The sequence below is a fragment of the Falco peregrinus genome, chromosome 1 (genome assembly GCF_023634155.1).
Source record: "Falco peregrinus isolate bFalPer1 chromosome 1, bFalPer1.pri, whole genome shotgun sequence".
Taxonomy (NCBI): domain Eukaryota; kingdom Metazoa; phylum Chordata; class Aves; order Falconiformes; family Falconidae; genus Falco; species Falco peregrinus.
In genome coordinates this window covers 75142486-75264381 of record NC_073721.1, presented here as the reverse complement: position 1 = coordinate 75264381, position 121896 = coordinate 75142486, and the positions used below count along the sequence as shown (strand labels likewise).

Genomic DNA, 121896 nt, shown 5'->3' with positions numbered 1-121896 from the left:
TTTACTGGTCATGTTTGGGTTTTTTTTTTTCCTCTCCACCCATCCTCCCACCAAACACCGGGCTTTTTGGTCAGCTTATCTTACCCTGATATGTATTGCTCAAAATTAGAATGCAGAAGAGGTTTTTTGTTGTTGGTTTTTTAAAAAAATAAAAATAAGAGCAGTAAATGCCAAATATGAAATAATTGTTCCTGTGCATTACTTCAAACTGACATAAATAACTGTACGTTGCTAAAACCACATCAGATATAATTTGGTGGGTACTGAGATGTGCCTGGAGTCTGCCAAATCACCACTTAGCTGAAATCACAATTCATCTGAGAAGCTCATTCTGTCAGTCAAAGTCATTATCTTTACAAGTATTCCCAAATTTCTCAAGTCAAGGCATGGATATCTAGAGCTACAAGCTTCTTGAAGAACCAACTTACCTCTTTCTTTTCCTTGTAGGTAGAAACAAATATTACTAGTCATTCACATCACGCAGTACTTGAAGCATAATTTAGTCAGATGCCATTGTGTGTGCATGCACACACTTTCCAACCTGAAGTTAAAGGTATGAAATCTGGGATTAGCTTTTATTCTCATCCATTTACTTGCTATGTCTGTTGCCAAGCTATTCAATTACATTACATAGCTCAGTGCTCCCAAATGATGGAAGTGATGATATAATCCTACAGACTAAAGTCTTTCTGTTCCGGTACAGGAGTGCACAGTGATCCGTGACAAGAAGCCAAAAAGTTCAAGAAACAGCGATACAAAATACTAGGTAATAATTGGGATATTTTTGTGAACTCTCTTTAGAAATTGGCCATAGGTCTGTGGTCTACAGACTATAGTCTCTGGATTAAATTCAGTTTTTAATTTGTAACCCCCAGCAACTGAGTTTGACTTAACCCCCAAAAAACCCACCCCAAAACAACTCCCAAAAAAGAAGAGGCCCCTACCTATCCTTTTTTTTTTTTCCTTGTTCAAAACCAGAAGATCGTGCATTACCCATGATGTTAAGGTGCATTTGTCCAAGATCCAATACTAGGTTTTTAATCTTTATGAAACCTTGTTTAAATGCTAAGTCACTTTCTCATACGCGGTCTTCACACAATCCTATAATATGCTTTATTAACCCCTCACCTTGTTAGCCACTGAATTTCTCGGGTAGAGCTGCATTTTCAAATCCTCAGTTAAAAGCTCAAGTATCAACAGTTAATAGTCCATGTAATGATTACACCAGCAATAAAATTCGTTAGAAACTGATCAGATGAACAAAATTACTCTATTGGTTGTAACCAGTAAGAAACATTGCAAAAGCTAGCGGCAAATACAACTCAGTTGACAATAATCCATCCTAAACCCTGACGACTGAGCTTTCAAATGATAGACTCACAGATTTGTGTTCATCTCCATTTTTCTTCATGGACTGATGCATTTTCCTTCCTTTTCTGGTGTGTATCTTGTTCTTTAACTTGCACAAAGCTTAGAATTATAGTCAGATAAGACACTTTTGTGGTGGGGTTGAGTAGAAACTCAAACATGATTTATATGAAGGAATCTTGACCTCCATCACATGATGTCAAATGATGTCAAGGACAAGTACTGCTGTAGATACAAAGCAAGCTGGTACAGGCACATGTTTGTTTAAAACATCATAGCAACTCTTAAAAATGGTTCTTATGATGCTGGAGCTGAAGCTAATACAATGTTTATTTGACCAGTCCTAAAACCATAAAATGATCTGATTAACATTTTGTTTAACTAGTAAGCAGAATACTTTGGCAAAATGATTACCTGTATTTACACCTTTTTATTCTGTTCTTGAGCTGCAATATTTAATTTCACACATAGTTCTAAGTAATACCAACACAGAATGCAAAAACATGTCAGTTGTTTCATTTCAAGATAGTTTTAATCAGGTAATTACAGGAAAAAACATTTAAACAATTTTAATGGTGTTATACGTCAACTTACAAGGATATGATGTAACAAACCAGTTACAAACTTAAAGGCATATTTACATTGTACACTCAAAGTAACAAGCTATAGTCATATACACAGAGGAAACAGCTATCGGATGAGTTAACTAAATCATACATCATTCAGTAGAAAGAAATAGCAGTTCGGGTTTAATGGAAACAATATACACATGAGGCACTTTGAGGTCATTAGGTGGAAAGCAAACGGCACCACGTGAAAGAAGGAAAACTATGTACAGCTTATTACTGCAGCTTTGAACATGAAGGCTTCTTCTTCACCAAATGCTTTGACTTCTTAAATGAACCACAACTTTCACAGTTATGAAAGAGAAGCTTTCAGGGACAAAATACACCAAAACCAACCCCCCCCAAACCCCTCCAACCCCTCCTTGTATTTATCATTGCACCAAAGGAAATGGAAGTTTTATCCACCCAGCTGCTGGGCTAACAGCACCATAAACCATCTTCTTAAAGTTAACTCTTTTGTGCCAGCCACCACCCTTGATCTTCATTTTAGTAGCACGAATGGATCACTGTACTGGCTGCATACTGTGCCATAAGCTCTGAAAAGATTTAAAGTCTAATTTAAACCTGTGCATTATTTACACAGGAATTCAAACATTATCCTCCAGGTACACGGGAAGAGATCATTCTGAAGAGAACACATCTGAAGTGGGAATGTTATATTCCACCATGCAAAATTAAGACATTCTTCAAAATACCTTTGTTTCTCTACAGGGAACTGGATTGGTCAAGACTGGAACATCCCTTTCCTAAACTCTGGAAAGGCATCCCAGTTTTACACCATCATTTACTATCTACTGAACAGTTACCATAGTAATTGTAGATTCCTATCAGAATATTGCTTTAATCTTGCACACAGCTGTAGGTACACCCCTTGCTACTGATTCACACGTGCAAGCGCACAGACCCACCTGTGCATACTCAAAATTTGACTAGTATCACAAACCAAAAGGCCAGATTCCATCCACATGAACATCAAAACTCCATCACTTTGCTGTGGGAAAGAATTTCAAGAGCAAAAATAAAATTAATTAATTTGGCAGAATCAAAAGAATTTTCATTTCATTCCTAGTTTTTATGCCTCTGTGTAATAAGCCATTGTGGCTATTTTAAACCTAACAAAATATATAGTTAAAGCATTTTTACTTTCAATCAATATTAATAATGAAACTTAAGAAGCATGATGAGATCAAGAATCATAGTAAAAGTCCAAATTACTGTTTTGTAAATTCATAACTAAAGCTTAACATATTTTTTTGCAGCTTAAGTAGTGCACCGACAGACAGTTAAATTATTACATAATCAAATATTGTGCCCGAACGCAGCTGAATGTTTTTCCCCCAGTAGATGGTGCAGGAGTGCTGCTGTCATTTCACTTTTATCCCACTTTCAAGGGGAAATACTTAATTTTCACGGTAACTGAGGCTTTCAACAGGTGAGTGACTTCATATCCAGTGACGGTTTCCCAAGGCTCCAGTCTCCCCTCCCAGCAACACAAAGCTCTGCAACTACATGCCTAACAAACTACAGTTCTGATGTTAAGCTCAAGGGGAGGAGTAAGGATCGGGGAAGAAATTGCTCTTTTCCCAAACGCTTAAGAAAGTGTTTCAAAAGAGATAGAATAAATGTTACGTGCTGTCAAACCCAAAAGATGCATGGATGTAACAGCCTGTTCTGGAATGGGTTTGCTGTATGTCCAACATTCCACTACACATCTCCTAACTGCAACAGCGGTTAAGATCCCTAACCCCAGAAGAAAAAGTACATGTGCATCCTGCTAAAGCCAACCTTATGTAACCATGTATCTTTGCAGCTCTTTTAGTTGCTCTCAAACAGGGCATGCTGGCTGATACTTTCAAGCACAAGAAGAAAAAGTGAACGTACATCAGCTCAGTAACCCTCTTTAGATGGATCAAGCCTTCAAAGAGGAAAGCAAAAGGTGAAAACATTTTAGCAGCAAAATGGTTAAATGCAAGGTGAAAATATTAATGCACACATTCAATAAAAATACTAAAGCATATATGTTTCATATAAAATACAGTACAGGACCAGAAGTTTCACTATGTTGTATAGTGCTCAGAGGAAACTTAAACTTGCTTCTTTCTGAAGTATATACACAATGTGATTCTGTAGCATTTTCTTATACAGCCAGCAAGTTCTTTTCTTAGGTTGTTCGTAACTCTCTTCACCTTGAATTAGGAACCTAGCACTTACAAATATTAATTTCCTCTCAGTTCACTAGAAAAACATCACTATTTTTAAAATCAAATTTGTTATTAAAGTTAACAGTCTATTCTAGGCAACCAAGTTTAGTTGAAAATGTGTGAAGAATGATAATCAACCAAAGCAGCAGCTTTCAAATATATAAACAGTAAAAACTAAAACTGCTGCTACCGTGTCATATTCTTGGACTTAATTCATGCAATCAACTCTTAATACAAAACTAGAAGCTCTTCCGTAACTTCTACAGTTATCAATATATTTGTCTTCTTTTCAATGTGAAATAATACTTTGAGATGATCTATGTACACAAGGTGGTCAGTTCAAGCTGTAATATAAATATAAATGTTTTCTTTTAAAAAGTATTTTACAGACAGTGTTATATACATTTGCTCATTTTACTTCTGGGCTACAAAGGAAAATTAAGGGCACTGACACATGCAGAAAGAAAAATTACACAAAATATACTAAAGAAATGCAAAAGAAGTGAGAAAGGTCGTGCATCTTTTAAATTGTTTGTTTAATAACAAGGGTATACTGAGGACAGTCTGTCCCAACTCCAGCCCGGATATCAAATAGGCACCTTTGTTAATGAATTATGACTGGTTTTAGTGTTTCACTTATCTTTAATGAGAAGGAAATGTTTCTTACTTTATGACAGAGCACCGCATTAAAAAATTAAAAAATTTCTCTATGGGTTAATCAGTTAATTCTTACCTGAAAGTTGAACACTTAGTAAGTACAAAGCCATAGCAAATATCGTACACAATATACCACCACACATACGTACATACACACTCTCTCTCACTCCCTCCCCATTCCTCCCTCCAAATTTCCTCAATTAAGAAGTTCACTCCAGTTTTGCCTGGGCTGTAATTTTTTTCTCAAGCTAAGTCTTTTGTTGTTTTTGAGCAAAACACACAGTACTTTTGTTCTTGCCCGTTCAAGTAAGAAAAAGTTGCAGTTCAAAATAATGAAAACAATTTCACTTTTGTTATTAATCTTTTGTTTTAATCATAGTACTTGATAAACAGCTGAACAGGATCCTAGTTTGACAGAAGGATAAACAAGAACACTGATGACAATTTGTTACAACTGCCTTAATGTACCTTTTGCTTAATGAACATTTGAATATGCAATAAAGTATTTTTGGAGGACACCCCAAAAGAAAACAACTTGCTGGTTGAGCAACAGAAACAACTTCCTTTTTGCTATTATGTTGAAATCAAAGTAATTTATATATAAAAATAAATGTTATGTTCTAACAAGAACATTTTAGACAATTACATCTGTGCTTAACAAAAAAAATATTGGTCACTCAAGACTAGAATAATTAATATTTTAAAGGTTTTTAGATTATCAGAATGTATGGATACAACTCAACACAAACTGTAGCTGAAGGGAAACAGGACTGAAAAATACCAGTTTGTCCATCTGGAATAAAAATGAGACTAAATTAACTAATAAATATTTAAAATACTACCATGGAATGTGACAGTAGATATAGTCCATACCTACTACATCAGAGGGAAGGAAAGTTTAACATGTAATAATTCGTACCTTACACATTTAGTTAAATATAAACATTTGTTATTTATACATAAAGTCGCTTCCAAAAAACTATTAATAAGTGATTTAGTTGCACTTAAAATCAGTTTCATTTCTCATTTGCCGAGTATTAACTTTTCTTAATCTTAAATCAACTGTCGCTAGTGCACTTTTAGTTAAAATCTCCCCTCAGATAAGTTTTAATCCTTTTAAAAGAGCCCCCTCACCTAAACCATGAATGTACAAAGTGGCAAAAGTTAATCCCTTTTAGTATAATCATAGTTTATATACTCATTTTATAGCCAATAATAAGAATAGGCTTTCCTTTGCAAAATCTCCTTCACAACTTGCAACAAACGCCACGCACTCAAAGGAAATAGTTAGGCATGGCTAGCACTTGTAAAATGCCAAGGTCTGACAAGTCTTGTTGCTTCCTCCACATCAAGCATCTCTTACATGAAAGAAGATTCCCTTCAGCTTGCCAAAAAGCTTCCTCAAATCCAAGTTAGATGCTTCCTGGAAACAAAGATTTTTCAGCTCTGTTTGGCACAAGACTGATTCATCCCGCAGCTTTATGCTTTCCTCCACAGCACCCACATACCTCACCGCAGTGATGGCATGCTCTCAAGGGGAGGTAGCAGCACATACATGGAGCAATGAACGAGAGTGCCACCAGTGCTAACCAGCGTAAGCAGAACTTGTCATCATTAGTGTCACATGAGCAAGGATCAGAGAAATCTCCTTCAGAGTCTGACATGCAGTGATACAGCATGCTCTCTGCGCAAAGCATGCAACTAACTTGGTAGATACATCTTTTAATAGGATCTGGCGCATCTTGACATTTTCCTCTGCCATTATCTTCATGATTAAACCTTTCCTGGCAGTAAATACAGCGTGAACGCTCACCATCCTCTTTTCTTCTTTTTGAGTTTTTAAATTTTGATGAGGAAGGCTGAGTTTTAAATACCACAGAACTCTTTGAGTCTTTCAGGGAATTCAACTTAGTTCCATCCCCACATGGGTATAAATAGTCAGATTTTTTACCGTCTGATTTAGAAAATGGTATATTTGAGTCTGCGTCATCCCTCTCGAGGTCGTTCTTCCACATGTCAGGATGCCTGTAGTCTGCATAACGACGTATCAAAATGTCACGAGGGTTTATTCTAACAATTTCATCTTCATCCTGAAAGCTAACGTGCCTGATTGACTTCCGTGGGACCTGAAATGGCAAAGCAAGGTAAGTTTACTATACTGAAGTTCCAAATTTATATCTACCTACAAAGTAAAACTTAGATTAGAAAACTAAAAAACAGGTTTTCTTTTCCTTGTTGCTGGAAGAGAAAAACTGCAGCTTATTTTCTTACCAGTACAATTTACAGACTTCCTCACAATAACGAGCCTTTTGCATGATATTAGGACCATGAGCTTTAGTATTCTCTTCTGACTTTTTAGGATCTCGTAAGAGCTTTGGATGTTTCCGTATCTGCACAGAACTTGATACTATTCTTTGAATTATGCTCAAAATTCAGGTTTTAACATCTTACAGTGGCAACTAATTCCTCAGATCAATTACGCCTTACATGGACCTGCTGATTTCACGTCAGTGATGACACAGTGCTTTAAAATTAACTCCCTGATATATTCACTTTGAGTTACTCATGTTATTTAGGAGAAGCTTCTCTTTATTTCTGCTCTAAGTTTTCAATCTCTCTCCACCTGTGCAACAAGAGTATTGAATACTCATTAGTTATTCTCAAAGCTGTAATCTAGAGCAGGATTTTGCCAGATGAAAAATAATATTCCGTAGCAGGATCAATAAATAACAGGGGCTTCTAAATGCATCTCCCTTTAGCTAACACACAGTACTTAAATCAATTAGCTTAGGACACCAAATGCCCAAGTACTTTTTAAATTCTCGACTTGTAACCAGCTGACCATAATTCAAGACCTTTTGCCTCAAAAGGCAAGTAAGAAGGAACATGCTGAACATACAAAACAAACAGCAGAAAGATAAGATAGTTGTTTATTCTGCCTTACAATGAAAGGGCATGGGGGCATGAAAAAGTTGTTGAAGGTGGCAAATTTGAATCGTCCAAAATGAAATACTGCAGACCTTAGGTAAGTGTAAGATAGGGGACTGCCACTAAACGTTACTGAAATCACATTACAAATGACTTTCAAGAAAAAGTGCAAATAATGACAGGATAAAAATGTAGCACGTGTATGGAAGGACCTCCTGAAAATAGTAGATAGTGCAGCAAAAAATCAAGAGTCTCAGTATGTCCCAGTATTCCTGCCTTACAGACAGGCAATTATTTTCCTACACTGTAGGGCTATTATAATCGGAGCCAGAATATAAGCGAGCTTCAAGTCAAATTCCGCCTTTTTCTCCTGTCAAGTGCACAGCCTGCAAACCATCTCACAGAAAAGACTGAGAAAAAAAAAAAAAAAACTCCATAAACCATCAGCCTTACAAATTCTTCCAGAATCATGAACTATTTGGGAATGCATGTTCAACATCAGTACTGTTGCTTTGAGAGTGTTTTTACCTTATTAGTACTGATCAAATTAATGAGAATTAATGTGTCACCATTCCATAGTCAAGGACAACAGCTGAACGGCATGTTCCTAGTCTGTTGCAGTGTGTAACAACAAACTACCGAAGATCTCGTTTTAGGTTAACACATTTCTATTTCACTTGCACATGCCTATGCTCCTACTGCACTGAGGTCTGCAGGCCCTGGGAAGGCAGAGGGGGGAAGACAGAAGGCAGCTGGGAAAGAGGAAGGGATAGCTTCTTAAAATATGCCAACTTCTGATTATGTAAGAATATCTGTAGCCTGCTCTAACCATCACTTCCCCCCTGCTTAATAATCCTTGTGTGATAAGTACAGAACTGTAATTAGAGCTGCTTTACCCTGGGAGTTTCAACTGGAGTATGCTAACAAAAATAATTTTTTTTCCTTGGCTCTGAGCCACATAGCTGGACTTCCACAAAGTCTGGAGCATACAGGGTGAAGAAAGGTTATATCCCGTTCAGCTAACATCACTGCTCTCCATACTTCCCCAGGCTCCGATGCAAGCAGTTGGGCCTCTCCTTTGCTTATAAAAGCGGAGTGCTTCTCAACACTATTCTGTTTTCAAACAAGAAAAAGAGCCTATTGTTTTAGCATCAATAACTAGCCATGGCTAATTGGCTTTTTTAAACAGTTAACAGCATAAATTTAAGGGAAAAAGCAAAAAAATGCTATTATGATTCTGCATGTTACAAGCATAAAGGATCCTTACCCCACTGTCCACACAGAATATTATGCATACATTTAAGACATTAAATAAAACCCATTGTTTAAAAGAAAAAAAACCCACCCAAAACCTCAAACCAAAAAACCCAACCTCAACCTCCCATTCCTCAGACAGCTAACAGCCATTAAAGATCACTATAAAGACTAATAACTAAAATCTGACCTCTCTTCAAGTCTTTTTTTGTTTTGTTTGAGCAGAACACACACAATACATAGAACTAATTTCTTTTTTCCAAGTTCATAGCCAAACACCTACTAAAGTGCTTAAGGTCTGACATGTTACAAAAAAAGGCAGCATTACATTCTTTATGCAACTGATATTAATAAGTTTCTAAGAAAGCAAGTGGGAAATCCTGAAACACAAGCAAACAGGAGAAACGTTGGAAAAGCTCTATAAATAAAGTGGTTACATATTGGCTGCTTAATGGGACCTATATGAAATCACAAGGTACAGGAAACCTGAAGAATACACAATCCAGACTCAGTTAGGTACAAATAGAAGCAAAATTCAATGACAGTAACACACATAGTCCTCTAGCCATTCAAAACTGTAGCTCAGTACAAGTGCCATCTCTGTGTAACAGCTGAAACATGAAGGGAGCCAATTTTTGTTGTCATGACTGAACTCACTAGTATTACACTTTACTTGAAGGGCTGCACCTCTAAAGAAGGCACAGACACTTGCTTGGTGTTGTAGCCTTCCCTGTCTCCTCAAACGGATATACTTGATTTTGCTCAGCTTGCAATTCCACAATACGAGGACAGCAGCAGCTGAATATATCATTGTCAAGTACTAAATTTAAGATAAGCACATTTCAGTATATCAGAAGCCGAAGAGTTGAGGGACTTTGGTACTTTTTAGTAACAGCCAAAGTATAACAGGTAAAGAACTGAACTGTCATTAATCACTTCTTTAGTTTGAGCATTTTCTTCTTGAGCTATTCAACTTAACGATCTCAGTAAGACTATTCAAACTTAATTTATACAAAATTGAAACAAAATAGGTATTTACCTCAAGATCTGCTCTGCCACACGGTCACACACATGGAGTTCAGCAGGGACAGTGCAGTGTGCACACATACTGAATGTGAGATTTTGCTGACTTGCCTATGTTCTAAATGTGTGCACCACAGGACCATGCAAAAAGCATGGAGTGTCAGATGCAGGTGGTGCTACAATATGAGAAAAGTATTTTAAAGAATATCTACTTAAATTCCCATGGAATCTCCTGTAACTTCAGTCTACAAGACGTGAATTCTAGCATTGTCATTTCAAAGAAATTCTTAGTTCATTTCTATCAGACAGACACTACCCAGTGTACCACAGCTTAAATTATCATTTTCTCAGTATCTAATTATGTATGTGCTCTTAAAACATACAGGTATTTTAGGCTACTGCACTTGTCTTTACAACTCAGTGAAGACAAACAGCACATACATCACTGGCTACTGCAGCTGTTAAGCGTTAGCTCCGATAAGCTAATCACCCATCTATTCTACTTAAGAAATTTTAAAATTATCATTGCAAGTAAATGGGAAGAGGGAAAAATATGTACTGGTGAGGTAACTTACAGAAAGAGATAATTGGTGCATATAAAGGATTAAAAATCTGAAGTTCATGATTTCAAGCTCCTTCTTTTTTCAAGTTACTTCTCCAGATGACACTGTTTGCTTCTTTTGCCCAATAAAACAGAAAGCAGATGATACAAGACTTTAACACAATCCTATCTTGCTTTGCAACAATGACAGAGGGTATTAAAAAGCTTCACTTCTAGGAGCAGAAATATCTTCTGATGAAGTGTTCACAACTAGAACTTGCATTCTGCTTTGACTTCTGTTATTAAGCTTATTCTAAAAATCTTCCCATGTGTTTGCTTTAGGTATAAGACCCTCAAATTAATTATTACCCAAGTTGCTGTTAAGCCTACTTCTACGGTCTACAGAAAATGTGGGTTCTTTTGAGGCTTACAAATAAGCAAAATGTATACTGTTAAAGGAAAAGCTGTAACACTGCCTTTCAGATCTAATGTTATATAAATATGACCACCTTCACAAAAATGCCTGTATATCAGCCTTCCTCACAGTAGTGGTTTTTTTTCTGTTTTAAGAATGTGTTTATCAATAGCTTAATACTTTTTACGCTTAACTAATACACTGTTTTCCTTACTGTATCAAAATAAGAGTATTTTAGTTTAAATAAGCAGTTAGAAAACATAAACAATGTTCCACTAAAAATTTTTAGCACAAGTGCCCCACTGTGTAATGCATCCAAGATACCAATTTAAAAGATACTTTTCAATATTTCTAATTGAAACAGTATTAGTACATGTGTAACCGAGACTGAGCTCATGGCCAATCAACAGTTTCTGAACAAATATAAACAGATTTTCAGGGATGCAGATACAGAAGTCTGTAATACAGAAAACTGACTTCAAAGTGAGATCTATTCATGTTTGCTGCCCTACAAGCATGGGTAAATACCTTCACAAAGCTTTACCTCTGCCATCATAATGCTGGAAACATTTCAGCTGCAAGGCTTATATTCATCATTTCAACAAGTTGAGGGTATAATGCTATATACAGGGATTTAGAATGAAAGTCCTTTCTTGTCAGAAATTACACTGTGTCATTAATGCAGCAAGTAAAGAACCGCTTTTTTTGTTGGTAGCCTTACCTGGTTAGGTTGGCTAGGAAAACAGGCTCTCCTGGTGTTGAAATCCTCAAATGCTGAAGGCCTTAAATTTGTACTGTTGTAAGGTTCACTGGTTACTACAGTTTCGTGTTGGAAAAGGTGATCTTTCATTAATGAACCGGATGTATTTTCTTGAGTAGTCTAGAATACATAAGAACTCCCTTAAAATGATTTTGCATTTATACAAAACCACACCAAAACCACCAAGTTCATACATAAATGCATTAATATTCTACATAATGTGTTAGAGGCATCTATAAACACAAGTATTTTTAAATGCACATTTTTGAAGTACTTATAAGTTGTGTTTTCTTTACTCCAAGTAAGCCTTGGAAAATAAGGGTTCCTTCGCTGCAGAGCATACACAACTTGGACATCAGAGATACATGCCTTTGTAATTCAGTTGCCAAATGAGACCAAGAAACCTCTTCAAGAAAGGATTAACTCAGTCTCTGAGATTATACTTTCTTTAACTACCCACGAGGCTGTCAGTATTGAAAAATATACAACTGGAGGAAAATATTTCTGAGACTAATAAGGCAAAAGCTAGTCAGACCTATTAATAAATTAAAGGCAAGATCCACTGGAAAGGAACAGAAATTAGCTTTAACATATACTGGTTCAATTAAAATAGCTAATTACAGCAAGTGTGTATTAAAAACCCCCTAATAATAACTGTCTTTTTGACATTAAGGTTATTACCAGGCAATTTGATACAAAAATGAGACCACGTGGCAATATATAATGAGATATCTGCAGGACATGTGCCACACAGAATAAGGAGGAAGTATGTTTGGGTGGAAAATTGGCTTGTGAGATGATCCAGTTTCTGGAAAGAATAGAAAAACAAACAGTTCTCATTCTTTAACTAACTGGGATATACTTAGGATACAGTACAGCATATTGATACAGATCCCATTGGGCTGCCAAAAAATGTACTGTACAACGTTTTGTTTGTACTGAGAGATGCCGTGAAGTTAACTGGCTGTCATCATCTGATAGCACTGAGAAAATTCTGGCATCATCCAACTTCCAGCAGTGAGAATGCTTCAGCTTTATTGTAAGGATTTGTATATATCAAGAAAACATTAAGTGGGAAACAATAAGAGTACTGCAGAAAACTACTGAGGCAGAGGCAAGCCTGAAGTTTTGGCAGGTTAAGTACTAACACTGATTCACTAGTTTTCATTTACCAAAACACTTAAGGAACTTATTCTAGGATTACATTAGCACCTCACATACGTTAAAGCCTAACGTATCAAGTTCTCAGACATCTAGATGAAGTGGAAGTAGCTGTTCTGTAGCTGATCTTCAGGAGAAAGGAAATAATCACATCCCTAAGAATTTATATATATTGTTCAGAAGCACTCTGAGTGGAAAAAAATAAAAATTGGGGATTAATTAATACTAAAAAGCATAGGCCCCATGAAAGACAATAGCTCAATCAGATTAAAGTTTCACTGAAAAAATTTCAAGACAGGCAAAACTACAGAAAGAAGTACTTTTTGCAGATCCTTGAGCATGACACCACCGCTAAGCAATTGACCTTGTTGTCAAAATTAAATTTTCTGGTTAACATCGCTGGGAAAGGAGTACAGAAGAAATGTTAAAATGACTGGCAAGAGTTAGGTTTCATGGATGTATACTTATTTTAAGAGCAAAAAGCATCAAATATTAGTGCAATCTCAAACATCTTCCTAGCAGGAGGTACTCCTGCAGGTACATTGCCCAATGACATAAAAAGCTTCCAAAACACTGGTTCAAACCACAGAAGAGCTGCACTCAGAATGAGGAAGAAATGTCTACAACTATTTTTGGTTTGAGCAATGTTAAAAATGCTTATGAGCAGAAATTATTTAAGCTAGGAACACACTGAACAGCTAGAAGCCATTTTACAAAAACCACAGTGATATGCACTATGTAGCCCCCTTACTCTCCCCAGCTATCTTCAACTTGAGTAGTCTAGGGAGAAGGATGAGCACTACAGAAACTACTGCTTCTTCCTTCCCAGGGATAAAAAACATACTACGCACAAGCCAGTCTTTTTCCCTGGGTAAGGTTTGCAACAGCTTGCATTATTTCCTGTCCCTGCAGGTGATTCACACCTTTTTTCTTTGGAAATAAAGTACCTATAATATAGAGCAAAAAGGACACATGCACATGCTCACACAGACAGACACTCTCTCCCCTTGGCAGTCAAGAAGGGCTCCATCTAATAAAGGACGCAAGCACTGCTCATCTATTACAGTGCTAACTAGCAGTGCCAGACACTGATGTATGAAATACAAACCTTAATCTTAAAGCAAGCCTTTGTGCCCTATACACAGCAATTATAAAGGAATGCTTTTATAAAATTCCAGCACAGGCACCACAATTCAAGCTAATTGACTTCAAGGACAAATTTGGGGGTGGCAGGAGACAGAGAAAGGCATCTGACCTTTGTAAGGCAAGAACTCAGTTGAGTTGTTCGGAAAGCACAACACTCAGCCTACCAACCCAGAACTACAGGTAAGGGGACACAGCCTCACTTCTGGTATTTATGAAAAATTAAAAGCCATCAGGTCTGTTACGATCTTATTTAGTGTATGAATTTTCACTATGCAGAGCTACAGAAATGCCAGATGAATATCCTGAACTCCCTATTTTTAAATAACTGATAGTTTAGATACAGCCAAACCACGTTTATTACTATCAAAAAGGCTTCCTTTGGACAACGCTTCCCACTCCAATGGGACATTTTACGACAAGGTCATAAACACCTGAAAACCCACATTTATAATGGAAACACTGACAACCTGAAGGGAGAGGCCCTAGAAACAAAAATTCTATTGTATTGAAAATGCATTTAAGTAAAACCCAAACATGTAAAGTTTTCCACAAGAACTAAGCTTAGTATATTAAATATACAGAATATTAGACACACACACAGATGCACACATTCCCCTTTTATACTGTCCAAAGCAATTACACCGCCCACATTCAATATCTTTAACCACAGTCTGCAAAGTACAGTACTGGCATAGGTTATTCAGTATCATCTGTAAAGTAACCTACGCCAGTTTTTAATGCACAACGGAAATCTGGTTTGCTCCCAGCTGCTGGTATAATAATTACTGTCCTATGGTTGCTAAGAGATACTCTGAATTTTTTTTCCAAGACTACTAAAACATTTCTGTGCGCGCAGGCAAAAGGATGCTGGGTAAAGCAATAAAATGACTCCAGCTGTAGCTCTCCAGCAGAATTCAAAGCCAGATGACAGCTGTAGAGAAAATGAAAACCAGACTGAGCTTCTCTTCTTCAATTTTTCTCTCCTTACTTCTCCCAGTTTGCCAGAGTTAAGTCTGGGAGAGAATTCAACATTGTTCTGCAAACATTGTTTAAAATGTTCTGCTCTAAAGTAAGTTTAATGATTACACAGAAGGATGGAAGAGACCACATTTCCGTTGCATCCCAGTTCTTGTATTTACTTCCCACGAAGCATGAAAATCTGCTGTTTGATGCTAACCAACACAAGTAGTATTTGAAAGTTTTTTCCTTAAATTTTTAATGGTGAATTAATGATACAGGTTTCAAAAATATTTGAGTAACTTCTTCCTGCTTTATCTATTTCTAAGACTGATGGAGCAACTATTTTCATATTTGGCAAAGAAACTGTTATAATCGGGTATTATTTCTGATACTGACTGAAATATTACCTAGATTACTCTGAACATTTCACACAGTTTAAAGTAAAAAATAAGGCATTTGACATGCCTTTTTCTTCCAGGGCTCTTCTACCTGAATGTATAAAGCATACGAGAGGTTTTTAGGGATTCTGAGGAAGGACCTAATAAATTAAACCACAAAACATAACTCCAAGGAAATAAGAGAGATGGAGATGTAAAGAGGCTGTTAGGAATGCTGGTGAGGGGTGGGGTGGGGAGAAACTTCCTCCTCTTTTTTGAATACTACTCCACAAAAAAGCTTAACACACACAAAAAATTTTAGCACCACATATTATTAGATTTATTTTAAATGAATAATATAAATTCATATTACTTTTAGTTCTAGGAACTACACCTAGTCAATTTAGGTGCACTAAATATTGCTAATCTTTAGTGTTCTATCATGTAGTATTTTTTGCTCCATAAAAACAATAGCGTCAAGAGTAAACTATTTCACATTTCCTTACAAGTCATAATGTCAAGTTATTTCTGCAAGTTAAAACCGTGAACCTTTTGTTAACACACAAAATAAATTAAATGGTCACTAAATAGTGCATTTAAAGAGGCATACGAAACATTTTTGTCCTCCTTGACTGCATCAAAACCATGTAAGATGGTGTAAGTTGCAGACCCCTTCATATCGACAAAAAAATAATCCATGTACTCATTTCTGAAAGAACATGACAAACTTATTTTTGTGCTTATAATTTATCGGTCTACAGTCTTCTGCAAGTAGTAAGAAACTCAGAAGTATAAGTGCTCCATTTCTTATTACTTCAAAACTGTTAAGATGTGTTGGTAGCCTATAAATAATGCCAGTATGGCTGAATCAACAAAACCTGAAGGAAATCAAAACTCAACTGCTCAATTTTTCAGTTCTCAAAAGCAATTTCAGCATTCAAAACACACATAAAAGTACTTCTACATGCATGAACTCTAAATTTCATTTAGATTTACTTATAAAAAAAAAAACCCCACCTGATTTTTACATATTTTTTCAGTTAGGCTAGATGAGTTTTAAAGCAACAAGTTTACATTTAGTAGAGGAAAAGAATCTGAGACAAGCTTTGAATAAACAAGCAAACTGACTTAAAGCAAGTTGCTTGCGTACTACATTCAAAATGTCCAAAAAGTCTGGGTTTACACCAAAAAATCCAAACCTCCTACCTATTTGGTTTAATTCCCAGTATGTATTTCCATATAAGTATATATACATTCCCAGGGTCCATTTACAAGCGTTACAGGAAGCCAGATAGGTCCCCATTAACTCATTTGTGCATTTCTATTTGAAATTAATCTAGTAAAACTAAGGCTTATTTAATGATATAAACAATTTGCAAATGATACATTCATTAAACAACTAATAGTAATTGTAATTATTTAAGCAACCTTTACAAGCAAGTATGAACACCCTTAAGTGATTGCTTTTGATACTAAGATTTTAACATTATTTCTGAACAACAGAGCATCTAAACAATCTATAACAAAGCTATTTCTTCTTAAAATGATATATTTTATCTTCAGTAAGAAGAATGCTTTTTCTATGAGATTTTAAAAACTGTACAAAAAAAAGAAAATAAAAATCTAGTAACCCAGGATAAAGCATAGCGAGCAAAATGTTAGCCTAGAAAGCACAAGATAAGAAATGAAAATCCAAACACTAAACTAAGAGTTGCACATGTAAATTTTGGACAGCCCCTATTTCTGCTTGCCACACTTATAAAATGTGATAGTACTTATCACAAGTAAGCATTGGAGCGTAACAGCAGTGTCACTGACTAGATCAGAAGGCTGTCTGTATTGATCTTATTTGGATTGTCTTGTTTGTTCTCTGTACTGTTGAATATAACCAGCCAGCAAAATAACTTATGAAGCATTTTTTGCTTTCTTCATCACTTATCATCTTCCTTTAAAAAAAAAAAACCACTGCCAATGAAATTTATGCACAAACTATATTCATACTACAAATATGCACTAAATATAGGACTCCTGCTGTGTAAGAAGACTAGGACAGCGTAGGCAAAACACCTGGGCAGCAGATGATGTAACTGACAAAGGCCTATTAAAATCAGTATTTTCAAGTGCACCTTGATGACATCCTGGGGACTACCATACCAACTAGTGAAGAAAAAAAATGAAACTGAAGAATACCAATACACGTGTTACTACAGGGCACAGACAAAGATATGTGCATTAACAAACACGCTATGAAAAGTGTGAAATACCCTTTCCTCTTTTTGATATTCTGCTATTTTAGAAACAGCTTATGACTACTTAATATTTTTAATGGAGGGGCTCCACTGCCTGATTTTGTAATACTTCATGAGGTTAAAAGTTACAGTTATGGGGGACTGTTCTGACAAAATAACAAATATCCCATTGCCCTCATATCCATGTGTCAACCTGCTCTTTAGCATTCTATCCACACACTAAAATGCCCTTGCATAGCTAATACTCCAAAACTTACTCAAAAATACTATTAGACACTTGGGAAAACAGCTTATAAAATAAACAGGGGTGGGGGGATCACTAGTCCTTTTAAACTATAGTGGAGTGGGAAGAAGGGGGGACAAGTCAACATGACTTTTCAAATACGTAATGAATTATCTTTAAACAAAATGGTCTGAGCAGGCTTTCAAGTGAAAAAATTCTGGGGTACCAACTTCCACTTACAAGAGTATCAATCTTAAAAGGAGGTAAGAATTAATCATTTGGAGTAGGATGTACACTATTTGGTATATTCTTGATGACTAGACCTGGTGTTTGTAATTAAAATGCTGCAGCCTTCTACACACTGACATTCATAACCCTGCAATTATGGCTTCGGTATTGATACATAAACCTGATTTAGATCAAACTTAACCTAACCAGGGTGGGTTCAGGCTTCCCTGCATTTTTTTTTCTTCCCCACTTCTGGTATTGTTATCAATAGGCAATTCTAGTATCATTTATTTTACTTTGGTATGCAGAGATATGGTAAGAGAAACTAGCTAGCTTTTTTGCCTCTAGAAAACAGTTAATTCTTGCCATCTATCCACAGCACGAATCCATAATTAAGCAAAAGTGTGTTGTGGTGAAGTCATGAAGTATGTTTTCCTGTATGGAATGTAACAGATAATTCTACCAGCCATTTGCACCAAATAGGATTGTCTGTACCTGTAAGTTATAATATATTTTTTAAATAGATATATTTATTTAAAAAATACATAAAGTAAACATACATCATCTATTTACATATCTAAATATATGTAATGTTTACACCTATATAGAATAGATGATGTAAACACACTTTTCTCCACTTTCCCAATAAGAAACTTTGCAAACATAAAGAATCGCAGATATTTGCTTCAATTTTGGCATCCTTATATAGAAACAAAATAACTAGGCTGCATAATCAAGAGGTAATTAGTTTCCTCTAATCTTATTAGGCCTGTAGAAATTGCTCAATTATTAATCCTTGCAACAAAGCATGTTTAAACAAGTCTTTTAAAAGCTGATCAAGGATCGCATTAACTTTGGCACACATCTCCTCTACCTTATCAAAATCTCATTCCTATTTTAAATCCAAAAAATGTAATATTTATAGCAACTTTACTTTAAATTGCCTTAAAATAAAGCACTGCAAATAAAGAACAGGTGATTGCACAGCCAACACTTACACAGAGATACACTTCGACCATAAAATGAAATCAGGAGACTCTTCCACCTGGCCACTGTACAGTATCTTACAGTATCTTTTCTAAATACTTAACTCTCAAGTCTCCTATCATAATTTGATTCTTACCTGTATCTTCAAAGTAGACTGCTAATTTTCTATGGGTGATAGATACACCGCATCTATCTACACCGATAAAGAATTCAATATTGCATAAACGACAAAACTCTTTCCCTCAAGAAACCCCTTAGGAAATACTATCAGTTTTCTGAATTGTCACCAAGACCCATGAGTCAATTTGTTTCTGTACCAGCTTCATATTAACTTAAATACCTACACGCCAAAAAATGAACATGTGAATAGAGCCAAGACTTTCCCTGAAACTGTAAACAGGAAATGACATGACAAACACACACAGACATGAGTAGGTTTTTACTCAGTTATATTACAGCTATTTACTCTATATATGCATCCATAATATTTGTTTATACTGGCTTTTTAATTACATGGATTCTTGGATACTACCAGGCAGTGCTACACATCAGTGTTACAGTACTTGACACAGTATTTGTGTAAAGCACTACAACTCTGAAGCATAGTAGGAGGTAAGTTTTTTACCTCTGGTGCTCCTATGACCTATAGGAATTGAACGATGCAAATAAGGATCAATAAAAATTTGCATCTCAATAAGCGACTGCTTTACCTTCAGTGTGGTTTAAAAAATTACCTGAACTTCCACCCTTGTTTAGATGAGATTCTTGTAACCATTGTCTCAGCATGGTTACAAGCTTTTCAACTCTAACCACATAACGGTAGAAGTGTCTATCACTGCAGACTGAAATCTAGGAAAACAAATAGGATGTGTGTGTAAAAGAAGATTCTTGATCCCCTATTTATTTTTTTTCCCCAGAAGAATACTTCATGTTCCCATGAGTTCAAAGAGGACACATAACCTAGAACAGACATTGTAAACTTAAAAGTTAATCTCAGGATGGTTAATCATCCTATTGATTAAATATTGACTACTTAGGTTAGGATAGACAATATTGTAAGTCTTCCAGATAACTGTTCTGGAATGTATTTCATTAAAATGAATTTTGCTATTGCTCTTATTTTGCTTATTCTCATTAATGAGAACAAAAACTGTTCAATAAATTTCTTCAAAAATAACTGTGCAATTATTAAAAAATTTAAATACTCACTTGAAAGCAGTCTTCTGCCACTTCAACATCATTTTGGGAGGGTGGATAACCTACAGGAAAAGTAAAAAAACCAAAGCAGATAAGCTTAATCTCTTTTTATTTACAGTTTACTGCTTCCAGTAGTTCACATCATCCTTCAATATCCAACTATAACGACACAAATATGCTTTTTTAACTTTTTTTAAACCAGTAGATCACTGTATTTCATTTTTGGTATCATTCATTTCTACATTCTCGATTTTATATAATCAGTGTTCCTAGCCACACTCCTCTCATGTTCACACCTTGTAAAAGCATTTTGAAAGCGTCACCATAACTTAGAAGGAAGGGAGTATATTCTTGTTAATGTAGCATTTTGAAAATTAAAGGCAGATACATTTGGTTGGCATGAATGCATGCTGTGCTTATTTTGCTATAAATCAGCACAAATTGGCACTGTGAGACCCTAAGAGAGAAAAGGACTCACATGTTCTCTAATTATTTCTCTTGCAGGGATATGGATGATATCAGCACAATTCAAAAGAAGTCATTCTAGTATGTCAGAAAGCATTTCCCTTCAGAAACATGTTTCTCCCTTTGCTAATATGGTAACACACATTAAATCCCCAAATTTACAGCACGGCACAGAATTTTTTTTTTTTTTTTAAATTTCTCCCTTTTGAGTTACTTTTTACAAGCTTGAAAGAGATGTTCTTTCCATTCAACAGACACCTGTTCTCTTCCCTCCCTCCCTCTCCTTATCCAGCAATACATTTATCATATTTTCAGCTCAGAATTGAGGCTTGATCATCTTCCGCACTTTGCTCACTACTTTGCATGAGGTCAGTGAAGCACTGGAACCAGTTAAGTCATATTACTGTCCCATATAAACCTGCCCTCAGAACTACTCTGACAGCTGTTAGCAAACAAGTAAAACTATTAAGTGAAAGTATGTTCAGATAAAAAAAAAAGAACTCAAGAGGTCTCAAATCATTGAACTTCATAGCTTATCCTCCAAGAACACAGAAGCTATAACAAGCTTCTGAGAAGATCCAAGTAAGACAATGTAACACACTAGCTTCCTCCATTTCTTCATCTCTAAAAAAAAAAGGCAATGCTTTATTATGTAGGGATGTTTCAGGAAATTACCTTGTTAGTGTTTGTGAAACAATTTAAGACACTTTGATGAATGGCACTTTAAAAACGCCAGAAGTACTATTTAAAAACTGTTAAAATCTCAATATGCTATAGATCAATCCAAATTCTTAATACTGTCAATAGTAACGTTACGCAAAGTTCTTTGACTTATCGCATTTATTAAACACTCAACAACCCCCCCACCTCTGCTAGCCCCTTCACCTGAAATACATACCTTGGGAAATATCCTCTACTGCTCTCCGAATACCTCTGTCAAATGCTCTTGCATCAGCAGGACTCTGAAATGTGAGGCCAAACTTTTTGTCATCAATCTTCCAGTGGTAAAAAGTAGGAGTAACTTTGTTGTAAACGAGGTCCTTCTTTAATGTGCATTCCAAGACCACCTTCCAGAAAGAAGACGGGAGGAAAAGATATCATTGACCAATATATCAAATTTGAGAACAAAATGTAGTTTATGAATTACCTGAAAACATACATCATAAATATCCTCCTGTTACAAGGATGTAATTTTAACTTTGTTTCTATTATGGCAAAATTATTTACTAACAGTTGCTGATAAGTGGGGTATGGGTGAAGGACACTATTTGTATCTTCCCAGCCTCAGAAGTATCTCATACCTGCAGCAAGCACTTCTGTTACTACAGGGTTGCTACATGTTCAGCAAATGAAATAGGCCACACCTTGAAAAAACATTACTGTGCTGATATCAAGTATTACTGCATCACTTGGAATTTTATTTGTACACATATTCCATAAAATTTTTGAGCACTAGAGTAACTTTATGCTGTTTTCAGGCCATACCCATTTTCTCCCAGAAAGGCTATCAGACAAGAAAAAATAATACAGGAGAATTGTTTTAAAAACTGAAATTAACCAAAGCTAAAATATTTTTTTAATGCATTACTGCCTGTACCTAGAGACAAATACATTTATGGCTCATGTTCAACTACAATTAAAACAATAATTAGGAATAGTTAACAGAATTATTTGGCTACAAAACCGTTACAGGTATACAGGCATATTCAGTTATGAAGCAAAGTCTCAGTCTTTACATCATATTCCCACTTTAAATTGGCTGGTTTTTAAAATATATTTGCATATGTAATTTAACTGAAAAAATTATTTTATGCAACACTGTTACACTGAATGTTTCTTGATAAAAAAAAATTCAAGGTGAACAAGACAGTAAGTATGAAGGGACACACAGTGATCTGCTCCTGTAGCACTAGGTATAATAAAATGCACAGCAAGACCACCTGTATCTCTGTATTACTAGATTCTGAAAACCTACACTGAGAGGTTAATGAGGAATTCTAATATTCTATCATTTAAACATTAATGTATTTTCAGAATTTTCATTGTTACATATGCAGCTTTTTGAGAGAAAAATACAACATTTCTTATAGCACGTGGAAAAATGAGGTTAATCATAAACAAAACTGAGAAAAAAAATCTCCAGATTAAAAAAATCTGTCTGTTCTTATGTATCCTTTTTGTTCTTCCACTCTTTTCCCTGTCTAATTATTACATAGGCAAACAGGTTTTTTTCTCCTGTTCTTCATTATTTATTTCTCCTACCCTACATCCCACCGCTAATCATGTCCTCTTGAGTTTTACTGCCTTTTCGATGAAGGATGACATTTTCTTTCTGGACATTTAATGCTGAAAGAGTTTACAAAAATTTTGCTACTCCACTCCAAATTCCCTAAATAGTCAACAATATGTAGATACAGCAGCCTAGAAGAAAGCATAGGAAGGAAACTAATTATTTGCTGTAAATGTGCAAAAAAAGTGCTGCAGAAAAACCAAAAGTATCATTCTGCAGTTCTAAGGTGTATTACATGATCATTCTTTGTTCCTTTTGATGATTTTAAACTTGCTTCCTCCTAAAAAGAGGAGTTAAAAATTAAGATCTCTCATGTCACTGCGTTTTCTAGGTCTGTGAGCACTTTTGGGCCGTCTCTACTATACTAAATACCAACTATTTACACACTGTATTTTGTGTGCAGTTTCACCCAAATATCCACAAAAAGTACCACAGGACTGTTTTTATAGCATCTCAATGAACACCTACTCCCAAAGGACTTAATCCAGATTATACTAAAAATTCATACCTGGATGACAAACATTTTTAAGATAGCAGCACTAGAGATAAACTACTGGATTAAAGCTTTACTGGGCAGAAGATATGATTCTCAAAGAAACCTAAACCAACTCAGAAAAGCCCCAAACCAACACCCCCCAACCCCAAAAGCAACTCTGCTACCACGCATCCCCCCATGTGCAACCCTCAAAACATTTTATAAGACGAGCAATCATTAACAAGCAAATATCCTATCCAACACTGTAACAATTTTCAGCTTAAGGAAACAACAAATTTGACAGGACGATGCTGTTTTTCATGTCTAAAGCTGTACGAAAACAGACCAGTAAACACAGTAGATATAAGCAGTTAAAGGTATCGAAAGGGGAAAAATTAGTTGCATCAAAATTGTACGTGTTATCAGACACAAGAATCTATACAGGTGAGACTTTATGCCTGCGCTACCAGAGAGAAAACTCAAAACCTGTAGGTCAGGTTTAGCAGTGGGACACAAATCTATAAACACCCAGACTTCGATAGTTTTTGTTGCATCCAGAATACTAAAAACCCCAACCAAACAAAAAAAATCCCAAGCATCGCCTAAAGCACATTTTTTCTCCCCCAAAACACTTCTATGTTTTGCAGCAAGAATGTATTTTTTTCCCTGCTAAACATAATGCCGTCAAAGGCTTCTTTATGCTGAAGCATGCAAACTGTCACTGCGGCTGGGGAGGAAGTACCACAACACACATATCTCCAAAGCCTGGAAACGGAAACCAAGCTTTAGGCAATACAGATATTTTTTTTGAGTCTTCAAACATCCAAAACTTCAATTATTTTTTACTACACTTTGATACAGTTCAGAATTCTCCCTATTTATGAAGATGATATCATACTTTCCTACATTGTTACCAAACATCTGCCTTTCAAACCTTTTGAGGTAGACCTTCCCTAAGATCTCCACTGATAAGCACAAAGACATGCAAAATTGTAAATTAAGTGGTCATGGCTTTTTAAAAAAATGCATTTTTTAATAAACATGGGTTACTGGTCTGTTTTCTTCATCTGGAGACAGACTATAAGACTTCCATACCAATATGAAGCAGCCACCTCAGCATGTAATGGAAAATGTTGCAGAGTCATCAGGCTCGAGACAGAAGACCTCCACATACACGTGATCAAGATCTAAATTCTCAGAGCATAAACAGGACTGTATGTCTACTTACTACTATTTACTGAAAAAAATCTTTTAATATCCAGATGTCACAAGTACAACACTAATGAGTTCATAGCTACTCATAAAAATATTTGCTTGCTACAAGTTTCTTTCCTCACCTCTACAACCTACATTCTTTAAAGATATTAGGAACTATTTAGTTTGTATAGACAAGATGAATTGCTGAAGTCAGAAACTTTGAACTTCAACACTTCAAAACCAAGTGTTTTTAAACAAAAATAAGATGACTATTTAAGAGCTTGGCATCATTACTTAGGGCTTGTTTTGGAAATAAATATGAATAGAACCTTACTGCATTTGATATATATTTCTATTTTGATAACAGACCCCATAATTGAATATTTCTAGACACTGGATATTATTTTACTAGTTTCTAGGTGTACTTTCAACAGCTTACAGTATTATATATAGACTTCCACAATTTCCCATTCCCAGCCCAAATCTACAAACACCTAAGTATACAGTTTTTGATTAAACTTTTGAATGCCTTTTCAGCTAAACAGAATGAAAGGCTTTTCTCTAGTGTTGGCACCAAGCAGCACGACCTGAGCCTATGCATACTACAGAGCATGTGGCCCCAGTGCCACCACGACCCTGTGACGTGATTATTATTCTATGCGTCCTTTTTTCTTTTTCCAATTCAAAAAGACAATGTACTACAGCCCATCATAATCAACCTCTTCTCAAACTTTAAAGCCAATTTAAAAACTAAATGATGTACTAAGTTTTTGAACAGAAGATTTTTAGAAAAGAACAGTATTTATATTCAGCTTCAGCTTTTTCTCTCTCCCTTTACACAATTACCTGTTCTTCAAAAGAAAGGTTTTAAACTGATTTGTCACTCCTGACTCACAATCCAAAAGATACTAGTCATATTTTTTTTTTCCTCCTTCAACAAAAACTTGCATGGCAAAGGACTAGAGGACTAGAGAAAAAAAATAAAGAAAACAGAGAAGTCTATTAGACTTTTCATTCAAGAATGTAAAATTCACCAAAGCCTAAAAACCTGTAAGCTTGAGCCTAGTGTGTGTTTAACACTAGTGCTATTAAGATAGAAGACACAGTAAACACAGTAAAAGAGAGCAGCAGACCTGACCAGGTTAGGAGGGAGTGCAATTGTTCCAAGCAGACTGGCTGGAGCCAGATCTAGGAAAGTGAATATAATAAAGCAGGAAACTTGTAATTATGTCAAAGTCTTCACAAAATACCCTTACATTCCAAAGCAGAGCTAAACAACCTGAGCAAACTAGCAGGGAGCATTCCCTCTCCTGAATTACTTCAATGGTGCCATCAACTTTTGATTTTCTTCTCAGATAACTAGGATGCTTTTTGTGAACCACCTAACTTCTCAGGTATATAAAGAAATGATGAGAAATGCCCCCAACAAGGAACTTTGGTATTTTATGTTCAGTCCCGAAGTATTTCGTTTATACAGCTGACTTACAGACTGAATCTATAATCCTAATTAAATGCCTGCATACCCTATAAAATATATAGGGACATCTGGCACATTGGAATGGAATTGCCAATGTAGCGTCAGAAGCGGTACCTGGAAAAGCAGCAAGTAAAGCTAGTTTACAAGAGGTAAAAGTTCTCATTCTTTTTGACTATAACCCTTTAAGAAGCATCTGGAAGATACCTCCAACAAATACCTCACCTATGGATTTCAGGTTGCTTTGGAATAAATTCCACCCTTCTACTGATGCATAAGCTGAAGAATAATACTGGCATCATGATTCCCATGTACCTTCAGCAAAAGCCATAGGTCTGAATTTCACTTGCTCTCTAACCTGAGGTATTTTAAAACCCATACTTCCCTGTGTCCCAGAAAAGTGTTCCAACTTCCATGCTATAGGTTTTCCAGGATAAGGGAATATCTGCACCTTTTCTGCAAGCTGCGCTAGTGCACAAAAGAAAGACTTACTGGCCAGAGGAAATAAAAATATCATTTAGTTATAAAGGTATTTTAACAGTGTGTAATGGGACTTGGAGTGAGGAAGAGACTCTGTTTGTAAGGATTACTTTCATTTTTAATCCAGAGAAGTATTTTTAAAAATGTCTGTGTGTACCCAGCAAAAAAGGTGAGTGATCTGGAAATCGTGGTCCAGCTTCCTGCGCTGTAATGACATCTAAATACTACAATAGTTCACACATTCCTGAAGACACATGTGCTCAATAGCTGAAATGTTTGAAATGGTTTAGGAAGCTTTTTTTAAAACAATATTGCTACTTTCTCTTTGCAGATACAATGGCAGAGCAACTGACTGAACAGTGTACAACTAACTTCAAAGATTATTCACGTATGCAGATCTACACAGCGAGGCCACTCTAAAACGAGATCAGAGCAATGCTGGAGCACAGAAACAGCAGATGCAATGTAAGTCTTACTCAGAATCAGATGATGATCAAATTATTTGGTTCCTACTCAGTAGTAGACATAGTGAACCCATAACAACTTCCACTTTTACTTTATTTTTAAAGGGGGGGAAAAAAAAAGAAAAGCATTTTATGCCACTGAAGTAATCTTCAACAGTCCTTTTCAGGGTTGTCTCTTTGAGAACACAGCCTTCTCCACTCTTTCAGTTGGAATAGACAATTACATTTCAACTTCTTGGTGTTGTTTTTATTACTTTTTTTTATGACATATAATAGTCACCTATCAGTTCAATTTGGACTAAAAAACCCAATTGTTTGGCTTCATTAAAGAAAAGGTCAAAAATTGTGCTTTAGCAGTAGAGAATCCACAGGAATATCCTAAGAACAAATGTAAACCTCATTAACTATATTGAAAGCATAAAGTTCAGAACAGTTTCAGAATCAGTGACTGGATCCCTGTCTGGTGTTTCTCTTCCAGTCCCTGCTACTGTCCTTCTAAAAACTGTCATGACCTAGCAATGTCCTCACGTACCTGACGTAGGATCTTGTTTCTTTTATGCCAACAGGGGTCTTGCTGAATACTGTGCAACTTTGTTGTTAATTCATTACACATTAGCTGTTGCTTGTAAGTGCAATATTTGAAATCCGAGGAAATACATGCATACATAGCTTCCTTTTACTCTTTTACCGAAGTATCACTGGCTCTACAGTATTCCTCCCCACAGCCTAAATCCGTATTTGTTAGTTCCCTGAGCTTTATTCGATATACACTGGATAGATGTTCTTTCCAGCTGCGTTTCTTCCATCTTTTATCCTGTGATTTTGAGGGGCTCACTTCCAACAGCAACTTCCTAAACCTGCAGTAAGATGAAAATCTGCCTTGCAGACTAGTAGGTCACATCTGGGGACAGTAGCAGGGAAGGGGGGGACAGACAGCCCCAGGATGTGACATACAAAAAACCTAACCCAAACAAAACAAAACCTGACTCAAAAAAATCTTTTCAGGACAACCAAAATTCAGAAAACATTCATACTAACGTGAGCTCTCTTTTGGACAGGAAGAGGAGCAAAGACATTTCAAGCCTTCTACCAGAAGTGGAAACAAAACAAGGCTTGCCCAGGGGAAGCAGGAGAGAGAGCACAAACAGATCAGGATGCCGATGGCTGTGACATTTTCATATGCATGCAGGAGAAACACTGAACCAGCCTTCAGTTCTGAGTGTTTTATTACCCTCAGATTCTGAAGGCAAGCTGTGAATGTCGAAAGTATTAAGAGAAAATTGTCAAGTATCTCTAAATGCAATTAAGCTCCTCAAAACCAGCCTCAATAAGGCTAAAAAAAGTTCTGAAGGGAACTACTGCAAAGTGAGGAAGGAACTGCAGGTGCTCATAGCGGTGCAGGAACACAGGGTACTCTGCTAATAGCACTACGCCTCGCTGAAACAACTGAGTCAGCAGAATTTCTATTTATATGCTCTCTTCCTACAACAGCCACATCAAGGCAGAAAACTCAGCAGTCCTGCCTCAAAAGAAAAACTGGTATGCTTGAGAAAGAATCAGCAGCATGGTCTCAGAAGCAATTCTACCTTTTAAGCTTACACAGGAGTCATAAATTATTGGCAGAAAAAAGTTTGTCACAAAAGTCATTAAGATGGAGGTTTTGTGCTTTCCCCACTTCTCTTTGTTTCCACAGTGAGAACTGTCCCCGCTTTCAGAAACCTATTTGGCACACAAGTAACCAAGCAAGCCTTATTAAGCCAACGTCCTCCTCTATAGGTCTGCAGGCAGAAACAGCTGGGTTCCTACACCAGTTTGTCTTTTGTGAGGCTGACTTCTGTGATGCCATTCAAGACAAGTTTATTACTGGTATTTTAGTTAACACAGCTGAAAAATGACTATTGCCTATGTGTTCATCAAACCAGATCAGCTCTTGGACCTGTCAGCTCATGCTTTCTTCCAATATAAAAGTTGTTTTTGTGTAAAATGGCTACTTTTTATCATAGCCAAACTCCAAAATTAACTGAATCATTACTGAGGAATTCCTTCAGATTTTGCATTTCTAACAAGTTATCTCACCTTCCAATAATCCTATTAAACACAGTATCATTATGTATAAACAGGTTAACAAGAAGATTTAACTTCAACCCTCCAGTGGAAAAAAACCTGAATAGCAAAACGTTTCCCCAAATGGATGGAAATCTGCAATGAAAAGAGCATGTTTTCAACTTTCAAAAAGATCAACATGCTTAATTCTAGAAATGCATGGTATTACACTTAAATAATTGGCTCTTTAAGGTATACAATCATTGATAAGAAGAAAAGCTCAGCAACATTAGACTGAGACTATAAATTTACTTTCTAGTCTGAAAGCAACAATAAGCAAACATCTATTCTTAGGTCCTACGTAGTTTTAATGGGAACATTAAACGGATGTAAATTGTTACCGTTTTATCCCTGAGTCGTTCTCCATGGATAAGAAAATCAGCACAGCTATTCTCTTCCTGGGGAATGACTTTGAAGACTGTGACACAGCTTAGTCCACCCCCTCCAAGTGGTAACCATCCACCACTTGAGTCATCCCGGGTCATCACCACAGCTCGCACTCGTGCATAACTATTACTGGAAGAGATGCAAAAGAAGAAATTAGTTTTCCATAAACGCAAATCAGCTAAGTCTAGTTAAAAAACTAAACAAAAACCGAACAACAAACCCACAACCATGAAGATGTTAATTAACATTGTGGAGGTTCAGTCCTTCCTAAGTCACTTAGAAGAAACCAGTCTAAGACCACCCTACAAAATATGCTCCTCTGTACTTCTATACCTTGGTTAATATATGTCGTTAAGACTTCTTGGATCTTACGTGAGATTCCTTGTAAAGAAACTTAACTGGACAATATAGTTCCTCAGAGTCAAAACTGATATTCTTCTGAAAACCTTTACAGTCAGTGATCTAGCTAGAGAGGGCCAGAGGCAGGAAAAGGACAAGAATCAACTCCCGATTTATTTTAGACTAATCATGAAGCCAGTCAGCCACCATGAAATTGCACAGAAAAGAGAACAAGAAAGCAGAAAGAGGTCAGGCCTTCTGCCACTGAAATCTAAACAAGAACAGGCTTCCAGCCAGAAACCCCGCTTCCCTTCGTCCATCCCTCCCTCCTCCCCACGCACATAACCCGTCCTTTGCAAGGGTAGGTCAGGACACACACGTTCTAGGGTTCCACAACAGAACCAGTTATAGCTACTTAAAACCTAATATTTGCAGTGCCTACCAGCTGGTTCTCTCCTGTACTCGCAGTGTGTGGAAAAATTACTTGCATTTTACAATTTAACAGCTTTTTCCATAATTTAGCATTTTTATTAAATAAAAAAATGGTTATCACTTCATTACTTAAAATATAAATTCCTTTTTCAGAGTCTTGGAAAAAAGTTTTTGGTGATCTCTCTCTCAGCTTTTATTTCATTTAAATTAAAAGACATGTTCTAGTTTTGGTTATGAATTTGCTGCTACATGAGTTGGAAAAACCCATGGTTTACCACGGATGTTTTAAGAGCCTACATTCAAAGTATGGTTTACTGCGCGAATTCCATAGTCCATGAATGAACATTCCAACACTTCTAAAGAAATAAATGTCATGGTATCTTTTGCAACGTATTTCTGATTGAGAGTTTAAATACTTATGCCAGTTTGCATTGGTGATGTCAAATTTAAGGACTGAAGAGGACATATTAGAAGAGGACAAAGTTGTTCATTCTGTACAAAATTATTTGTGATATAACCATTCACCAAACTGTTGTATTTTAAAATGATCACTGCTTTATTTCCACACACACACACCCTAAATGTCCCAAAATAACTGAAGGTAGGCTTTTCTGCGTAATTGATATATTATGTTCTCACACACACATATGATTCATGTATATGATTCACTTTTATATATATAAAAAAATTTTGCTGCAAGCATCTAAAGCTTAAATACATAACAGTTTGCAAAATGGGAAATAAAACAAGACTATCCAATTTTAGCTTACAGGCAAGTGAATTTGTTTAGAGGGACTTTGTTTGCCCCCTCCAAGCTAAAAAACAGCCTCCTCCTCCCCCTAAACATCATAGTCAAAATGACAGTTCAGTGAGTGTTTCTCACCATTTCTGTACCAACATCTTTTAGTAACTCCTCCCACACAGCAGACAAATATAATCAAGAAAAATCCATCCTTCACTGTATGCATCTATCAATGCTAATATCTGCAAATAAAAATGGCTGTATCTTGATGCTCAGTAGTATTACTGGAAGTTGAATCATTAACTGGTCTGTATCACTGTATTTCACTCAGAGGTAAATTCAGATTGTAGCTGTACACTTCAGACACAGGTAGTCTTTTGCCTCATTTCTCTCAGGTGAAGAGTCTCTTCTGACAGAAACTGAGGACACTGGGACTTTCCTCTGAAACAGTCAGAAATAAGATGTACCAATTGGTTAAACCTCCACACTCTTTGCTATTCTTCATTCAAGCAAACTACAAATTTATCTTTGAAGTTATTAATTCTGTAAACTTGGTTCCAAATCTGAATATTAGAGCTTTCTTTTGTATACCCATAGACTGCAGCAAGAGTTCAGTCAAGCATCATTTAGGGATATCACAGAACTTCACTTAGGCTACATGAGAAAACTTGAACTACAACAGATAAAGAAAAAAAAGAAAAAAAGAAAAATTAAGTGAAACTTCACACACCACATCAATTTTCTTTTCAAGAATTGCTAAGGAGAAGCAAAGATGGAGGATATATATCATACCTCAGTGGCTTAGTTATACCCATCTGCCAGAAGTTTTCTGTCAGTGTTGGGTTTTTTCACCCCTTCCCTATACAGAGATGCCTAGTCAGGTCTAGTTCACAATCTTCTGTTTTGCTTCCGTATTTTGTAAACTGTTTAAAAAAAAAATTATCCTTTTGAATATTTTAGAAACTGCTGTCAAATCCACTGCATTAGTGCAAGAGCCAAAATAAATTTCCCCAACAGGTAATATTTAATGAATAATCTCTTAAACTGAAACGAAACAGTTTTTCCAGACAACCACTCTGTAAATTAACTAGACAGATACGTAACTGCACTTGCAACAATGCCAAAGACTACAAAGATATTACGCTCAGTTTTGTGTTTTTATTGTTGTTGTTCATTGTACCTTAATTTTTTTAAATATATATTTTAAAGGAACTCACAACTGTTAACAATAGCTATTTTTAGTAACAATGTAAGCTGGTTTGCAATTACCCACAAAGCAGCAGCAGGACTTAAGAGTGACTTCCATTTCCAGAATCCTCTGCAAACAAAACAGCATCTGTCTGTCACACTACTATACTACTGAAACCACCCAGATGTCTTGTATCTCTAAGCACTATAGCCCCATCTACTTCTGGGAATTTTGGAACAAATTGCTAAACTGCTGGTGTAGCTTAGCTGTGGGAAAAAGGGCAGACAAGGCTACAGTGTTTTCCAGCACCACCTCTACAGCCTAACATTTTAACCTACTCTTACATGTTTAGCAGCTCTATCAGGAATAACTGAACAAAATAAAACCAATCAAACAGGGTGATCAGCTGAGCATTGCTCTTAGGAAAATTCTACTAGCTACCACAAACATGTTAAGTATAGCAAGAGCAACAGCATTGCCAACAGCTGGCTCAGACCTATTGCATCGTATCTAACCGTTCCTGAGATGTCCTGATTTCAGTTGTGTCCACTGGAAACTCCTGAGGCAGAGGAAGGTATACAGGAAAAGCCAAATGGGATTCTGTCCATAGGAACATGCTGCTTCACAAGTCAGTGCTGAGCACCAGTGAAAATCGGAGACAACCACTCTGGAATCCAAGATCAATTCCTAACAATTATGGAAACAGATCTCTCTAACAGATGAGTGCCTCAGGTAAGGAGATGAGTACGGCATTCTTATGTGATTACAGTGACTTATAGATTGTGATGAAGCAGGGGAAAAAAACCAAAAGTTATCTACAGTGTTATTTTCCCCTAGTAGTTCAGAGCTACTGAAAAGTACAGCATGTGTCTGAGTGGTATACCTACTAAACTTGAAGTAATTTTAAGATAGAATAGCATATTGTGTAAAGTTTCATTCTAAAAATATTAGCACATGAAGATGACTCCTGTACCAAAACCAAAAGCTGGAGTGGAGTTAACTAAGAAGCCTGAGAAAGCATTAGGGGGCAGAAACAAAGGGCTAGAAACTTTAAGTGGACAGGAAAGATATACGACTTGCAGTCCTTTGCCACTATCAACTTTATTTTAAGAGCATCAAGCATTAAAATCTGACCACAGGTTTTAAAGGTTCTCTCCTCCCTCCAAAAGCTGTGTATTTATATCATTGTAATGCTCTTGGGCCCAAACTGACTTATGACCTGGATGACCAAACTGTTGTTCGAGCCCAGGAAGCACTCCACTGACCTCAGCTGGCTGGGATCTTCAGCTCAGCAACTAATGAACAACATGAACAATCCTGCTTTTGATGGCTGGGTGGAAGAACAACTTTAATTTCAACACTCTAGCTTTTTTTGGTAAAAAATAAGTTACCTTGGTAATATGGGGTATTTCTTACGTGTAATATTAAGCCAATTAAAGACACCAAACGTTATTACAACATTTGTTCTTTCTTCCATTAGTGATCCAAGAGAGTGAAGGTTAAGAATTTTCTGCCAAAGTATTTTTCCCAGAGAAAAATGGGAAGAGATGTTGAAGAAAAAAATTATTGAAAAATTGAAAAAATCATTGAAAAGATGTTAAAAAAAGCAGCTATCTTGTTGCATTATTTATTATTGTTTATTTTAACCCAGTTTCAACAGTATGCAAATCTTCCCTCTCCTAGATTCGTATTAAACATTACAATTCTTTCATTTGTATTGCATCTTGCACATTTCTTTTTTAATACAGGACTGAAAAATAATAAGTGATCTCAGAAACATTAAGACAAGTGAACTGCAACTGCAGATTGTTTCTTAATACTATAAGGCTACTACCATCACTTGGATCTTCAAGCTGAACTATAAACTGAACCATGCCAGAAACTGACCCTCTTAGCTTCAGTAAAAATATTTAGCCTTATGTTTATTTTCAAAGCTGGAAAGTAGATTTGCAGAAAAGGACCTCCAGTTTCACGTGGACACCAAGCTGAATGTGAGCCGGTGACACACCCTTGAGACAAAGGAAGCCAAGTGTCCTGGCCTGCATTAGGGGCAGCGTGGCCAGCAGCAGGTCGAGGGAGGTGATCCTGCCCCTCTGCTCTGCCCTGGGGAGGGCACACCTGGAGTGCTGGGCCCAGTGCTGGGCTCCCCAGTAGAACAGCAATATGGACCTACTGGAGGGAGTCCACTGAAAGCCACTAACATGATTATGGGACTGGAGCATCTGTCATACAAGGGAACACTAAGAGACCTGGGACTGTTCAGCCTGGAGAAGACTGGGGGTATCTTACCAACATACATAAAAAACTGAAAGGAAGGTGCAGAGGATGGAGCCAGGCTCTTTTCAGTGGTACCCAGTGACAGCACCAGAGGCAACAGGCACAAACTGGAACACAGGAGGTTCCATTCGAACATCAAGAACCACTTTTTTTCCACCCAGAGGGTGCCTGAGCACTGGCACAGGTTGCCCAGAGAAGTTGTGCAGTCTCCATCCTTGGAAAAAAAATTCAAAAGCTTCCTGGACATAGTCCTGGGTAACCTGCTTTTGGTGGCCCTCCTTGAGCAGAAGGGTGGAAAAGATGACCTCCAGAAGTCCCTTCCAATCTCAGTTATTCCATGATTCTTTTATTTAATACCTTACTTCAAAGAACAGCAATTTCAATAAAAGACAACTTTATAAATATAACTAATATGGGTTAATTTATGAGAATTCACGATACTCTGAAGTAAGAGTTGTCACTGTGCACAGCTGCCATTTCAAAACTTCTGACAAGGGAATAAGATAAAGGCATTCTGAAAAATCATGACACACTGCTATGAAATTACAGTATCTCTACTGGCACACAAGTAACAGCTCCAGGCTGATCTCCAGATGTGAACTGGTCATGGATCAAGGCTCTTTACCTTTGACTGGCACTTTAGACACATACTTTAACCCCTCCAACTTCTGGTGCAATATACTTATGTGTTTGCAGCCTCACCCAAAGAGCACACATCAACCATACTTGGCTTTTTACAGTTCTTATTATCCAAACAGCTTAGCAGAAGATTTTATGATACCCAGCTAGAGAAATGCAAGCACAAGCATGCCCAGAGTACCAAAAGATAATACCAGACCAGTGAGCTAAAGCCTATTTCAGTTGCAGGTAACATTCGTTGAGTACTGACTCAATTTAGAAAAAAAAAATAATTCACTAGTATCACATGAACATATTGGTACACTGCTGATGATATCAAGCCCTTTATTACTACAGGTTTAGAGAATGACTGCCACTGGCACAAAACCTTAATGACTTACCTACAACAGAAGGAGATGCAAACACTGTACATGAGTACTAAAGACACAACATAATTTACATCAAGAAAATGTGACAGCATACCCCATTAATTTTTATGAAATGTGCTCAATATAATTTTTTTTTGCCATAACAACTACTATATAAGGCTTTGCCTACATGACTGTAACCTTTCTCCTCACAATTATACCAGCAAATCAGAATATACACCAAACTATTATGCTGGCAGAAGGCAAAACTTTGCAGATTTTCTCCTTTAAGAGAGGCAAGAAGTATTCTTCACACTAAAGACAGGAGGTACAGCAACCACGTGCAGCTACTTATGCCTACGAAATTTATTTTTGTGAGGAGTTTAGCAAGAAGACACGTAGATTTCCAGCAGAAACTATAGACAAAGGCTGTTACATTTAGGATACTGCTACCCATACTAATTTACTGATGAGCTTTGGACTTTGCCAAAAAACCTGTATGGGACACTCCTGCCCAAACAATCTACTTACAGAAACCTTAACTACTGAGCAAAATGACTTGAAGGGCAAATGGTGGAAGGAAAAAGCAACATGGGAAATGGTATTATGTAAGGAGGGGATAACTGGTATCCTGAAAGAGCCAAAAATACTTGATTACACAATTATTATTTAGCAGGAGAGGCTTATTAAACAAGGTGCACCTACAATTCAAAAGGGAAAATGAGACACAAATGAACATGTGTCCAGAACAGGAAACAGTCAAAACAGCATATTGCTGTCATGAAGTGTTCTCTTAGACACAACATCAGAAAAAAGTAATTAAAAAATAAGAGCACTAGAACCACATTCCTATTTGAATATGGACAACTTAAGGTATGTGACCGTATAAAGTAACTGATGCTGCAAGGAAGAATAGCTACTACCACAAGAGCTTTTGCAAAGCACAAGAACACATAAAGAATGAAGAAACTATTAAAAGGATTTGAAAACCATGAAAATTACACACAAAGTAGACATTTGACATTTATGTGAATAACATTTTAGCCCTGCTCCCCAGCAGCTCCTCTTGTTTAATAATTGTGACTAGTTCTATTACTTCTGCATGTCGTCCATAAGGACTGAATAAATGAAGTAGTATTTTAGCAGATTAAGGGAGATCACAACACATCCTTGGGTTCCACCTCTTTTAAAAAGCTGCCTTCTGGAGGTCTAAGTTGTCGTAATAGCATGGATTCTGTAACACCATCTAGTCAAGGCATATTACTTAGAAAATTGCATCTGACACCAAATAGACAAGCAAATAAAAAATCCAAACTTTTTTTCTACCCTTCCCCACTGAAGTTAAAAAGAACCAGGGCAACATTCAAAGATGGATCCGCAGGTTTTGGACACGTAGCAGAACTAAAAGAATAGTATGTACTATGTAGTTTCCCCTTTGTAAAAGCTGCTGAGATGAGCCAGATACGGAAGATGTTTTTTAACGACTTCCACAGCTGCCTGCTTAACAACAGGGACTGCTGTTACTCTGCCGGTACCAGGGACTCCTGGATTAAATTCTATCCAATTTTAGGCAGATGAGATAACAGAATTTGAGTGGTCAGATCTTGCTACTCATATATCCCCCCAAACTGAATGGCCCTCCTCCAGAAAACACTAAATTTGCCTCATTTTTACAAGCTGACAGCCATGAACTCCAGAAATATCCACTCTTCAGCCCAGCCCAGCTTCTCCTCTCTATATACGTTCTCATATATTTTTCTTCCTCCTTACCACAGAAATTCTGAAGATCCAGAGGAATCTCTTCACTCCACTTATAGCACAGAACTGTCTGTACCCTCTTCTAATTTTGTAAAATCACCATTTGTATCGTATCAAGTAGCAATCAAGCTATTGGACACTGATGCCATGTATTAATTGTGACTTGCTTACCATGGAACATACAAAGATGAAAAATTCCACAAATAAAACAAGAGAAAGAGTTAATTTTTTAGCTAAGAAAAGTTACCATTTCTTTCCAACCTTGCAAAAACAGAGGAACATCTAAAGAAATGATGGAAGACAAGCTTTTGATTTTCTCCAGCACTTCAGCAAACTTAGGACAAGCACAAGTTTGCAGCCTAAGGCGGATTCCAGTGAAACTAAGACAACTTGACACTTCCAGTCAATGTCATCAGACAGCATCCATCCAGTCTAGAAGGAATTTTTTTTTTATTTTTTAAATGAAGCTTACAGATAGAGTTGTGCCTTTTATTTTCCTTGGAATAGCAATGATTACATAATTTATGGAACATATGATACATAATTTAAGGAAACTTTCAGGTAATAGTTATATCTGAATAAGTCAGAATTCTCTCTTCTCTAAGGGCCATTTTCCTTCAGTCTTACATACTTACATAGTCCCTGAGCTTCACTCAAGTATGCAAGCATGATTAGATCACCCTCGTAGTCTAAGCTATTAGTCATCTAGCCATCAAGATTAAGGATGGCAGGACTCTGGAGACTCTTAACAGGAGATGTGAATGCATTAATCAACAAGTCATTCTGTAATAAAGTTCTTGACCACTAACATAAGATTAAGGTAACTAGTACATGGAAAGAAGACCATAGTAAAATTCCTTAAGAACAATTTTAGCTACTCTAAGAAGTTATGACAAGCTGTACTGAATATGTTTTTTTTCAAACAAGCACCTGTGTACCTTTTATTCCACTGCTCCTTGCATTTATGAATTGTGCTCCACAATGTTCAAAAAAGCTATTATTCTCCTCCTAACAAACCTAAGTACTTATTTAGCAAAAATAAAAGACAAACCAAACAGACCCTGCTATACTTTCTCCAACACACCAGAAAACATTGTCTCAGATTTTAGGTTTACTATGTCTGAATTTCTTTCAGGTTGTTCTGGACTATCCACTCTTTGGGACAGAGACCATCTACAATGAGCGTAATTCAATAAAGACCTGAGTGCATGCCGGTATACAGAGCTTAGCTGCTGAACTGCTACACGCTCTCATCTTTTGGCAATACATTTATGGAAGAAAAAAGCATCAGTCCCACTGAGTTTACACACCTCAAGCAACATTTGGTATTAGGTAGGCAACTACAAAATTAAAATTTTAATCTTGTCACATTAAAACAAATTTATAGAAGGTCCAGATCATTCCTGGCATGCATTTCCCACTCAGCCTGCACAGAAGAACAGAACCTGAAACCAAAAAAAGCATATCCACACTTATAAAAATAATCTTCCTTTAACTGCCTTGCTGAGTTGTGAGATTGCTGATGAATGTTGTATAAGAAATAGTGTTTTAAAACTATGTGAATTAAAACCGTAGTATCATTTGTTGGTATTGTTAAATGAAAAGCTTGACTCAAGGCTTACATTGATGCGGCTTTTCAAGGACTTTAACCTGCCCATATGAAAGTGATCTTACAAAGTAAATTATACTCCAGGAAAATCCCTAAAGCTAAATTGCTCTTTTTAACACAATAAGGAAACAACAAACATCCAAAAGGATGTTTCAAACACAAACAAATGGACAAATCATAAACATCCACACTAACAAAACAGGACTGTAAGCCAAACTGCAAAATGCTTAAAACTAGCACCAAAATCAGGATAAAAAAGAAAATCTGAACAAGCCTTAAGATAGATAGCTTGTGAACTTACAGATCTATTTTAAAGATCTATTTCAGTGACCAAAAGGAAGGTACCATTCCCTTGCTATGTGGCACCACACTTTGTGGTTTAAATCAATCATTTTGTAGTTTTAACAAACTATGAATATTCAGGATAAAAGAAATAAACCGAGACAGACAAGTGAAAGACAAACACAGAGACTTCTATTACAATAATCCACCAAAGGAGAAAATCCCAAATAACAAGATTATACAAAATGTTTAAGTGGTATGCCCTTCATATTTGCAGTATGTCAGCATGACCCATGCAACTTACATAGCCAATATACAACTGTATGATCTATGTTTGATAATCTCAGTAATAACTAGGATCCTAGCCAGCAGTCTCAAGCCTAGAAACAGATGATTCACAAGTCCTAAACTCACATCAAAAAAAGTGTAACTAAGCCTCGTGTAACTACACTCCGTGCTCCAACTACTGCTAAAGTAACACTTTTCACAAGTTTCTACAATAAGCTGTATGTAATGAATACATGGGTCAGGCAGAAACAGAGCATAACGCAAAACACACTGAAAGGCCTCTCAGTTCAAAAGGAAGATTATTTAAGTCATGTTACTTGCTGCTGTTCCAGAAGAAAAGTAGAAACTTGTAACCGACTGCGCAGAAAAAGAGTAAGAAGTATACATGCATTCCCCCCCCAAAAGTAACAAAACAAAATAGCAATACATCCACTTTCAAAAATGATAACTAGTCATGAGAACTTCTACAGTAATCACTGAATCTCTCAGTCTACTCAGTAACTGAAAAGGGATCCACCAGATACTTCTTCTTTGTTTTGGCAATGACAAAGTCCTAAACAAAGGGTTACAACACTGAGATCACGAGATGATGTAGCATTATGATTACATCTTGTAGCTTCCTCTTCGGACTTTTCAAAACCATTAACACCACTGGAAGTTATGGGTCTAGGGTAGGCCTTCACCATAAGCACAAAGTTCTGAAAAGGGCATGGGAGGCAGCGAAGTCAAACTGCACAAAGTATGTGATTAATCAAGGAAGGAAGTGCAATATGACATAATGCAAGCTCAAAACAGTTTTTAGATGTAGAATCCAAGCAAGGAGTAAAAGAAAGGTCTTTCTGCTCCAGTCAATCTGAGACAAAACTGATACGCAGGAACAACTAGGCAGATTTTTTTTTTTGGTGCAGCTCTAATATCTATGTGGCACAGTTTTATTAAACAAAACAGATTGCTATCCACCCTAAAAATGTTTCAACTAGCTATCTGCCTCTTCAATTACACAAAATAGGGTATAATAAAATACTTTATGAAATACAGTATAAAGTACAAAATAAAAAAATCTTACTAAAGTCAATGAGACACACATTAAGTAGTTCCACAAATATTTGTGTTCTTGTCTTTAACAGCACTGAAAATGAATTCTGACTGCATAATTGAAGAAATACAAACAGAAAATTAAGTAGCTCTGCTTAGAGAAATAAAAGACTTTATATACCAAATAAACACAAGGAGAAATTAAACTAGTGGAATGGACAATTAGGTGTAGATGGCAAAGACCAAACTCAAGAAACTGGAATCTCAATTTGGCCATTTCCTTTGTAACCATGTGTTTTGTTACAGACTTTTCCTCTCATTCCAGCAACAGAAGAACTTCCTTTATTCATATCCTGAACACAGGGCCTACTATTAAAACAGTAAGAATTACAAATAATTTTCCCTTACAACAATGAATTTTGAGTACTTTATCTGCAATGAGACTGTTCAAATAATCCAAATAAACCAGAAGTCATTAATTTCTTTACTGGCTAAAGCAAAGCATACAGCATTTTATTATGCATCCTGAAAAGCAAGGTCAAAAGACCAATAACATATCACAAGTAACTTCTTTAGTGATGCTAACAAATAATCTCTAATTTTTGAGCCAAAATATTCAGGAATTAAGCCTAAAGTACTGTTTGTACTGTAAAAGTTCAGCTGACAATTCTATAGACTGCTCACAACCCAACATTGGGAATGCATTCATCACGTATGAGTTTTACGTACAGGATGTCCAATAGTGTTTTTGAGGGTCCTGCTACTTGACTTTGATAGCTTAACCATTTAAGAGGCTACTGTGTTTGAAGGGAAGAAAGAATATTCCCTAGTCATGCAGTAATTCCTAGACAAAATTAATTTGCCTGTAATTTTTATCTATCCCTCCCAGTGTTACTACAGACTTTTTTACTATTATTTTAAAACTTATTGACTAAAAGAAAAATCAAGAGGGAATTGATTGTTTGACTCAAAAGATTCTAGAACCATCACTGCAATTTTAACTACCTGATGACTAAAGTAGCTCATCCTTATTTTCTTCACCCATATGTTGACTGAGAAGTGCTGTGTGACTGGTACTCAACACAATCTACCTGAGGCTTTTTGACAAAAGATGGAGTAAAAAACTGATATTGACTATTCCACATAAAAGCTGATATTTAAAGAAAAACAGCTGACACTATTGTTTCTTTAGGAAGCACACACACACACACACAAAAAACCCACAAAAAAACCCCCAACAGATTACCCAAGAGTTATTTAAGGGGAAGAAAGGGGAGCTAAAAATGCCAGAACTCAAGTAACAACAATTAAGTAATACAAGTTTCAGAAGTCAGTGACATGAAAAGACTGGGGTGGGGGTGGGAGAATACGGCTTACATAAATTCTTCCCTACCAAGCAAATAACATTAAAAAAAAAAAAAAAGGGGGGGGGGGGGTCGGGGTCAGGTAGGAGAGAGAGGAAACACCATCTCCTTCTCCAAAACAAGAAGCAGACACATGAGGAAAAACTGAGTGCTGCTCTTCAATGTTTGCAGCACAAACACAAAACAAGAGAAGCATAATCACAAAGCATATCACTGTTCAGCATGCGATTCTTAGGTTATAGCTTTCTGTGATACACTGGGTTTTTCTGCATTAAAAGGGAAGTATAAAATCTTGCAGCTGAATCTAAACTAGTAAAGATTTGATTAGATAGGTTCCAGTAAAAAAAAAAAACAACAACCAAAGCACAAATACTGAAAATTTTCATTTTTAACTGTATATGGATTAAGTAATTTCCAGCAAACAGAAGCTACTGTATTACAGTCTATACCATATTGATAGTTTTAAGTTACATAAGGAGTGTAAAGAAGTCATGAAGGAGTGGAAAGAAAGGTTCAAAGAAGCACTTCCACAGTGAGTAAGCAGAGACAGATGAAAATGAAATGTATGGCAATCAGATTTCTTATCTTTGCACTGCAGCCTGATTTAAGGCTGTCCTTTAACAAAGGCTGGTGAGAGAATACAACTACTGACAGTTCTACATTATCTTCTACTAACAAGTCCAAGGCAACTTTCATACCTACACTACCATCGCTGTTACAAGCACTTTAAAATAATACAATTTGGCACTATTGCCAGAAGTACTCTCCATCCTTCTCTTGCCCTGCCGGATCTCTGTTCCTGCCATGTGCTTTCTCCACCGCTTCTGCAACTTAAAAGCTATGAACACTGGGAAGCTGATGTGATCTTGTAACTGCTCAAAGCGGTTCTGGGGATTACCATACTTCAACACAAGTTCCAGGGCAGTGGCTGAAAACATGTGTTGAGCGTTTGCTTGGCCATCAGCAAGTGTTGCCAAGCTCTCATTCATGTAAGGGTTAAAGTCACAAAGCTAGCCACATTTGATCTCTTTCTGCAGTATCAACATAACTTAAGTCTTCAATTCCCCCCTCCCCCTTTTTTTTTTTTTTTTTTTGGCTTCATGCATGTGGAATGATGAGCATCAAACATGTAACAAAGTTATGAATAGCTTTCTACCAAGAAACATATATTTTCTTTCTCTAAATTCTTACTGTGAGAGGTTTTGGCCCACTTTGTATTTAGCAAAGCCCAGTTTACGTGCTAACAAAACAAACTGAATTTCCTTATGTAATGACTGAATACACAAAGGGAAAGCCCTCCTGATTCCAGAAGATGCAAGAGGATTAATTCTGACAGAACATAAAACAAATATTCTGAACACTGTAAAAAATTTATCCCACAACACGGTGAAAACAGAGACATAGAGAAACCACAGTTTTCAAGAAGAGATACATCACAATATGAGAATCAATTATGAGCACATGTAACCTGCATGTACCTTTTAATTTTGCTATCACTAATCCATGTAAAACCTACTATTTTCAACACTGAGATAAAATAAATGAGCACTACCTTGCCGCAGATTAAAACACTGATATCGCATATTTGGCCAAACTTTTATATTCATAGTGCAGTAACTTTACAGTAAAGTAACACTAAGGATTGTAGTCCAACTTTATGAATTTAGAAGTCTGAATGCAAACTGTAATGAGACTCTGCAAGGGTTAAGAGTACTCAATCTGGATCTTTTTACTGGAAAGGAGTTATAGCAACCTCTATTTGGAAGTTTAATACATACCAAACAAATGTGATTTGTCTGAAGTGATTCATCAGCTCATTTCCATTGATGCAGAGTCACCAATATTCACGGAAATATCACCCCAAAAAAAGTTTTAAAATAGAAAAGTGGCTTTTAAGAACAACCTAGAAAAATTCCTTTGACAACTGAACACTTTCTGCTAGAAAGCATTTATTCATTTTAAGGAATAACAAAAATCAATGAAATGACTATACTGTTCATTAACTACTTGTAATGGAGACTCTTTAAATTTTAATTGAGACTAGTCAATTTACTGGTACAACACATTTTCCAAGCTGCAGTACTATTGGCATCATGAACCACTGTTGCTTGTTACCATTTTTTTTTTGTTAGTTTGTGCTCCTGCATTATTATGCCAAGCACATAAGGGAGAGGAAATACAAAACTCCCCTCTTCAAAAGAGGAAGAAGAAGAAAAAAAAAAAACCAGAACCATACCACAACATGAAAACCCTTCGAGTTTTGCAGCTATTCATCCTTTAATAAGGATCATTATTTCCAGAAGGTTATTCAGTATTTGTTGAGAATGCAAGGAAATACAAAATTCATGAATTCCAAGCTTTAAACACTGGGTTCCAGTACATTGGCACTCAGAAGAAAAACAGCTTCCAGATCACACTCTTGCAAGCATTTTGACACAGACAGATGATGCATCTCTTTACAAGACAAATTAAAGAGCGATGCTCCATTGAACGGTTATACGATAGTACAGTATACTGTGCATAGCACATAAATGCTACATAGATCTCTCATTTTGTGAGCTTCTTATTAATTGCAAGGTTTTATTCATAGAAGATGTCTAAGCAGTCATACATGTACAGTTCTACTAGTGATTCAGCATCTGTAGGTCTGCAGCAAAAATTACTCAATTTTGTGGGATAATGGGAAGGCAACTAAACCTACTCACCTAAATCCAGCCTGAATGCCTACTGCTTTCTTCTCCCCCAGAACTGGAGCACAATTCTGCTACTTCCTTAACTCAAATCAGTATGCAACTGAAGCAAGCTGGTTGTGCAACCAAAACAGAAAATCCATCAACCCAAAAAGGTTATTCTGACAGATCAGTGCCCTAAATCACCTGCCATCATGTACCCCTTAAATCTAAGGCCAAGGCTGTGTAGATGAATGCAAACTATCCCTTTCAGTAGCAGCCACAAACTGTACTTCATCATCAGAAATGAAGATTTACACAACTACTTAAAGACTTCTCTAAACTACTAATTGAGTCATTGCGGAGGGGTGTGTGGAGGTGTGCACTTATATAGAAATTCATCTTTAATCCAGAGGAAAGCCATCAATGTTGTTCTCTTGTCCATACACAAATTTTAATTCTAAACAGTTTGCTTGTTTGTTTTACTGCTTTAACTCCAGTTTAAATCAGTCTGAAACTGATGCCCAGTAACATAGCTGTTTGTCCAACATAAAAATGCATTTGTTCCTTCTGTATAGTATGGGAAAATATCAGCAAAATTACCCCTTTGTTTTAAGAGACCCAGAAACGAAGAGAAAAATTCTGTTGTATTTGACATATTTCTATCACTGTAGATGCATTATACATACACTTCCATCACCAGGTATGAATCTTGGGAAAGTCTCATTCAGTCAAAATACTGCTACAGTATTGTCTTCCAGATATAGCCAGTAGTGCTTACATTCAGTTCTACATAAAGTTTGGAAAAAAAACCAAACCCCAAAACAAAAAAACCTCAGAAGTTAAAAAAAGTAAATAATCAAGCAACGATTAACCCTCACACAACAAGAGGCTGAGAGCATCACAGCCTTGTTTCAGATATGAAATAAATACATTTATCATTTCAATTTGAAATTAGGCCTACAAGTCTATTTATGCATTTACTCTTGATCCTCATGTCCCAGCTTCCCAAGCAGCAGTTACATGGTTAAAACCCAATGCCTATTAGAATAAACTTCTGGTGGGAAGTGCTAAGAATTCTCCCTGCTGCCTACCAATCTATCCAGAAATCTGTTCTCACTCCTACTTCCTCCTGTCTGTTCCCTTCTAAAACAGCAGTAGGGGGGCTGGGAGTTTGCCTTTCCTCTACCGGATCACAGTTGTGTACATGAACTATACCGGACCATATGGCAATCTCTTTCAATTTGTTAGAGGCAAAACAAGCTCCCTACCAACCCAATCCGAAGAGATCCAGGTAAGTGAGAAAGTCTACAGATACCAGAGTGTTCATACCTCTGTGTCAGCAAAGACCAGTTACTAAATTCTGTCATTAAAGTAACAGGTTGGAACTATAGAAAACGTTGCTTCAAGGGTAAGAGCAGCCATGCCCATACTAACATAAGCATTTACAGCACCCTCCAGCTTCTCTCTCCACCATACACAAAACAGGCAACTTTGAGTGGTCCAAAGGAAAACCAAAGACTCAGATGCATTATTCAGCATGCAGGGAGGCTCTGACATAAATAAAATTACAGTACTGAAGAAAAAGTGCCTGTTTGATGAGCAACGCATGCAGAGAGTAAGCCTGCTTGCAGGAGAGCAAAACTGAAGAGGAGAAAGGTTGAAAGCTAAAAAGAAACCTCCATAGCTGCCTGGAAGGTGCCAGGCGGAGGCAGACCAACCAGAAATGTAGTGGAGATGGATTTTCCTTTTGTGAGGGAAAAACACTGAAGTTTTATTGAACACCAAAGTACAAAAATCCAATAGGAGAACAACCCCCAAGACACAGCACCTCAGGAGGAAATTCCACTACTCCCTCTCAGCAAAGAGTGGGTAAGTTTCTCACAAGGGCCCAACCTTTGGATACACAAAGTCATGTTTAGTTCTTCGGTAAAACTAGGATTGTCTCATCAAATACATTAGAGGAGGATTTTGCTCATTTCCTTTTCTGGAAAACAAACAGATTTTACAGAAACTTCATTTTCAATCTTATAAAATAATCATTGCATTTTACCACAGCTTGTAGCCCACCAAACAAGTTCTCGTCTAAAACGGTATGGAAATGTACACAAAATTTTGTACTAAGTTTTAGGGAACATAATTTGCATGAACATGCAATGAACTGGCTTAACAGAAAATAGCTCCCTCAGCTGGAGCTGCATAATTTTTACATTTTATTTAATTCACCTAGTAGAGTCATTAAGTATATAACTAAATTATATTCGTATAACACCACAGCAATCTAATTTTCTTATTTTAACTTCACTATTCACTACTGTGTTTGGAAGTTCTTTACTACCACATTGATATAGTTGATTCTTGTTCTCCATAAGATACCTGAGGCAGAAAGGACCAAACTGAAAGCAGCATAAGGCGTTGCCTATTACCTGCTCCAAAGAAGCATGAAAAACACATGAGACAGACAACTGCCAACTAGTTGGACATACATCCAGGATCTGCCTATATTAAAACAATTACAATAGAAATCAAGACTAGGCCACAGTTTGCCATTGCATCATTTCCTCTTCAACTTTAATATTGCATGCAGTGTGGAGGCAGATGCAGGCCATACAGGATAAGATTGAGTAATATTCTGCCTTTAATTTATAGTTGTTAAAGCACCTGTAAGCTGCAATCACAGATCCACGACATTTAATATACTAATACCAGAAGTGTTACTGTAAAGTACCATTTGCTCCCCACATTAAGGTTAAATATTCATCCATTAAGAGATCTGAATATTTCTCTCTGTCCACACTTCATAAAAGTATATAAGGAATTAAAGAAATAAGGAGGGAGGTGTCCAAGAGATTTTAACAAAATCTCTAAGCACTGAACTAATCAAAGCACTAAACTAAGAGGAAGCCTGACCACATCTGGATTTGCCTTAGAGAGAGAAAGTCATCCTTTACTGAGACATTGCTCTAGACATGGCTAAAAATTGGCACTTCCAGAATAACAAAAGAAAACCAATTTTCTTTTCATCGATAAGCAGCTATGAAGAGAAGGCACATTTGTATTTTCTTGGTCCTGCTTTATGTCATAATTGCATGTTTATAAAGATTTAACATCCCAAAACCTTAAGAACCTTAAGGGTTCAAAGGTTAGCATGAAAAAGTTGAAGGATTATATAACTCTCCCTCATTTAAACCTTACAATGAACACTGGCAACAGGATCTCAAAGATGCTACCAGCCTATTAGATCTCAACCTTCAGAAGACAGCTATAAAAACATTAAAAAACATACCCCAAATCCCCCAGACCAACCAAAAAACCCACAAAAAAATCCCCAAACCAACCCACCTTTGAAAGAAAGTTTGAAATCCATGTTTAACAGCAATGAGTTAAAATACTAAATAGTCTAGAAGTTAAAATACTAAATCTTAGAAGGGTGATACAGATTTCGGAAAGCGCATGGAACCTCTTTTTGAACAAGGTTCTCTAATTCACACTACAATAATTTAAGGTTCAGTTAGTGTCAAGCACCATTATTTCTTAAGGGCTTTTCTGAGACAGATTATATGTCAAATAGATTTAACCCCAGAGATGTAACATGATCTTATAATAGTTATGACTAAATTACAAGTTTTAAAGTAGACAGTCATCAAAGTAAGAAGAACAGGCAATCATGGATTCAGGAAATGTACATTCCCCCATAGTCAGCTAATGGCAACTTTAATAGGATGTGATGGATTTTTCTCCACCAGGAGAAAATACTGCCTGCATTTCTGCTTCAACAACCCACGCCAGCTGACTAATGGAGTTATATTTTTGTCTCGTATGAGGATGGTTACTTGCCCATCCTCTAGCAGTTGCAGAATGAAACATTAACAGCAGCTGTGGGGCGAACAGAAAAGCTGCTCTATTTAGTAGCCAAGACCCAAAGTCCAGGCCTTTCCCCTCGAACAGTGGAGCCCATTTTCTGTCACAGAGCGATGAAAAGACACAGCACAAAACAAGGCCACTTTTAGGGCTTAAAGTAGCTAACTGAAGATACTTTTAAGGAATAATAAATCTTCATGGGGAGGAAAAGTAAAGGATTCACAGAAATTGTAAATAGGGTTCTTGGACAGATAAGAGCTTTTGGGAGCTTAGAAGTTATTTGAAATATTGGTGGATCAAAACAGGTTTCTTAAAACAACTTTTATTAAATACTATTAAATGTAAAAACTCTTTACCTTGGCATAATAACAATCTTAATTGTAACAGACCAATCTTGTAGAAACACTTCTGCCACACTACTGAATAATCAGCATATGCCTGCAACCAGAAACATCTTTTTATGCAAGCACTTGAGCTTCAGTCCTGCAAAAATTTAAATACATCACTCTGAGTAGACCTACAGATCTCTGTGGAAGCCTGTACAGTTTATCACACACACAAAAGCTAACACATACTTATAACTCTTGCAGGATAATTGCTTTTGGCAGAATATAAATAACATTGCTCTAATGTGTCTCCTGCCTTAAGAACCAGGCATTCTGGTGAAGCCTGTCATTCTTCATATAAAGAGTGGCAGCTGCATAGCCCACAGAGACATTTAAACTTCTCTTTGCATTTTCGTTAAAGTTTCAGAATAGTGTTTGGGCATTCTTTAAAAGTAGCAAGAAAGCTAACAAGTAAAGCCGATAAGAATTGCCTGGAAATGGTTTCTTACTAGTGCTATGGATACCACTGGTAGGACTGGAAGCAATTCTAAACTATCTACAGCTTCCAACACTTCCAAACAGTACATCAAATAGGCTGTGGAGTTTACTAGGTATTTTTCCAGAACCTGATGCACGGGGTGACAGGACAGTAACTCAACATGAGAAGCAGTTTTAATAAAGGACTCTAATATTCACTGCTCTTAATGTTCAATGAAAAAGCTTAACAATCTGCTACAAGAAAAGCTCTTGAATAGCAAGATAGGCATCTGAAATAATTTTAGAAATGTAATGCCAGTACTTTGCCTAATTGACTTTTAAATGCATCACTAAAACTAGGCCTTAGATTTCTCTCATCAGTCTTTATCTTTTCAGCATTGTCTTACTGTCTTACTGCCTTTCATTTTAACTTCTAGCAAGTATAAACTTGAGCAAAGAAAGGGAACTTTGGTAACTGTTGATGTCACTGAGAATTAAAAGAATAGTATATATCACCTCCTGCAGCCACTACTCCTTTTGTGAGCTCCAGCTGGAACAGCAGATCTGTCTTGGCAGAAGGCCCAGATCTAACAAGGGGAAAGGAATTAATATATTTTGTACACACAGGTAGCTCTTACAGTGGGTTTACTTTTGCCCTTCCATTCCCCACCTCCCCTTATTTTCATTTGATACCTTCATCTCTCTAATCCCACCTTGAAAACACAAGAGTTTCACTGATGATACATCATCACAATTTTACAGCTGAGAAAGCATTGTACACAACAAGAACAGCCCTGGTGTAATTTACTTCTAAGAAATTGTCTACAGGAAGCCCAACAACACTAATGCAATGAGGGGAAAAAGTAATTTAAAACACTCAACAGCCCTCTCAAACCCATATGATTTCACATTTACAGTTTACATTGCCCTGGTCCAAATAACCAGTGGGAAATTCCTTGCATTCAGTTGATTTCTATTAAGCACATTTTGTCTTGTGTACAAAAATAACAGATATACCTACAGACAAATGGAACACACAGATAAATTTTGAAGTATTTACCTAACTTTTAATCAAGAAATCAGTCAGATGTACCTAGTGTAAAGCAGCATCTAAAAAAAAAAAAAAAAAAAAAAGCAGTTTCCAAGTATTAATGAGCCAGCCCTGACTGCATGGAGACTGAAGGAAGGTGACACCGGCGATCCCCTCCCCACTTCATGAGGCCCTTTTTCAACGCCAAAGCCCAAGAGCACCAGCAACCCCCAATCCCCTTTCTCCTTCTGCTAAAACACCACTACAGCATCAGAAAGCAAGCAGTTGACACTGATGTGACCATAAATTCAATGCATTTCCTAACAAAACTGAATTGCCAAGTCTTTCCCTAGAACCTCACTCTTCCCATTTTGTCTCATCACCTTATTCACGTGGTTCTTGTGAGACAGTTTCAAGAAAAGAAATACCCATGCAGTACACAATGCTCTGAAACACTCCATTTAGATACCAAGACTCATTTCAAGTTCTACCATGCAAACATGAAGAGCAAACTATACCAGAATACTAAAACCGAATCATCTGGCATAGCAATTTCAGTTCACTTCAACTTATGAATGCCTGAAAACATAACACACGTATTAAGAACAGATAAGCCACTGAAAACTAAACTGCCACTTAAAGCAAAATGAAGTCCTACCGAACAACTGCATGGTAAAGTTTTCTACCAAAGATTCAAGAAACATACTATATTTCAGCTCAAACTTCCTGATGAGGAAACAGATGCATATGGAATTTAACCAAGTATAGCAAGTAGAAAAGTCAAAGAGAGGATGTCAACAAGTTTCTTGAACATTTTCAAAGGGACATTTCCATTTCCAATCTCTCAGAAAGGAGAAACTGTAGCTGACACTTTTGCAGTTTTCAAGTAGTTCTGAACCATCATCTGCCTTATCACAAAAACTTCCCCAAACCATTTCAAACCACAGATCTGTTCTACCATTAAAAAGCAAAACAAGTGAGCAGTTAAGTTCAGTGGATTTTAAATAAATCTACTCCCACTCTCTCTCATTAAATGATCTCAACTGTAAATTTGCTTTAGATGCTTTAAGAGGTGGCTATTAACTACACTGAGAATAAGTTATTTTGTGTATCAAAATGACAGCACCAGTGCTATTTATTTAGTGAAACTGGATTTGTCAGTGTTGGCAAAATGTAGGGCCTTAATGGAATTCTTTTTATTTCTGTTTTAAATGACTTGTGTACTTATGCAACTTTAGCTTATTCTGACATACTTCACAGAAAGGATCTAAAAAAACCCAACCCAAAACCAAAAGCGCAAACCCATTCTGAACAGTTCGGTATTTCACATTATCTAAGTAGTCTATCAAAAACCATTACAACACCCCCCCCCATTGCACACATCAGTTATATCACTTGGGGGAGGGAGCATTTAAAAAGAAGTTCAGATTTACATCTCTTAAAAACACCTACAGAATTAGGAAGATTTGCTTGTGAAGTACCCTTCTTTGCATAGCTGTACAAAGGAGCAAGCATCAACTTCCAGGCTTTCAGAGCTACAGACAGATAATTTCATCCAATCCCAAATAGTATCGGTAATACTGAATGCAACTTACTTCCTGTGGATCCTGGACCCTTACTTGGCAGCAGCCTCAACCACCACACTAAGCAACTGCTGCTGCAAGGTTACATATTAAAATGAATAAACCACACAAAAAACATTTTCCTTCTTGAAGGAAAAGGTATATAATGGAGCTCAAGAGAATGAAGATGAATGAACAGAAGTTTTAAGATTAGGAAAAAACAAACCTTAAAAAAAATAATGAATGAACAGAAGTTTTATCATTAGGAAAAAACAAACCTTAAAAAAAAAATAGTAATATATAATCCTCCCTACTTCTGTTGTCACATATTAGAGCATTTCTGATCATGCTCCCTATGCAAGTTAAAGGCACACCAATACTACCTGGCTATTTAAACCTTGAGAAGTATTGGTCTGTGATTTACTGGAATAATTCACAAAGAAAGAGTTAGACCAAGAGAACTTCTCACTTTTTTTACCAGCTTTGTTATTGCCGAAGGACATATCCCAAAGTCAAACAGAAGCAATTCCTGACAAAATTACTTGCTGAGCTATAATAAGAACTCATTGTGGAGGAAAGCAAAAATACTTCTTTGGAGAATACCATTTTTCAGTGTAAATAAAGACAACAGAAGTTGCATCCTACTGAAAACACAATACAAACTGGTTTTCTTGGTTAATGATAAAAGCTTGAGCAGCATTTTTCAATTTAACTGTTAACACTGCATTTCTCAGCAATCAGATAAACTATTTTATTATATAGACAAAAAAGGGAATAATTATCTCAGCCAAGGAATACCAAAACTGCAAAAAAAAATCTTCTCTCACCAAATACACACTAGATCATAGATACTAATGCTGTAAGCAGGAAATTACAATTATGCCTTCTCCACTGTAAAACTCCTAACTATAAGTTAGACAAGACACAAAAAATGCAGAAAGCAGATCTTTTCTACTGTAGGATACTATAATTTCTGCACACTCTGACTATAATTGCCTTGGAAACAAATTGTGAAGCAACCCCAGAAAAGCTGGTCAAAATCACTCTTGCCCTTGAGAGGTGACACTTGTTCCTTCCTTTGACATGTGAAAGTTAATTAGGATACCTCTTGCATTCTCTACTGAAATGATCTTTTCCTGAAGCACAAGGCAGAGATTTGGATCACCATGCCTTATTTTGGGATGATACATTGATCAAAGTTCATTGTTTGCATGCTGCAGCTGGAAGGAGCATGAGGACTTAAAGCTTACTTAAAGCTTTTACTTCATCCACTGAGCTTCAGTTGTGGGGATCAAGCTTATGGAGCACAGATTTGCCAAAAGAGAGAAAAGCTAATCCCATAGCTCCCAGTAGCTGCTCAGGCCCAAGAAGTCAGCTGAAGTAACAGATTTGGTAAATTTATTTCCAGTTATTCCACAAGTCTAATCCGTACATTTTGATTTTGTTCAGAAAAGAAGCTATACCTACAATTGTTGTTCTACTTCAGGAAGATTTGTTCACAAATGTCAAAGAAGTTGAATTTTCTGCAGTGGATAAGTCACTCAACATTGATTTTCAATATTTCTGTGATGTCTTCTCCTTTCACTGTTGAAAGAAGGATGAACTCATAGCCTGTGGGAAGCATTCTGTCTTTCTACAGCAAAGAAAACACACGTTTTTATTTGGGTTATGTTTTCCTTGTCCCAAAGTGGTAAAAACCTGGCTTCTTGCTAGCATTGCTCAAGGGTAAAACCCTGGTATTAAGACCTGTAAGGGTGCTTAGCAGGCCAGTCAAAATGTCTCAAAGGGACACTAACCAGTGTCATTTTCTGGAGAAGCTTTTCAGTACAAGCTGTACGAGAATGCTAAAACAGAGAACTGCTCAGAAAAATCCTTCCTAAAATGCTAAAGAGAAAACAAAACCTGCAAGGATGGGTCTCTCTAAAAGCCAACACACTTCAAACCACAGAAAGACATGACACCTTCAGCAGTAAAAAAAATAATAACATCTACAAGTAACAAAATATCTAATGCAAGAAAGCTACAGTTTTAAAAAGGTACAGCACAGATGGAAAGAGAGAGGGGAACCTGAAAAGCTCCAACTAATTAGACAACTAAGCTTATCAGTTTTCCCCTAGTTAACCACAGCTTACTTCAGAAGGATAATAAAAGGCCACCACAGGAAATTACACTATACTGAACTACAGCGGTTTAAATTCATGTCGTCTTCTGGAATAGCTTCCTTGAATAGACCTGTTCTTCATCCAGAATTTAAGTAACAGATGAAGAAGAGCTCATGTTTTCTATCTTGCTTCAGGGGAATGAACGTAGACATATTTTCCCTTTGCAGGCAGCTGTAACAGAAATGAAAGGTAGTGAATTCCTGCACTGTCAACCTAGGGAGCTGAAAGAAAAACAAAACTGGTTTTGTATCAGTGTGAAATATACAATGTGCTTCCACAAGCATCTCCTCTAAACTGTGCAGAGCACTTTAAGTATATGGCATAAGGTATGTAGCATGGGATAAGGCAGCACACTACTTCTTCTGAAACCATTTCCAGAAAGTCCTCTTCACCCCCCAAACAACCTGAAAACAGTGAAGTGCCTAACCCCCTAACAAGATTCCCTCAGTCTGTCTGTAGCCAACAGGCTTCGGTGGAGGTATGGTCATGGACTCAATTTTCAGTGCCCCGGGCAAATGCTTAACTGATTTCTGCAAATCCTCCATTACCTAACCAGGGTTGTTAACATGCACGGTTCTTTTCTATCACCATAGTAACAAAGCACGTACATTTTAAGGTGCATATGGGGGCTCTTCTAGAGGATGTGTCAAGTTGAATACAGCTAAGACAATGTAAGATATTTTAAGCTAGACACGTTCAGTACAAATACAGAAAGCATAAAAGTACTGTGCTAGTGATCATCACAGGACTGTTTGAGCAGTGGTTACACATCCCTTAAAAAGTTTTCTAGAGGCTGAAAGAAGTACAAGACAAAGAAGTATTCACTCAGGGCATTTACGGACCTTAATGCATAAACCCAGCTGTGTAATAATAGTCTGATTTTAGACACTCTCTTGAACTTCTTGAGGAACCAGAGCAGAATATAGTAAAAAATTAAGAACAATACACTTTACCTCCCAGTTGCCAAAAAAAAAAAAAGGTAAAAAAAAATCCATCTAACTAGAAAAGCATATTTACTGATTAAAAAATGACAAGCAACTGGCATTTTCATTTCAATGAGAGTTGCAAGTACTTAGATGCCTGAAGCATGACACTTCCTGTAGAACACGCAAGCGACATCACAAAAAAGCCAGGCTTAATGGTAATCCATGCATTAGTTGCCTCCACAGCAAATATGCCCATGCATGCCAACAGCCTAACTGGCATCTGTGACTAGCATGGTAGATGCACATATCCTATAGTGGCATGACAACAGATGTAGTGATCACCTTAAAAAGAACCAAACCAAAAGCAAGTTCAATGTAACAAATGTGTTATTCCCTCAAACAATTTCTCTTAGTACGCTAGAGAGTGCTTCCAAACTGGGGGAAAAAACCCAACACCAAACCCCCAACTTTCAGATATGGATTAGGTAAATCACTCTAGGAGAAAAAGTATAAGGAACAGCACACTACAGGTCTGGATTGAATTACAGCAACATTACCAACATCTGAAATACTCCCAGAGTTGAAATCTGAAGATTAAAGACTAAAACCAGACTAAAATGCAGAAACAAACAAAATTCCCTAAGAAACTTGTTAAAACATTGCTTTACTTGTCAATGTTAGTATTTATAGAATTTTAACACTTATTAAAATGCAGTCCTCAATTACACAGCACCACCTGTGCATGATCAGAAGTTGCAGTCCTCCTCTCCGGCACAGGATGAACAGCAAATGAGGCAAGGGGCTGAAAAAAAGAAAATGGGCATCTCCTAGTATTGAAGGTTTGAGAGCAGAACCCAGGCAATCTGAATATATTCCTGGCTCTGTCTCATTATCAAAATCATCAAAATTCATACCCTCTGGCCACATTGATTATATTTGCACAAACAATCTCAGTTCTTAAGTTTGGAAATTCTCAAACATTTAATTTTACAACTTTGCATTCCCTTGGCACACTCATTACGTACCATTGGTACCAGCAATCGTAATTTCTTCTACAGTTTGGTTGGGTTTTTTTTCCCCCCTAAAATCTTGCAAAATTAAAGTAAGAGAAAGCAACCACAACATTTTTTTGCAGAATATTGACAGCCCAGATCAGTAGCATTAGAACTACAAGTGGAACTTGAGATTATTGCCTCCTGAAGTGTGCAAACATACCTATCTATCCCAAGTCTACCCTACTAGGAAACTTCCAGTCTGTTCTTGGTCCTAAAGGGAGCAAAGACCAGTGATTAGCAACAGTAACTAGTGCTTAAAAACATACAGGTTTAGAACAGCCACTTACATAGATTTAAAAAACAAACATACAAACAGGATTTCCCACTTTAAATCCTGAATTAGCTTCTTCACATCTTTCAAAAACTTGTTCCTTTCTAAGGCTCAAAGTATACTGGCCTCAATCACAGGCTTCAAATTAAGGCATGCTGTACTGGGATCCAAGAGTAAGCATACCACGCACAGAAATACCTAAGGCACAGAGTATTTTATCACATCACAGGCTGAACAGTTCCTAGGAAGCTAAATAAAAATTCCTAAATCAGAACAGGCTCTGCACTCCCATCTTTCACTACCCTTAATCCTTTCAAAAGGTTAGAGAAAGCACTTCTGCCCACATGGTTTATACCACTCCACCAAAACAGCTCTGCACAATTTCCGAAAGAAAAAAACCCAAGCAGGCATCCTCACTGAGAGTTGTATCTTACCATTTCTGGGTTTATTTAAGCAAGGCAGGCAGTCTCAGAAACAGTTTTTAATAAACCTGACAGTAGCTTTCAGTAATTATTTGTTTTATTAATAAAATTCTTTATGTTTCTTGTTGCTATGCTTGTTTATTCACAGCATTTAACATTACTGAAACCAAAATAAATGTTTCATTTTTGCTTTGACAGATTTCAGTTAGTGTTGCAACTCATCGTTACAAGTCAAAGAAAAAGGGTAATTGTCAACAGTTGTCAGATCATCTTGGGGGAGATCTATTTATTCAATACTATTTTTCTGGAGAAAAAAGGACAACTCTTCTGTTGTTATGATGCCTGCTCTCGCAAACCATTCAAGTCAAACATCAGCTCACAGAATTTCTTCAGGGGTTCTGAACAGGTGTTTGACTTGCTGTAGCAGAAGTACGGATTACAAGACTTCTTCACCTAACTAAAACATCACAAACAGCAGTAGTCAAAATTTTCAAACACAAGAATGAATACACGGGGGGTGGGAGAGGCGAGAGATCATTACCACCTCACTGTTAAGATGGTTTAGATGTTTCAGCAGTACACATTTGGTGAATTCTTGTGTAAGGCACACATGAAAAATATTTTCTTCTGAATGGAAGTTTGGTATCAGGCAGCAATGCAGAATGCAGCACAGTCACTGCTCAAGTTTCTATGGCCTATTTTCCCAGTTTCAATTGAAGTATTTACTGTCATGTGACAGTGAGTTCTTAAAAGGAAAAAATGCTTGTGATCTCCTTGCATATACAGATGCATTTATCGTCATTATATTGAGACTTTTTTATTATTATAATTTATTTTCCACACCTCATTTGGAGCACTGGGAATTAGGGCCTGCAACTGTGTGTAGTTAGCCAGTTATTATTTAATCAGAGCCACATTTATAAATAATTTTAGTATTCAAAGCACTTAAATGCACATTTGCTGTCCCTTAGCACAGCTAAAGATTTGTTGGTCTTTTTTTTGTAAAAAAAATCTTTTCTTGATATACATAGGAGAAAAACAGTAACTATAAAGCACTGAATATAAATGAATGAATGTATTTTAACAAACTGATATCACAGATATCAGCGTTAACATTATGTAAAACCTAAGCTTGAAAAGATATGAAAACACATGCACTTAAAATATCTGCTTACTTCCTACCAGTGCTGTTCAATACCACCGTCTTAGAGACCGATTCCTATTACAGATATTTTTCAAGTGAGAGAGATACCATGTTTGCTCTAGTACCATATACCATAAAGTATGTTAATTATATAAAAAATGATACCACCTCACATATAAGAAAACCACAGGGAGTAGTGCCAGCCAACAGATTTTACTAGATTATAGCCTAAGGACTAGTGACAAAACAATTTTTTTTCTCTTACACAGTACAGGAAAAGCAAGCACAACAAAAGTATGTATTTTATTGTCTTAAGCCTAAAAACTTATGTTAATACAGCATACCAAAAGAGCATCCAGTTCCCTTCCCCCCTCAAAAAACAATCATCACTGAAGATTATTTCTGCTGAATATCACGACTGGTTAGAAAACACACCTAACAAAGTATTACAAAGTATAAAAAATGTTGCAAATATGTTTCCATCTTATTCAATTTTAATTTGGAATATTTGTACCACATTAGTCGCCAACAATAAATAAAACACTCCATGACTAGAAGTGCTTTCAAAAGGAGGAAGGAGCATTTTCAAGAGAGAGAAAGGAGGAACAAATTTCCTATTTTCAGAGACCATTTAATTTTTGTTTACAACCAATTTCAGCCATTCAGTAACTGTGCAAACTATGCTAGTTAAAATTTGCTCACTTAATTGTTGTTGCACATTAGAACAGAGCAAAGATAGCTCGTTTTTAATATATCCATAAAGAAATTGGGATCCTCAACAACATGGCAACTCCCAGATTGTCTTGCAAGTTCCTTTAAGGAAACTGCAACACATTCCAACTGAGAGAGAAGAGAGAGAAAGCAGACATTTAAACATTAAAACATCACCATTTAAGACAACATACCTTGTATGCCATACCATAGTTACTTTTTTTGAGTTAGAGAAGTAAAAAACCAAAAAAGACAAAATACTTCATTTGTTTCCTTTATAAACTTGTGTCAATATTCTGAAAAGTATTTTTTGTTTCTGGTGTTTGTCATATTCCATCAGGTCATCACCAATGCATATGATGTCTCCAGATACACACATAAGTGGGTAAATAACAAACAAAAATACCAGTGTTTAGCCTAAAAACCACCAGGAATGCCCTTGGCTTTAATCCTGTGACTTCTGATCCTGTCAAGACAAGTCTCCACTTTTGAAAAATACGCTGACATCCTGATGGTCACTTTAACACTTCAAGAACATTAAACTTTAAATGAACAAACAAGGGAAACATTCTTTAATTTTTAATTCAAATACTAGCGCTGGCTCCAGTTATGCTGAAACATCCAGAAAACTTTTTTTTTTTTCAGTCCCACAGTAATCAAGGAATGTTGCTAAGGTAAACCTGTTTTTAAAAAATAAATAAAAAAATAAACAACACCCTCCCCCCGCCCTGACTCCCAGATTATGTAACACGCAAAATTACATTTAACCTTCAAAACAGTGTCATGTAACATAAAGCCAAAGAGACAGCAAGAAGCAGTTCCTAAGACTGGAAAAGCCTCCCCAGGACTCTGTAAAGAACCATTCCCCCAAAAGGAAATATATCAAATTTGCAATGATTTCATATAATCAACTGCTTTAGAAGCATTGCTTTCCTCAAAATAAATGTCTTGCCTCTTTTTACAAATTCCTTACATTAAAAGATGAAGAATTCTAAAGTCTATATATAACTTCAATAGCAGAAAGAAAACTAGCCTGCTAAAAAGTGTTAAAATCTTCCCATGACTAATAAAAGCAAACTAGTTGGATTTACTTTCTGTGATGATTTTTCATGTTCAACTTTCAGGACTTGGGTTTACAAACCCATTCAAGAGTCACAAGGAGTTCTGAAGCACAAATGAAATATAAACAGTATTTTCATAAACATTGAAGGAAGACATGAACATATCAAGTAAGTATCTTATTTTAAAAATTTAGTTCAGCTTTGCTTTTTCAAATCAACACTTGAAGATGTTTATAACGCCATAATCCAAATGTTGCTAAGCACATTGCATTAGTATACACTCCGTATTTCTTTGATTTATAATCTCTTGAATTAAATTATCTAGGAAAAACAGTATAAGATTACCTATATTTATGTAGACAAAAAATTAGCATGTGCAGTCTGAATCTGTAAAAATACAGTATGTGAAAACAACTCTGAATATAATTGAAGAGCACAAGCATTCCTTGAAAAAGAGGCCACCTGCAATACAGAGGAAAGTAAACAAGCCAATAAAGCAGTGCTCCTACTTTTCAACAGCAGTAACTCAGACTCCATCTTAAGCCTGTCATCATTCATCCCTACTGAATGGGGAATATATAATGTAACAATTATTATGTTTTACCTAACACTGAAATGAGTTGCTTTTCTAGACAGCAATAAAATCTTCCACCAAAACAGGAATTTTGTACAGTGCTTGCTGACCTGTCTGCTTTGACATTATTATGTTGTTGCACGAACAGCGAGTTAACCCATGAGTCCACAAATCCTACTAATTCCTTCATTTAGAAACTGATAGTATTTTTGAACACCACACTGTGTTCATGCTGACCACACTGATTGCAAAACACTGGAGGGAAAAAAAAATAATTAGCTGGAGATACAGAAACACTCTCATTTAACTAACACCTAACTGACAAATACAATAATATAATTACAAGAAAAATGTAAAAATCACCAAGAAAGATTCATCCGTGGCAATTACAATTTTACAAGGCTGTCTTCCATATGTTCATGACCGACAAGAAACCTACTAGTCCTTAATGCAGTTTTTAATTAAACCTTCCCACCACCATTGAGAATTTAACATTATTATCTGAGGTCAAACTCTAGACACCACAAATATTTATATCTTATTCCGTAAAATGAAGTTTTATAATCAAATAATTGAGCTCAATTACCAGAATATTCCCGGTAGCCACAACAACACAAAATGCATTGCAAAGTACCCGTATTTGCCCTTATATGCCAAGAGATTTATTAATGAATTCAAGGCCATTGATGTAATCAATTATACTGATAAAATTAAACACAGTAAACTTCTACAAATTTAAATCCATCATATATTAGATCTGCCCTATTTTCACAAATGGTTCATTTGGAGTTTCAATCATATTTCCTGATCATTTAAAGTGACACGCTTGTGCTATGAGCAAAATCAACCAAAGAGGAACGACGACTCTGGCCTCACCAAAAATGCTGTCCAAAAAAGCAAGTGAAACTGAGAAACATTTTTCTTACATTTCTTCTAATATTCTAATAACCAATGTAAAAAAAAAAAAATCTGTTATTTGAGAAAAAGCACTGTTTATAGTGCTTTGTAAGGTTACACACATGTAGCTTTATAACACTGAATTAACTCAAACCGAATACTGTATGTGAGCTTCCCTTCCTCATCTTAAGTAAGGATTTGTAACCTTTCAGGTATTCTCTTAGGTTGCACTAACAACAAAGCCTCCTCCACTCCACAAATGTATAATTAAGGATCACCTTAGTGCGATTTGTTAAGATAATGAAATAGTGTGCTCATGAGCAGTGAACATCACTATTTTTACACTGGCAACCACAAAACAGTTACATCCAACAAATCCATTGCCTGCTTCAGGGATCCTTCATCACTAAGTTTAATTCGATTTTATTTTTTGAAAATTTTCAAAATATTTAAAATCAAACATAATACACCAACCTCTGCACAGCTTATGCCATATTAGACATTTCTCTCTCTTCAGCCACGGCACAGGGTAAGGAGAAATGATAATAGCTAATGTACTGTAAAATTCTCAAAGTAAACAGACAAAAATGAACTGCATTGCTGATTTCTGTCAATTTAATTGTCCTCACTGCTACCTGTATTTTGTATTAGGCAACGTTTTCAGATGTCTCATTAGGTATGCCTGACTTCCTTCTACACTATGTTGATATACTGCAGATATAGACTAAGTTACCCAGAATGGATTAACATACTGTCTTGAAAACACGTTCATAATAATGAATCGGAATTTCAGTATTTTATTTTTGACTCAGTCTTTCTAGAGGGGAAAATATTTCAGCGTTTCCTGAATAAAACTCTTCCCTATTGAAATGTTAGACGGTACAGTGGAGAAGGTACTTCTGAACTAATGCTGCTTTACACGAAAAAGACAAACACAAACCGTAAAGATAACTCCAACACCCCCCACCCCCCAAGCTTCATGGTAACTTCCCATGCTCGCAACCACAAGCCCTCTTTCTGCAGCCCTCTCTGATAAACCTGCCGGCCTGGCTGCCTCTCCCTTCCCATGCAGGTCTGATCTGCGAGGCTGCTGAATGCAGACACTGTACTGCACTGTGAATGGACAGCCAGGTATTTTATGAATGGAGCGGATCACGTGCTCCCAGCACCTCCCCGAGCTGATATTTCCCACATAACTGTGTCAACAAGCAGCGAGCAGCACATATTAATACAGCAGGTCCCAGAGACCGTCCTCTGCCAGCCGCTGGCTGCAGGCTGCTCCTTCGCGCAGGAGCAGCCGCTTTGGGCACTCCGCAGGGCAGGTTTTGCCGCAGGTCAGCGGTGATGACGGCGATATTTTTTTTTCGCCTTTTTTTTTTTTTTTTTTTATGAATGGAGATTGTGGTATGCAAATGAGAGCGATTCACAAAAAAGGAAACATGGCGGCGGCGGCCCCGGCTCCCGGCCCCGCGGGCGCCGCAGCGGCTCCCGGCCGGCGAGGCCCAGCCCGCTCCGCGGCCGGCAGCGCGGGGCCCTGCTCCGCTGCCCTGCGGGGCTCCGCGCCCCGGCGGGGCTCCGCCTGCGCTGCTCCTCGGGGAGCCGAACGCCGTGCTCTGAGAAGCGCACGGGAGGTGCGCAGGCTTTGCTCAGAGGAAGGCAGCGAAATGGGAAATCCGTCTTTCCGGCCGAGGAGAGCCGCCCGCACCCCGGCAGCTCCTCACCCACCTACCGCTACCTACACATACAATGGGCGCACGCTCCCTCCCCAGCGCCATGGCCGCGGCCGTCACCCGCATCATTCATAAAATCAGCCTGAGCAAACACCGACATCGCAAATCGTAACGCTAAAGCTCGGAGGCTGCAGCGATCAACCTTAAACTTCCCGGTAATAGGAAAAGTTTCAAAATACTTCATATTCGTTTTTCAATGCCATAAAGAACTCGTATGTTTTCTGACAAATATTTATCTCCTCCGACCCAAGACGTATTTCAAAGGCAGATTACACGCAGGGGGATACAGCCGCACACACACATTCTCCTTTGGATTTCCTCCAAACCAGTCACATTAAAAATATTAAGAGATCCTTAAACTGTCCCCTTCCTCTTTTAAAAAAATTAAGTCCCAAGTGCTCATTAAAAGGGAGGTGGAAAAAAAAAAAAAGGCTTTAGGGTAGGTTTAAGCTGTATTTACACTGACTGACTCATCCAATTAAAATTCAGGAGCAGTTTCCTGCAGGATGAAGCTCCCACACACTAGTTTCCATGTGAAATATCTACAAGTAATAGGATATTATCAGAGGTGGTACGTGCCGATACCACTTCGGGCATTCAAACCCCATCCTCCCCTTCCAAGACACCATCGTTACCTGCACCGTTTTCTGCCGAGCTTTAAATACACCACGCTTTTCTGGCCGATGGCTCGCAGCCCTTTTAAACCAAGCTCCTTCACAAAGAGGGAGCTTCTGGGCTTCCATGTACGCGAGCAGAAATGCGCAGTACGCGCACGGGGAGGCCAGGACACGTACGTGCGCGGGCAAAGGCCCCCGCGGGGCGCGGAGCCGGGGGGACGCGCCGAGCCCCAGCCCGATCCCGGGGCGCAGGGGAGAGGCACCGCCGCGGCGAGGGGGGACGGCCGCTTACTCGTTGTTAGAAGTCGCCGTCTCTTCGCTCATTTTCTCCTCACCGCGATCCGACAGGGAGACGGAGCAGCACCGACGCAGCCAGGGCGCAGCCAGAACTCACCAGAAACTTCACCATTGTTACCCCCCCGGCCTGCCGCCCCCGGCCAGGGCACGGGCAGTGCTGCGGAGTGAGGGAGAGGGAGGGGAGAGGGGGCGGGGGGGGGGGGGGGGGGGCGGAGAGCGATCTTTATCCTGGAAACACGAAATCCTGTAGTCCGGCGCCGGAGCGTTATTTCCCCTGTCTTTAGAGATGATGATGGTGAAGGTAGTGGTGGAAACAGCAGCAACAACCTCGGATCTTCCGCTCTTGAGCTGCTCCCAGTTAAAGGGGAACAAAGTGCTGGAGACAAGGGAGGGCTCCCCGCCGCAAAAAGCTGCACCGCACCGTCCTCCCGCTGCAGCTCATCTCCCGCTGCAGCCGCCTTCGCTGCTGCCCTTCTCCTCCTCCTCCTGCTGCTGCCGCCGCCGCTCGGCCGCCTCCCCGCCCGCCCGCCTCCCGCGCCCAGCCGGGGCAGGCGGCGGCGGCAGAAATTCCTCCAGACACCGGAGCCGGCACAGGCCGGGGCAGGCGCGGGGGGAGTTGTGTGGGGGAAAGGGGGGCAGAGAGGCTCGGCCGGGCTCTCCCACCTCCTCCAAAGCGACGCCGAACACTGCGGAGGGAGGACGAGCCGGCCCCAAGGAGAAGGCTGGTGACGGGGGGGAGGGAGGCGTTTTAAACCAGCCTGGGGGTGGGAAGGGGGGGGATGGAGGAGAGAGAGGATGCGTCACGGCTGTTTGTGTGAGAAGAGAAGCGGGGAGGGAGGGGAAGAGGAGCTGCCAGGGCGAGAGAGGAGCCCCCGGCCGCAGGACGAGGGGAGAGGAGGGAGAAGGCCCGCGGGGAAGTTGAGCGGCGGCGCTCCCTCCTCGGCAGCAACTCCATTAGCGGCCGCCGCCGCCTCGGCTCCTCACAGCCGCCTCCGCCTCCTCCTCACAGGAAAACTGGGCGGAAGCGTTGACTTCAAGCTCCTTCCGCCGCCACAGCTTGATCCAAAATAACCACGGGGGAAAGGGAGGAGGGAGAAGAAGGAACCGCGAGGGGAAGAAAGTAATCCCCTTGACCCAGCGCCCGCCGCCGGACGGGCCCGCGCCGCCGCCCTCACCGCGGCGCCCGGCGGCTGCCCTGCGCTCGAGTTTCCTGAAAGTAGTTCCCTCCCCTCCGGCGCTGCCTCACGCGCTTCCCGAGGAGCCGCCGCCGCACACGCACGCACGCACGCCACAGCGCCGCGGAGGGATACGCCAGCTGCCCCAGCGCTGCCCTCCTTCCTGCGTGGGGGACGCGGGGCAGGCGCCGTGCGGGGGGCGGCCGCTGCCGCTGCCGCTCCGGGCACCGCCGGTTCCGGCCCCGGCCCCGGGCGGGCGCGCAAGGGCAGCGCGGCCGGGGGCCCCCGCTCGGCGCGGGGCCGCGCAGACCCCTCGGGGCCGCCGCCGTGCAGCCGGGTCGGTCGGCCCGGGGTGTGGCGGGAGCGGGCCGCTGGCGGATGAGGGGGCCCGGCCCGGCAGCGGCCGCGGGGCGCGGGCGGCTGAGCGTCGGCGGGGGCCGTGCCGGGCGCCTCCGCCAGCGGGCCGGGCTTACGCTCTCAACTACTTGTTGTAAGCCGAAGTGAATGGAACCGCTAAGCGTGGGGCAGCCCGCTGGGAGCCGGTGGCGGGGGGTCCCGCCGCTGCCGGCCCGCTGTGGCCGGCCCGGTGCCTCCCGCCCCGCTGTTGGCCGGCGGGAGCGCGGCGGTGGAGCGGGCGGAGGGCGAGCCGGAGGCGCGGCGGTGTGACCCGGGTCTGCGCTGGAGGGGAGCCGGGAGGGGTCCTGGCCCCGGCCCCGCTGCGGACGGGGTGCGCTCCCTTCGGGAAGGGAGCCGTCCTGTCATTAGCTCCTTCGCTTTGTAAATTGAGTGGCTCGAGGTGAGCGATGGCACGGGAGGGCGTGTGAGAGCCCGGCTTGGCCTCTCCCGAGGCACACCGGAGCGGGGGCGGCTGCAGTTGATGCAGGTGAGCGGTGAAACCCAGCCGCAGCAGCAACCAAACCCAAATCCCTTTTCAGGAACTCGGAAGGTAAATGTGTTGCTTGATCTGATGGGAAAGCGGAGCGGTGTTGCAAACCCCGAGGACTAAAAAATCATGAGTCAGACCATCAAGTAAATTAGATCATAATAAAAGATTATATTGCGGTTTTGTCTGTCGGTTGGATTTTGATTTCTTCCTGCCTGCTCTCTGTGTGCATGCTTGACAACTGATACTTCTCATTGTCCGAAATTTATTGAGTAAAATACTGTGGTGCTACTGTAAGAGGCATCATTTCCCCAATGCACGTTCATTATCCCTGGCTCTTCATGTACTTCCTCGCATTTTGCAGCTGCTCTCCAAGATCCTTCTCCGTCAAGTCTAATCCCACTTTGGTTTTTCCTGCAACTGGGATTTCTTCCCAGCACTGGCGGTGCCATAGGAGCAGCGATGAGCTGTTCTCGCTTCCTGTTTGAAAAAGATGGGGCGAGCTCCCTTGGCAATAGAAATGTGTCCGATTCCCACACTACTGTTGGTTGGCTGCTTTTCCCAAGGAAGGAGGAGACTGGAACATGGGAAATCGGGAGAAGAGAGTTTTCACCCATTTTGAGGGAACCTGCAGAGCTTCACACCATCACAGGCCAGACTACAAACTTCCATCATCTGTTGAATGCACAGAAGCAGGGCAGTATTGCATTTAACAAGGGTATTTGTTAAGAAAATTCTTCCTTTTCACCTGAGGTTCAAAGTACACTTTGTCTATGGGTCTTGATGATACACAAAGATTTTTCTTGAAGACTTTTCTTACGTGATAGAAAACCATAAGAAAATAGGAGTGAGGAAAAAACATACACGGTTTCAGTCAGGTGTTTGTCATGGGGGGTGGTAAGTTAATGTATTTTAAACATAAATCTATTTTTATCTTACATAGCAGGCGAAAAAGGCACATTTTGTTTCTGCATACTTTATGTTCATTGCAGTACTCCTATGGATTGAAATTCCATGTTTCTATAAAAGGGTTCTACCATAAACATAATGGAACAATTATAGTAAACTGCTCTCACGCTCTGATAAAAGCCCTGTAACATGTTTCAAGCAGCACACATCTCAAACCTGCAGTAATAAAGCTTGCTTCCTTTTCTGGGAGGCTTTTGGGAAAATTTCCAATTGTTTTGTAAAAACATTCTTTTTTTTCTAAAAGAGTACACTCAAAAATGGATCAGTTGTTCATGGCACAACCTCATCCAAATACTAAAAATACATTACAAACCCATTTTTGTACCATTTTACGATTCATATGAATCAAAATGAGTATTTGATAGGACACCCCTCAAGTGTTTTGAAACTCAGCTGCAGGGACATGATATTATTCTACTTAGCAATGAGAATCCTTTCAGAGAATTTCCTGTCTTGTGACTGGCAGATAATGTGACTTCCTGCTAATTTAGTTCTCATGTTCTACTGGCTTCAAAGTTGAAATATTTGGCATTCTGTAAGCTAATGGTTTTATTAAGATAATTTGATTAATATGATGAATGCTCAAGAATCAGCCCAATTTGTCAAGTGGTGGTTGTAGCTTTATTCACTGCACCTGAAGAAAGAGGTACGATGATGACAAGACCAACCATTAATCTGTGGTGTTTTGGGGTTTTTTTAATTCCTTAAATATATTTCATGTAAAAAATATTTTTATCATGGCAGTTCAATAAAATGAACGGGTTTCTAATATACCACAAAGAATTCCAAATAATTTTGGTCTCCTTAAGGTTTTCATGAGTGTCTTTATTAAGAATAAAATGTGTATTCAGTTGTCAACTGAAAATGTGAGACATCCTGCGACATTTATTTGTCTGTGTGGAGGAGGTAAGGGGAAAAGGACCCACCTGTGGTAGCTCTTCAATTTCTGCAAGCAGTCTCATGCTGCAGTTTGTGTAGCAGAGGTCTGGCAAGCTGCTTCTCTCCCTCCACCTTAGTATCATCAAGACGACAGCAAATGTGCAGTGGTGTGTGTCTTGATTTTGAAACCTTGTTTGTTTACCTCTGCCCAGGCTGGAAAGACTGGAGAACACAATTCTGGAGTATTGGTGTCCCTTTGCCGAGCAGTGGTTGGTTTCAGGGCTTTTTTCAGGTTGGGTTTTTTTTTGGGGGGGGGGACACAGAAATAAGTGGTCAGGTGTTTTCAATGCAAATGGTTTATTTCAGAAGTAGGTTTGAGCCCTGCCTGTGCAATCAAGGCAGAAGCAGACTAGGCATGGGTGCCACCATTCAGAAACCTCAGAGAAATGACCACTTTGAGTCCCAAGTACCATGTGTTCTGAGGTACTGTCTTTCTTTGTATATTCTGTGCCTCTGCTTTCTGTTATGACAGACTTTACAATTTAAGCGTCCTGAGCTGAAATATGGACTTCCTCTACGTGACCTGGAAAAGGAAAAGATACCTCTAAAAAGCTAAGCTTCTAGTACATTTCACTAGAGCAGCTGAAGTGCACTCACTTTTGGTGTAGGGTAGGTACAGGGATGACTCCTTAGCTAGAGACCAGGTATACCCAGTACAAAGTGGGGCAAATGTGGTTTAAAATTATGACTTTTTACATTGCTTTTGATGTTTTCCTATATCCAATGCCTACTTTAGTTGCAGCTTACAAAAACTAATGTGTATGTCAATGCCAATGCTCTGCTGTAACCTTTTGATAGCTGTGGACCTCTGAGCTGCAAATAGTCTCTGGCCTCGCTTCAAAAGAGACCTTTTTAAATAAGAAATGGGGAGGCGACGGTTACTGCTAAAGGACAATGAAGGCAATGTATATAATTATGAAGCCATGTAACAGAAGAAGAAATCTGTGTAAGCAAAATAATAATCTGTATTCTGAACTTCTGTATTTTTATAAATTTTACACATGTATGCATCCCAAACTCAAGAGCGTTTGTCCTTCTGTGACTTAAAAATGCTTAGTCTTAAAAATGCTCAGTTACCCAGGAGTAATTATGATGAGGCAGCAGTCTGCTCTATGTTACAAAGCATACTTACTTGACTAACTGGAACTAAAGCATTTCTCATATACTACCACTGAATGTAGAGCCAGCATACATATGGCCCAGTATGCTTATTCACAATTCCTTGACGCGTTTCCACATGTGTCTGTGAATGTCTCTGATGAAAGAGGTGCTCAGGAGTGGCCATGGAGTGTAGTCGGACTCTGAGTCTGTGGCAAAAGAATTATATATAGAAGATGTATTAGGGAGTTAGGTTGTGAGATTGAGTCAGTCATTGCAGACCTTAAGTGACCAAATCTGAATTGAGGTTTTAACTCCTAAATATGGAAGTTTTGATCTCTGCCTCCACAAAACACAGTGATGCTTATATTTGTATCCAGATGCTAATGATACAAAAAAAAAAATGGTAAAAAAAAAAATTACAAAAAAAAAGGAGATCGGGTGGTCATTCTGCCGTTTTGAAGAAAACTATTAGAAGTCATTTAGGAATTTCTTCTGTAATAGCTTTCATTCAGAATCCTCGTGTGAGTTAAACACTAGGTGGTCATTACACATATCTTACTAAGGATTTAGCTAAATAGAGCTGATGAAATCTATATTAGTATTTTTTTCTTTCAGCTAAGTCAGATTTTGTTAAGTTCTAACCAGAAATCCTGTTACTGCATACAAGATAAAAAAGTTGTTTGTTCTACTTGATGCTAGTGTCGCAAAAGATGTTTTCCAGCGAGATACAAAACCATGTTAGAGGGAAATCCATATTAATTCCAGTGTATTTGAGATGGATCTAACTCATCAGAATATCAGTTTCATAAAATATTCCAGTTACTGTTTTGTAATAACCTAGAAATATTTATACTAGATAGAAAAATGCTAGTGATTTTTGCTGCATGTTGGGAAAATGGAGACCCAGGTGGGAGTATGGGGGGAACAACTTGTGTGTTTTCAGATGTATCAGCTGTTGTACCTTTGATGTGGCTGGTGTGGCTGATGTTGCAGTTGGTGATCTGTGGTATCAGTTCTTCAGGAACTTTATCCTTTTTGAGCATGCTTACAGGATGTTTTGGGATAAGCATATGTTCGGGTTTTGTGATACCTTATATGCCTTAAGGTATGGCCTGCTAGGGCAGCATTGCCACTGAAAGAAGCAGGCTCACCTTCCTCCTGCTCTGCTCCCTTGCCTGTCTTGCACCTTAGGTAGCCCAAGTATTTGTGTGCTGAGCAGTGAACTGTGCTAGGAAATTAACCCAGATTAAAATTAGTGTGGGAAATGATTAGTCTTTCAGTATTTCCAGTTAACCATGCAATTACATAAACACTCGTGCTCCTCCAAGAATGGATACCATGGAGGGGGAGCAAGAAAATGGTGGCAGTGCAAACCTGCTTTTTATGGAGGCAGTGGTGATATGTGCCAACCTAAAGTGTAGCTTGGTAAAATACCACAAAATTTGGGTAAATAAAAGGAAGAACAGAGACAATCTAAGTACACTGAAAATTACCGCAATCTCATTTGTTTGCTGATGGTTGTTTTAAGAAGTAGGTATTCTGTGAAGAACACACAAAAATCTTATTTAGAATCTCATTCTAAATTCAATATAATCTTTTATGTGTTACTCTTTTTTGGACTTTTTGGACTGTTATTTTCAATACTCACCTAGAAAATCAGGCCCCAGGATCCTCCAAAGGGAAAGTCCCAAATATATTCAGAAATTACAGTGGTACCTGCTGGCCAGCAGCTGTGGGCAGATTCATTGCAGTCATTTCAGTCTATATAAAATAGGAACCGGAGACACATTTCTGTTCCATATGTAGAAATGTGTTGTCTAGGGGAAACTGTGGTCTAATGCGCCAAACACAGAATGGCCCGTCAGCAGTTCTGTTTCTCCTCCCAGCCCTGCCGCTCCTGTGTTGTGTGATCTTTGGCAATTCATTTAAAAATCTGCAGGGTATGGCATGATTGAACAAGAGCTTGCAATGTAGTTGAAGAGATTTCAGCTGAGACACTGTGGTCAAGTGTATGCAGACTTTAATTCATTTCAGGGCACAGCTGGGAGATGAATTTCAATTTACCTCTGCAGGGAGTTAAAGCAAACCTGTTTCTTTTGCACTAAAATTAAAAAGGAGCATTTACACAATCGTTTAATATGTTCAGCCATGAGGAAGTTCCTACATCACTCAGCTTCCATGGGAGGCCAATTCTTACTCCACCCTGGTTTCTCTCACTTCTAGAAATGAGAATGGAAACATCCACTATATTTTTAAAGTTGCCTCAGAGATTCAAACTCAAACATAAGTCTCTCAAGTTTTTCCATTCCAATAGAAGCAGAAAGGAATCAGAAATGGATGTGCAAGATCTGAATGGTGTGTTAGCTCAAGTGCAAGTGAATGTTGCACATAGTCTTCACTTTAGAAAATAGACTGTGTGTTACCAGGATTGCAAAGAGAGAACTTGCCTTGTACCACTTCAGGTGCCCAGTTACACCAATGCCTTCTTCCACCATGCGTGTTATTGCCAATTTATTGAAATTGTGTAATACGAAAGAATGTTAAAACCTGAGACTTTCTGCATTGTGCTTATTTCTTTTCCTACAAATGGGCTTGTGCCACAAACCAGTGTGACAACTAAGCTGTATGTGCCATTATTTCTAGGAGCCACACAGAGTTGTGCTAAATTAACTAATGGCATGATTATACCATAAAACAAATTCAATTAAACTGTTATATGTGTATGCTGCCTCTTGTAGAAAAGGTTTAACTCAGGGAAGAACAAAAATTTAAAACAGCAATATAAACTAATTTAAAAACTCAAGCATCCAGTATAGAAGTTTTTCTTCGTATTTATGCTGCATGTTTCCATTCCTCCTTCTTTACTACAAAGCAAATTCATCCTTTTATTTTAAAAAGTCACCGTCTTTCTTCTTAAGTAATGGAGATTATGAATATTATTTTAGAATTCTAGTGTACTTCAGTTCTGTGATATTTTTAATTCCAATTGCCTAAGAGATTTTTCTTTTGCCCATGAAGTTCTTGAAGCAAAAATTCCTCTTGCTTACTTCCCCAATTCAAGCCCATCATGTGTAACCCTAGAAACTCCCTGCTTCTAGTTATCAGCACTCAGACTAGGATGTGTCTCTGGTTTAATAACTAGCTTAGACCAGACACCCAACTTCAGATGGCTCAACGAACCCTACTTATGAGCGCTTTCTATACTTTAAAAAACGATCAGTCTAGCAAATTGGTATAATACTCTAGGGTCTTTCAGATCCTGAATTACTCTGGTGTCTCTCAGCTGAGAAATAAAACAAGGTCCTGATTAGCAGTGTTTATTAAAAGCCCTGTGGCACTTTTTGCCTGAGCTGACTATAGATGGGTAATCACATCCATGGTTACATAACGAAGATAAACATTTCACGGCATTATAAACTCTCCTGCTGTGAAGCATAAGCCACCCACCAACTGCCTGATTTTAGGAAGAACCCTCTCTATTACATAAGTGTTCAGTATGGGGGTTTCTTGCACCTGCCTCTGAAGCATCTGGTACTTGTCACCTTCAAAAACAGGATTCGAGACTCGATGGACAACTAACCTGAGCCAATCTGGCAATTTTTATGTAACCGAAGGCCCTTTGTGACAGCAGGACGTGTCATAGTTCTCGCCGATATATCTGCCGAGTTCCCAGGGCTATTTAAAATGTGCATTGTATGTTCTTCCTTAAAAGCTCATTTTTAAGCTGCTTGATACAAGGTAATATTGTAGGAATCGCTATACAAATGTGCAAATGAGTGGGACTGTATTCATATGTGTGATTGTGGGTGACTTTTAAGTACATTTCTGTTCATGAAGAAGCAATGAATTGCTAGCAGAGAAAGTGGGAGTGCTATTACATAAGTTGGAGCTATCCAGGATATCTTTAACTGGTTCTCATAAGCTTTGTGCATTTTCCCTTTCTTCGCAGAAAGGGCAGAACAGGTGTAACTGTTTAACATTGGCTGCACGTCACCCTAGATTCAACTCCTCCCTGCAGTGTTTAGCTAGCGTGGATTCCTGATCGCTCTCACAAACAGATCACACAAATGCCCCAAAATGCTTGTGAAAGAATTTACACAAGAGATCTGTATCAGGGGATTTTTATCATTTATAGGAAGAAAAATTTTAGACACCTTCTATTGAACTAATGTCTTTGATTTCAAAGCAATCTTTACATCCGAGATAGGAAACCTGTTATTTTTCATGAGAATGTATTGGGCTCTGGGACGGTAAATGTTCATACTTAAATCAAAGTATTTTCTTTCCAGCCCATATTTAAATCTCACTGCTGAGTCTGAGAGTTAATCACATGCATAAAGCTAAGCACATTCTTGACCGCTTTACGGCTTTAGGATACTGCAACTTGCTGCCTGTATTAAAACACATCTAAGCATTTCCTAAAGTCTCGTAGCGCATAGCAACGCAGTGAAACGTTTTATTGCGGGACCTTAACAATACCATATCTAATTGAAACGAAATGCTCTTTACATAAAAAAAATGGCAGCATTAGGTGCTATATACATGTTCCTTGGTAATGATATTTAATATTTTAAAGATCAGATGAATCTGAAACTCTCCAACCAATAGACTCCGTGAAAAGCTCTCCAAACATTTTCATCCATTGCTGTGGGTTCCCAATGTATCGGCTCTTTGTCTTTTTCCTGGTTGCAGTGATTGCAACTGTCACTGAGTCACACAGCTTGCTTTGGGCCTGCAGCCAATTTGATTACAACAACTTGTGAACCATAAAAAGGTAGTCTGAGCTCTCAAAAGAGAGCTGAATTATAAAGAAAAAGGACACACTAAATCCATCTGAAAAAGACTGGACTCAAAAAGTATTTTTGCATCATTCTCACTATTTTCTCAAGAAAGAAATTAGTTATTAATGGTGAAATTAATTCTTTTGAGATGTCACAGGCAGCTACAAATGAAAAAGGTTTTGAAGCTGCATGTAGTCTATCAGATGTTAAGGCAGTACCTCATTGTGCAGAGATCACAGAAACGCAGGTTTAGGGGCAAAGGCATCAAAATAATTTCTTAGTTACCTTCAGTGTATTTCAGTGTAACTTACTTCTCAGTAGAAGGACGGTCACCAGCCTGTGTAGGAACGTTTGACATCTCCAGGGTGTAAACAATAAAAGTAACAAATTTCTTTATATAGTAACATTTACATGGATGGTCTTTTACAGAGGATGGTAAATGTACAAGGTAGGAAAGAACTAAGCTGTTGTCTTTTGGGGGGCCCTGGAAACACTATGATTAAAAATAATATCACAGCCTTTTTGGATGATTGACTAAAAACTTTTCTCCCTATCTTCCACAGTGCAGCATGGCTCACATAAATAATTTTGGGGAAAAAAATACTTCAGTTCCCAATGTTTTAACCCATATATTTTAATTGCATGAATTCAGTGGGGGTTGGGTGCATAGATAACTTTTAAAGGTTTCAGCCCATCTGGCAAAACACTGCTTCAATTTAAAAATTAAGTTTTGCATTAGGTACGCTAGAAGTATTTTATAAAATAATGAGCAAGACATTAGATGTATGAGACGCCACTGACATGAACACCTATGTTATATAATTTTTCTTCTGTAGTAACCAAACTTCATGTTAGAACAATCCAACTTATTTCTCCTCCATAATCACAGTGGGAAGCCGATGCCTATCTTCATTCCCTAATTAGGGGAAAACATCCTCATTTCCAGCCTAAATTTATTCATGATCAGATTATACTCACGTGTTCTCCTGATAACACTGTCTGCTAGCTTAAATAGTTATTTTCCCCCTTGATATATTTATAGTCCATCATGATGGGTCCCCATACTCTAGACCACAATCTTCCATTTTCTTCTCCTGTGTCAGGCTCTCCATTTCCAAGACCAGTTGAACAGCCCATCTCTGCAACTGCTATAGCTTCAATTCATCCTTCTTGAACATGAAATATAGGAATTGTGCAGAATAGTTCATATGAGGTATTGCCAGGGCTCTGCACTAACGCCATGTCTCTGATAGAGTCTATGAATGCATTACTCTTTTTGGAAATAGCAGATTGGTAGCTCAAATAGCTTTATGCCCAGTTAATGTATACATCTCATTCTCCTCCTGAGTCACCCCTAGCTGAGAAGCTCAGATTTTATAGTAGAACTTTTGTTCTTTCTGAATGCTTGAATTTGGCCTTTGAATGTCACTTATTTCTGTTACTCCAGTCCTCAAAGTTACCCAGTTTTTCTGGTGTGATATCCTCTGTTTTGATCACTTTGCTTTGTGGGCCCATCTCACAACCACAGACATTTTCTGTGACATCTACATCCAGCCAGATGCAAATAAGACTGATCCCAAGAACAGTGCTTTAGGAACTCCACTAGCTGCCTCTCTCCAGCTTGATGCTTTGTTTTCAACATTTGATAAGAAACATCTGCACTTTGTAAGGTGACATGGGGACCATTGTTCTTGCATGTAATTTTAAATGAGATTTTAAGATGCATTTTGTAAACAGAAGAAGTAGAGGCAGGATAATTGATTTTTTTTTTGTCAAAGAGATTGGAATCCTCATTCAAAGCCCTAGAGCTATTTTGGTCCGTCAGAGTTCCCCCTCCTCCCTCAGACTGCTAGCATTTGCAGGCAATTCACTAGCCTGTATGAGAGCATTTTAGCAAAGTCAGGACAATTAAAGGCAAATAAACAATATTAATATTCAGATTAAGTACAAAGAAGTATAATCTATTTCTGATGCTTCATTTGATTTAGAATTCAGATTAGAAGGCTTCAGAAAACCTACAGCTTGTCTCCCCTTTCATCCAAGTTTGAATAAAAACTATGAAAGTAAAACTAAAAGCCTTTGTGAGAAAGAAGGTCGTCAGGTTCATTCAGATCCAGAAATTCAAATGCATCTGGGAACAGTAAGGTAGCAACCATAGTTTCTGATTCAGTTTAATCTGCAAATCACAAAGCTGCATCAGAACTAGCAACAATTTATATAATTCTTTACAGTTTCAGTATACAAGGCAAGACATAAAGACTAAACTAACACCTGCTATCTGCTTTCTCTCATTTCTTAGATTGTAAACTGTTTGAGGTAGGGCTAGTTTTAAGATTATTGTGTTTCCATAGTGCTTAGAAAAATGGGATCTTACTCTTAGTTGGTACTATTGAAGGAAACACCATTTCTGAAGAAGTATGGACAAAACCTGCCCTGTTGTCAACTAATCATGGATAATAGTAATGCTTTACGTATTTCCTCTTAGCGTCCACATTCTGTAAAGGCTTGGGTTTTTTTAAGATCTTCTGCTGTAAATAACAAAGTACATGTATTTGCTGTACAAAGAGCAGTGTTCAGTTAATGTAATGACTAAATCCAATTCACAAATACACAGAAAATTGTAAGGTTTTAGAAACTATTTTTAATTCTTTCATCGTACACATATGCTGTAACACGTATGATATGGCATCTCTGGTCTGTATAAGAGGATAAGAGGATTTTAAACCCTATTCTTGATTTTCTGAGACTGATTAAAATGCTTCAGCACAGCTGAATTGTGCAGGTGTAAATTGTCTGTGTGTGGGAGGAAGAGACAGAATTGCTTCTCTTCAGCCTGATCTGACTTACACTACAGCAAACAGCCTTTTCTCCTTTATGAAATGTGTGGTAGTCAAGAAGCCTCCTGCTTCTCTTGTGATCTGGGGTACTGACAGAGTGTTTCCAGTTATTCATTCTAGATGGGAAATGCAGACAAGTACAATGCAGAACACATGGTTGGAAATGTGGTCTGTTTCTTTTGTGGAATTCTTCCATTGCTAAATCAATCTTCTCCTAAATGTCTGAAATGCCCTTGTTTTTGAGCTGTCTTTCACACACACATACACACACTCATTCACAGACATGTGTGTGCACAGATATGCATACATATGCATGAACATGTATCTGAGTTGTTCCTAAAAAATGAAGCGTTTATAAATTAATAAACCTTTTCAGCTTTTTTTCTACCATGATATTATATCTGTTTGGCAGGCTTTGATGCTGCTAGTGTCAGAGTGTCTGCGGGGCTCAAAGATCTGGGCTTCATTTACACAAGCAATTGAATGTGCACACAGAGAAGAGTAATCCAATAAAGAGTGGAAGTCCAATAGTGTTTGCAGGTAGAAAGGGGAGACACCTACAACTATTATCTGTCCATTGCCTGGAGATGGATAGGGAGACTAGACTGTAAGTGAGGCACTGAATCATATGCCTGAAGATATGTCTTGTATGTTTTTTCCTGCTGTGAGTTGCCCAAGGTTGTACTGAGTCTTTGTGGCAAGAGCATGACTTGATTCCAGATCACTTGATTTCAGTCTAGTATGTTAACCACACATTATTCTCCTACCATTACTAGAAACAATGTACCTGAAAATGCTGTGTTTCTGAGATTGCTTGGAACTGTTATTTGGCTTGACTGTCTATGAATCAATTTCAAACAGTAAGAGGGGACATATTAAAAGTGCATTGGTAAAGCATTTTGGGAAACTAAGAAATTTTGAAAGCCCCGAGAGGGAATCAAAGAGCAGAACTTTCTTGGAAGTCCATGGAGAGAGCAGCTGATGGACATAAATTTTAGAGACAGCTCAAATCCTTCTAGTGTGCAAGAGCAATTGTCAATGTAAAAGCAAATAGCCTTTGTTTTTTCAGTCACTTGACTAGAAAAAAACTTGCTGTTCATAGAACACAGACTACATGGAGAGCTGCAAAGGGCCATCCAGTGGAAAATACACTTTGAGAATGTTCTTCGGACTCTTGCCTTTTCAGATTCCTGTCAATGAAGTCTCAAGATACCACCTCTTTGCTGTTATGCCCTCCTGAATGAATGCAGTAATTACCTCTATTAAAATAGCAAATACCATTTGAGGAACACTCCTATAACAACAGTTCAGGTCTCAAAACAGAAAGTACATTTTATATTCTGGAATGAGGAGTCATCAAGCAAAACAGTCATTCAGAACATTTCTCTCTTTTATGTCCCCTGATTTCCTGAAACCATCAGAAAGATTTTGCTGTGTTCTGTTTCATGGTGTTAATGGTCCAATAGGTTAAATGGTATTTGTTAAAAACTTTTTTAAAGTCCAGGAATAGACAAACTGAGACAAAGATGTAGTAGAAAGAATCAAGGAGGACATTTTTCTTGGTGTGGTGCTAAATCTCTTAGTACTTACAAGCTTTCAAAGATCAGCTGCTGTATTTTGCAGTGGAGAATTTGGGTACAATACCTAGCAGTAAGTTTTTGCTGGTTGTTACTAGTTTAACATTTATGTAGGTAACATTGACTGTAACAGCTGACTTGGACTTTCAGACAACAATTGTGTATGGCCTACTATTCCTGTATGTGTTTTCAAGTGCTATATGTTGTATGAATCCCACTGGCAGGTATTTTCTGTCGTCCACTGTATTACTTTTGTAACAAATGTTACAAATATTCTAACTTCCAAGTATGCATATGTTTACAGGTACATTTTCAATTTTGCTTTTAGAAATGTTACTGTATTTTGTATGGCTTACAAAAGGTTTAGGATCAAATTTCTGCCTGGTGTGAGAATGTAAATTTATGTTACTGGAAGTTTATGGCAGTGATAAGCATATAGGAAATGTAAAGAAAACATATTCTTCTAGATTACAGAAAATATGCTCTTTGGTAACTTCTGCCAACCCAGCAGTGCAAGGGACATTTCCAGAGGAGACATTGTTACTGGGAATATATAGTTTTGCAATAATATGCTAGCAAAACACTCTCTTGATCTCATGATTTAGTTATAAGTTAAGGCAGCCCTGAAGTGGTCTGGCCTTGCGACCAAAAACTTCAAGACCTGGGGAATGTAAAAGGAGTAGCTTCTTGCCACTACTGATCCTCTGAACATTTCAGCTGCATTCAGCTAGATCAGGATGGTTTTCTTTTGTCCTTTAATCTTTCCAACAACTCTTTTCCCTTCCTCCAATACTGTCTATGCTGTTGGTTTTTATTTTGTTTTCCATTAGTAATAGAGCCATAATCAGTAACTTTCAGGATCAGTGAGCAGCTGACATTTGCTTTGGGATTACCTCAAACTGTGAGACCCTTACTACCTCCTATATTGGCCACAACCATATTTCACTGCTTATATAGATGCTAGCTACTGTATGGTGATTACTTATATTAAATTAAATGCATGGAAGAAGCTTTGCCAGCATCTTAATGAATCTTCTGAGAATGATTCTCTTGTGGTTTAGCTGCCTTGCTGTAGCTCCCAGATCTTTCATTTTCAAATCCACCACTTAGTTTTCCACAGACTTTTGTCATTTGCTCACAGATAAGGTGAAGAAATATGAAGTCTGAGAGTTGGTGCATGCTGTTGCTTTCCAAATCCCTCAAAGTTTCTTCAAACGCTGTAGACCACAGCAAATCTCTTAGGCAAATCAAGCTATTGTAAATGAAAAAAAAATCAGATGCAAAAAATGCTGATGTAAAATTATATACATTTATGATTAAAATGCTCTCACGAAATACAGAAACACACAATATATGCTGCTCTCAAATTACTCACACGATTGCTAAAGTCATCCTGCTATTCTTAGAAACAGTTCTGCAAACATTTATTTTGCTGTACGATCACAAATAAATCCTACTTCATCTCAAAACCCACAAAGACTCAGAAGCCCTTTCTGTGACACCTTTGGATTGATCAGGATACCCCATTCCATGATTTTGGATGAATCATTAAGTCTTTTTGAGCAAGATCATTACTATCACGGAGCTATCACCCAGATAATAGAAATGATGCTATCTCTTCTTATTGCTGACTGAATAATCACCAGCTGAAAAAAGCAGTAGCTAGTGTCAGGCAATACACAAAAGGCAGGAGAGTCAATATTCATCAGACAATGTGATGAAGAACTGAACTGGAGTGTTCTCTAGCTTCAAATAATTCTCTTTATGTTTAATATTACATTTTTAACATGAGACTGAGCAAGCGTATAGTTATTCATGTGAAGGTTCTTTACATAAATCATGGTTCTCAGGCTGCACCTCACAAAATGTGATCAGCTTTTAAAGTAAAATCCCTTTCCTGGTGAGCTTGTCTGCAGAAAATATTTTAAGGAGAGATCCCCTATACAGGATATGACCTCTTCTACGCCTGTTTGTATCCACTTGAAAGCTCTCTTGCTAGGTTTCAAAATTGTCCCTGACTTGGCTTCATACTTTCCTGATTTTGTATTCTGTTCTTCTCATCCCATCTATTTCCCAGTTTTAGATTTTTCTGCCTTTTCTTTTTCTGCCCTTTTCTTCTGTGAATCATTCTTCCATGTGTACTACATATCCTTTCTTCCAAACAAATGTGGCTGGTAACTCTTCCATGGAAACTAGAATTGGTGAAAAGTGGAGTAACGCTCCTGAAAAAGCTACATTTTGACATTTTCATAAGGGTTTCACTGAAGATCTTAGTTCCTGCTTTAGACACACTTCCTTTGCAATCTATTAGTGATTTAGTGTATTGTGTGATATATAAATCTGTCACATTTTGTAATGAAAAAATACATGAATAAACAAGTTCCTAATAACCAGAAAGAGGAATTATATCTTCATGGAAAACAGAAATGTCCATAAGACTGGCAGGTACACAAATGGTCCCTCAGACTTCCTCCAGACAATTTGCATGAGAAAGCCTTCCCTAGTAAAGCCATGCAATCGTACAGTGCAGAATATTCCTATGAGGCATCTGCTTGGGGTTTATTTTACTACTTCCATGTTGTGCTATTTTAGCATGATCATCATTAGGCTTTTGAGGTCTGAAATAAAATGATATTTTTTTAGCATAGTTATAAAACACTCACAGCATGAAGTCCATCACTGCCTCCTCATACACCACAAGTTAGGAAATGGTGTGGGATCACATTTGCTTGTTGCTATTTTCTTAATGTCAGTTGTATTTTTTTCAGGTTTTTTTTTTCATTTACAATCCATGTATTTTCCATAGAGGAGGGTGAGCTGCCAGAAACCAACACACAGAAAGCTATTCAAGATATATGAACAAGAGGCAAAAAAACCAAACCCAAAAGGGAACTCCGAGGAGACCAGTGCTATGTTCTGTGAGAAGGCGGCAGTGGAACACACTGATAAAAAGTAACTTGTGCCCATGCTTCTTCCTCTTGTTTGAAATGCAGTATGAGATGCTGTCTGAGATTAGAAAACACTCAAAACCAAATCTACGTATGCAACTAATTTAAACAAAGGGATGGGAGGGATGACTAGAACAGATCAAACGTCCAAACTGTACTTTGCCACAAGAAAAAGTGTGGAGCTGGGAGTGGAGTGGGTAAACAATTTAGTCCATATGGTCTAATTATTGATGTTCAATGCCTTTGTCATCTGCCAAGCACAGGGAGATGCAGCTTGGAAGCATGTTGTCCTGGCTGAACTTTCTGATGGTTGCCTTCCCCATATTTCTGTTCAGAGAGTGATAAATCACCAAGGACTACTGCATAACAACTCTTTTTTTCTTCTTGCTCAGGGAATGGCTGTACCTCCAGTCCCCTCCAATTATAGCTTAATACGGAGTCTATAGAGAGAAGAACAAGAGGGCAGATGGTCTGCTTACCTGTCGCACTTAGAGGGGTGCTTAAAGCAACATAACTTTTCTTTTGATCGTGGCAAAGATTCAGTAGTAAAACCAGATTGTCCTTGTGAGAGCCCTTGGGTCAAGGTAAGCTTTCTGCCAGTGGGACACATGCATGAGGCCATGATGAATTTGCCCAAGGGTAGTGGTAGGAGTCCCTGTGTTTAGGGAACTGGGCCAGGCAAGGTCTAGAAAATGGACCTTGCCGTTATGGAGAGACTGATATTTTCCCACTGACCATAACTGTTCAAAGTATCCCAGATTCTCTTGGATTATAAAATAAGTATTGTGAAACACAAGGGCAGACTCTTTGATGGAGTTCCCCTGGAAACAGGAAGGAAAAGTCAGTAGGAGGTACAAAACAACCTAGAATTCTTGGGTTTAGCTTTCAAATAGTGCTTAAATAGTTGATATCACTGTTATTAGTTCTCATGAGCTAAAGCTTCATCCTGGGAGTCGTGCAGCATGGAGACATCGCTGGCAGTCTTCTCCTTGGGATTCAATTCTGCACAGGAGTGCGGGATGGAGGATGGAGGGGCTGTGCAACCAGACTGGCTGGTAGCGAGCACAGGTCAGCTGTGCTGGAACAGCATGGTGTTCATCCTCCAGGTTGTCTCATTGTTCTTCTGGTGTTTTATCACATCAGTGTAGGATGTGTTTTTCCCAACTATGAGAAATAAATTTAACTTGCAGTACTCTTATTACTCAAATGGGGTGAGGCATACATGTTTAATATCAGTGCTGGCATTTTTGGAAAGCTTTGTAGATTATGTTTCCTGCTGTGTTCAGAATTCTCATCTGCTCAATAAAACAGTTTCTACCCCTGTCCACCCCCCAGGCAATCACAATTGCCAATTTTGAAATCAAAATAATACAGCTCTTTCGAGCTTGTTACTCTTAGAAAAGGCATATCTAGTGCCAGTACTAATAAGCAGATTTAAAGCCAAGCTTCCGCTTCATTCAGTCACACATTTTAATCAAACTTCCAGAATTGAGTAAAGCATTAAGCACACTTCTTCAACTACTCATTTTTAGTGAATTATTCAGTAAGTATAAAGCAATAATTGGCTACCGTATGTTGTGACAGGTAGCTTCCCCCTCCGCTAAGCCACAAGTATGAATATCGAAGGAGCCACTGAATTCAGACTCAGGTTGTTAGTGTATTGTCATACAGAATTTTTCAGGTGGGCCAATAGCTGACCTCCACTCATGGGCAAGAACTTTTTAATCCACAAAAGGATTAAACATTCAACTGATATTTACATGAATTTTACTAGCAAATTCAGCAAGATAAAGATTCACTAGTAACTCTCAAACCAACCACTGGAAATCTAAGCACAGGCACTTTTACCGCCCAGACTTTTATCACTTCTGTGTTATTGGTTGCAGGTAAGTTCAAGTCTGTGGGAGGGCAAATATCTCTCATTTAGCCCTCTAAGAAAGGTGCTTGTATACAATCTGCAATTTGCACCTCCATACTTCAGTAAAAACAATATGAATAGCTCTGATCGGTGCAGGAAGCTATATTGTGCTCTAGAGCAGCCTAATCAATTGCCAGTTCTTAGTTTCCAAATCAAAGCTGTTTATTAGATATCCAAGAACAAATGTGTATGCATGCAAGTCTAATTTCTAAAGGAACTCAAATAACTTAGAAATAACTCTGCTTACTAAGAAGATAAGCAAATCCTAGGCTATGAACACCTGAAGTAACAAATATGTTCCCAGGCTGAAAGTCTTGTAAGTTTGCAGGGAAATTTAAATGGTATTACCATTACAGTTCCGAATGTTTGCCCTTCCTCTGTATGGGTGTAATGACAGTCAGACCGACATTGATCAGAATAATGAAATCATATAGTGATAATACAGCAAATAAACATTACAAATAAAATCATATGATTTCTTTCATTAATTCTGCATGGCATATTCTCTGGCTAAGTATGTCAATGAAGTGCATAATACCTCATCATGCAGATATTACATTTGTTAAATGAACTGAAACCTGATCATTTAATTAACAATTATCTGGCTGCGTAAAAGACTTTAACTCCATTTGAATATATTAAAATATACAGTAAAGATTTCCTAGGTTTTAAATCCACGTTTTGAGCAGCAAACAGGGAATAACTCTGCCTGTGTGTGATATTATTATCCTGGAACTTCTGCTTCCTATCAAAGATCAGTCCAATTGGTTGTACTGTTAAGACTGAAGTGTTACAAATTTGGGGAGCCCTTTGCAGATTGGATATCTGTGCATATTTACCAATTGTCATCTTAATGTATGCATGTTTCTGACACAAACGCATATATATACAACAGGAGACGGAGAGTTATAGGTAACCTCTAAATAAGTAACTTGATAGGACACCTACATACAAAGAGAATGTTACCTTAAGGACAATGCATCATCTATAACTATTGATATAAATATATCTTTATCTATAGCTTTACCATAATGGAGGAGTCTGTGTTGACTGCATATTTTTTACAATGAGGATAGGAATGTTCAAATAAGTCCCCTTAAGGTAGATTTAGACATGCTTATTGAAGGCGTTCGTGTGCTGTTGAGATTTTATTCTCACCATTAACTTGAATTAGCCTATTTTTAGTGCTGAAGAAGAGAGAACTGATGTAATTGTATCAAGTTTAGAACAGCAGCTCTCCCCGCTTAGGCACAGGTAATAAAGCACTGAAGGTAGCACAGTTACCAAGGGTTTCAAGAAGCTCTTAGTTTTGGTTAAAGGATAGAAAATAGGTTAATTGATTTTATTCATGAATGAAAAGAATTTCAGGCTGGTAATGCATCAAAAAACCCAAAAGCCATTTCAGAGTTTCATAGTAAAAACAGTCATATTTTATAGCTGAACACAAATATATTGTCAGCTACTGCCTGACCAATTATGAATTTCTGAAATGGAGCTCTACAATCACATTGCCCCACAAGAAAAGGAACAGAAGAGAGGAGTTTTTCTTACTCTGATACCTGGCAGAGTCTCCAGTTTAGTCACTCCTCTTTCCTAAAGAGCAACATCTGGCTGCTAATGTGTTAGCGCTTATCTTAACGTTATTTTTAAGATTTCAGGAAATACATCCTACAAAAACTGCTGCTGGTAACAGGCTTAGTTCTAAACAGAAACTCACAATGGTACTTTCCTCTGACAAAAGGAGGAAAGGATTTAATATAGAATATTTGTACAGTCCCTTAGAATTCCCTTGAAGTTTTTATGCAAAAGACATACTAGAGATAGAAGTTAGTTTTAATAATGAAACTTTTATGATGATCCTTTGATACTGTGAAATATGATTTCCTTCCACCTATTTTGTACGTTGAAAAAAGAGAAGAAACTAAGTTCTGACTTACATACCGACTACCAGGATCACTTACAACTCAGAAATGATGGTACTAACAAAAAATTAATGAAGAGAACATGTTCAATTTTTTTCAAAACAGGATCTTTCTAAAGCAAAGTTAGCACTAGTAACTGATTTTAAATATGTTCCTTTTCTTTTTTTTTTCATAAAAGTAAATTTCTTCCTAAACCCTAATTAATAGATTCTTTGGCCCAAAGCAACATGACAAGTAATGAAGCTGCAAAATAAGTAACAGTAAAAAATCCTTTGTTTGTGTGTGAATTTGCACATTTTGTCCCATAGAGCATGTCATATAAGCAGAATAATACTTGCCCTGCCTTTTCTTCTTGAAGTCCTGTTTGTCATTGCTCTTTATCTTGAGTAATGATTTACACTTGAACTGAGTGTAGAGAGTGTAGAATAACTTCTCCACATTTAGGAGCATTTTATACCCAGTTTAGGCTGGCATTTGTGCAATTGCTATGCAAGAAGAACAATGAGTGAAGCCCTTCAACTGTAAAAATGGATGATTCAGCAAACTGTTGCTTGTATGAGTCACCCGTACTCTGCTGAGCAGATTTTCACTCTTAATGACTCTGCACACCATCCCGAGAAAGCATCCTGAAGAAAAGCTGTGAGCAAAGTAACACCCATCGCACCCCGGCTTCGCAGGCAAAGAGTACCTATCACCCACAGTCAGCTTGTCTGGATTTAGCTGGCATGTTATAAATTGGACACATTCAAATACAGATTTGTCTTGCTACAACAAAATCCGTAATTTCAGGCTTGTTGTCCATGTACGTAAACCCAGCACTGGCAAGTAAATCTGCAGCGCAGAATAGCTTTATTTAGCAAATCACTATTTATCACTGGGACAAAGCCCATTCCTACCAAACAATTTGAGCAGTTAGGCTGGTGACCTTATGTTTGAACAGAAATCCTAGGTGAAGGACTTCTTACGCATCCCATATAGCATGAAAGGACAGAAAAGCCAAAAGAAAAGTTCAGAAAACATTTTAAATGCCTTTTAGAGCCAGATTTAACTGCTGATCTCTGACAATGTAACTGTTTAGTTACAGAAAAGCATTCTATAATTGTCTTGTTTGTAAAATACTTTATGGAATGACCTCCATGTAAACTGAATTCCCAGATCAGTTGTGTTCTCCATATGAGCAAAACTCATCCGTTGAAGTTGTGGCTTTTATTCTCAAATAGAAGTTTTCTGTGCAGGTCATAACAAGTTCAATCCTAAATGAGAAACTTTTCAAAGGTTGTGTCCAATTACAAACCAGTAATTTAGGTCAGCGTGACTGTGTAGCCAATTTGTAAGGCAAGATGATGCAAGGACTGGGTAACTTCAATCACCGCAAAAATGGTATTTTTAAAAAATAAGCCTAATTTTTTCAAGGTTGGTTATTTCTATATTTGTTGAATTATTTATACTAATAAAGAGCACTGCCCAGTCCAACATTCTTTGGTTTCTTATCTACCCTATTTACATAATTGGCAATGACCTGCATGTGCAAAGCAGCAAAGGATTCATTCACTGTTCTGTGTGGAGAGGCAACTGCAAGAACTGCACGTTGCCTTTTAAAGTGGAGGTACTTTTTGATTAAAAAGTGCTTGACTTGACAAATTCCAGTCTTAATTCTACAAACATACATACCAAATGTGGAAACCTTTTAAGTCCTCTGATATTTCATTTATATGCCAGATCTCAGACTAAAGGTGAACAAGGGTATCCATTTTGCTGGAACTCATCAGACTAGTCCTCCATGCCATACATCAGCTAGCAAATACATCTATCACTCATGAATGCCTAATTACTGGGAGGGCAACAAATGCAGTTCAGCCAGTTTTGACACCTACAAAAATGCTTTATTTTTGTGCCTATGATGAATGGTATACAAAAAAAGTTTCTTCTTTTCATGTATAGTTGACATCATACTTCTTACTTTGATGAGTAAATATTGTACATATCTCAAGCTCACAAAATATCTAACTTTAAAAATCTTTGCCTTACTACCTAAATGATAGTTTGGAATACTCATTACGCTGAGTCCAGAGGACATGGGTTTTTTTAAACCAGCATCTCTGAACATCTGCTTATATGCAGGACAATCTTTAGGGTAATGTATTTTCAAAATCAAGTACTAATCACGTTCACTATAATAAAACTCAGGTACTATAGAAACATTTCACTGGTTTATCTTGTAATATTTTACAAAGAAGTAAAGTTTAACACCATTTTCTAGCTGGAGAAACTGAGTGTGAGAAAGATAAAGTGACAAGACTGAGGCCATGAAAACAGCTAAGCAGAGACAGAAACAATTGAAGCTGTCTGTGTGGCAGTACTTCAGCCACATGCACGAGTGGTTTTTCTCATTTTGGATACAAGAGATTCAAACATTGGATTCTGCTCTGGGTTTTGGAATTTTGAGTTGAGATCTCAGCTAAGATCAGCCTCTAACTGATTTATAGTTATTTAATACTGGGCTATTTTTGGAAGAATGGAAATATACATATTGTGTTTCATATATTGACTAATACTGAAACATGCTTGAAATCACAAAGAAGAGAGGGTAGCTTAACAGGGAGGTGAACATAGCTAAAAAAAAGTCTTTACATTTACTAAATTGTGGGTCTAGAATACAACACACCAGAAGGTGACAGATTGCATTCTCCTTCAAATGAAGTGATTCTGGAAAAGAACAAAGAGTGGGCAAAGAAAAAGCTTTTCATTCAGAGAAATTAAAGGGCCACTACTTAGACACCACATTTCAGGCAGAGATGAGCCTGACAGGCACATACCCACTTTCTCCCAGACAGCTGTTTATGCCCAGTCTTTGGAAAAGGGAAAACTGAAGATGTTGTAGCCAGTGAAGCCACTCTCTGACCACCTGGGAATTCCCTTTATATAATAAAGCCTCTCAGCAGTTAAAACTGTTTTGTCTCACTGGAGTAGTGCAGAGCTGCTAAGCTGGCCTGAGGGTCAGTGTCTTCATATTACAGAGGAGGAATTCAGAGACTATTCAAACTATAACATCAAGTAAAGAAACCTGATTTGTGGCCTTCATAAATCCAGTCTTCTATTTAAAGAAGAAAAAAGCTTTCGGATTGATTAACTGTGCCAAGGAGGGATTTGGAAATACCGGAGTAGAAACCTCTGGCATTGCTCTAGTTCAGAAAGATAATTGTTAAGTAAACAGAACTTTCAAAGCAAGAGCTTTGCTCTACATAGCAAATAAGCACTTAATCAGGTATGTAAATGGAGGAGAGGCATCTCAGGCATTTTCTGAAGGTAATTTAGGGGCACTTAGGACTGCTGCTATGTGCTCAGGTTGGTACCCCTAGTAGATTTATAGAAGTAGTCAAAAGATTTTAAGAAACTAGATAAAGGTTCTTCAGAGCTACACAGAAGATTGGAGATCACTGTGGAGATGCTGAAATTGCTGGGAGGTACTTCAGATTTATTTATCCATCTTACTCCTGGAAAAAAAGGCTCTGATCAGTCCCATGTTTAAGAAACATGGAAAGATTCTTGCTAAAGCAGAAAAAGGATAGTAGGAAAAAATCAGAGAAGAAGCTGTGTAATAAAGAATTGAATTATGCATGCATGTATTTGAAGTTCTATATTTAGAAAGAAAAGATGGCAACAAGGAACATGAGGAAGTACTGAGAAGAGGATGCAAATGTTCTGTGGGGAATTACTGTTGCTCATTTCTCTTTGTCAGCTGGTTGGTCTGCTTTTGGGCGAATTACTGAGAAGATGTGTCAGAAGTTGAGTCTCTGTCACTGCAGGGATTCTGCTTAAAGGTGGACTTTGCACGTGTAATTCACTCGGGTCTGTTGCCAGTGGAGGGATGGTTAAGAAAGGTGGTGTCCAAGTTCATCAGGAAGTGTAGCAGCACAGGGACCAGCAATGCCATCTGGCAGGGGAGCACTGAACGCTGTACCCTGGTACCTCCCCTCTTCCACACAACGCTGCTGCCTGTGGGTCTGCTCTCTTAGCTGATGCAGGGCCACCTCCACAGCAGGGGCTCCATTGGGTTTTGGGTGCTGTTACTGGAAAAGGAAGTGATGTGGGTGTTCTTTATGGAAAGGATTACATGGACTTGTCTGGTATTTCTCTAGTCAAAACAAAGTGTAAGTTCACTTGGGCAGCTGAGATATGGCTCCTGGAAGCTGGAAGCTACTTCGTCATGTTCTGTCCTCTACCATGCATTTCCTGTTTGACAGCGGTCACCACCAGTTTCCATGAATACTTAACAGGATGCAATTTAGATGTTTTTTCCTATGTATACACTGAACATATTAAGAATAATCACATTAGTGATTTCCCTCACCTTTTTCTTTTTTTTGAGTATTGTGAAGGAAAGTGATCTCACCTCCAAAACTGGATTAAATTTGTCCAACATATTTTTTTCAAATGTTGACTTACGCATCCATAACAAGAAATCAGTTGCAAAACTAACAGAATTTTCTTGTTAACTATTCACGTTTCCAAATGGAATTAAATTGCTTTTAGGGACTGTCTCCCAAATAAGTAAAGCTAAATTCAATGGATAAATTGAATAATATTTTACACATCTCTTCAAACAAAAGTATCTTGTGTGCAAAAAATTAATAACAAATATTAAAAAAGCACTTAGATACAAACATTTAAAGCCAGACTGAGACTTCCACCCATACAATAAAAGATATGTACCACCAATGTAGGATAATTCAATGGTTCTTAAAGTTACAGTCTATTATAGTCTGCCAATCATTTTCTAAATCTGCCATTAAAACCACATACCTCACTAAGAGAACTTTTTTTCTTAAAAGGCGGAAAACCTGTTATTTTTGTGACCTAAAGCCATATGGTCTCTCTCAGACTTTCCTCTGCAGCACAAATTCACTTGTATTATTGAGATTAATTCTCTGTTCAGTAAATGCTTGTGAATCACACCTTTACCCATCTGCTATCCTGTGTCAAAGAAATGGCATTCCTATATCTACAAGCATTTTATTCGCCTAAGGTTTTTGAGTGCTGCTCTCAGACTACATTTTCCACAGATTTAATTTTTATTGATTCTTCCATTTCATGTCTGTCTGTCTCATGTGCTCAGTCTCTTGCGGTGGATACACTAAAATGTGATTGTAATGGGTGAAGTCACCAGACTGCTGACCTGATTCAAGGTACATTTCTGAGAACACGCCAGATGATCCTATTTTAATAGAAAATAGGTCACAAATTGTCCCCCACGGAAGTTCTTTGCATTGCCATTAAGCAGTTGTGCTTGTAAATATGGAAATACTGCTTTAAAATTTGTAATTAACTTTATTCTGACAAAAACTGATTTTCTGTCCCCATGATAATAACGTCCTCAGGTTGTTTGCAAATTGGTTTGTAGAAGACAGTTCTGTGTTTAATTTTAATTCTTTGTAAAATATTTTTTGCAATGGTGCGTACATACAGTTTCCAATCTTATGCTGAGTGAAAAAGGTAAGGTTGCTCTTTAGGAAGGAGACATGCCTTTTCTCTGCTTGTATATGTATGTGTGCAGAGCTTTACATAGTCCTTGGCGATGCCAGTCCTTTGCTGGAGCTTACAAAGCCAACTGTATAATGAGAATAAGTAGACATTAGGAGGGGAATAGAGAACATGAATCAAGTGGTTTATGTTCCCGATGACTTGTAGTTTTTAATAGATCCAGGTTGAAACTAAGTTGGCATCACATTTAAAATATCCCAAGATCTGTTCTTGTTCCTGTTTTCAGAGGTCTTGCCACTGTTATGATAGAAATAGAAACTACTGGCTTTACTTCCCATGCTTTGCTTTTCTTTTTTTCTTTTTGCTACGTAAAAGGCTGCTGACATTTCAAATGACAAATCTAGTTTCCTCCAGTTCTCAAAAGAGGAAGCCTGACTTCAGTGAACATGTGAAACAGACACTGCTGCCAAGTGGAAATGGTGCCTTTTTGGGTTAAAGCTTCAAAGAAGGGATCCTGTATTAGCAGCACTGAGTTTACTGCATATCTTGAACACAAAGCCAGATAATGACCTTCAAATCTGAATATACAGAAGGCACCTTTACTAGCAGGTCTCGCAACTCCCAGAATGAAAGAGGGTTTGGCAGCCAAACTAAGGAAGTTCTGCAATCATTCCCATTTCCATTAGACAAGGAAAAGCTACACAGAGGTTAAAAAGGGCAATTTAGGTGGGTGGTTAAGGTGGCGTGAATATTATTTTTACCTGTCCTTTCAGGTGCGGAGAGCAATCACTGGATAGATAAAGTCACAAGCCACAAGGATCATTTGGTGACTCTCTACTTTGTTAAAGCTGAAGTGGCAGGGAATCAAGAGCCCAGTGTGTGTGTAGATTTGTAGAGTTAAGGCCACCCATTAGTTTCATGGCAAAGCCTCATGTTATCTGAAGAGGGAAAAAATTCCTTGTTTTAGTGAAAGAGCCTGCACTGTTTCTGCCTTATTTCTCTCTACAGGGTTCTCTTTCACAACCTTTACTATGACCGGGTTGCAAATTAAAAGGCAGGGTAGGGAAACATAAATTATGACCTATGGTAGAGAAGTTTAAAGCAAAGAGATATTTAAGTACAAGTGAAAATAAAAACGAGGCAGTATAAGTAAAAGTAGAGGTCACATCTACTCAGCACAGTCACTGTTGTTTTTATAGTGGGAGTGACAATGAACTCCAGCAGAAGCACAGATTCCAGCTGTGTTCACTGCTGCTCAAAGATAGAATGTAACAGGTATCTCTGCTGCCAAGAGCTTCTACGTGCAACCTAGTTTTATTCAGCTTCTTCACAGAAGAACATGTTCTAAAAGAAAGTCATCGTTCTTTGAAAGAGGGAAGACACCACAGAACGTTACATACTGTCACTAGAAGAATTGTGACAGAAATGCTTTCACTGATTCTACTGCAAGGAGAACAAATTTATATTTATATCTTTTTTTTTCACATAAATCTCTTTAGAGATCATGTTATTTGCAGTTCTCAGGAAAGTACAGCTTTTCAAAACCCCCTTTTGAGAAAACCATATATAATTATGGAACAGCACTGAGTGGCCCTAAAGTAAAAGTGTCCAGTGTGTTCTGAAAAAAATATATAATGTTTAGGACACTGTATGAATCATCTTTATTATCACAAAAGGAAGCATCCAATTAGAAACAGACATCTGAAATTTTGAGTGAGGGCATGGTAGACCACAGAGATTGGTAAAGTGGGGAAAAAGCATAATAACATGCTTGTGTTAGGCTGGTGTACTATTTAGTACCAGTGCAACTGTGGATCAGAAGAATGTTACTTGCCAAATAATGTTTTTGCTTTAGTGGTCTGGATACAGTTACAGAGTAACTGTGAATGACAAGCCTGGCATATAAAAGGTTAGCAGATATGACAATCTTGGCATATAAATGGTTAGCAGATATTCATTCCAGAACTTAGGCAGCTGTCTGGTGCAACTCGATATATTTTGTAAGTAGTTTTCCATATAAAATGTCTCGCAGAAGGCTTTACAGCTAATCATCCTCTGTATATGCATACACAAGAGGATGCCAGTTGCAATATAATCCATATTTGGCATATAGAGATATAGTATAGGCAGAGGCCAGTGAATTAGTATCTACTGTAAAAGCAGACACTCGTAAACAGCAGCTAATTAAGAGTTTATCAGCATGTCACTATGCACAACAAACCCTAATATTTCAGTAAAGCATAATAATGTGTGCAAACTCAGCTGTCATATCTTATCAGATTGGAGGCTTATGGGAGATGAGGACATGACACTGCACACAGCACTGTGCTGTATGTGGGAGTAACAGGGTAGAGTATGACAGGATGGTTCTGCTCTAAATCCTCATCACTGCTTACATTTTTCAGAATTAAAACTTGAGAAAAATTCTTACTCTATACAACCTTTAGTGAGGTGAGGCATTGGGATCTTTTTACTAAAAACAGAAAGCAAGAACTAAGTGTACAGTATTAATAAGAAAAAGCAGTCTACATTATCAGAAGACAGCTGCTTTCACAACACCAAAGAAGCAACTGAACAAAGGAACAACATCAGTAACTGCTCCTGGACATTCAACAACATACATATGATGTGATTGTATGAAGTATGTAAGCATTTAGTTCTTTCAGTGGGAGAAACATGGCAGAAATAAAGTGGTACTTGTTATGCCAATATGAAGAATATTTTCATTTCCTTCTGTTTTCTGTTAGTCCTACAGAACTCTTATTTTCCTAACCACAAAGTAGCAAAGATTGCACAGGAACAATATGAAACGGATACTTTCTGTTTAATGCTTTAACTTGTGTTCCCTCCATCAGAATCACTAATCTTGCAGCTTCGGGCTCATTCAAAGTTCCACAGCTTTGCAATATTGCTGAGGGGTCAGCTGGGACAGGGTGAAGGTATACCAAACGATCAGACTTCAGTCTGGCAGCGGCGAGTCTCTAAATGTCTGATATCAGTATCATTACAAAAAGTATTGTTTCCCAGTCTTCTAGATTCGTTTTCACAGGATTGGAAGAAGATTCATTACCCATGCCTGACATCTTTCAAGTGGACAGCCTGGCTTCCAGATTGCCAGGGGTATTTGACAGAAACCGCTGCTGAAATCCAGGAACTCTGAAGGAATGGGAAGAGCCTTTGACCTGGAAAACCTTCTTAAAGAAAGGAAAGAGACTGTCCTTTCTGTCAATGCAGAAAGTAGCCCTGATGGAGCTGTTTGCCTTTCGAAAAGGGGAAATGTGACTCTGAGCTACATCAGAATCCAACTGACTAATTTTCATATTTCCAACATTTATTAACAAGGACCGACTGTTTACAGTCTCTATCAAATGCAAGGAGTAGCGGCCATCAAATGAAGGTATTAGCAGCTGAGTTCAAAGCAGAACGGGTAGCAGACCTGTGGGAACTTGTTACCAAAGGCCACTGTGGATGCAGGAAGTTTACAGGGTTGCAGGGAAATGTTGATTGACTGGGAGAGAGATCTGTTGATGGTTTACCGAACAAGCAGTATCAGGTTTAGGAAGTCTTCCAGTCTGAAAGAATCGAGAGGCTGGGAGAGTGCTAGAGAGTATATTTTTGATCCATTTTTACTGAGTTTTATGCACCTAGTTATGGACATTTTTGGAAATAGAATATGGGGCTAGACAAACCCCAGGCTCTTCTGTTCTTATGTAAAGAAATTACTGAATTACAAACTGCTGGTTATCAGGATCTTCCAGATACCAGGGAATGGTGATGATATACTCATCCTCTTCTTATATTCTTCTCTAGGTCCCTGCTGTTGACCAGTGCTGGAGACAGGAGGTGGGGCTACATGGACCTTTTAGATCTAGTATAGCTGTTCTCATACTCAAGAACAGCAATCTAATTCAGGATACCACTCTTCCAGTCACCTTTTTTACCAAGACTGTTCAGAGGCATCTACTGGCATATCCTACTACTTTTCATCTGTCAAATAATCTCTGTGGGTAATTCCAGAAAAAGGAAGTAAAACCAGAGTACTTAAGAGAATGCCTGTGATCATGGCTTGGCTCCACAGCTACAAAGCTTTGAACACCCCCTGCCTCCATTCAGTCTCACAGACTATAAAACCATTACAACTGGTCTCAAAAATGTTAAGAACAGTTGTTTATATAAACAACCCTTTTATCTTCAAACAATGTCTTTTGGTCTAAATACTGCACCTATGATCACAAATTTCTGCTTATTATGTGGCTTAAAATAAATAAACAAAGGACAATAGAAAAATTGCAGTAGGCCCTTTTGCTTAATTTCCTGAAAATACAGGAGTGGCTTCTTGGTGGGACTTTCCAGACGTATGTACTCAAGTCAGTTTTCTCTGAAACCACAAAAATGTCTCAAAGTTTATGCCTGTTTGTAATTGTGCATTTTAGAACATTTCTGATTCTCTGTTAGTCAGAACTTGATGAAATATTACAGGAATGTGTGCTTCATTTTTTTTAATGCTGAAACTAACAAAGGATGATTTTCAAAAAATATCAAAGTCAGGCATCTAAGCTCTTTTTCAGAAGTGACTTTTCCATTCAGAAGCCTAAGTTCCAATGAAAATTAAAGTCATGTATTCATGAGATGTCTAATCAAGGAAAGAAATGTTTTAAGTAATTAACTAGGACTGTTTTCACACTGAAATGTGAAGTGTCATCTAAGGTCACCAACTAAACATGTAGGAAAAGCTTTTTTCTACTCGTATTAGTACCATGTGCAAAATATATGGAAAAAGGTCTACAGAGATTACCAGAATGGGAATTTAAAATACAATTTTTATAATGTCAGAACGGAGAGACTTGTTTTTTCACAGTCTTCTACATTATGGAATTTATTAGCATCCATGCTTAAAAACACAGTGTGTAGGAGTTTCCAAAGGTCCATGGTGATTTTTAACAACCATAAGCAACAAGGTAGCAAATCTCCAATTTCAGCACCCTCTGTATATCATTGCTTTCTTTTTTACCAGGTCATGGTTGAACATGCCGCTTCCCTGATCCAGTGAGGTCTATGTATTTTTCATGCTGTCCATAAACATGTTGCAAATAAGTTGTGGTCACATTTTTCTGGTTTCATGTCAGACACTGTAAATCTAAAATGTGTCAAACTTCGTCCTCCACATGTAAAAAGCCTCTTCTGTATGCTTAAAACAGCAAGTATTCTGCAATGTAATTGTTTTATTAGTCATATGCATTTATTATTTAATTGAAGATATGTAAAGATTTTGCAAGAAGGCACAATGAATGTAGTTTTACTGAAAAGGCTGGTAAATTAAATGGCAGGGTTTTATTATGCTAAATATCACCGTTCACTATCTTGCTCCTGTAGTTTGAGTACACGCTTTCTAGAAGTTCTCTTCATACTGACCCACTGAAAGGAGTTCCAGGATTCCTTTAATGAAAACACATTAGACTACGAAGAAATCTTGAGTTAAATGGGAAAGAAGGAGAGTGTAGGTAAAACTTCAGAACCACGTGGCTATACTGCAGAAGCACATAACAAGTGGCACTGCTAGGGAACATTGAAATCCCTTAATCTAAGTGAGCATCTGATTGTATACAGAAATGATACAAAGACTGCGTTTCTAGTGTTCAGTAGGATCACACAGAAGATAATTTCTCAGTAAGAGCAGGAAGAAAGGAAGGAACTATGAGCCAGAAAGGAGAGCCATTAATGGCTTTTTTTTCTCAAAATAGCTCAAGGGAAATGGCAGCTGAGAGAAGGAATTCAGTCTAAGAAGCTTTTGTGAATTTGCATGGGAATTGATCAGTTGTGAATGAATGTACTTGTCAATTTTTGGTACAATTTACTGGAGGAAGATGTAAAAGCACAGTCATTTATGACTCTGATAATGTAGAAGTGCTTAAATTCATTTTGCTTAGTTCTTGCTAGCTACCTCTAATTGCTGATAAAATTCTACATAAAACCTGAAGAAGGTCAGGTCTCAGGCCGGAAAACTTGAGCCATTTTTGTAGATTACAGTTTCAGTCCTGGTTTTAAGCATTTCAGAACATATAGCTCAGATTTTTGGCTGTTTTATAAATATCTTGAGAGTATCTGGTACAGAAATGGTCTAATTCATCTGTGAGATGAAAGACAAAAGAATGTTTACTCTGAAATCCAGTACATCTTACAGCCCCATTCAAAGAATAAGCTTCTGAAGTAATTGAAGAAACAGATAATCTACCTCCGGAAGAGTACAGGGCAAGTTGGTCACTTCTAAAATGAAAAAGGACAGATCTTCCTAAATTTGCAAAAGAATGATTATTTGGGTCTATACATTTTTCATAGGTGTCTTGACAGAAAACTGTTCACAGCTGTTGATGTCAGATTTTAGCCTCTACATGCTCACTTGTCATGGAAGCAAGTAGACTGACGAATGGATTTGTATTGGAATAGCTAAGACAGAGGTGATCTTAAAAACAACCACTGAAAATACTAAAAGGACACTTAAGGAAGCGTTGGGAAAATTCTGCAGTACAGTGGGTATGTAACACACCTCAAGGACTTCCAGGAACCAGACTTCTGTACTCCTTGATGTCTCCTATATGCCCTTAATAGAACAAATATTTCTGTGACCTAGCTTTTAGTCATATATGTTTATCATCTCATTGAAGAATTCTGGAAATTTTACAATGTTACAAAAGAAAGCACAAACAGGTTGCTATCTACCCATGTAACATCCAGGAATTGTCTCTTCACATAAAAGATGACCCTAATATTTTTTTATAATGCCTGCCAATGGCTAGACAGAGCAATACGAAATATGTCAGTAAATATGAAAGTCTGATCAACAATATGTTGCAAGCTCAGTCTTGAGATGCTAGAATCAAGATTTTATTTTTCTGTTATCTAAAGCATGGCATTTATTCCTATATAAGATGAGTATGAATGGCTACCAAACCAGACTTTCACTTTGATTACTGAATGTGGAAATACATAATGAATTTTTGCTCCATCTATTGTTAGGTTAAATTTCCCATCAATCCATATTGGGAAGTCTTTATTCAGGGAGGAATAGAAGGGAAACCTCTGGAACCAAACTAAGGCAGATTCTAATAGATCATTTGTACTGTTTGTACACAGTGAATTTGTAGCCACCCAACCCTGTAGATTCTGCAAGCCAAAGTGAGAGACCCTCAGTCTGTGAAGACAGAACTTTGCATGCACTTGCATCCACCTTTACCACCATGCTAGTGAGCCTTCTTGATAGCAGCTGCAGAGGTAGCTTCAAGGAATATTATGCTTCTGCTCTGCTTATCTTCATATTAGTTTTTTATAGAGAAATCCAGAGAGGATTGTGATTCAGAGAACAGCTGCTTCCTTGATTCGCCTCTTCCTGTTCTCACTCAAAGGCTGCTGTACGTAAGCAGAAGGGCATCAGCAGGCTCACGGGCAGGGAGGGGAGGAAGCCATGCCCGGAAACAAGTACTGCTTTCCTCAAAACACAGGCAGAGAGACACTTAAATATACCTGCTTCTTTTCGTATTCAATTCAAAAAGGAATTTGACTTGAGTGCAGCATAAAGATTTTTGGACACTGAGTAATATCCCAATTCCAAAGTAAGAAAGTCAAAGGAAATAGTGTCATTATATGTAATGACTCCTACATTTTAAAATATCTGTGAAAATTCTTGATACAGTTAGTAAGGAAACATACACTAATTGTATGATTAGGCAATTAGAAATTGCCTGAAAATTGTCGAGAAAATCTGGGTTAGAGTTTATATCCCAGTCAAAATATAATATCCCGATGTTTCACCAACACCTGGAACCTAGTATGCATTTGGCTACCTGTGGTAGGCAGAATTGTTTAATTTAGCTTTCTACATACAGCCTGTAGGTTAGGAACAGAGACAGTACTCTGCAATTTTAGTGATTGTTGTCTGTTTACCATAATTACAGAGATATTTTAAACTTCCGCATTTTGTTGTAGGCATAATATTAGGTAGGGAATAGCAGCAGAACATTTTGAGTAATCTGTTATTGTGGACACATCCTGAAGACCAGCTGATGCTATATTTAGTCACTATGTGGTTAACTGTGACTAGACTGAGGATGTTTTTTTTTTGTGTGTTTGAAGTTGCAAATGTTGATTTTTGCAGTCTGAAATGCCTCAATTAAAGAAATAATAATCTTAGTTTTAATTCGAAGCTGTGCATATGTACACACACATGCAGATTTTTCCTTTTACTTTCTGGTGACTAGTTTATATAGCTGTAGCTCAATTTAATTCAATTAAGTTTCTCTTCAAGCAAACTAGCTGAACAATATAAAAATATAAATTCACATCTGACTCCAATATAACCTTTATTAAGGACATATCCTTAACATATAGTTTACATATATATATTCAGATCTAGATCCTGTATCCTGATCTTGTTCACACTACATAGAATCAAACAGATAACACTCTAAAAGAAGTTTAAGAAAAACATACACAAAAGTTATTCACCCAGGTATCTTTAAAAATAACAACTATAGAGGTTAAAAAAAACCCAAACAAACTTTTTGAATTGGTGGGATTCCTAGCTGCAAGGATGTGATTTGGCATTCTGGGTTAAGCTGTGACTGCTGTAACCTCCTCTTAGTTTTATGGCTACTGTAAGTACCAGCAGCAATTGCAGCCTCTGTTCAGGGAAGTTCAGGAATTCCTTTTCTACAGACTGTGAACCCACAGACACGGAGGGATAGGGAAGGAAGCTGAATCATGCTGTTTCCTCTGCACAGGACAGTACAGTTAGTAAATTAGAGGCATTATTTGCAAAAAAGCATTGGCGAGCTGTGAAACAATTTCAATTGATTTTGGGCTAAGGCTAAAGTTATGCTTTTATCAAAGGTTCCATTTATTGCACTGAAGCCACAAAGGTACCTTGAAATGTTGTCCCTAAGGTTTACTGAGATGTGTGATTAATGAGTGTTTATATAATTTCATTATATGTGTGGAGCCTACATCTATATAATATCTTACTTGTTTCTCTGTAATTTTTTGATTTTTGATAAACGGCATGGTTGCTCTTAGTAAGATGTACATTATGTATCTTTCTTAGGACACAGGGATCACCCAAAAAACTCTGGCTTTCAATGATCAACATCACATTCGTAATTCAACATCACAAAACTTACTTACAAGAAATATTCATTTTGCAGCCATCAGTCAGTGCTCCCAGATATTATTTTTCCCAAGTCTGTCATGACCTCTCTGCAAGAAATTCCCCTTCCTGCTTCTCTACCAGTAGAATGGTTCACAGGGATGCTTCCTAACCCACATCAGGCAAATCCAGGAGGCAAACTCAAGTGTTAGCTAAAGTGTTCTGCCTGTTTTTAACACTGTGAGTTCAGGAGTGCTGAAAGGAACCTCTATCCTGACAAGCAGTGAGGACCAGCAACCTTAAAAACAAGAGAGGTGAAGCAGCTGGAGCTATAAAATCTACATAATGGCGTAAGAATTGCAAATTGCTCCTGCCCTTTTCAAAAAAGTAAGTCGTTGGCTGTTTAAGTCATGTAGGTACTCCTGAAAGTTTTACCCGTTGTTAGCAGGAAATGATCCATGCTTCCAGGAGATCCAAACATGTTAATTAAGGGAAGATCCTAGGCATTTGGGGAACACACACAGTGCTTTCTAGCTTACAGTGTGTACTCAATTCAAGGAACCAGTCTCGAGATAGTCTGAGACAGTATCCTTTGAAATACACACTGTATTTCAAATCCTCAATACCATTTATTATTATTCTCCATATCCCTGCTCCTTTTTGGCCTCCCCACTTACTGGTAGCAACCTTAGCTCTGAATGTATCAGAATTCTTTTGCCAGCTTTCTTTCAAAAATAGTCTTTCAAAGTGCAACTTAGCTGCTTCACTGCCCATATGCCTCAAGCCTCTTTCAGCTACTCATGAACCCTGTGATCTGTGCAGATCTATCTCTGCTTCTAATCGAAACAGTCAACTATTTAGCAATGACTATGGGGCATGCTTACAGAAGGTGACTTTAGGGATACATAGGGCTACTCTTCCTCAGTCATCTACATTAAATGGAGAGAGAAGGCCTCAGGAGTGAGGACTGAGGATGATAAAGAGACTAGAATTGTCAGCTGTCAAATGCCAAAATGTTTAATGTTAATCCCATATTATGTACAGATGAGAAAATCCTGCCTTCTGAGATATTCATAAACCTTCCAAAACTGCTTTGTAAAGTACAGGTAGTTATAATTATCCTTATAGTACAACTGGGGTAAAGGCACAGAAAGATATAAAGATTATTTGAAGACATGAAACATGTCAGCATCAGAAAACATGGTTGTTTGACTTCTGTGTATCATTTGACCCCCTTAAAGTGCGTACCTTCTCAAGGCAAAACCTGTGTAACAGTAGGTAAGACAAGAATACAGTTTTAGCTAAACAAAGTTATGTGGCAGAGTCAGTATTAATCATGATTGATACTGCAGCCACTCCAATCCAGTTGTACCACATTTCAATCTAAGATAAATAAAATCTTCTTCCTATATTATGTACCGGCCACACCCATATGACGTTGTGATATGACAAGTGATCCCTTGTGCTGTTCAGTGGCTTATATACACCTTAGCAGAATCTGTCATAGAATCACAGAATGGTTGAGGTGGGAAGAAACCTCTGGAGATCATCCAGTGCAAAGCCCTGCTCAAGCAGATTCAATTACAGCAACAATTCCAGTTGCTCAGGGCTTCGTTAAGGTAAGTTTTGAGTATCTCCAAGGATGGAAACTCCATGACCCTTCTGTGCAACCTGATCCACAGTAAAAAAGTTTTTTTTCTTATATGTAAATGGAATTTCCTGTATTTCCATTCCTGCCCATTACCTACTGTCCTTTCACAGAGCACCACTGAGAAGAAACTGGCTCTTTACTGCCTCTCACCCCCAATTATTTATACACATTAATAAGATGCCCCTTGAGCCTTCTCTTCTCCAGGCTGAAAAATCCCAGTTCTTTCAGTCCCTCTTCGTGTGGCAGGTGTTCTAGCCCCTTAATCATTATCATGGCCCTTTGCTGGACTAGCTCTACCAAGCCCACATCTCTTGTATTGGGGAACCCAGAACTGGACCTAGCACTCCAAACATGGTCTCAACAATACTTAATAGAGGGAAAGAATCGCCTCCCTTGGACTTTTGGCAATGATCTTCCTAAGGTAGATGAGGTTGTTGGCTCTTGGCCTTCTTTGCTACAAGAGCACATTCTGACTTTTCTTCAACTTCTTGTCCACCAGTATGCCCAGGTGTTTTTTTGCTAAACTGCTTTCCAGCCAGCTGGCTCCCAGTTTGTACTGGTGTATGGGGTTATTTCTCCCCAGATGCAGGAGTTTGCGCTTCCTTTTGTTGAACTTTATGAGATTCCTGCCAGTCTGTTGAGATGTCCTTTAATGGCACAACAATCTGGTGTATCATTTGCAAAAATTCTGAGGGTACATTCTTTCCCACCATCTAGATTACTAATGAAGATGTTAAACATTATGGGGCATTAGCATAATTTGTATGACCACACTAGGAAAAAGATTAGTCTGGAAGTGCCTGCAATGGATTATAACAACCTACTTCTGTTTGTGCTGAAAAATATGATTTTATAATTGTTTCCTAAAAAAGATGAGACGCTACCATTTTTCTACACTACCCCCCACCCCCCCCCACCCCCACCCCCACCCCCCACTCCTTTTTCTCCTTTTCCTTCCAAGCAGGAAGACTCAATACAATTCCTGTCTGAGTGACCTTCTTTATTTTCCCTTGTAGTTGTTCTTTTTCATGTTGCATCTCATTTATTGCACTCAGACAGCAAGGCAGTGTCTACCAGCTGCCAGCTGTTTAAAAAAAATAGAGAAGAACCGTCCATACTAAACCATTTCTCTGTCTTTCATGAAAAAAGTTTGCATTCTGCACAAAAAATTCATTCGTGGTGTAAGGGAATTGACGTCAGTACTGTTACACCCAGGATGATTTCGGCCCTGCATATCTATTATGCAATACTTTCAGATGCACAATTCTGTGATGAACAAATGACTGCCAGATGTGAAAGTAGTATTTTCTCCTTTTTTTGAGGCCCATGAACAAATTCTCATGTGTGGACTGTAAACTTCCTCAGTATATATATGTGCATACATTTAAAAAATAATTATATACAAAATATTTAAAATGGTACCGTAAGAAAGAATAACAAAGCTACATTTATTGCTCTTGAGAAAAAAAAAGCTTTTATAACCTCCTTTCATACATGTGATACGGGCTCCTCCTTCCTTCCTTCCCACCAGGCAGAAACTGGCAATTTCTACCAAAATACTGACCACATCCAGCTTTGGGAGAGAAGCCCCTGGCAGGAAAAGAAGATAAGATTGGTGACTTGGCCTTATCCTGAAGTCATGATGGAATGCTGTAGAAAGAGACCTATAGCTAAAGATGATACACGTCAACAAGATGTGTGGAAGAATCCAGTGGCATGAAGCCATCCATCAGCTTTCCAAGTATATCCACAATATTTTGAAATGAATCATAGTAAAAAGCCACAAAGTTTTCAAAGCTCTATTTCTGCATTTAAACATCTAAGGTCCTAAAAGTCTTGCATATTCATTATTCCTAAGGATTTAATCATGAATTCATGAGAGTAGGTCACTGCAATTACATGCTTTGCAAGGATACTTCACCAAGTACTGTGTTCCTTCCATCATGTTGATTTCCGCCCTTTATGGAAACATCTTGGACTGTTGGTTCTTCTTGAAAAGATCTTCCCACCTAAACAACTCATTTTACAACAGCTTCTTTTGCCAACTTGTCTAGGATCCTAATGCTACTGGTATTGCCTTTAGCAGTTTACTGCAGAAAATAAATAGCTCAAGTGAGGAAAAAAGTTCCTTCCTGATCATGTTTTCACTGCATTTTATTGAAATCTCATGTTCTATAAATGTGAGTGATAAGTAGAAAGCATTTCTTGCTTTAGCCTTTCCTCTATTTTAATTTGTTCTTTGTGCTTGTATTGGGTTTGCGTGGCAAGGTTTGGCGGGGGGGAGAAGGGAGGAAACTACAGGGGTGGCTTCTGTGAGAAGCTGCCAGAAGTTTCCCCCATGTCTGATGGAGCCAATGCCAGCTGGCTCCAAGATGGACCCACCACTGCCCATCAGCAATGGTGGTAACACTTCTGGGATAACATATTTAAGAAGGGGGAAAATATCTGCACAACAGCAACTTCAGCTGGAGAGAGGGGTAAGCCTATGCGAGAGCAGCAGCGGCACCCAGGGCAGGAGGAGGCCGGGGGGCTCCAGGCGCCGGAGCAGAGACCCCCCGGCAGCCCGAGGTGCAGCCCCCGGTGCGGCAGGCTGTGCCCCCAGCCCACGGAGCCCCCGGGGGAGCAGACACCCCCCCGCAGCCCGCGGAGGGCCCCACGCCGGGGCAGGGGGTGCCCGAGGGAGGCTGTGACCCGTGGGCAGCCCACGCTGGGGCAGCTCCTGGCAGGGCCCGTGGCCCCGCGGGGAGAGGAGCCCGGGCTGGGGCCGGGCTGCGGGCAGGGCTGGGGACCCCGCGGGGACCCCCGGGGAGCAGCCTGGGCCTGAGGGGCTGCAAGCCGTGGGAGGGAGCCATGCTGGGGCAGGGTGTGAAGAAGTGTAGCCCGTGGGAAGGACTCACCCTGGAGAAGTTCATGGAGGACTTTCTCCTGTGGGGGGGACCCCACGCTGGAGCAGGGGAAGCGTGTGAGGAAGAGTGTGAGGAGTCCTCCCCCTGAGGAGGAAGGAGCAGCAGAGACAATGTGTGATGAACTGACTGCCACCCCCGTTCGTTGTACCCCTGCGCCGCTAGTGGGGAGGAGGTAGAGAATTCAGGAGTGGAATTGAACCCGGGAAGAAGGGAGAGGTGGGACGAAGGTTTTTTAAGATTTAATTTTTATTTCTCATTACCCTACTCTGATGTGATTGGTAATAAATAAAACAAATTTCCCCAAGTCGAGTCTGTTTTGCCCATGACAGTAATTGATCAGTTATCTCCCTGTTCTCATGTTGACCAATGAGCTTTTCGTTGTATTTTCTCCGCCCTGTCCAGCTGAGGAGGGAAGTGATAGAGAGGCTTTGGTGGGCACCTGGTGTCCAGTCAAGGTCAACCCACCACAGTCCCAACTCTTCCCCCTGAATGTCAAACACATATTGGACTTCCAGTACTTCTGGCTGGGTGTGAAGTATCACATATGGAGTTAACTCCCATTCTGAAGAAAATGCATCCAAAAGTTTACACTTTATTACATGACTTAGGTTCTGTTCGCAGTACATTCAGCACTTGAAGCTGAGTCAGTCTCCTGCACAGACTAGTTGTACTCTAAATGGCAACAGCTTAAGCTGACTGTCGGTACCGCCTGATGTTAGCAGTGAAGTCTCCCTCCATGCACTAGCCCATTCCTACTGGCCCCACTGTTTACTACACGTGTTGTAAAGCCAGACTAACAGAAAAGAGGATTTTTACAAGTAGCGCTGTTCTTGAACATCATGTTCAGCAAGTGGTAAATACAACAGCAGCATAAATCAGTAAGATACATCTGATTTTAAGCTTTCCTCACACTCATGAATAGTGGATTTTGGCCAAAATACCTGGACCACCAGTATTAACCAGACATCCTGGGTATGTACTTCCCATATCTGTTTTGCAGATATTGAAGTTTTTTTGAAGTTCAAGGGAATTAACAAAAGCAAGGTTTTGCCAGTGAATAGCAGTAGGACCAGTAATAATTGTCAATAACTTGTCATTTTCTTGTCCTGGTGTGGGGTTTTTCCTATATCTTTCACCAACAATACAGCACCTCCCACTGTATTTCCTCCCCAACCCTGCTTTCCAGCTCAACATTTCATTTTTATAGCCTATTCTTAATACAAAAGATAGTGTAGCCTTACCATATCCAGGCAGATTGGGATATGCTTCGGGCTGTGGTCCCAGTGATTAGCTCCCTGTTAATTATACCTTTAAAAAAACCACCACCAACAACAAAAAAAAACCCCCACAAAAAACAACAAAACAACCCCCCAAAAAGTTATGTTCCAGTTTTGGTAAAATTCTGTAAATTTGCCTGGAGCTTTGAAATTACATATACCATAAGGCTGAGTTAGCCTTATATTTGTAAACACAGGAACTTCTGGGGGTATCTGGTTTGAGGTAGACTGAAGATTACAATATTATTTAGAAGACTGTTGTCTTCAAATTAACTGTATAGTATTTCCTAACCTTTAGAACACAGTCTGAAAATGTGCCAAGCTTTATTTCTATACACTCCTATTCTGAAGTATTTTTAGTTTTTAACCAACCCTGGAGAGTTAGACCTGCCTTGAGTTGTATACAAAAAGCAAATACAATGTAACTAAGAACTTGAGGATTGTGATGAAGCTGCCCCAAGAGATCCTTTGAACAAAAAAACCCCAGGGATTTGGTACAGATTCCATCTTTTTGTTTTAAGAATCAGGTAAGAAAACTTGTGAAAATAAGCCTATATAATTCTTATCTTTCTGAATAGTAGGTCTCCTTCTTTGGGATTATGTCAGATTTCCATCTCCAGTCTCCATTAAAGCTAGGAAAAATTGTAGAAGCTCAGGGGAAATAATTAAAATAATTAATACTTTAAAGAACCACTTCAGATGGATGGCTCAGGCACAGAGACATTTATGTCTGCTGTAGGAAGTCACAACTGCTGCTGTGTGTATATTTTCAGACACAAAATACCTTAAAATACGCTTTCCCTGTGAGTCAAGCTTAACTATTTGTTTCTCTGCTTTTTGGTTGAAAAGAAAAATGCATTCTTTTTGTGACAGACAAGAGGCAAGATTCTCTATGAAGCAATCTCCTAGTCATGCCCAAACATATACTTTTATATGGGGATGGTGGGGAGGAAAGACATGGAGGGCAACAAAATCCTTCCCCCCACAATAAGAGAAGTAGCTTGGGAGATCCAAAGCAGCAAAGCCAACTGGAAGAAAGGGTGCATAAAACAGAATTGCAGAAACAGAAACAGTCCTCAGGTAAGAATCACTTTTGGGTGGCTCAGCACGTTTTGGTTTTCACCTCACAAACATGGAGGACTGGAAAGCATGGAAGTACAGAAAGGCTCAGACAAAAGAAGATCAACATACCTAAAGTGGAAACAATCTTGGGACCTATTTCCAGTCAACAATCCACATCTGTATGTACAACAAAAGCACTATCCAGCTCATCACAGAATTAACAGCCTAGAGCTAATCATGAGCGATCCAAAATGAGAGTGGTGAGGAATTGTGGACAAAGGCAGAGCACAGAGCTGTGGGAGCTGGGGAGTTGTGTAACACCTGCCTGCAATACTGTTGGCGCTAGCTACCACTCTGAGACCGTCACTTTCCAAGTTTTCTAAAGAAGTATGATGTAAAAATCTTAAGACAAAAGGAATGGTATTTCTGCAGAATTCCCTTCTCTTATTCACAGCCACCATATACTAACCAATTTCTGAGATGATGCATTTGGTATCCTGTGGAACTCTAATGAATTCAATGAAGTTATTTAGGGTATAAATCAGAGTCAGTTTTGCTCTGTTTCCTTTAGATTTCATATGCTTATTACCCTCAAAACTAGCTGGTCCCTCCTCCTTTTATTTCTGCAACTCATTTCCCACAGCTGTAGTATTTATTCAAAATCCTTGGCTGCTTGTTTCGCCTCTTTCTGCTGCCTGAATAATTTGATCCTCTGGAGTATACTACTTTAAAACTGTGTTGTACACACCAGATGAGGGATATTTTTGCACCTCTTTTCCAAGGCTAGATTAGAAATGAAATTATTTCTGTTTAGATATCTAAATACTGATCTCCAATTTTTTAATATTTTTTTTTCCTTGAGTGTGTATCTATCTTTTTCAGTAGATACATTGAAACCCATCATTATTAGGGCCACAAGCAGGGAGTTGAATGGGAGCCAGAGTATTAGGTATGAAGGCATTCTGGGCAGTTGATGAGGTAAAAGCAAGTAATTTATTTTGTATATCAGGCCCCTTGACTTTTTTTTTTTTTTCATGCTAATATTGTTCTAGATCTCTGCTGTGTCAACTGCAGTGAGGAAACTAGTCACGAGTGGTATGTCCCTGAAAAAAAGTACATTTAGAAATAAAAAATAATTACTTTGAAGATGCAGTTAAAAGCAACAGTTGTTAATTTCTGAGCTCTTTGTGGAGATAACTGTTTTTAGAATGGCTAGCACTGAAATGAAATGACCTAACAAAAGCTTCTTGTCACCTCTGTTTAAATTCTGGAAGGAAAATGTCCAAGATTCATGGAGTGGACAAGCCTTCATTTCAAATAGTAATATGATATAAATACAGATACTCAGCTCTAAAAGTAAGGATTGACATTTCAGTCCTCTTTTCATGCTGACATCTTTTTAATCACCTTTCATCAAAACATTCCTGCATGTAGGATAACTTTTGATCTGTTTCCTCTGAACTTATTATTTTTATGTATTGATGGCTTTAATCCTACAGCTAGTGCTTCAGGTCTGTCAGAGTTCTGGATGAGGGTTCAAACTGGTGTTTTCCTTTAATCAGTTTGGTTTGACATCTGTTAGCCTGGATTCTGACAATATGTTTCAGCTAAACAGACCTATAGCGCTAGGCTCAGAACTAGGACTTGGAGCGCAGTTTGCCATAGATAAGAGCTGGAGACCACACATATTAGCTCAATTAGATGATGAAAAATGTTTTCACCAGCGTTTCTAAGAGCCTCAGATATTTTTGGAGTCTTTGTCCATATTCACATTCTTTTCTGCATATGGACATATTTTTATTATGTATATATTTGTATTGAAATATTTGACACACACACAAACATATGTGTATATATATGTGTATGTATAGAAACATGAATATACATATAATATGCATGGCAATTTACATTTTGTTACTACTGTGACCATTATTTGGCATTGCAGAGATCTGGCTTAGTCCAAAACAGAAAAGTCTGTAGCAGCTGTCTTCACTGCTCACAGGAAGATTCTCACTTTCTCTTGACAGATATTAAAATTTTCTATCAATTTGACCCTTTCTGTGGTGCCTGGAGAAACATGACAGACCTCCCTCTGCTTTACAAGTTGAACTATTTTACAAGTTAGCAAACTTCCTCTCTAGTTATATTGTTTTACTCTGCTTTTCCCCAGAAGTAGCTGTGAAGCAACGCTATGCTTCTCTACCCACTTTTAAATTTTTATAAGTCAGTGTATTTAGGCTCAAGTTATCTCCTCAGTCTTCTGTGAGAGAAATGCAAAGTTGTGACAATCAGCAGCTGATTCCTCAAGGCTGTTAAAAAACCACCATTCATTTTATAATGATAGGGCAATCCAGTCATGGCTTTGGACACTCAGCAATCAATTGTCAGTTACTGGCCAACACAGTTTTTTTAAGCTATAGAAGGGGTATAAAATTCCTTAGGGCATGCTTTGATCTCATGTGCTTCAGCAAAAATGGAACATGAGGCAGTACAAACAATAAAGATATTCCCTTTAACTTGCTAAAGAGCATCTTCTAAATTTGGAGCAAAGTTTCACAGTAAATGTTTCTCATTATCATTGTCAATACAAAGCTAGTGTTTAAGACAATAGTTAGCACATCAATCATCCAGAGAGTGGAGGAAATGTCCTAGCTGAGCTGACTAAGCGAAGGCATTCTGGAGAATGTTTGCTCTAGGAGTTAGTCACCCTTCCACAGTCAGAGAGCTGGCTTCCACTAACAGAGAGGTAGCTGGCTGTGGGGTTGACTATTTTTAGTATGAATACATAAAGATGACTAACACTGCATCATGCCTTGGAGTGAACACGTAGCATTTGTCAGAAATACATGTTCAAAGAAATTTAAGAAATATCGTAAGTGACTGTATCTGTGTCTAACAAATTTACCACAGAGAGGAAGTGATTGAGCACACGAGGCAACATCTAGGTATGAAGAAATAATGAGTTTTATGAGCAGAGAGGAAGAAATGTGTCTCTCTTAAAATGACCATCAAGGAAAAGTAATGAAATAAGCTAGAAAGATCAACCTATTACACATTGTCCAACTCTCTGTCATGATGCTAGTGAAAAAGAAGTCCAGTGGAAGTCGGTGTATATATGAGATCGACCAAATCTCAGCAGGGAGGATGGGATCTGAGAACAAAGAATGAAGTTAAGTACACAAAAGATGTAAAACATGTAAAGCTGTAAGATGAGGTGCTGAAGGATACATGAAATACATGTCTTTGTGCCACTATACTTCTTATCACATAGAAGAAATATTATTGTGACAACAATCTGTGGATGCATAAAACTGAAAAAAGGAACAGAATACCAGTATAAATCATGAGGAAGCCCCTAAATTACGCCTTCTCCATACATACACACAATACATCTTTTGGACAGTCAAAAAGGGAGTTGAAGTTCAGCTTCTAGTGCACAAAGAAGTATAGCAAGTACGCCATCCACTTGCATAAATATCAGAATATAGCATGGTAAAACACTCAGCCAACTTGTATGACAGCATGAAGAGAAAAAAAAGAATAGGAGGAGTAAGCTTGTTCAGAGCAAACAGACAGTAGCCTGTCATGCAAATGGAAGTATTCTTTCCCATTTCACATGCAAATCACCTGTAGATTTGTTGCTACTGTTGCACTGTGTTCAACTATTTCTAACTTTTAGCATTTGAAGAGGAATGATATTTTATTCCCAGCAAATACTATCTACATAAAGGAGCTTGTTCTCACCCTGGCAAACTGCGCTGTGACTAGGGAATAGTACTCAAGAACCCATGGTGTCATTTTGACCTGAGACCTTTGCAGCTTCTGGCTTGACAGATTTGCTTGAAACAGACCTGGTTGAGCTACTTTGAAATAATAAAATACAAGCATCAGACAATAAGGACTCATGGATATACAATAACCATGCATAGCTTGCATATACTGAGGGCTCTGGTTAGGATCTGAAGCTGGCTAAATAAAGTTTGGTGAAAGGACTGAACAGAAATTCTGTCTCAGGTTTCATTCCATGCAATTCAGTGACTTTTGTACCCTGGAAAAGTAGATACTGGAGAGAATGTGGTCTGTAAAATCCACAGTGCAGTCATGACAATTTTGATGTTTTCCACTTACTGTGAAGGGTCCTGAAAGGGTTCTAAAAATATTTTTTTTTCAGAAATAGCACCAGCTGTCCTCTCTGTATGTGAGAATATAGTTATTTATATTAAATGAAGGATGCTTCTGTTTGAAACGACATAAATATGCCATCTTTTTTTTTTCTTGAAAAAAAAAGGATACAGACTGTCACAGATTGATTGGATAACAGAGGTCTTCAGTTCTCATTAGGGGGCTTGAGTGCCACCCAGAAAAGACTGTATAGCGTATTGTAGGGTGGCACCTACTATCTGTGTTAAAGACTATGTGTGGAAGAGCGCACAGTCAATGAAATTTCATTGCAGGTTTGCCAGCTTTCTGACATAGGTCCAAATGTGTCCAGTGGAAAGATAAGGGGAAGAGATACGTTTCGCAATTGCTTCACCTTTGCAGCTGGGCATGTTTCAGCTACAGCACATAAAGTGAGGCTTTGGGGACCGGACATGCCATCTTCCCACACGGGAGAAAGATGACCAAACACAGCACATAGTGAAAATATAGCTCAGGCAGTGAGTCACTCGTTTGTGACATTCTTTGCTATAGTATGAGAAGAAAATCCAGCATATTCTTTTCCTTTCTGTAATGTTCAGCCATGGAGCTAGTTTCAAATGAAGCCACACACATCCCTGACACGCCCAAACCCATACTTCATTCTGAGGGACATCTCATGTTTTAGACCCAAATTTACATCAGTCATGTAAGGACACAATGTTCTCACTTCAATTACAGTAAACTACTTGCATGAAAAACACTGAATCATAAGGCTCAGGTTAAAAGGCTTCTTCTTTAATTTTAACCCCCTTGCACTCTTAGCTTGTATGTTGATTTTAGGATTAGGGCTATGTCATCAGGCTTGACTAAAAAACCTCCTTAAGCCTTAAAGAAAATTGGGAGTAACTTTTTTCTTTATAGATACTGAATCAGTAAATAAATTATGTTGCAAGCAACCTTCTGTAAAAACCTTGCCTCAGAAAATACATTTTTTATTTATAGAAATCAGTATGAAGTAATGGCTTTCGAACTCTCTGGTGATATACTTACCTATCCAATTATCAAAGAATATAAAGGAAAGCATTTTTGGAAGAAACGTTCCAGGGCATAGTATTCTACTTCTGAAGAAAAATAAATCTATTGGCTATTTCCTGTTTACTTCTTTTTCTGTTTTCCAAAGAAACATTTTGAAAGCAGGTTTTCTAAATGTCATTTGTTCTGGAATATTGTTTTTTTAAAATACTTTATTTGTTGTAGTAATGTTTATAGGGTCTTTCGGAAGGGCTCAAGTACTTCATAATCAAAACTTATATATCTGTCACTGCAGTGCAGCCGTCTCTGAGGTAAATGAAATACAGAAGCTACTCTGGAACCAAAAATGTTTGCTGTTGAGTTAGACGACGACTCCTCTTTTATTGCTTCTCCCTTAATAGTGGATTAGTTATTTAGATGATTGTACACTGAGAAACACCTATTAGCATTATTTTTCAGTAAGCCCAAATCTGTAAAAGTAGATGGCCTCATAATGCTGTAAATAATATTTGTCAGATTTAAGTCAGCTTTTCACAAATCTCTGAATGTCCAACTTATAAGAGATCACTGTAAACTCAAACAGCTGTGACTTTCTAAGAAATGGATGAACCAGAGAACACAGGGGAAAAGAGACTTTTCACAAGCTATGCAAATTCTTAATATGCATATATAATGTTTGGTCCTGCTGCTCTCTTCCTTTTGTATTAAACCAGTCTATGTTCCTGTTTTTGACACTGAAGCTATGTCAGATGCAAGAAGGGGGACCAAGCTGACAAATGCAGATACCATCATCTCTCAGGGTACTTAGTGACTCAGAGAGATGCAGTAAAACCAGTACTGTACTACACTGCCTGCTACCTACCCTTTAACCTCTATAGAAAAAAATGAAGTATAGAACAGGCCCAAGGAGATGAACTGGAAAAGCAGAAAGGAGTTTGATTATCTTGATCTTACTGTCTTAAACAGTAAATCTATTGAATGATGGAGATTCAATTCATTTGCTGTCATCCTTTTTCTCAGTGAATAATACAGAGCTGTGCAGAATTCAAGAATATTATGAATTCAAAGAAAGAGCATCAGCGGGAATGTAATCACATTTCTGCCTTAAACACATATGCTTGACAATACTAAACGTAACACATCACTGAGTCATAGGAAATGGCAAAACGCATACATTTTTCTCTCTATTTTAAATTTGTTTACATTAGCTTTTGACAGCATTTTTGCTTCTTTTCCTATAAAGTCTGTCCCCCCTGTTGCTTTGTGGATTTTCAGACAGCACAAAGGATCTTAAGGGGAGAACAAGATTCTGAGTCATACTCCAGTACTTGAAATCTCTTTATTTTTTTTTTAAGAGATGAGATTTCAATAACTGTGATACTTTACGTAACAGATAGTAACTGTATCTGCAGATACACTACTAGAATTATACATTGTGCCTGGCTTTTGCTTATTCTCATTCTACTAAAATGTCGACCACTTTTCATATTCAAAACCTTATATAAACAATTATTTATTCATCTTGAATGCTCAGTCAATATTTCTTTCTCTCACCACAGGAAAATGAGTTGAGAGGTATTTTATCTTATTCAGAGCTACAACAAATTTAATTAAATTCTCAGACTTAGGGCAATTCTCTGGATTTTAGGCCTGGAAATGGATTACAATATTGAACTTCTTACAGATCCCTTGCTCCACTAATTTTGTTTTGCCTCATTTAAATGCCCTGGAGTTTGTAGTTCTTCCATTCTCCCCTCCCAAGTATGACCTGGCAAGGATGTAGCCTACTACAGAGATCAGACATATTTTAAATACCAGTTCCCTTCAAGAATGCTTTTAACTACAGAGAAGCAATCAAGTACCAATTAAATTGACCTACCAGTTACCTGGAAAAAAACCCCAGAATCTGAAGTTCAGTTCTTGAAGTAATTACCTGACTCTAACAGGAGGGACTTGGACTGAATTTTATCTCAGGCAGGCTTTTCTAACCTAACAATTAGCACAAAGATAAAAAACCAAACCCAAATCCAAAAAACAACACATATATGCAATCAGAAGAGGGAAGCTGGAACCAGAGTGGAAAGAAAAAGAGTGCTCAGGATTTTCCTGTCTCAACTAGACTACTATTTTTTCCGTGTCACCCTGCATACAGCAACAGTGCTGTGTGCCACAGACACATTGGTCCTTTGTCCTATACAGAACTTCACTGACTTCACAGAAATAAGGATCTGTTTACATGAATCTAAATACAGAATGCCAGGCACCATAAAAGATGTTGATATGTATTATTTTCAATACAAACAAAGAGGAAAAAAAAATCCCTTTCATATCATCATCAGATGGAAAAACAGGAATAAACCTTGGGAAAGGACAGTCTTCGTTTTATGTGTATGCAATACTAAGGACAGTGGAACATGGAACTCTAATTGATGACTGAGGTGTTGCAAAGATTCAAATAAAATCAATAAAAAATAGTTGTCACAGACTTTTTTTTTTTTTACTGTGTAAGAGTCATGGTCACAAAGCTTTTTGGTACAGCTGCCTCCAAGCATATGACTAGTTGTGAGATTTTTATTTTTTTCATTATTGTACTTCTCTGCTTGTAAGTTTTAAAGACATGTAAGGCCAACAACATCATGATCTTGCACAGATGAATATGGAATTTCATATAAGGATGAAATTCCTGTATACAGAAGCTGGCCAAAATTCAATAAAACCATAGTGCCTGTGATGAATATTAGATTTGTTTGTGAACCTGAGTTTAAAAGGACTTGTAGTTTCTAAATACATGGATTTGTTACTGGTTTCCATTTGTAATTTCACTTTGCCATAAAATTCATAGTACTCCATAGGCAGTCACATTGATTTCTTAGACCAATGTAGATGAACACTGGTATTACCCTAAAATTAAGGATGGCATAACTGCTTTAAAAGATCAAAATCCTTTGGGTGCTCCATTTGCTGGACTCCATGAAGGTACAGAAGGAATTAAGACAACTTTGCAGCACTACATATCTCCCAGGCTGCTACAGTAGCAAGTATCAGTTGACTGACTAGGCACATTCTAATTTATGGCAGGTATTGTAATGCACTCTTAGACATTAAGGTAAGGTTTAGAGTATTGCCATCCTTTCATACTCCTGCACCTATGGCAGACGCAGAACTAAACAGTATTACTGAAAAAGGGTAAGACACTCAGGCAGAAGTGGGATTCTAATATGCAAAATACAATTAAAAATAATGGCTGTGATTTTGAACACAAGAACTCTCTACTGGTGAACCTAACTGCAGGGCCATTTGGTGGTGTGAAGAAAGACACATCGATTCCGTAGTCAGAAAAGCCTGACTTCTAACATTGTCACCATAGCTGCATAAACTTGGAAAGTAATTGGTCAGCTTTTTGATTTTTAACTGAAGCCAATGATAAGGTTCTAATTTCACAAGTACAAGGAGACAACTAATTTGTAATTTTTTTATAAAATAGTTTGACCACTTAACTACCACGTCTGATGGGAAACATGCTAGACAGCTCTTAATGCAACAATAAACAATTACTTATGTTTAAACACATGATGTTATGCTGACAAAGGTTTCATATCTTCATGTCTAATATACAAGGCTGCTGGATGCTTCAGATGTCTAAATAATGCAACATTTTTCTGAGAGTTATATGAGCAGATAATTATTCTAAACTGGTTTTATGGCATTGCCACAACAGTCACAAGATCACTCTTATTTATGTCTCTGCACTTATAAATCAGGCTAATTCAGCTAATCCGATGCTGTGAAATAATTTGGTTGAGTTTTACACTGTGAAAGTGTAAAAAGATTTTTTTTTTCTCTCTGGTAGTTCTGTGGTAATTCAATATCATCACATCTCACCCAGCATGATTTGTCAGTGGATGATTACAGAATTGCCACAAAATGGAGGGGGAGGTAGATTTAAAAACCCTCAGGCTGAGAAAGACATTAGTCCTCCATCTCCTATGTCCTAAGTAATGTCACTAACCATTATCACAAACATAACTGACAGCAAACGCAATTTTTTCTGTTGCAAAAATTCTGTTTTATGTGTAAAAACAAATATAGGATCATCTCTTTTAGAGGAGGCTCATGTTTCTGGAGTATTAATGGACAGAGACTGAATTTTAACATATAGTCTTACTGCATAACCTAAAGAAGGACAAGGTTTCTGGAAGTTCCAGGACAACAAGAACCACTATCATGGGAAAACACTGAGAACATGGCAGTCTGAGCACTGAGACTTGTAGTTCATCTTAACTCTCCTGCACATGCCAAGAAATAAAGCCTATATTCACAAATCCCTGCACAGCAAAACCATCAAGTGTCACCTGGCCTAAAGCTGCTTAAGGAATTTAAGAGACCTGCAGATCATTAGCCAGTTGAACCTAAGTCCATGGCTAGTATTTGCTGCTATATTTCATTTTAATAAGGCACAGACAGGAAGAATATATTCCTCTTCTTCCCTTTCTTTTTTTTTTGTTAGACAGAAGAGACAGCATTCCCTGTGTAGTTTCAACTTTCACAAATGCCACAGTCTTGTCAACATAATGCATTGCTTTAAGTTACCTTGAACAGCTGGTTTTGCTTTTCCTCCAATCACTTAAGATCTTCACAAAATTATACCCCTTTTTAGTAGGCTGTCCTTCATTATTGATTCCTGTAGACTTCCATTTCTTTTAAATGTCTTTTTAAAACTGCTGCTAAGTACAATGTGGGAAAAATGTTGTACGATTTACTTCCTTGATTAGGTCATTAGACTCTACAAAGTAAACTGTCCTTCATGACATTCAGCAAAAGATAGGTAGGAAAGTAACAGAACTCTTCTCGGAACCGCATTAGATGAAAGTACTGCCCTTTTTTGCTAACTATGTTTCCATGGGGCACATGATTACAATTATTTTACATCCATCCTTCCATTTAGATAAGTAATCAACTCAATGGAATCAGCTTTATAGAGGTGCTAAACCAAATCTAGTTACACATGTAAGCTTTATGAAATGAGGAAACAACTGCTACACTGGTGCACCAGCATCTTACTTATTTAAAATTATTTAAACATTTTGGGAGCTTTACATATCGTGAATACAAATTAAAATTATAAAAGCTGGAAATATTTAAAGTTAGAAAATCTGTGCAGGTAGCAAGTGTTTTCTGAAAAATTCTGCCTAATGCTGTCAACTTAAGGAAGTGTCAATTACTTCAACTTGTAACAGCTAACCGTTAAATTATTTGGCCAGGTAAAGGAGCCTTTGAAATTTGATCCTTAATTAAATCCTGAGATTAGTAATTCTGACAGTGTTAGGATATCTGTCATAGATATTTTGGTTTTGAACTATGTAACATGGCACTACAACTGTAAATACTTTTTCTGCACAGAGGTTATGGTAAACTGTTAATGGCTGCAAGCAGCAAGTGAAATGCATAAAGGCTTTCATTCCTTGTAAAGTCTGAATTTTAAACTCTAAATGGATCTGTAGACAAGCACAAAATTAAAGGAAATGCTGATTTGATATTTTCATTGCGATGAATAAATATAGGTACTTGCACTGGACAAGTGCAGCTCTTGTTACCAAAATGAACGCTAGTGATATTCTTGAGTAAGTACAATGTCTGTAAGTACACCAGAGTTTTTCCCTTCAGTAAATGTAGCTTTAACTGGGTTTAAGATGCTCCTGTAATACATCCTGTGCAATCTAGTAATTGCCAACAACAAAGACTAGAAGACAAACCAAATGGCATGGCAACTTTACAGCTAAAGAGAAGCAACGTGTAATGGTAAGAACGCAGCACTGAAAAGCAGGTTTCCATCTGAGTTCTCCTGTCTTGGTTTCTGCTCATTGTGTTGCCTCCTTGCTTGCCACACAGTCTGACAGAAGTCTTCCCAGCCAGGGTTTCCATCAGCACATATGGACTGAGTACCGAGCAATGGGCACAAATCAGGGAAGGTGCACTCCCATTGATGTTGACAAAGCAAGGTAACTGCCATGCCATAACTTTTTGAGGTGAAATTGTCACTAGACAAGTGCAGCTGTGTTCTATGTTTTATCAAGTGGGGCAAGAATTAAGATGACTATCTGACATACCTTTTCTTTTGTGTTCTCAAGTCTTATTTTAGTGGTGCAGGGACTGGCTTCCCCTGGAAACAACCTCAGCTTCTACAAGAATGATTTAGCCTACAAACTATAGAACCATGGTTTATGTCCTGAAACTAGGGACTCAGGAGGCTTGTCCTGAGAAGCTTTAGGTAGTATAAAGTTGACTCCATTGACTTGCACTTCTGACTTCTCATGGATTAGGAAAAGATACTTTAAACTGGAATATGTAACTTTGAAACTGAGAAAAAATATGTCTCCCATCATTACCAATACTCATGGAAATATGTATAGAAAAAGATGAAGACTAAAAAAAAGTAGGAAACCAGCAACTTAACAGCTTTGGAACTATCTGATTGGTTGTTGTTGTTTTTTTTTTTCTTACAAAACTCAGAAAACCGGTATAAGGAGAAAATTATTGCTAACAATATTATCCAGGTTTTGTTTGTCACTACATGGTAATGAAGTAAAACAATGTAAGAGTAGAAAAGAAAACAAGGATGGTGTAGAATAGGTTGTAAGAGCTCCATTAGCCAAAAGCAATTACCCTGATTACATAAGGGACACTCATTGTCCAGGGTTGCTAAAGTCAATCAGGGCTCAAAGATTTGAATATCCTAAGAAAGGAAAATTCAAAGTTTTTTGTGCGTATAGTGTGTGGGGGGGAGTTAAGATGAATTCAGTAAGAGATGTTTTGGTCTGACATAATTACAGTAATATAAGAAAGTGAATATAAGACATTATTGTATTGATCTTCTCTTTAAGGTAGGTGAGTATCCCTTTATACGGTTACTGCCTTATAGTTTTCTATTTTTGCTTCCAAATGTGAAAAAAACTAAGGCTGCTGTTCTTGGTGTTACTTGTCAGTCACAATATTAGTCTTGGGAGTTCAGTTTGTCAGAAATCCAGGCACTTTGGTGCTACAAAAGAATGAAAGATGGCATTTTGCTGCTGTGGAATGGTAATAATGATATGCGCAATGGAATCTCAAGTCCCACTTCTTGGATAAGTTTTGCCTCAGAAGAGCTCGAAAATTACTTGACAAGAACAAATAATGGTAAACATGAAGTGCTTTTCAGTGAAGTTGGAAATGCTTTGAAATAAAATCTTTCTTGACACATGAAAGTAGGGGAACACAAGAAAGAATTTCAATCCAATGCTAAGTTCACTCAGAGCAGTTTTCAATACTAGCACCTTAATACTAGTACTAGTGACTTAATCTTCACAAAGTTCTTGACGATTTTTTTTCTGGGAATGAGGGAAGGGAAGGGAAGGGAAGGGAAGGGAAGGGAAGGGAAGGGAAGGGAAGGGAAGGGAAGGGAAGGGAAGGGAAGGGAAGGAAGGGAAGGGAAGGGAAGGGAAGGAAGGGAAGGGAAGGGAAGGGAAGAGAAGGGAAGAGAAGAGAAGAGAAGAGAAAGAGAAGAGAAGAGAAGAGAAGAGAAGAGAAGAGAAGAGAAGAGAAGAGAAGAGAAGAGAAGAGAAGAGAAGAGAAGAGAAGAGAAGAGAAGAGAAAGAGAAGAGAAGAGAAGAGAAGAGAAGAGAAGAGAAGAGAAGAGAAGAGAGAAAAGAAGAGAAAACTATATGTGGGCTGCATCATCCCAAATATTTAAAGCTAAATATGTTACATAAGATGCAAACTAAAAAGAATGAACGTTTCTGACATCTCATATACATTTTTATACACAAGTCTGTGACTGCTGCGGGGAGGGGGGGTTAGAAAAGTTTGATCTTTATTCTTCTGGAGTTTGAATTAACATCATCTACTTAATTTGGCTTGGGCAAGGAGTTAGAGGCTTCCCCAGAATGCAGATATTCCAACAGGCTTCCCAGGGTATCAGAGCACATATTTCAGCATGTCTAAACCTAAATGGTATACATCATAAACATAATAAATAAATATAATTTGGTGATTAAATTTAGAAGTAAATATAATTAGAGAAGTGCTTGAAAGTGTCCAGCCTAAGTGACTATTAGTGTTTTCCAAGCTGAATTTCTGTGTTTCTGTGAGTGCAGAACTTTGAATGAATGAGTTTCTACGTCTCATCATCTTGTCATGATTATCAAATAGAGGCCATGGTAAAAAAATGGAATTGGAATTCAAACCTTGAACAAGGCACAGATACATGCTTTGCTACTGCCATCTTACTTCAGCTTTTCACCATTCATCTTTCACCATTTTGAAAGAAGATATTGAGCACTTCTTGGGGAGTGCTGAGCACCTGGACTGCCCTCAAACCAGGACTCAATATACTGTGGTATCATAAGGCAGCAGTTTCTTGCTAGAAGTGCTCAGGACTATCAAGATCAGGGCCTACTTTGTCCTGAAATAATTTGATTCCACATAGTGCTAAAAATTAGAGTCCAGCCCGAGGAAGAAAAAGGAATATGGTAGTAATAAAGAGTTTGGTTGATAAAGGCTAATAACACTGCTAAAACAGCCTTAAACTTTTACAAGGCCTTCAACTAATTTTATTTTTTTTTGGGGGGGGGGGGCGAGAAATCAAACAGTAACAGATTGTTCTGTGAGTGTCACAATCAAGGAAACTTGGTTTTCTGTGGATTTATATATTGATAGATACTCTTAGCTCAATACCTCAGGCTCCTACCTACATTTTACATCATGTTCTTGCTCACAACACTTTCTATAGCCTATAGAGCCATGCCACTAATGTATTTCCTGTGTCTCTGCTTCTGTCCTGGATACCTTCTGGCTATTTTTTCCTAAAAGATATGCCTGAGTTTAAACAAGAATTTGGTCAGTCAGAGAAATTATCCTGCATTGTTAACAGAGTAAGACTAGATAATCATAATAGTCCATCTGAATCATAAATTTCTGAATTGATAAATTTGGTCACTAAAACACGTCATTCTTCCAGTAAGATCGATTGTAACTGTCACAGAAACTAAAAGTGAAAAGTAAGAAACTGGAAATATTTAAGAAAGGGAATTTATCTTCTATATAAAACCAATTTATTTTAGTCACATACATTACAGAATGTAAAAGACAAACTTTGCTCTTGGACCTGTAAGGAACTACTGAACCCTAAAATTACCTGAAGAAAATTTGCAAATATAAACTCCCCAGAAAAAAACAATTTTCTAAGGAAGGAAGTTAGGAAGAACAAGCATAGAAAACCCTTATGAATGAACACAAATATAGAAAGTTTTATTTTCAGATACTCATGAAAAAAACTAAAACAACAAATGAGACACATTTAAAACGATAGCTCAATGTGTACAAAAATATTTCTGCACTTGAAAAAAAGAAATTAAACATAATTATAGAAAACTTACCATTTCTTACCCTGTTATATTTTTAGAAGAAGAAATAGTGGATTTATGTAGATATAAATTCAGAAGTTACAAAGGAAAAAAGATGCTAAATTAGTAAAAGCCAGTAAAGAAAACACTTTTCCAGAAAATGCCTCAAAGTAAATCAGTCACTGAATTATGCCATACATTATCAATATATACTTAAAATAAAAAGCCACAAAACAATTAGCAAAAAGTAGGCAGATTACAAATGTATTCTCTGCTGAGTGATAGCAATTAAGAACATACTTTAAATTTATACTGATTCAAGGAATCAGAGGATAAAATCCTGGAAGCACTGAAGTTGGTGGCAAGTTGCTATTGATTTCAATGGAACAAGGATTGATCATTTGCTTTATAGTTTTCATGAAAGGCACCTTTATTACATTAAATTTAATCTTTGGCATAACACAGCCATGGAATTTAAACAGAGAGAATACCCAAAACACAAAGAGAAAGATAGAGTGCTTCCCACTGGCAGGTTATAGCCCTATTTTTGATGAAACGGCAAATGAAAGAAATAAAAAATGGAAATAAAGACAACAATAATATAAATCTAGCTGCTCTTTAGTTATGGCAGTGTGAATAGCTTCAGGTTTGTATCCTTTAAAGGATTTAAAAAATATATAAAAACAAATAACAATTCCACAAATACACAAGCTACATATTTATAAAAAAATACTTCCTTAGGAAGTATTAGAGAATGAAGATTGGGTCTTCAAAATCTACAAATTCACCATAGATTATACTGATGATAGAGGTGACATGGAAATGAAGAACTGTGAAGGTGGTTAGAGCAAAGAATAGTCTATAAGGCCTCCCAGCTTCCACTGTCAGTTCTACCACTTTATTTTTTTGTGCAGCCTTTTGCACGTGCTCTCCATTTTTGTAACACACTAAACAGTCTATTATCACCTGGGGTTTTTTGCTTTTGGTAAGTGGAAATAAAACCTAAATTCTTTAGTTGAAGTTACAAGATAAATACAAGAAAAGCTTGCATCCTA

General features: G+C 38.1%; 1 protein-coding gene across 5 annotated transcripts; it reads right to left on the bottom strand.

Moving 5' to 3' along the window:
* Positions 1–5200: 5200 nt before the first annotated feature.
* Positions 5201–64868, bottom strand: SPRED1 (sprouty related EVH1 domain containing 1). 5 transcript variants are annotated; one of them, XM_005234607.4, is made up of 6 exons: positions 63725–64868; positions 29591–29765; positions 21665–21833; positions 20314–20363; positions 11735–11893; positions 5201–6978 (listed from the first exon to the last, which is right to left on the bottom strand). In XM_005234607.4, exons 1-6 carry the CDS (start codon positions 63754–63756, stop codon positions 6319–6321), a joined length of 1245 nt encoding a protein of 414 aa, XP_005234664.1. In that variant the 5' UTR covers positions 63757–64868; the 3' UTR covers positions 5201–6318. The 5 variants fall into 5 exon arrangements, with proteins under 5 accessions (XP_005234664.1, XP_055656157.1, XP_055656161.1 ...); XM_055800182.1 differs by lacking the exon at positions 63725–64868 and adding an exon at positions 53326–53495; XM_055800186.1 differs by lacking the exon at positions 63725–64868 and adding an exon at positions 53330–53495.
* Between the last annotated feature and the right edge of the window lie 57028 nt (positions 64869–121896).

What these genes read in the sequence shown, in the direction of transcription:
- SPRED1 (XM_005234607.4), bottom strand. Translation starts at nt 63,756, where the DNA reads ATGAGCGAAGAGACGGCGACTTCTAACAACGA. An exon ending in AACGACTCAGGGATAAAACG is followed by an intron (nt 21,834 to 29,590) that starts GTAACAATTTAC and finishes TCTTTCTGGAAG; the next exon opens with GTGGTCTTGGAATGCACATT. An exon ending in TGGCAGAAGACTGCTTTCAA is followed by an intron (nt 11,894 to 20,313) that starts GTGAGTATTTAA and finishes TATGTATTCTAG; the next exon opens with ACTACTCAAGAAAATACATC.